The sequence below is a fragment of the Nuphar pumila genome, chromosome 12 (genome assembly GCF_984573655.1).
Source record: "Nuphar pumila chromosome 12, dmNupPumi1.hap1.1, whole genome shotgun sequence".
NCBI classification, from domain to species: domain Eukaryota; kingdom Viridiplantae; phylum Streptophyta; class Magnoliopsida; order Nymphaeales; family Nymphaeaceae; genus Nuphar; species Nuphar pumila.
This window is the reverse complement of record NC_143260.1, coordinates 4997688-5135791: the sequence shown is the minus strand read 5'-3', so window position 1 is coordinate 5135791 and position 138104 is coordinate 4997688. Positions and strand designations below refer to the sequence as shown.

Sequence of the window (138104 nt, the reverse complement as noted above, 5' to 3'; positions counted from 1 at the left end):
CTGGTTATGTATTTATGTTACGAGGTGGGGCAATTGCATGGTCTTGCAAGAAATAAGGGTGTGTAGCACAACATACCCAGGAAGCTGAGTATATAGCCTGTAACATGGCGGCCACATTTGGTGTGTGGATAAATCATTTATTAAATGAGTTAAAATTGAACATTCCAAAAGATCCAGTTCAACTATATTGTGACAATAAAGCTGTTATAAAACTTATACAAACAGGAGCAGATAACTCTAAAAGTAAGCATATTGAATTTAAGTCTCAATATATACATGATATGCTTGTGAAAAATGAAATAGCAGTCGACTATGTTCCTTCAAGTGACATGGTAGCAAACCCACTAACCAAGGCAACCACTAAGGATGTTTTTACTAGACATGTAAGTCAGATGGGACTCAGATATGTTTAAGTGGTAAATGAGTAAAGATTACTCTGAAAATGTGTATGCAAGGTTCCGGTTGAGAACAAGCATATAAACATAGGGGTGAGTAAAGATTACTTAAAAAATGTGTAACGCCTTGAAAATTTTAACCTTAACTATAGTTCAAATATTGAAATTTTGAAATTTTGAAATTTTGAGACCATTTTTTTTTTGGATAAGTATATGTAAATTAGATCTTATGATGCGGAAACGATTTTTAAAAATGGTTAAGACTTTTGGCACGGTAACACTAAAGATAACAATCAAATCAAAATATACGGGATATACACATTCAAACTACGTACAATATAAGACTGAAATATGAAAAGTTTTAATTTCATTTCAAATCAAAGTATGAAAAAAATACTTCAGTCTCTACATGATCAAGTACTTAAAATGAAGAGACCATGAATACCAAGATCGCAAGGTAAGAGTGGACCATCGAGGATGCAGCTCGACCAGCCCTTCACTTCAACTACTCATCATACTTTACTTGCATTACCTGTCCCCCATAAAACGGGGTTAGACTCGCTAAAGTCTGGTAAAGCAACCCAAACTCAAACTTAAAGAAAACCTATCAAGCATTTAAAGATAAAGATATATTATTCATCCATCGTCAAGTGATAGACAAGGGAACAACGTCCTATGCATCATTCATTTCAAGCATTCGAACATAAAGTATTTAAAAGTATTTCATCACTTAATATTTTATTCAACCTTAACTCACGTAATAAAGCATAATCTATATGCATTCAAGTTATACAAATCATCGCATATATATATATATATATATATATATATATATATATATATATATATAAACATCTAAGACATTCAGATCATTGTATCATTTTCATATGCATTCATAATTCTTATAAACAATAAGTCAAATCACATTTGACCATTCCAATGTGAAACACATGCGCATACCTTATAAGTAATTTAGTTAGATATTCATGATACAAATCAATCATGATACATATGTGTGACATATTTACTCATACAATCATTTGCAATGAAACTATGTAGGTGTGATGTATCATTCACCTAATAAGTCAAAACTAGTCATTTGTAAGCGTGATATGTCATTCACCTATACGCTAACATAAGTGTCACAATCATAACCTCATATCAAGATCTAAAATCAATAAGGATCTGATTATCATATCTAAGTTCAATATATAATCATGCTATAATAGAAAAGCCAAATCTATAAATTCATAACTGGCTATCTCAATCAACTCAGAAGATCATCACAATTCATCATAACATTTCATTTATTCATAATGAAGATTTACAAAATCCACACCAGATCACCTGGTATGGGAGATGTACAACCTCACAAGGAGTTACCACCCTAGATGGATAGTCTGTCTGGTCTTGGACAATGCACTTCCTCACAGGAATATACTGTCTTCGCGGGCTACCCGCTCTTGGACAATGCACTTCCTCACAAAGACTTACCGCTCTAGCCGGATTACCTAATTTGGTCATGCACACCCTCACAGATAAATCTTTGAGAACAGTTCATCAACGAGTACCATATTCAGTGAAAACTATTGTGATACATGCATCAATACAATTGACCACTCTCAGGGTCTATAGCCATCAACACAAGCATAAGCATGTATACAATCAAAGCATCACACCATACATCACTTCATATGACATTAAAATTATAAAATCACATATTTAACCAATAAGGCTTCATGAACCAAAGTTCACTATTGAACTTAAACATTTATCGCATGCATTCATAATTTCATTTCACGTGGCATTTAAATCATATCATACATAAGCATATTATTTTATTCATCATATCATCACCACAAAGAACATTGCACTTCGTAAATTGAACTTCGAAGCATGCATAAACAAAACATGAGTTCTATGCATGCATACGTGAACATGCATATTTCATAATACAAAGTAACTAAACCTCAACATACATAACTCTTACGTAGTTCAAGATTTACACACACGATAAAAGACATGCATTTTTCACTACATGAATCGATATATCGCCTTAGATATAATTGTATAAGGGTTGGTCAAAATCTTATTAACCATCCTACCATACATCATATGCATATATTTCTCAAGTAAACAAGAGATATAAGTTTAAAATAATTTATAACATTCGCATGCTTTCTTCTATACAAGAATAAATGAGTCCATCATATGACAAGACAATATATATAACATTCATAGTATGCATCGAATACGACTTATACATATCCATAGTAGTTATATGTGCACTATGTATCAAATTCATACAAATACACAAAGCAACATAGTATACGCACACCAAAGTATGATGACACACATTGCGTACATATTATACATTCATAAGTGTACAAGCATTCAAACTCACACACAGGTATACCTACAACAAACACACTCCATATTCCGCTAACTATAATCATGACAAGCATGATCTCTGAACTATAATCACAATAGTCCTAGATATCCACAACTAAGTGAAGTGTGTGAGCATAACTTGTATTTGTAATTCATTTAGATATTCAGTGCAACATCATGCTTACACAATTAGTACCTAAACATGCTCTCTATAAGTTCAGTTAAGGTATCTTACCTTAATAATGTGAAGAACAATGAATCAAAACTCAAAAGATCAAGGAGTTTCAAAGTCTGCAAAGATCGCTACCCAAGAAATACAATGAACCCTTCGTGTACGATCACAAATACGAAAAACTTAAAAAATGTCAATTATAACAAGATTAATCAAAAACAGCAAATTACCCTATAAATCATTACCAAGAGACAAATAACACACAAATATACTCTAATAATTTACAAACTCTATCAAAAATATATTTAAATATAATATATATATATATATATATATAAATAGTGATTTATAGCCCAAAATAGTTCTATAAATACAAATTATACCCTGATTGACTTGAATGAATAAATAAATATGTAATAAATAAATAAATAAAATTCAAAAGCTAGAAATACATTTCTAATTTGGAGATAAAAAAATGAGTTCTTTATTTATTAATAATTCTTAAAAATTACGAGTTTTACAAAATATGTATTCAAGGTTCCGGTTGAGAACAAGCATAGAAACACAAGAAGTCCCTTATGGCCAAGTGGGAGATATAAGGTCATATGGACATAAGTGTCTCTTGGAGTGGCAATTCCAACAATCACGCTCTAAGAAAAGTGTCTTTTAAGGTTGAAAGTCATTTCAACAGACACATTTCAAGAGAAGAGTCTCTTGAAGGATGAAGGGATTTCTTTCAGGAGTTGTGTCCCAAAGCTTGAACCCTCTTCGTAGTCTATAAAATGCAAGTGAAACAGTGTATGTGATATATAACACAATATACATAAAATTCATAGCATTAAGTAAAAAAGAGAGTTGAGAGTTCAGATTCCTTGGCGATTTCGAGCATAACTACAAAGCCTTCATCCTGCTACAAATTTGCATCTGTGCGAAGTCGCTTCCGAACAACTACCACCTATTCCCTCTCTCTCTCTTTTTATATATATATATAAATATAAATATATATATATATAAATATATATATATAAATATATATATATAAATATATATATATATATGTGTATATATATATATAAATATATATATATGAGAATTAGTTCCTTCTAACCGTCTACATGGTGTGGACAATATTGTTTTTTTGTTTCAAGCCATGTTTTGTAAATCTGATCCAAAAAATGTATGTAGCAAGATTCATTTGCTAGTAATAGACTGTTGGTTCATGCTCTTTCAGCCAAAAAATACAATTTTAAGAGGTTTTACATTTATAAAAATTCTAAACCATTGTTTTTTTATCCTTACAAATCTTACTCACGTATTATAATTGGATGATTCAGAAGCTTATTCTTACTAACTATGTAGATCACATTTGTAATGTCAAATTCTAGAAAAAGAATAATAAAAAAACTGAAAAATTGGAACCATCTATACCTTCCTATCGTTAGGAGGAATCTCTCTCTCAATGCTATAAACATTTTAAAATAGGGTTTATTGGCTGAATAAAATGCATTCGTTACAAATTTATTCCAATCTTTAGTCTGAATTCTGATGTAAAAGTTTCGTCGATAGGGTTAACCATTTCAATAATATGTTAACCTCCATTACTTTTTTTTTTTTAAAAGGCAAGCTGGGTTTAGTTAGACACCTACCAGTTATACAACTATACCCTTGGGTTTTGAACCTGCAACATTCCTATACAAGGTGACGTGCACTAGCTGCTCCTATCAGACAAGCGAGCCCCCCCCCCCCCCCCCCGTTGGTAACCTCCAGTACTTCTTTGCTGGAAAGGAATTCCTATGCATCCAGGGAACAAAGTAAACATCTGTGGAGGGGAGCCAATATTTTTTCAAAATACCAACATTGTGAAAATATGTCTCAATGTACCCTTAGCCAATTCAAAACCGGGGTCAATTCGACCAACCCCCCAAATCAACCGATTTTTGGCTCGAATCATCTGAATCAGCCAAAATGGATCGATTTTTCATTGATTCGGTTTTGATTAAAAAAAAGGTAGACGTGTGTAAAGTGTAGAATGTGTTCTATTTTCTTTTTTTTTGAGGAATAGCAAAACCGTATATTTCTTAAGGAGAAATGGAGTAAAGATCACATGGGAGGCATCGACCCTCAAATTTACAAGATCATCTGGGAATTTGACAAAAAGATCACATGGGAGGTAAAGTGTACATTTTTGTTTTATTTAATGGGTTGTAATGCTACTTTGTAACATTTTTTAAGGGTTAATATTTGGTGTCATTGAAGGTACAAAATTATATGAAACTATTGAGTTGAAAATCCTAGGTTTTAGATTTTTTTTTGTAGATTAAATTCTATGGTTGTGATCTATAAGTTTTGTTTAGCGGAAAATAATTTGAATTATATGATTGTAACACATAAGCAGGTTTTTTAAGAGTGCTTAAAAAACTAACGGTCTGCAATGCACTAAAATTTCTTGACTCAAAAACTCATATTTTCGAACAGAAATAACACCATCCAAAGGTTTGTTACTTAGCAGACAAACCAGCTTGAACATATCTATTTTGTTTATGTGCCTTCAATAGCACCAAATATTAACCTTTCAAGCTCAATAGTTTCATATATCTATATTGGTTTATTCATTTATTTTTTACAATTATTTTTGTATTTTTTCTGAATTAAAAAATGTTTCCATTCAAAATGGATTTGATTCGATTGTACTACTGAAGCGATTTTAACAACATTGCCGAAGACAAGTCCCGGATCGGGTGCAATAAGATTGCACAAAAATTTGTGCACTAAGCACCCCATCACCCTCCATCAGGTCTTGGGTCTCACAGGGCCCTGTCCCAAAGATGGAGGGTGATCAGGTGCTTAATGGACAAATATTTATGCAATCATATTTCACCTCACCTGATCTTTTCACGCCGAAGACTCATCCCAATCTACTGATTCTACTCTACTTGGCTCCACTCGAGAGCGAGATCCAGGGTTAGGGTTTGCTCATCCTCCTGATCATGGAGAAGCCAACTGAGATCAGTAGCACGAAGATGTTTGGGGGATATAATAGGCGGTACCGCCATTTCAGCCCAACCCTCGGTTGCTCTATGACCTTCCATATCTACTTCCCTCCCTCTGCCCACTCTCAAAAGCTTCCCGTAAGATCCCCTCTTCTCCCTCCCTCTGTCTCATTGCAAATTTAGTGGGTTTTCACATTAGTTCCTCTTGGGATTTGTTGGGTGATCTCTTATGCTTTGTGTAGTTCTTTTTTTTTCTTTTTTTTGTAATATAATTTTCTCAACTCGGAGTTAAAGGAACCATGTATTGTTCTGTGTGGGTGGTTTCTAATTATCTTTGAAATTTAGGGTTTTGTTGTATTTTTTATATGGGGATGCTTGATTTGTTGGAGATTCTTGTTTCATTTCTATTGTTAGTACAGATTTTCAGCAGCTAAATCCGTTGGATATGTTAAAAGTAGAATGGTCATGAAGACTCTGTTGTCGGTGTGTTCCCTCTTCTTTTGCTTGAAATGGGGATGGACTAGGGAAATGGGAGATTCTTGTGTTAGGTCATCTTCCTTTGTTTGTTATTCTTAATGAATTGGGGCAATCCATGGTATGGTTGGTACTCAGCTAGTTCTGTCTAGTGGTGGTGTAATTTTTTTTTCCTGTTGGAGATCAATTAGGCAAACTGGTGATTCATCGATTGTGTTCTACGTCTATTGCTCTGATTACTTGGAATAAATATTCTGGAGGTGGTCACACTATCAATTGTTGAGATTTTTGGTGCCTGAGCCCAAGATCGTTGTAGGTAGGATCCGAGACCAGTGTAAATAGAGGACACACACCAGCACAATATAATCAACAAAGAAATAAGCCATGCACAAGAGTAATAATTTTAGTGGTTTGGCGAAAACGATTACATCTACCAAGGGAGTACCGCGAGCTTTATCATTGATAACCAAACCACATGTAAATACAAGAGGGCCAAAATAAATAAGAGAGCACCGAACCAGCTACACCCTGAACCTCGGTTGTCTTCAAACACCAGAAAGGCACACCGATGCGTGTAGTCCAATTGCCAATCCGTCAAACCTGTTCACTGTGTCGGATCTATCTTCACCTTCTCTAAATCCAAAATAGACCACTCAAACCTAAGAGAAGTCACACTCAAGAGAGATATAGTCTCTCTCTCAATACCCAAGAGCTCAAGAGAGATCCTATGTACCATCGTCCAAGAGAACCTTTTCTCTCTCTTCATTTAATGTTCACTCTTTCCCAAAAGAGATCACAACACTGTCTTTCTATTTACCTTAACATCCAAGGAACCCTATACGGCTCCTTATTTCCATATTCCATTCACAATGGGTTGTGTAAACCAAGTTCTCAAAGGACTCATATGACGACATATGGGTTCCTTGGAAATCCATCTTTAAGTCACACACAACATTCTCCACCTTGGCTTGAGCGCATTCCATCCAGCTCTCAATCAACACCCCCTCTCCCTGTGGCTAGAACAATCTAGCTCACAACATGAACCAAGTTCAGGCAAGCCCTGAACTTTATTCCTTTTATCGTTTTGCTCATTTTACCAACTAAAGCCTTGTGCAAACCGTGTTGAATTCCTTCTTTTGCCATAAGCCACAGTTTCTTTTACCATTAAATTGCTCAACCTCAAACTGAACACTCCTTCAAACCACTCACCCTACGAACCAACGACTCTGATACCACTTGTTGAGATTTTGGGGGCCAAAGTCCAAAATCATAGTAGGTCGGATCCGAGACTGGTGTGGATAGAGAACACACACAAGCACAATATAACCAGCAAAAAAATAAACCATGCACAAGAATAAGGATTTTACGTGGTTTGGCAAAAACACTTACATTTACTGGAAGAGTACCAAGAGCTTTATCACCATATGCAAATACAAGAGAGAATCAAAATAAACAAGTGATCACCCAACCAACTACACCCTGAACCTCGGTTGTCTTCAAACACAAAAAAAGCACACCGATGTGTATAGTCCAATTGTCGATCCATCAAACCTGTTCACCGTGACGGATCTATCTTCACCTTCTCTAAACCCAAGATCGATCACCTCCTCTCAAACCCAAGAGAAGCCACACTCAAGAGAGATTCTCTCTCTCTCTTAAGCAAGAGCCCTAGAGAGAGCCTACATACCATCCTCCAAGAGAGAACCTTCCTCCCTCTTCATTTAATGTTCGCTCTTTCCCAAAAGATAGCACAAACCTCTCTTTCTATTTTCTGTTTTTACCTTTTGTTATTTACCTTGACATCCAAGGAGCCCCATATGGCCCCTTATTTCCATATCCCATTCTCAATGGGTTGTGTAAACCAAGTCTCAAAAGGACTCATATGTGGCACATGTGGGTCCCATGGAAAAATCCATGTTCAAGACACACACAACATCAATTTCTGTAGCTCAGGTGAGTTTGCATCACTTCATCTCTGGGGCTGTTGCCGAGTCTTGTGAAATAAAAGATTTAGTTCTCAGATTGCTGAGTCCATCATTCCGTATAGATTGGTTTTTAGACCCACTTGGAGCACTAGAGTTAAGAGAAGTGAAGCCTGGGGACAAGGGGCGATCATTTTTTGCAGGAAAACTTCTAAGTATAACTTGGAACGAGCACTTAAAACCAATTAAGATAGTAAGTGGATCTATAAAATAGTCATGTTTGATGGATTTTGTATGGTTTATGAATTGCTCTGAAACCCTCCATCTACAACTCCATCAACAATAAACTTTTAGAGAATACAGATGCCACCAACTTGGGTTGCTGCAAGTATATGAATATCTTTCACCACTCTATTATGTTCTTCCCAGGAAACTGCTAGCACCACTCATTGAGTATGGAAACCCATGTATCATTGATAAATTTATCCTTTTAATTGCAAAGATTCATCATTTTCTTATGTGGTGCTGCTGATACGTTGGTTATATAAGAATCAAGTTGCTTTCATAGTACATACTACTCTGTGTGTTGTTTTTAGTTTAGCTTTCTCTTGACCAATGACAGAATTTGCATTTTCTTCATTTAATCAGGAAAATACATGTATCTTGGTGTCTCCATGTTTGTTCTTTGTCATAACCTTGTAATGGTCATTTGCCTTTTCGACAGGTTCTTTACTGGTTGTCAGGGCTCACATGCTCAGATGAGAATTTTATCATTAAATCTGGAGCTCAACGTGCAGCTTCTAGTGAGGGTATTGTGTTGATTGCTCCAGATACGTCGCCAAGTGAGTTTCTAAATGCTCTAACTAATGGGATGTGTTCATGATAGGAAAAGGTGCATGCGACTATTCGTGAAATACCTTTAGCAGAACGCCCACTGTTGATGATTGTTTCAATATTCTTTGTAATGGTTCATGATTGATTGCTATAAGAAATGATGCTTTGTTTTGTCATTCTGCATGTATGCCATCCATAATTTGCAAAATTTACTGGGCTTAAATATTCTTTCTACCTCTTCTATACAAGTCCAAAGCATTTCTTCATGGAAGTTCCAAAAATACAAACTGAAGCCTATAATATTCTGTGTTGCGACACTGATTGGTTGCTGTAACTTTACGAGAATGATGCCTGTGTTTCTTCCCATGGATTTTTTCTAGTAATCAAGAGATGGAAATAGTGACTTATGTTTGTGCCTAATGCATCACAATGTTTGATGTATTTTGTCCCCACAATCCATGGCTATATATTTCTGGTGTCAAGTCATGCGGGGCATATTTATCTTCTTGGGTATGTGTACTGCAGTTGTTCCATCTTCTTGGTGATGGATACTTCCAGTGGAAATTCTTGCCAAGTGACTTTGGTTCTTCCAGCCCAAAATCTGTCATAAATATCATCCCATGTTAAAACTACACTGAAATGTTGTTCCTGATACACGCAATATAATGTCATGACTCATATCCTTTCCATACATGACAGGAGGCCTGAATGTGGAGGGAGAAGCAGACAGCTGGGACTTTGGTGTGGGTATGCTACTTCCTTGATTTCAGAAACATTTTGCTCATTAAAAAAATTATGATACTTCATTTGAATGTCTTCTATGTGGTTTTTCACTTTTCTAAATCTTAGCCTCCTCCTAGCAGTTAAGTACATTGAAGGATTTGTAAAAGATTCTAGTTGCATGATTTGAGACCTTTACTTGTCCTTTGATTCCACATACTTAGTGCAGGTGCTGGATTTTATTTGAATGCCATGCAAGAGAAATGGAAAAACTGGCGAATGTATGACTATGTTGTGAATGAGCTGCCTAAGCTTTTAAGTGAAAATTTTCAGCAGCTTGATACTTCACGTGCTTCTATTTTTGGGCACTCTATGGGAGGGCATGGTGCTTTGACAATTTACTTAAAAAATCCTTCGAGTTATAAGGTATGTCTCTTGGACTGTTTTTTGTTGAACACAGTGTTAGATGCATGAACTCACTCTCTTTTCACTTTCCATTGCAACAGTCGGTTTCAGCCTTTGCACCAATTGTAAATCCTATAGATTGTCCATGGGGTCAGAAGGCTTTCTCAAATTACTTAGGCAGCGACAAATCTCTCTGGGAGGTAAGAACAATGTTTGATTCTTACTTGTATATAGATTCTGAACAAGCTGTTCAATTTCCTTGCCTTCCTGATGTTCTAGATGACTCCAGCCTTAATGCCTTTGACCTGCAGGAATATGATGCAACTTTTCTGGTTAAGAAGTTAAACAAATTTTCGGCACCTATCCTAATTGATCAGGTGGATATTAGTACATTGCCTTTTTATCTTAAAAACATGCATCTAAGTTTGCATATGCAACTACCACGTGATATGAACAGAACCGACACATAATATAGACTGTTATGTAACTTACACTTGGATTGCTTTGCATTGATGAAGCACGAGGGCCTAAAAATATGGGTGAGAGCTTGTCCATAGGATCATAATAGTGGTGCTCCTGGATGCATAACCGTTTGTAGTGGAAAATACTGCTCCTGGTGCACTATGTTCATTGTGGAAGCATGGTGCATCATTTGACCTTTCCTACAGTGTTCAGGGTCTGGTACACGTGCATCAACTCCTATTAGGAGGGTTACACCATTGCTCGTGTTGAAAGTCATGTTGTCCCGAGCAGCCTTTGTACTTGCACCATCATAAGATGGCGCACTTGACTTTATTTAGTAAAAATCCACTTGTAGTTCAACACAGGTAGGGGTGACACAAGGTTAAAGATATGCGCACCGGAAGTTTTTGCGAAGAAATAGTCAGAAATTTATCCATTTTCAGCTATAATCTACCAGTCATATAAGGGAAATATACCTTTGCACAAGAACATTTGGATCTTTTGGCCTTTACAAGGATTAAAGTTGGAAACCTTTTTAAATGCAGGGAGATGAAGACAAGTTTTTGCATGATCAGTTACTGGCTCACAGGTTTGAGGAGGCCTGCAAGAGTGTGGGAGCCCCTCTCATTTTGCGAATGCAGCCTGGGTATGATCATTCATACTTTTTTATTTCTACCTTCATCGATGATCACATCCAACACCATGCTAAATCCCTCAAAAGTTCAGAGTAAGCCACAGATTTTGTTGGTGCTATTTTTGATGTGTTAAGATGCTATTTGCAAATTAAACCAGATTCATAGACTATGGAAATCTTTGATCCAGTAGTTTGTGAATACTTGAGACCGGTTTGCACCAAATAGACCATTCTGTGTCCGCTTTCAGCAAAAGTTTGCCTTGGACAAGAAAGATATAAAGTGGAAATGTTCGAAAAACTTTGCCTTGCCTGGAAATTGTTTGGATAAATATTGGTGGCTGTGGTTTGCAAGTTGCTCTGTTTGCCTGCCCACAAGGGCACCATACACCTGGTTGGTTGGTCTACTTGAGGCTTTCAAATTGGAGGAGGTGGAGAGTTCGATACTCAGGGTGCCTGTCTGGTGCGTGAGCCCTGGTTTGGAATGCCTCTTGCTACTTTGATCCAGAGTGTGTGTGTGTGTGTGTGTGTGTGTGTGTGAGAGAGAGAGAGAGAGAGAGAGAGAGTTTTATACTGCAGACATAGACTCTGTCCATGGTCAACGTGACACTTCTTGGTCGGTATGTGATGTCTGAACCATTACAATGGTTTCTCCATATTACATGAGAAAAAAAAAGTAAAAGAAAAAAGTCGGTTACTCGGTTTGCAGTTAATCAGGATATAACGAACAATTATCAGTCTTGTGTTCAGCTTTGATCAAGTCGGAGCTTGTGGAATCAACTTTCAGAAACTTCCAACGCATTTCATACTGCACCTGTGAAATCGTTTAATGTAGAAGTGTCTCATTCATCCAAAAAATACAAATTGTGTGTATCTCAATAGCTACTAGCGTCTGGCTCTGTAAGTAGAATCAGAGGACAAATAAATTAGTCGCTTACGGAGTGGACTACAGAAGCAGAATCAACACCAGACCCACTGCAAAAAACGGCAAGCACTGCAAAACAAATCAGCCGGGAAGTTGGAATCGCTGCGACAAATATCAGCATTTCTCATTCCAAAAAACATGAAAAAAATCCAAGGAATTGCTTGCCGCCCCTTTCTTTACAGTAAATATCAGCAGGAATTAATTATTTGATTTTTAATTTTAATTCATTTAAAATTTCCTTTGTAAAAATTATTTAAGATTTGGTGATTTATTTTATTAATTTAGTTTTTTTCTTGAAAAACATGAGATCTATAAAAGAATTTCAAAATATAATGAGCTTTTGGCTGCTGATATTTACTGGAAAAAATGTCTGGTTGGAAGTTGGAACATTCGATGCATGTAAACCCCAGTAAGCATTGCAGACAGCATAGCAAAAGAATCCAGATATATTGCATCTCGAGTGGATGTTCTGAGATCCCCCGTTTGATATGACTGCGGATAGAGTACACTCATATTGCACACTTTAGTGTGCCGCTGATCGACTTTCCATTTTCTGTTGGGCCTCACAGTTGACAGGTTGTATCCCAGAGATGGAGGGAGATCAGGTGCAGCGGCATGCTCAAAGTATGCAATGTGATCAGCAAAGCAGTGTTACCTATATGTCATGTCTGTAATTCTCTCTCTCTCTCTCTCTCTCTCTCTCTAGAGGTGGCTTAGTGACAGAATCAGTGGACTTTGTTTTCGTAAAAGCTAAAGACATGAAAAATAATCTGATGGAGATTGAGATCTGATAAGTTGGGTGTGGGTCTCCCCTTAGCCGCTGCCATCACATGACCAGAAACATGAGCCACACCGCCTATGTGAAATGCAATACATGTAGTTGATCCATCATCCCTATTTGTTAGATGAAGAGGCTTGATAAGGTCCATTTGCTAATGGTTTAGTTTTAAAACCCAGTGACTTGCCACTGGGTTCATCATGGGTTACTTGGTTGGTGGGGTAATGTCAACTTTATATTTTATATAAAATATGTAAAGATATGTATATAATATGCAAATTTTAAAGTATATTACCAATATATTGTATATAATATGTAAAAATATGTTATTGTATAAATTTTATTAATATATAAACATAATCATCCTTTTATATATAATATACATAATTATATGTAATTATATATAAAATATATAATCTTTCTCTCTCTCTCTCTCTCTATATATATATATAGAGGAATGAAAACCTACCTACTAAAAAACATGCCAAACCTACCCAATGAAAACGTTTTGTTGTTTTATTCAAAATTCTCACTGTACGATGTGTTAACATGATTGATTTACTAGAAATCGACACTTGGATCATGATTTGAATAGAAAAAATGGTATTTGGAGCTTCAAAAATTTATGAAAATTGTACACGGTTGATTTTTGAAACTTATAAAAACCCATCCATGCATCGGAATCAAATGTTTCAAGAACTGATTCCTATAAAAACAAGTATATAGATCACATCTGTACAGTCAGAATTTTGAAAAGAATAATAAAAATCTCATAATATGTGTGGTGGGCAGGTTTGGCATGTTTATATATATATATATATATATATATATATATCACTCAACCAATGACTTGGGTGAGACATGCAAAATTCGGCTGAGTTCTATGAATTCCCGAGTCATTCACTAATTTGACCGAGTTGAGCTGAGTCAATTGAGTCACCGGGTTGACTTAGAAGGCTTTTAAACACTGATTTTACACATCAACGACTGACTCATAAGGCACTGGCAGTGGACCCCCTGCCGTTGCACCAGTTTAGTCATATTTAAATATTCAACATTATTCTACTTATTTTCGGCCACATGATCGTAACCTAGGGGTCTTGGTTCAAATCCTATGGCGCTACCCCGAGTTTGCCAAAAAAAAAATTTAAAAAGTTGACTCCAAATATTTTTTTTTTTATGAAGGATGGAAAAACCACCATTGAGATGAGAGACCTACTCGTGCTGGCTAAGCCTGTCGTACTTACAGTTGGTGTAAACCTGTAAAACAACCCCTTGCCCCTAGCTAGAGAGTCACCCAACTTCGTCTGAGCAAGGCTTATCCTTGACCTCATTAATTTTAGATGCTAACACTCATGGGAATGGAACTCTGACCACTCACCTAGTGGCCTACAGTGACAAACCCCTTGGGCTAAGGTTGACTCCAACATGATGCTTTGAAAGCAGATCAAGTGATGGGCCAAGTCACGTTTAGTAAAGTGATTTAGCATTCTCAACGGCCACAATGTACACAAGGACCCATGGGATGAGCAATGGACAGTGAAGATGTCAAATCATTTTCTCAAAGTGATTTGACAGATCACCTGATCTGCTCTCTGATGCTTTGGGGGCGTTTTTAAGCCTCATCGACATGAGTCATAACCTTTTGATGTTTCATTAATTGTTATTTTATTTTATTTTTGGATAATAAAAAGAAACCAGTGTTATAGCATAGATGTGTCATGCTGACCATTGGCCGTTTCCCCTGCCCACCTAGAATTTTTCATCGGTTTCAACCTTCCCGCAAGCAAGCGATGAACACTTCATGTATCGAACTTGTGACGTCCTTCTATTCGAATGTCTTAAGCTTCAAATAGGAGCACTAGGGACTCCTGTTGCTTTATCATGGTCGGAGGGGGGGGGGGGGGCGTAAGGTTGGGTGGTTGTGTCCTCAACCTAGAATTTTACCTAGGTGAAAGTTTTTCTTCATCATAAAAAAATGACGGAAAAGATTTCCTGGAGATAATCAACAGCAAGCCAAACAATGTGATAGTTATATGCTGCATTGCAATCGCCCTAAGGACAGTAAGCCGAACAATGTGATAGTTTTTTGGTTTGTTATATGAAGAAACCACACGAGATAAGAGAGTTGACCATGATGGCCTTAGCTTGCCAGAAGCCTTCCTAAGGGCATAAGACTCTGTGGGTGCTCTTCTTGACCGTCAGGGAACCTTCATGTAGTACCAATCATGCATAGTCTACTCTCTTTCTCAAGCATCTAGAACAATGATAATTTCTCAATTGGAGTAGGCATTGCTTGTCACTTTAGGAAAGTTTAAATGTTTGTCATGCATTTTGTTCCACTGGGATCAAGGGATTGGTTTGAGGCTTGATTATTAGTTAATGTCCAAAATGAGATAAAATTATTTGTGATGTTTTTCCTTTTTCCTCTTGTGCAAGACTCAAAAGAATTTACATCTGTGTTCTACAGTCTCCAAAATTGGAGGGTAAGCAACATTGAGATCTATAGTCTGTGTATATATAGATATATATTTAGTCTACTATCATAACTGAAAGGACAACTGAGGGGTGGCCTGCATGGCTAGAAGGGTGTTTTTGAGTTTGCTCATGAGACGAAGGCATCGGGTCAAACCCCACTAGTGCACGGGTGTGTCCGTATCTTTCAGAAGTGGGCCACTGAAGGCAGGTGGTCATGGGGCCCCACCCAAGGTTTTCCTCGCTTGGGCAAGGGTTCATTTATCATTAAAGAAAAGGCTATCATAACAGAGCAACCTTGGATTTAAAATCTCATTAGGTTATCTCGCAGCTTGACTATATAGGGGTTCATTATCATTAAAGCTGAGCTAGTTTGGGCTCAGTTCGGGCTCGACCTGTTGTTGAAAAAAAAATGTTCCAAGCTTAAACAAGCAATCCAGTTTGGTTAAACTTGATTAGGCCGATTAAGCTCAACTCATATTGTTATACAAAATATCTAGTTTTCATTTATGCATATTTTTTGTTAACAAAATGATCACAGAAAGAGTCCTAACCTGATGGATAAGACGCTTCTCTCCTATGGGAGAGGTGGTGAGTTTGAATGTCAGCCCTCCAAAAAAAAATTCAACTAAAACTGTTCAGCTGGAGTCGAGCCGAGCTTGACTCAACCATCTCGAGCTCAACTCAAGCGAACATGGACAAAGACTGTTCAAGCTCGGTTTGAGCATGAACCGAGCTTGAACAACCGAGCCTAGACAAGACAACCCAAACTCGGCTCCAACTTGGCTCGTATGCAGTCCTATTCCTATCAAAAGAAAAAAGTAGGGTAAGCATGTTCAAATGAATGAAACTTCACCTTCCCACGTAGGTTCCCTTGTAAAAAAAAATAATTGCTTGGATTTTGTAACTCAGGGCTTGCTCCCATTTTCCTTAATTTGTAAAGGAGGCATGGTTAGGTGATCAGGGGCATGAGTACTTAAAGTATTCGGGCCACACAAAACACAGAAAATCGCTAATGTAGTGATTTTCTGTGTAAAACACTAGCACAGAAAATCACTACCTGCATTAGCTATTTTTTGTGTTTTATGTGGCCGGAGTACATTGTAAATTACTTAGGCCCGATCACCTAACCACACCTCCGTTTATAATCTAAGGACAGGGGTGCAGGGCCTGCATTAGCGATTTTCTGTGTTCTGAATACTTTACAAAGTACTCCGGCCGTATCACTGGATATGCTCCGTTGTAAACCTCAGGTGGCAGCCTAACACACAAAGGCATGTTTTCTTTTATCTCATAGTTGTTGACCTCCACCTTTGTAACCTTTTAATTAAAAAAGATCTCATCAATCTATCTTGGAAATTCAGGCAAATTTTGAGACGTTTGATAGAGATCGGAGTGGGAAGATCGACTCCAACGAGCTGTGTGATGCCCTCTCCTCAGCCTTGGATTTTCAGCATCACCAATGGTTATTGAATTGCTCATCTTTAAGTATGATCCAACGGGCCAAGGCGATCAATTATGATAATTTCATAGAGTATGCATCTCTTGTTGGGAAAAATTGTGTGAGCCTACATACGTTAAATCACACATTATAGACTGAATCAGTTTTAGGATCAGTTTATGTGATTCAATTTGCTTGAGCCATATGATATCTCATATGGTATGGTACACTGTGTGAAGAGACCTGTTTTGTCTATAATTTTGTAATGTGATGAATTGGAGACAAACTCTTAATTAGATACACATTAAGTTCTGGTCCTCAAACCTTATATAATGGTCATTTCTCTGAGGCTCTCCATAACCATCAAGAGATTCAGTATCTCTCATAAGGTTTAGAGAAAGGAATAGGGTCACGTATACAGGTTCTAGAAGATCATACCCGTCAATGATCTACCAGAATGCCAATGGATTCAGGTATGCTTTCGCATTAAGTTTTAGTTTTGATTTCAACGATTTAGCGAGAATATGTTTGACAGTCCTTTTAGTTTTTGGTGGATTTACAAATCCAACAATTGGTATCAGAGATACTATTTTCGTTGAATCGTTGAAAAAATATGATTTTATTATATATTTTATATTTTTTCTTATTTTTTTGACAACGATCCATCATGATCGTCGGATCGCCGTCGAGCGACATGGGGTTTTTTCCCCCATTGATTTTACCGAACGGGAGGACCGTTGGGCCCTCTTCCATTGCGTGTCGATCGATGGAAGGGTCGTTCGGCCCTTCCCCGATTCCTCTCATCGTCGGACTATAGGCAGGGGATATCGATCGAATAACCGATACATCCCCTCATTTTTTTCGACATTCGGGAGTAGGTTTCACCTAGTCTGATCGACGGATGGGCATATTTTTTTTGCTCATATTGCCAGACGGCTAGGGTCGATGCCCATTCAGATCCACTAGATGGACGATCTGCCATTGTGTTTGCCAGATGCAGACGATCACGGCATGCCTAATGGATACAGGCGGTGGTCTGGGCATACAACTTGCCCCAGCCATCGCCAATGACCGTACAGAATCAGCCTTGACGGAGACGATACGCGGGGCATCTGGCTTGCCCCAGTCACCATTGTCGGGTGCTTTCAGGCTGGCGGTAGCTGGGATTTTCTCTTTTTTTTTTCTCAGCGGCATTCAGAGCACACATCGACTGTTGTCGGACGCTCCAGGACCAACGATAGTTGAGATGTTGTTTTGGTTTTGATCGTTCTACAGACTCGTTGGAGTCGATGGCACCCAAGCCTGATTTGGCCAATCCCGGACTTGTTGGAGTCGATGACACTCAGGCTAGATTCAGCCATTGTTGAACACGTCGAGGGTTGACGGTGTTTGGGGCAAGGTTTGGCCATGGCTGAACGTCTTGAAGTCGGTGGAAGACGACACCCTATTCAGGATTGGCCTGTTATAGTCGGGGCCAGTTCGGGCTTCTGTCGATTCGGGGACCCAGGACGATTCAGCCCTCTGAACCAGGACGGTTTGACCATATGCCAGACCAAATCGGCTATTTAGAACAGGCAGTTTCAACCTTTTGGTATTGGCTGGTTCAGCAATATCGCACTGGACCGGTTCGGTCCAGTGTATGCTGGTTTCACTGGCAACTTGAGCCGGTTTGGTGCCCAGTCAGGGGCCGAACCGGCTAAGGTTGCATTCGAAGGGTGAAGACCTATGACTCGGTTCAGCCCTATTCAGTTGTGTGGGTCGGGCCTGGTTAGACCTGATCCATTGCAAAGCCCTATTCAGTTATTGGAGTTGTCAAATTCCTTTTGAGGGCAGATCAGGTGCAATCACATTGTACGCTAAATGTGTGCCGCTGCACCTGAGCACCCTCCATCTCTGAGATACGGCACTTAATAGTTAGAGGAAGGGTGCCAGGGTGCAGCGGCACACATTTAGTGTGCAATGTAATTGCACCTGATCCTGCCTCTTTTCTTTTTCGGGTACTAAAAGCCCATATTTTTTATTGAATGAATGTAAAGGGGTTGACAGAGAAGTTTAAGGAGAAGGATATAGCATACACGGGCTCTGCCACCTTTGCTTATGAAGCCTTCATGCTCACAGTTTTGCCTTTCCTTATTGCATAGGATGAAATATCTGTGTGTGTGTGTGTGTGCACAATTTGTGTGTGCTGTGTCAGCGGTTGTTTGCACACTGAATGTTGGTTTGTTATGAAAAATATAATTCCTTGAAGTGTTTGATGAAGGATATCGAATGGCGGTTTTGTTATGAACGCCGCTAATTTTTGAAGTCTTCATCTTATTTTTTTATTTCCTTCAAAGGCAAGCTAGGGTTGGGCAAACTCCTCAGTTATTCAACCACCTATATACCAGTGGGTTTTGAACTTGCAACATTCCATCTTATGGTGAAGTTCAGGAATAGCTCTCTCTCTATAGAGAGAGAGATATGCTAGGGTGCTCCGGGAGAACCAACTCCGACATACTAGAAATCATAGTTGTAGGTTGTAACTTCTCAATCAGACCTTAAAGATATACTTAACATAGTTTATTTGATATCAATCAAGTTTTGGATCATATTTTTTGAACATAAAAATAATTTTTTTTCAGTCATGAAATTTTGGTACAATGTGTAACGTTGATTTTTGAAAATCTTAAAAAACCTATATATGTAAGTCACAATCACATGAATCAAAACTTGTTTTCTACTAAATAATGATTGTCTATCTATTGGGTCTGATCAATGAAAAAAGCTCACATTTTGAAAGTTTAAAGCTTCTATTAGGTGGGAGTAGATGCCCTATGAGAGCCTTATCATTATATATCTAAACCTAAAAAATGGGCACGTCGCTGGATTTTTGGGGTTTTTTTTTTTTAAATTCTGACCCTATAGATGTCTTCAGCATGGTTGATTTACTAAAAATCGATAATTGGATCATAGATTTTGGATGAAAAAATGGTATTTGGAGCCTCAAAAATTTATGAAAACTATAGGTCATTCATTTTTGAAACCTTATAAAAACCTATCCATGCATCCAAATCAAATTCTCTAAGAAGTGATTCCTAAAAACAAGCATATAGATCACATTTGTACTATCAGAATTTCAAAAAAACACTGGATATTTCATTTAGCTAGGTTTGCATTTTCATTGGATTTTGTAGGCCGTATATATATATATATATATATATATATATATATATATATATATATATATATATATATATATATATATATATATATATATATAAAGCTAATAATGAAGGTACCAAACTAATGAGCGGAAATCACTTCTTCAAAATTTTCTGATTTTTTGTAGATCAAATGTTATGGATGTAATCTACATGGTTTGTTTAGTACCAAACTTGTTTTGAATCATGTGATTATGAAAGTAATTGGAAATGAGCTAGCCCATTTAGTAATGGGTAAAGTTTAGGCTTGGTTCTTAAGGGGCTCGGGTTTGGAAAGGAACCATGACCTAGCCCATTACCTCAATGGGCCAATGTTCAACGGGCCGACCAGCCCCAGCCTAAGTCCATTTGTTCTAGATGGATGCATGCATCATGCATGGTAATGCATCATCGTACGCTCCATATTCCATTCACATCATAGACATAGACAAGCAAAATCTCCACAATTTCATCAAATTCAATGATGTAAACCGTAAACCAACAGAATCTATAAAAAAAAAAGTCAAGCAACAGTCCAATGCACTTGATTAATTATTTTTCTAGTTCCAATAAAATTAATGCATTTAAACATAGGTACATAGTAACAACTTACCCATTCACCCAACTAATTATCTTTGTAGTGTTCATAAAGTTAATGCAACCAATTAAGTAAATACTAATAGTTAACAACTTACATCTTAAGCAATTAATTAGCTAGATAACTCAAGCCCATGGACCGGAGCCTGGCCCGCTCCGTTTATAAGTGGATTGGGTTTCAGCTCAGTAGCTAACAACTTGACCACAAAATATTATTGCCAACTTACATCTTAAGCAATTAACAACTTACGTCTTAAGCATTTTCATTGGATTCTGAGAAAATATTATTGCCACAAATTGACCACAAAAAGGATAAGTTTCTAATAAATTTGTTATTTCAACGATGTTATTTCTTATTCTTTAAAAAAAAAAATTGTCCTTGCTTATCAAAAGCAAGAGTACAAAGCATCAACCAGTAGTGGTTGAAATTAAAGGTTTTCTTATTTATCATTTGTACTATTAACACTCCAAAAACTTCTACCACATCCTAAAAACTCTTCTCACTGCTGCAAGATTCTACAACTCATGACTTGGCTCAGCATCCATGGAATCGTACTTCAAAATCGGTCTGCCATTGAGGGGTTGGGTTGGCCTAGCGTTTTCTTCATAACCCTGTAAAATCAAAGAGCAGCCGAAGTTTAGCAAACCTTCAAAATGACTAAGGAAAAGCCTAATGGACCTGCCTCCCTGCGAGGTAAAACTCCGGGTTAAGGGCACGACCACCCAGCATTACAGTGATAAAAGCAACGACAGCCCCCACGCACCAGTGGGATTCGATCCTGGGCCTTCAGCTTGACACAGGATCACACTGACTACATGGGTAAAGCTTCAAAATGGACGAGATTTAATATACTGTTTTTTTTAATTTATAACCCGAAGAAACTGCACCCGGCACGAAGACCTGGTCATGCTGGGTTAGCCTGCCATACGGCCGGCTACTTAAAACTCCGAGACTAGGACCCCTATTTAATATACTGTTTAAGACCAACTTAACACATTTTAAAAGTTGTTATAGTTTTAAGAATGGGTTCAATTTTAAAATAAACTTTGTTGAGAAACAAGAAAGCAATTCTCTTTTGTGTTGGCAATTAGCAAGGTTTTGCACTAAATTTTTGACATCAAAACCAGTGTTATCACTTATCAGAATCGAATCCAACCTGCCTGGGTTTGGACAGCCTTGTCTCTAGATTGATAAGCTTTCAGCGAGTCATGGTTAAATTCGTTCACAGGGACAGGAACAGCTTAGCCCAGTTTCTATCAAGAGTAGCGTTTTCAATATCCAACAGACAATGGTCCGATATGAGTCCAGATTGGACCCCCCCTTTGTAAATGTTTTTGTAATCAGTTTTCATTCAATAAACAGATAGAATGGAATTGGGCCCAACTTGATTTGCTTGACGGTCGAATTGGGCCCTATTCAAAAGCTCAACTGATTCAATCCCAAGTTGGTAGATTGAATCAGCCCGATTGGAGTTGAATTGGGGTTGAATTGGCCTTTTTTTTATTTTTTGTTATTTTATGATTTTTTGAATTTTAAAAATTATATTGACCGAATTTAGCTTGATTCGGTTCGAGACTGAATCGGCTGATTCTCTGAATCTTTTGAAAATCGATTTACGTCTTAAACCGATTCTGATGATTTCAAAACCGTGTAATTCGAATAGGTCATGTACCAAACTGCACAATCCAAACACATCCTATGGTTAGTAAGTTACAAATCTCTTATACTGGGAGTGTCAAATGGGGTCATTAGGGAACTCTTAGTTTCCCAGGCATTTTCTTGTCCCGCCATCACAAGGTTCTTGTTTGTTTAGCCATGCTTCAAATTTTCAAGCATGGAATTGGCAAATTCACTGAGTCATCCTGTCAACTCAGATCAGACACCCGGTAAGCCAAGTTTTCAATGTTCCACATGACTGAGTTCGGTTGGCCTGCATCACGAGTTAGCCCATGACTGAGCTGCATGACCCGGACAAGCTTCCACCTGGTCATGTGTTGACTCATACTGAGTTAACATAGGCTCTAACCACCTGGTCATGACTCCATTTTGGCTTACTCTTTGAACTTTTTCCACAAATGTAACTACTTACATCTTTAACAGCTCCTTTTAATGCATTAATTTGTCCCCTTGAGGCATTCCTCACCTATACATACAATAGCAAGAGTCAGATACACTAAGAAATATATCATATTTCTTAAATCATTTGCCAAAATTAATGCATCCTTTCTTTTTTTTAATCAATCAAAGGGTACGTTGTCCTTTTAAATATAAGGTGCAAAGTTTGAAATTGATGCACTCATAAGGACACAAGTTGACTGGACAAAACTGAGCTCACTTGGTTGAGCCCTCACCCAGTTTTTTTGGTATTTACATGGAGAAACCACCCCCGATCAAAGACCTAGCCGTGCTGGTTTAATTTGCCTGCCGTACTTACGGTCGATGTGCAAGGGGTAACACCCATGGGATTTGAACCTAGACCACCTGCCAAGCGGCCTAGGTCCCATCCCACTAGGCCAAACCCCTTTTGGGGCTAATCCTTAATTATGTGTTTCCAAAGGCTTGCAGTCTTGTGCATACTTCTACATTGATTTCACGTGTGGAAGCTGCAAATGATGCAGTAAATGGGCTTGATCTAGGTGTATCTTGGTCCGGCTACCACTGAGCTCAACACTTTACCCCGTTCAGGATCAACTTCTAGGTCCAACTCTCTTTATGCTTATATGAAACATTTCACGACATACAGACAATGCAACCAAATCTGAGTTGGAACCAGATCCAAGTCCAAGATACTGGATCAGTCCAATAAGGCTCGATCTTGATGAACTGGGTCAGGCCTTGCCCGGGTGCTGAGCACCCTGATGTACTAAATGCATACCTTTTTCACTACACTCCAAACTACTCCTTCAGTACAGGGAGGGGTGGTGAGGGAGCCTTCATATCTGTAGTATTTTCTGGTTCCAATTTCTATATCATTTGGATCGACAATTCCAATGTCAGCATCATGACCTAATCCAACTGTTGTTATTGCATTCATCATCTGAAAAATATGTAAATACATAAATAAACAAACAAATAATTAGCTAAATAATGGCAAATATTTATGAAATACTTCTGTATTGCAGCATTATTTTGGAAACTCATTCAAAAACTGATTGTTTAACAAGTATGAATATGTACCAAATCTTACTAGATGGATCAATATTTGTTGGATATTTAACCATAAGTATGATGCACGCTCGTGGGCGCGCGCGCACACACACACACACTCACAAAATATTGCATAAATATGCACATGAGTTAGAAATTATAGTTTTCAACCTTGACAAGAAAGGAATCAGGTGACCCAAATTTGTAAAGAATTCCAACCACAGCTCTGGCTCCTTGATTGCTCTCATGAACAATGTGCAACTCCATTTGAAATCTGCAAACACTCACCATGAGAGATAAAAAGAAAAAATTAGGACCATAATTAGCTTTATTATTCTTGATTCACAGTGCAGTTAACAGCGTAATTACTACCTTGTCCCACTTATTGTATGCTCAGAAGGTGTGTGCCAATGGCACTGTTTCAGACTGTAGTCGGTCCCATTGATTGTGATAGCTCCAGCATCTCCTTGCCATTCGAGCTGTAACCAAACATGATAAAAACAAGTCCATTTATCAGACACACAAAATCATTAGACCCCTCTATGTTTTGCTTCCCATAAGTGCACTCAATCAAAGATAGCAATGCATTTGTAATAGAGGACACTTTTTATGCAGCTGCAGTGATGCTGCCCGCACTGACAGCCACCCATCTCTAGAAATGCCAAGATGGGTGGATGTCCGCGGCGCTGCACCATGCAGCACTGCTGCACTTATTTTTTAAATGAAACCGATTCGACACTTCTTGAAATAGTTAGGAAAGGAAAATAGAGAGGATCAGTACTTAACCATAACAACATGGCCTTTGTTACGTAGAACGGCATGGGCTGGCTTGTATTTCCTTTTCAATTTCCCCAGTTTTTGAGAAATTGTCAGCTTTTCACGGGAAAAATCAATCGGGGATTGCATCTTCCCATTGCCACAAGTTTTCCAATTGGGGTCCAGCTGCTCCCATTTTTGCGGCCCTGTACTGCTTCCATTTTTGTAACCAAATTCTATCTCTCCTCATTCTCAAAAAGAAAAAGAAAGGAAAAGTTTGTCAAAATATCAATGAAGGCAATCCAGAGAGAGAGAGAGAGAGAGAGAGAGAGTCACAATTGATTGGATTTCATCCGAGATCCGACTCTGTGCAGTAGGATTTGGTAAGCCGATACTATATTCAATTATAATCGGGTGTGGATATGGTTTTGATTTTTTTCTACCGAATCCAACAAATATCCGGATTCGACCATCTGAATCCAAATCCGTTGAGCCAACATCCGACTAATCAAATATGGCATTGGCCAAATATGATCCAAATCGGAACCATTTACATCCTTCCGAGAGAGAGAGAGAGAGAGAGAGAGTCTTAATTACCAACAACTGCAGAAGAGTTTTTTGGGGAAGAATCAACTTTAGGGGGGGCGTTTTGAGAAGAACCAGCTTTAGAAGAGTTGGTGCAGGGGAAGAGGAGGGCAAATAAAGTGAGAGAGAAGAGAAGAATGATGAACTTGGTGCTGATGGCCATTGTTAAGGGCTAACGTGTTCTTCTTAAGAGATGAACATCCCTTATATAATGAGAGGGGCAGGCAACTATTGTGGCAGGGTGCTAGGTCTATTTGTCACTGGAGTTACGGTGGTTCACATTCCATACCCATCTATCTATAGATTGTCCCCTGCATAAATGGTAAACTGCCCCCATTCTTTGCCACTGCCTCAGATCTAAATGAGAGGAGGTCAAATGAGGGGTATGACACACACGATCAACCAGATGTATTAATGGTAAAAAAATTTAAATATCTACTTTTCAATATATATAAGTTTTTCTGACATCTGTACTTGATTTTATACGAATCTGAGATATGGGTGAGTTATCCAAAATCTTCATAAATTTTTTAGGGTTAAAATATCAACTTTTAATAAAAAAAACACACGATTCAGGTGAGGATTCTTGTAAATTGATCATGCCCAACACATTTATTTGGCATAAAGCACGAAAAAAATACTAAAAAAGCCAAAAAAAGAAACTGTTTAACATATTTCATTTAGCACAAATGCATTATATACAGGGTTCTTGAAATATATACCAGAGCTGTCCGTGCGATCAACTCAGATGGAACGATCCTCAGTGTTTTGACCTGGACATTAAGGTCCCTTTCAACATACGTGTTTTCACAAATAAAAAAGAAAAACCAAAATTCTGAGACTCTCTCTCCCAAAAACCTTCAGCCCGCCCCCATCGCCGGTCACCACCGTCGCTGGTCTCTCTCAACACTCCCAAACCTTCAGCCCACCCCATCGTCGGCCACCACCCAGCACCGGCCACCACCGACGGCCACGAGCCCTCTAATTCCTCTTCCCTCTTGCACCTCCTAAGACCACGAGCCCTCGCATTCTCTCAACCTCCAGCGAGTGTTGCCAGTCTCTGCAAGAAGCTTTGGTGCCGCCGGCGACCTAGTCTTTCCCTCAGCGACACTTCACACCATTGCTCAGAAGAAAATAGGGCCCCTGGTAAGCAATCAGGAACACCCTCCTTTGAAAACAGATAAAAAAAACATCTTTTATAACCCGCCATTGTTGTTATTTCTCTTTCCTACATTTCTTTCTGAGGTTTGCTTTTATTCCCTAATTCTTCCTTGAATTCTAGGCTTTGCTTTTGTTCCCTAATTCTTTGTTCTTCTTTTCTTTGGGTTATGATTTGATGGATTTTTGTGGAATAAGGCAATGTGGCATTAGTGGGCATTTTATTTTTCTTCACTTGATTTGGTGGAAAATTTATTTTTTTATTTATTTTAGTTGAAAATAGGACCATATGAATCCATTTTTGGTGCTTAAAGATGTCTTAGTAGAAAAGTTTGACTCTCGAGTCTAAATCCGAGAATTTTCACTAAACTGCACGATTGAGATGGTTTGGTTGAAGTTTTTTTTTTTTTTTCTTTCTTTCTTGCATCCTTAGACCTGATTAGAATCTGGATCCAGATTTGGATCAACTGTTTACATTTCTTCTTCAGATTCAGATCTGACAAGATCCGGACCGAATTGTACCCGTTTGACCCATGCTAATAGGTGTTTTTTATAGAAAACAGGACATAATAACGTAGACTTTTAACATGATTCTATTTTTTTAATAACACATTTTTAATAGCTTCAATGTATAAAAATTGTGTTCAGTAATAAAATACAAGAACATATTACAAAATATATATAACGGTGCTGCACGTGTCATAACGCGTCCACATGTCTGTGTTGTGTCCCACAGACTATGGGTGTCAATGGGTCGGGTTTGACCCGGACCCAACCCCATCAAACCCATAGGTTCAGGGTTTGGTAATAAATAAGGTTAGATTAGAATCCAGGTCGATATATGGATTCGTTTGTGAAATTTCATACCAGACCTGGGCCCCACCTGAGTTCCGACTAAGATCTGCAAATTTTCAATATAAAAAAATATAAAATATTATTTTTATTGGTCTGGGTCTGGTTCATGTAGTCCTTATAGGGTCCGGGTAGGTTTCTCTTATGGTGATCCAATTGAACCCCGCCTGGACCCGGTACCATTATCTCAAATAAAGTATGGGTTTGGTTCCACGTAGATTCGAACCAAACCCGACCCGTTGGCACCCCTACCACAAACAGACATTGTAACTCAAATAGATTAACCTGTGACGATGGCCGCTCACTGTTTTCCTTAAAACAAAAATCATAACAGCAAAAAGAATCCAAATCTCCAATTCTTTGACACAGGAAATGAAGAGTCCTAGCTGTCCAACCGATGCATTTGGATTGCTAGCAACAATCCATATCCGGGAATGAACGTGGACGAACATAGAGTTGGTTGGACGGCTAGGATCAAATGTAGGATGGAACTCATCCTATGTCAAATCATAGGATCCGTACTCTCATAAAAGCCTGTTTATGAGATTCACACGTTATGCAATCGTACCAGAGGTATCAATGGGTCAGGTGGAATCAGATACCAGATGTGAAATGATGGTATCTAGTCCGAGCCAGGTTCTAATTGGACCCACCATAAGAGAAACCATACCCAGATCCTATAAGGATTACCTGAACCAGACCAGAACCATACCCAGAAAAATAATATTTTTGTCATTTTTACATTGAAAAATTGCATATCTTAATTGAAACTTGGGTTAGGCCCGGGTTTGGTATGAAAATTTTCAATCCATACCCAGCTCCATATATTAATTGTATACTTTGGATTCGATCCAGATTCTAATTGGGCCTTGTTATTTATCACCAAACCTTAACCCTATAGGGTTTGGTACGGGTCAGGGTCAAACACAACCCATTGACACGACCCCTAATACACACGTACATATGTATTAGCACCAAAACACATGGTATAATCATACTCTTTCTCCTCATTCTCAAAAAATAGTTTCTTAAAGTTATATCTAAGGCAAAAAACATGGTACATTTGAATCGGTTAGTGTATGTTACCTTGTGTTGGAACGTTGCAAGTTCGAATCCCAATGGTATATGGTTGGATAACTGGTAGGGGTATGCTTAACCCCATATTGCTCTGCCCAAAAAAAAAATTTGAAAGCTATGTCATAGGGACATGCCATTTTGGGTGCGTACGGACACCCTCAAACATGCCGACTCAGACACTGACACTTGCAATGTTATTTTTATTATATTTTAATTTTATTTCAATAAAAATCCATTTTTAATGTTAAAATATTCAAAAAATAGTTTTTATTGATTAAAAATAAAAAAAAAATCCATGCCCTCGTATGCCATTTTTGAAAAAAAAAAAAACTGTAACTTTAGAGTCGAGTCCGAATCCCGCACCCTGAGTCCTCAAACATAGACCGACCAAAAGTGCAAACTATTAACTGCTAATGGATGAAAATGAAAATGTGGTTATTAATAATTTGTGTTTTTACATTAACTACAACTCTATCCTCAAAATCGTAAAGTCTTCTAAAGGAGGCAGAAGAGTTTGTACATATCACAAGTAATTGGTCCGTTCTAACTTAGCTTAGTAACCTTTGGACCGTACAGCCAAATCGGTCTGATATTGATGTGTTGTGATGGCCTAGCGTTTTCTTCAAAACCCTGCAAAATCAAAGGCCAGCTGACGTTTATCAAACCTTCGAACATAAAATACTTGGGGCACGTTTGAATGCGGATACGTGGATCAAGGCACGGTGATCCGCCTCTCTCGACCAATGGATGTTAGAAAATGAGATCCTAGTTTGTCATTTTTGGCTCCAACTCCGCGGATCTCTAGTCTGATGGGGGAGGGGTCGGACTAGGGACCCAATGCCCCGACTATCACACCAATTTTTTTTTTTTTTGCTAAACCCCCCCCCCCCCTCTCACATGAATCCTAGCTACGCCACTGTACCCCAGTGGTTAGGGGAAGAGCACTGGAGTTTTACATTGTGGACACCAACCCGGTCCATGGTCAACGAGACATCTCTAAAATTAAAATTAATGGGATGTCCAAACCATAGCTGTGGTTTCTCTATGATAAACAAAAAAAAAAAAAGGGTTTTTTTTTTCTTAGAAGAATCCAAGATCTCATTAGGATGGAAACTTGAGAAACAGAAATGGAAAACCAGACTTTCTAAAATTCAAGGTTTTGCCTAAAATAGGAACACGGATTCCATCATTTGATATAAGATGGGTTCATTCCTAGCCATCCAATCAACGGCTAGATGGTTCTGCTGGATGGCTATGATTGAATGTATGATGAAACCCATCCTATTTCAAATGATGGGATCAGTGTTCTTAAAATAGGGATTTCGAGGCTATCCCCATTGAATCCAGGTATTGGTGTCGTGGCTTGATCCCCGTGTTGTGGATCTCCTTATAGATTTATGGAAGTACTTACATCATGAACTGCTTGTCTTAAGGCATGAATTTGTTTCTTTGAGGCAGTCCTCACCTGAACATGCAATTGTCATTATTGGAAGGCATTAAAGAAATATATGGTGTTTATGTTAAATTATTTGCCAAAATGCATCTTTTTTGTTAATATAAAAGAAAAAAAATCAAGGACATATCAAGTCTAGTGTTGAAGAAACTCAAATATGCATGGCTCTACTCAAATATGCTTAATAATTGATCTCAATAATATTTTCTCATCTTCTTCTAAGAAAAAAAAAATGCATGGCGTGGACTAATTAGTAGAAGTCCATGGAAACCTAGTCAGCTTTGGGCAGCGAGTAGGGGTGTCAACGGGTCGGGTTTGGTTCGGATCTAGGTGAAACCAGACTTGGACCAGATTTTTGTGTATGGTATTGGATCCGGACCCGAGTCTAATCGCATCTACTATAAGAAAAAACATACCCAGACCTGATAAGAACTACATGAACCAAACCCAGTAAAACCATATTTTTATCAAATTTACATTGAAAAATTGTGGGTCTTAATCGAAACTCGAGTCGGGTCCGGGTCTGGTATAAAATCTCACAAACTATACCTGGGTCCATGTATTAATCGGACCTTCAGGTACAGACCCGGGGTTTTAATTAATCGGGTCTTCTTATTTATCACCATACCCAGATCCTATAGGGTTTGGTTCGGGTCGGGTCTGGGTAAACCAGGCCCGTTGACACCACTAGCAACGAAGGGTGAACCGTGGCTAGTGCTGCAAATGGATTGGATGTGACCCTAATCATGCTAGATCTGAATCCAAATCCGAAGCAAGAACAGAAGATCTGGATATGGATCCAGATCTATATCAGATTTGAAGGGGTAGTGCTGAATCCAAGTTTGAAATATGTGGTAATATTAGATCCAGTAAAAACAGATTTAAAAGAAGCTCTTTACATGTAAAAAGTGCAACTGATTTGGACTTTTAATCCAAATCCAAGCTGAAAATTATCTGATATAGCTAATATGATTCCGAACCAAATGCTCCTATGGATCCGAATCTGGAAATAACATGTTGGTTTCAGATCTGATATCCAATTATTTCGGATCTGTTTGGATTTTGGACCATTCTCCACGCCTAGGACCTTAACTAGGATAATGGCTATAAGTACGCAGGTAGATTTAGGCAAAACTAGGTTCACCTAGTTGGGCCTAATTTGACTCATTATGTTCTCAACACTTGCAGAGTTTTATGTATAGCCTGTATTGGTTGGACATGAGTCGGCTATAAATGGTTCTGCAAACACATTGGATCTAGTTATATCCAGATCCGCATCCAACTGAGCTCAACAGTTTACCCAGTTCAGGATCTATATCTAGGCTCAGCTCTCATTATACTTTATATGAAACAGTTTCATGAGTTATATGCAACAAATTCTAATTAGACCGGATCCAAAAACAAGAAACTGGATCCGGGTCCAACCTAATACGGACATGATCCAATTGGTTATTTGGGTCTGCTTTTCTGACCTATGTGAGGCCTAGTTGGCTGAAGGGGTTTTAGCCATGCCCCAGTGGTTAAGTACGATGATGCATACATGTTTTTTTTCATGGTATTTCTTTTTTCTTTGACAGAATAAATGCATACCTTTTTCATTATAGTCCAAATTACTCCTTCAGTACAAGGAGGTGTGGTGAGGGAGCCTTTGTATCTGTAGTATTCTCTGCTTCCAAATTTTATTTTTCTTGGATTGACAATCCCAACGTCTTCATGAGTTAATCCAACGATCGTGATGTCAGGCATCAGCTGAAAAAAAAAATAAACAGAAAAATAATGATAATATATTCTTTATGGATACCTGAGCATGGTAAAATAGTTTATTCTATCAAGTCCCTTGCCAGATTTTCTTTTTTTGATATTTACAGGGAAAAACTGCCCTCAAGATCAGAGACCTAGTCGCACTGGCTGACCCTTGCCAGATTTCTTTCTCATAGGTTGACCACATCTTGACCAGGACCTGCATTGCCGGCCTTGGGCTTGGATTCAGATTGTGAGGCCTCTTATTGAAACTGGATCAAGTTAGCTCCATACATGTACGTAAAATGATGTGTTGGGTCTTTTTTTTTTATGAGGAGGAGTACCAGACTAGGAACAGGCTGGGTCGCTTAATGAGCTCCTCCTCCTAGATAGTAAATTCCGGGTGAGTGCCCTAGCCTGCAAATGAAACCCACCAGCATGATCCCAAAGGAGAATCGATCCTGGGCAAGATGGGATTTCACAATCTTTCGAAGACCACCCTAACTACTTGGGCAACCCGGGGCAGGTGTTGGGTCCAGATGTTTATTGATTATTGAACTGGATAGTACTAAATATGACTAGATGGATCTTGATTGGTCGGGTATTTGACCCAAACCTTGGCCCAATCTCTCTCTCTCTCTCTCTCTCTCTCATATGAATAAGAAAGGTGCTAGTTTTCAACCTTTGCAAGAAAAGGATCAGGTCTGCCAAACTTGTAAAGAATTCCAACCACAGCCATGCCTCCTTTTTTGCTCTCATGAAATATGTGCAACTCCATGTCATATCTGCAAGCACACAGCCACCCACCATAAGAGAGAGAGAGAGTCTCATTATCCTTGTTTCTGATTGCAACAAATAAATAATTTATTTATTACCTTGACCCATTTACTGTATGCTCAGTAGGTGAGTGCCAATGCAACTGTTTCAAATAATACTTTATTCCATTGATGTAAATCCCTCCACCATCTCCTTCCCATTGAAGCTAGAGCCAAATGTAGACAAATTTCTATTTATCAGATTTGTTTAAAAGACAAAACAATATAATATTATAATTTATTTGAATATTTTTATTCAGATTCAAATAAAATATTTAAGCACCTCAGGTTTTCCCTTCCCATAAAGCTGTTAACCAAACACGGAAAAGTACGGTCGACTCAAAAGTGTAAGGCATCAAGCATGTGCTGCCACATGCATGAAAAGTAATGTTTGAAATTAGTGAAATGATTTTACTATTTTAGGATGTTTTTGGAGGATTACTTTTAGATCTGTGGGCTGGTCAGCCATATCTAAGTGGCTTATTTTTTAAATGCAATCATATTTACTAAATGAACAGAAAAGTTGATACGATGAGCAGAATGAAGGAAAAAAGGAAGATAGCAAGGATTTATATATACCATAATATCATGGCCTCTGTTCTTCAAAACAGCAGGGGCTGGCTTGTATTTCCTTTTCAGTCTCCCCAGTTTTGGAGAAATTACAACCCTCCTGTTGAGAAGATCAATGGGGGATTGCATCTTTCCATTGCCACAAGCTTCCCATTCAGGGTGCATATGCCCCCAGTGAAGTGGCCCTTTATCGCTTCCTTCTGTATAATCAAACTCTTTTTCCTCCTCTGCAAATTCTCAAAAATAGTTTATTAAAATCTCAACACTCAAAAGGCAAAAACATGACATCCATGAGAGAGAGAGAGAGAGAGAGAGTTACCAACTTCTTCAGAAGGATTTTTTTTGGAAGGACCAACAACTTCAGCAGAGTTGCTGCAGGGAAAGAGGAGAGCAAGAAAAGTGAGAGAGAAGAGGAAAATTATGAACTTGGTGCTCATTGCCATTGCACTAAGTGCTAACGCCTTGTTTTTCTTTCTGGGGAATGAATCCCCTTTTATAAAAGAGTAGGGATACAAACGGTCCGGATCCAGAACAGCTAAATATATGGGGAATCGGATCCATAACAGTAAAAATAATTACAAAACCACCATCCTGGATCCGACCCATTTGCATGCCTAATAAAGAGACTGGGATTACTCTTATGGGAGGTTTTAGATTTTAATAATGACCTTGGCTTGATGTGTGGGGAAACCTGCATGATAAACGAGTGAAATTAGCTGGTCAAACACTTGACATGTCACTGTGACCCACAAGGCTTAGCGTTTAGGGAACAATGACAATAGATCAGGCCCTTTTATAAGTACGGTCCAGTAGAGCTAAGCCCATGGGGTTTTTTTAAGATCGTTTTTTACCTATATTGGCTTAAACAACTTTCAAGTACCCACAATTGTCATCCCTAGTCCTTAAAATTGGTGAGACTTGAGTCTCTATGAACCAGGCATGGCCTATCTTGATGAACATTTTGTTGGTGTCTGTTTATTGTCAAGACTCTTCTCAAGGCTGATTGAGATGACTCGATGCATCTTGTCCTAGTTCATTTGCCACTGGATCTTGTAAATAACACTCACCAAACTCATTTTCATAGGATATGGCACGGGCGTTTGCCACTGATATCAACTCTTGGTTGGATCGAAACCCTCTAATGACAGAGTTAAAGGACACCAACTAGACAAGCTACCAATGTGATCTTAGAGACGGGTTGTATTGCCTTTTCAAAAACTGCCCCAACCAGTTGAGCAACCCGCACCTTCTCCTCCATCAGTGACTGAATAGTGGTTGAAAATATGGAAAAAGGTGTTGCATTTATTCAAAGTAAAGAGAGTTGATGTCTTAACCTTTAGTCTACTGTCTAAGTAACGAACAAAAGCCAGCATCATCATCCACAATTTGTCCCCATTGAACAAGGTGGCAACCCTAATTTTCTATTCTTTGGGATGTCCAAAAGTCCCCAAACTCTTTAAAGAGGCATTAAAACACTTCTGCCAAGGTCATGTGTTCCTCATTAAAATAATTGAGGCCAGCATATATATGATACGGACGTTGAACCTTAGAATGTGGTTTAGGTTATCTTAAAAATTAAAATTAACCGAACTTTGTAAGTAAAAAAAATGATAATAATATCCCAGATTGTGGGCTCAATCAGAAATCCCATTTCCATTTTCTATTGAAGTTTTCTTACTTGTGGCATCATCATTAGGGGTGTCAACCGGTCGGATTTACCTGGATCCGACCCGAACCAAACACTATAGGGTCTGAGTATGGTGATAAATAAGATGACCCGATTAAGACCTGGGTTTGGACCCGAAGGTCCAATTAATACATGAAGTTGGGTATAGTTTATGAAATTTTATACTAGATATGGGCCCGACCCGCAATTCTTCAATGTAAAAATGATAAAAAAAATATTATTGTATCGGGTATGGCCTCAGTCTGGTTCATGTAGTTCTTATCGGGTTCAGGTATGGTTTTTTTATGGTGGGTCTGATTAGACTTGGTCCAGACCTGATACTCTAATGCACCAAAATTTTTAACTTAAAAACATAGAATTTTAACCTTTTCTTTTAAATAGCACAGCAGAAATTGTTTGGGTTTTGAAAAGTCAAACAATTCCTATGGGTTACAAAAATGAGTTTTGTAGTTGAAATAGAAATCTATCACATAACCAAGAGAAGGAAATATCATTCTATACAATGAAGATAGTTCAAAGTTTATAAATCTTCAAAGCTTTAATAAAATATCACATAGAAATGAGACATTTGACAGCTCATTTCAAGATCGTGAACATAGTTACGGAAAGTTGGATCTGGGCTTCGCCCCGCACCGAGCTCTCGCACCGCATCATTGTTCATCACTTGTGCTCCATAAGATGGAGTCAAAACTCTTGCGATCCGGAAAGCAAAATTAAGCATTGTGCATTATGATAAGTAATCAAAAGCATCTATCATGATTTCAGTTATGCAATATCAGTATGATTAGCTTGATTATAATCTCAGAAATATAAAAATATGTTCACAACCTTGATATGAATAGTATGATCATAATAATGAGGTATCAATGAGAATCATAAGATCATAATTTCATACATAACAATAAGAATAACATGCTCATAATCTCAATTAAATCACAACTCACTATGTTAGTCAGTTAGCAAAGTTAGTATTAAGTTTCGATAGGCTTACTCCTCTAGGTACGCAAAGAATAGTTATCATAGTGTCAGCTAGAGTATACTATGGTGTTCATTATGCAACTTGTATATTTGCCGTAGTATCTACTGCCCGGATCCCAACTCAAGCCTCGACCTCTAAAGAACCGAGATATGATAGGTGCATGGGTAAATTCAGATTGGAATATCTATCGTTGTAGCAACTAAGGTCTACCCTCTGTCTGATGACCTAGGCCTCCCTGACTTTGAGTGACGAAGGTCTGAGGACATTATGGACCTTGTTTTTCAAGTCGGTATGACATGTAATTTAAATCTACATGTGACATTTATCACTTGAAGTTGTACCATCCACCCTCTCTTAGATGAACCAATTTGTGAATGGGTGACGTGGGTGATTCCATCTTCATTATAGGTAATTTTAGTAGTCATATGAGGTGTTAAGGCTTAATAGTCCTATACTCTCTGCAGGGCAGTATGTCTTGACAAGGTCGATGTCCAACCTAAATCACACACTTCTTAAACAAGCACCTTGCCAGTCAAGGCATATATCTATGATTTAATGTGTGGTAGTTAGCACATATAGTGAGACTTCTTCTTACGGCGTGGGGTCGCAGCCCACCCAAGCTCTCATTAGAGCACTAATGCCTTCTGTAGTTAGTTTATTTCACACATAAGTTGTAATACCCATAATTTTTATCAGATAAATAAACTTAAAATTTATATCCTTAAGCTGGTACAAGGATATTTTTAGTGTTGTATTTGTTTATTCATAGTTGGATCTCGGATATCCTATTTGGATCTTCAATATTGGATCTCTAATATATTGTTCAGAATTTTGATATTTCATTCTGACCTTAGATATCAGATTCTGGAGTTGTCAGAGACAACTCCAAAGAATCGACTGTATCTGCTAAGATACTGGTCTGATTACGGTGTTCTTGGGCTTTCTGGAAAGCCAAGACACAGACCTTCAACATTGCGGTTAAGGTCGCAGCCTGAATTGTCTGGAAAGGTTCCAAAAATTCTCTGTCAAGCCGTCGGTCGGATGGAGTCTGTCAGTTCCTATCCCGTCCAGAACATTGTGAACAATATTCCTTATTTTTGGGATTTCTCACGATTCTTTTCATAAAAATTGGATCTGTTTGATTTTGTGGAAATCTAAGATGCAGGTCTATAACTTTTATGTTTATATGTTTTGCAGAATCATCTTGTAAGTTAATCGAAAAGAGTCAATCTTTTTGTATCTACCTAGGTATGAGTATGATATTTCCTGTTATGGCATCCTCTGTATATTTTCATATGTTTTGAATATCTGGATATTTGTGGTGTGAAATAAAAAACTGAAAAATTGTCTGGTTAGATAACACTCTGATGAACCTTAGTGAAGTTCAAAGTTTCTTTCGAATCCTACGTTTAAGTGCCTGAATCCGTGGTGGTTCAGGTGCACGAATAGAGCCCGCTGTCGCAGGTTGTGACAATTGCCAACCAGTTCATTAGAAAGTTCAAAAATCAATAGAAGCACATAGATTAGGCCAAAAATTACGTATCATAGCTCGTTGGAAAGATCTAGATATGACCTATATTTTCTTTGTTGAAAGTTTTTGCAAACTTTATAGTTTTAGGGGTCAAAAATCCCTTCGAACAGACTATTTGTTGAGCCCAAGAGTCTGTCACAGTGCCTATGAGTCCCAGTTCCGAGTCCATGGAGCAGACACTTTTGATCTGAATCTGGTGATTTTAGATTCGTTGGAAAGGTGTGTGAGTCACGCACGACTTTCCTTTAAACTGTCTCTATCAAAACAAAGTGCACGAGTCCCAAAAAACTTTGTTTTCTAGAATCTTGTTCGAACTCACTTTCGTGAAATGCTTCTACACGTATCGAGATCCATTTGGATCTTGGATTGTAGATCGGTGTTCACCGAGTCCACATCACATGGTTTAAGGCACAATTCGAAAATAACTATCTTTTAAATAGATCTTGCTTTTTAAACCAAATTTAATAAATAACTACTAAATTAATATTTATGTTTAATTAATATATAAACTCTACATTCTATAAATATAAGCAATCATATAAAATCAATATTTTCATATTTAAAAAATTCTCATTATTGTATTAAAATACCTAAAATTCGTGGGGCCTACGTATACTATACCCAATAATTGGGGCCAGGTTTCACCTGGGTCCGAACCAAACCCGACCCGTTGACACCCCTAATGATCATATGACATTATGCTCATGTGCACTGGATGTACCAGTAATTTGGATCATCAACCTTGAAAATCCGGTCCAAATACTATGGTGGGACCCATATCTTGTGCAAGTATGGATCTTATCAACCGAGACCACTAGATCTTCATATTATGATCATGATCATCTGAACCACATGCAAGAGTATGGGGCTCATTTAATATGGACTTTTTTATACTTTCATCTTACCATTAGAAGGCTTATATTTTACTCCAAGGGAAAAGTCAAATTTTGATTGCAAAGTAACCTAATGAATAAACTTTGTCTTTGTTATTATCTTAGTGTATATATATATATAATATATGACATCGGAATATTGCGCGAGCAGATAGTTTAGATTTTAGACTTACGCTCTTTTTGAAAACTGGCAGCTGAGACGGGAGTTTATGCATTTGGTAGATACATGACTAAACTGCCTTGGTGGAGAGTGTTTGGAAACAGGTAGCTGGGATGGGAGTTTATTTACATGGGAGAGGTAATGGGACTGTCTTCCCTAGTGGTGGCAACCGTGTCGGGTTGGAGGGTCAGCATACCTCAACCCGAACCGTTTATTAAATGGGTCGGCTGTGGCAAACACGAATCTGGCCCGTTTAATAAACGGGTAACCCGTCACGACCCGCCAACCCATTTAATAAATGGGTTGGGTTGGGTCGGGTAAACGGGTTCTTAGGTTCGCGGGTCAGGTTGGCGGGTCGACGGGTCGGGTTGGCAGGTTGGCATACCCCTAACACGAACCCGACCCGTTTAATAAACGGGTTAGGCGGGTCGACCCGTTTATTAAACGGGTTAGGCGGGTCGACCCGTTTATTAAACGGGTTCGTATTTTCCAAACCCGCCTAAGAGGCGGGTTGGTGGGTCGGGTCAGGTTTTGCCACCCCTAGTCTTCCCTTTATGTTTACGCTGAAGAGTGGATTTGGTAACTGCCAGTTTTCCAAATGCATAAACTCCCTCGGACTACCAGTTTCCATACAGAGGACTCCGCCGATGGTATTGATTCCAAACATTTACTTTGTCTACGAAGGATAAGATATATTTGGATGAGATAGTTATCCTTTGTTTGTTTGAAGACTTTTTGTTGAGTTTGTTCTACATTTATTAGTTATTTTTTGTTTAGACTTTGAAGAATCTATAACGAAAGCATGAATTGAACATGATGTATTTGGAGGATATAGATGACGAGTAGATATTTCCTACCTAAGCGGATGAAGTTTTTCAATAGCAGAAGCATCCAAATGGGATCAAATATGCTACCATCTACCCTATTTTACCATTAAACTCTGAAAACTATGATCTACTGAAAAAGTCTATTAAAATTAAAAGAAAATTTAAGAAAATGACCTAATGTTCATCAATCTATCTCTCAATAGCGCCGCTAAAATAAGTATTTATAGATGAAAACAAAAAGAAAAAGAAAAACCCATAATTCTAATACAAAACCAAGATGGGTCCGATACCCAACTTGAAACCAAAATCCAATTCAAAGTCTAATATCCGATCCAATTGGGTCGTGGACTCGGCCAAATCTTGCTTTCCCTATGTCAATACACCCAGCTAAAAGGATGAATGAGGGTTCCCTTTTTTGACTTCCACCCTGGGTTCTGCAAGCCATCTCCACCACACCCTTGCATTTGTATGATTTAGTGGGCATCAAGTGAATCGGTTCTAATCATCCCCTATGTCATCCTTATCTTCATACCCTCATATTGGTACTTGATTGATCGGATCGATGCAAGTTGTTTTGATCAAATCGACATTTAAATCACCCAAATCCGACATGCATGCATGATTTTTTGGCGATTCAAAATCAATGGTTGACGAAACACAAAATTTTGTGTTTCAAAACAACTTGCATCATAAGATGTAAGAGGGGTGAGAAGATGGAGGATGAGTGGAACGAACTCGGCATCGAGCCTCAGACCACCCTCGGCCGAGTACCTTGCAAAGGTGTACTCGGTCCAATTATCAATGAGGGAGAGAGCATGGCTGTTAGTGATTGAACCGAGTACGTTGTAAGTTACTCTCATTTTTATGGCCCAAGTTAGATAACTTATAGGAAAGGCGGGCATGCAAATGCTAAACATTTGGTCATGTCGCCATTACTTACAAGTTACAAATGATTTTTCATTTTTCATTTTTTATTTATTTTTGTTTTCATGAAACTAACCTTACGGATGTGATCTGCAAATTTAGGCTAGTAGGAATTGGCTCTTAGATCGTCTGATTACAATGTGTAGGCAAGATTTTATGAGCATTGAAAAATCTAACGGCCTACAATGTCTGATATTTTCCCAACTCATAAAACTGTGTTTCTTCATCGAAAAAGCACGATCCAACAGCAGATCTCTAGCATTTGGACCATGCCGAATCCATCTATGATATCTGATTGGGACAACACAACCCGCACTTATGAATTTCAATTCCTTCGGATGGTCAGGTCGCCATGATCAAATCTTACCCCGTGCAAATGCCCTCTATTCAGTGTCATCACTATGTTTATTTCATAAAGTTTTTCTTTCATTAAACCAAAAAGAGCCCCTTACCCAAAGGTTAATATCATAAACCACACACCTCTTACAAACTCTCTCTCTCTCCAAAAAACAATCTCACTGTTTTCACCAAAAAACACCCACCTGCATAACTTTTCAAAAACTATAATAACTCAATGCAATGTTTAATTGAGATTGCCTATAGAAAATCTCTCTCTCTCGTGTTACTGTTTACTACTTTTAATTTTTGAGATATTTGATCTTAATGAAGAGTCTGTTCTAGTAAGCTACTCATTGCATCATAAGATTTTTTTTTTTTTTTCAAGGAAAGAAACGGATATAAAACATGGGCGACCAACGGGCAGCCACTTCCCTCTAATTTTCGTACCAAACATTGGTATTTAATCCTTACTCTTCTGTTGAATTTTGACAGTGTATAGTTACTGCCTGTTGTGAAAGCCTCAACTTGTCCCATGTTCTTTCAATCCTTCTGAAATTTTATGATTTTTATTTTATTGAATCATTAATAAAAAAATCAGGTGTTGTAATTTACTATAAGAACATATAGTCATTTCAAAGATCGCATGTGTATCCATCTTTTCATGAGTTAGCTGTTGGAGCATTTGGTAGAGCATACAAAAACATTTTATGAAATTAGTTTTTTCTCCTTTTTTTTTTCAATTTTTTTGGCCAACAATTAGTATGGGAACCATTTTTTTTTGGGATAATCCAAAGAAAAAAAACCCTCTTTCACCGACCGCACATTGGCTGGCATCTAATTGGTAAAGGCCTTCAGACCCCTAGGCCACCGAAGAGTACATCCAGCTTCCACCTTGCAGTAAGGGATGCCACCCAAGGATTTTGAACTTGTGACATCCCATCAACTTGGTGACATTCCCCTACCATATGAGCGGAGCCGTTGTGGGTATGGGAACCAAGAGATTTTCTTTTTTATTAGCTACAAGGGTTCTGGTTGGTAAAAGTAAAACCTTGATACTAACGGGGCCCTGGGTGGTTGGTAGGAGCTGTCAATGCACGTCTCCTTGTGGTGGGACATTGCAGGCAGTGTGACAAATATTGCGAGAAATTGCCTCAAAGTTTAAAATGGCAATTTCTCGCGAGCTTTTCAAAATATCGTGAGATTTATGAAAAAAACATAAATACTGTGATTTAAACATGATATTTATGTTTTAAACAGCTATTTGTCGCAAAAAAATCATGTATTTTTATTTTTAAATACTTTTTATTAATATTTTCTTATAAAGAATAATTTTTATACTTTTAAATTTATTTGTTTATTGCCAAAAAAATGCAGGATTTATGGAATTTTTTCAATTTCTCGCAAGCTTTTTGAAAAATGAGAGATCGTAATCTGAACTTGGGCCAGGCCTGAGTCTGGTATGAAATTTCACAAGCCATACCCATCTCCATATATTAATCAGACCCTTCGGATCCGACTGGGATACTAATCAGACCTTATTTATCACCAAACCCTGATCCTATAGGGTTTGGTATGGGTTGTGTCCGGGTCAAACACGACACAATGACACCCTCAAAAGATATTTTAGTTATTTTACTAACAGAGATGGGAGACGAAGCGGGTGGAGAAAAGTGTAAGTTCATCTCTGCACCGGTTTTGATTTTAACCTCAATCAGAGCGAGGCAGGGTGGGACCTCGTTTTCCATCGGTCCACTGCCATCCCTATTAAAAACAGATTTTGAAAACTTGGTTGACACTAAGGGTATCAATTGGCCGGGTTTGACCCACACCTGACTCGTACAAAACCCTGTAGGGTCAGGGTTTGATGATAAAGAAAGAGGTTCAAACAGAAATCAAGGGGGATCCAAAAGGTAGATCAGTGTATGAAACCTGGTATGGTTTAAGAAATTTCATGACCCAATTAAGACTCATGACTTTTCAATATTAGAAAGATAAAAAAAAATTTATTTTATCATGTATGGTCTGTGTCTAGTTCATGTAATCTTTATAGGACCTGGGTATGATTTTTCTTAGGACACACCCGATCAGACCCAAGACAGGACCTGGTACCCGCACCTCAGAATGAGATTTGGGTTCCGACTCACCTGGGTCTGAACCAGATCCGACCTGTTGATACCACTCGATTATGACCTATACCCATGTCACAAAGACACGAACACAAACCGTGATACGATACAAGTTCGCAAATTGTCTGAAGGACACCGAAATTTTATTGATTAAAAAATATTTGGGATATTCTAGTACATAAAAATGAACATATTATTGCAAAATCCGGAAATAATGTGTTGGATTAGGATCGGATATCCGATCCGTTTTCAGTGCCTATATGTACCCTGCCGGTGGCTTTTGTACCGATCCTTTTCTCAAAGAGACTCGTTCGCGGGAGGGGTTTTCTTTACAGGAGCCAGGTGAGGAAGAGGTGAGTTCGTTTCATATTCTTTTGCTTCTGTTTGCTTGTGATTCATTGTTTGGTGTGAACGGATATTCTCTTGCTTCTACTTTGTTGTGATTCACGATTCGATGTTAAGTCTAGGGTTCTGTGGATTAGGGTTAGGGTTTAAGCATCCTCTAGGGTTTCCGAGGCTTCATTTATGGTAAATTCTGGGTTTGAGATTCTTTCGTTGCTGGAGGCGCCAGATTGGGTTCAGGATTTGAGATCCTTAAGCTTGTTTGGTACGAAAAGGTTCACGGAACAAGGTTAAGGTTGATGCAACTTTGCTGATTTAGGGTCTGGTCTCTCTTGTCCTATTTGATTATTTTCACTTTTTTGTGTTTCTTAGATGTGTCGGATGAGATCTGTTTTGTAGTTCTTTGTTTAGTGTGAGTTTCATGGCGAAAATTGTGAAATTTCCATCTGAAACCTATAAGGAACAGTAAAAATTTCTCATCCTCTTGAAATTTTGATGTGGTTTTTGGATGATTGCAATCTTTCTTTCTGTTTCAATTAGCGTAAATCTATGAATCTTTTAAGATTTAGGGTATTGATTTGGATTTTTCAAATGACATAAACGTTTAATTAGTTTTTTTGTTTTGTTTTTTAGTTATCATAATGGTGAGCGGATCTTGTAAAACGCTGGGTGAGATTGCTAATCTCACCCAGCGTTTTGCTGGGTCTGCTAGGGTTTAGGTTTTTTATTTAGTTTATTTTTTAAATAACGTGAATATTTAATTAGGGTTTTAGGGTTTTTGTGTATTTTTTTAATTTGCACTAGCCATGTAATGAATGCCTGTAATGGACGCTTGATTTTGGTAAGAATTTTAGGGGTGTTATGCTTATTTTTCAATTAACATATCTATGAATCGTGTTAGAATTTATGGTTTTGATTTGTTTTGTTCATGTGCAATTGTGCCCACCCTAGTTTAGACTCCTGGCTCCGCCCTGCTTTTGCTGTTTTACATGTTATTATCATATTTTTCGGTATTTATTTTATATTTCCTATTTTATATTGGTTGTTGCTTCATGAATAAAACTTTTATTTATTTATTTGTATTTTTAGATATTTTTTAATTTTTTAAAAGTTTTTAAAATACATTTTTGATGCTTACTTAGCTTCATTTTTGGTGGAGCGCTTCCATAGGCCTCAACGCTTTTAACATCATTGGACTGGTGACGATCGGTTGCAAATTCTATGTTTTTTTTTAAAGGAAGAAGGAAGGTAGATAGAGGGAGTGATCAAGATGTCGAATTACGACCTCACATCACCGATCGCTCTCCACCTCGACCGACATTTGCTCTTCCCGTTGCTGGAGTTCCTGCAAGAGAGGCAGCTATACGCCGACACGGAGATACTCAAGGCGAAGATTGACCTTCTCAGCAAGACCAACATGGTCGACTACGCCATCGACATCCACCGCAGCCTCCACCACACCGAGACCGTGCCTCAGGGTTGGTTTTGATCCCCTCTTTTCTTCTTTTTGTGAGTTTGAGCTCCTCTGTTTCTCTTTTAGACTCTGCGGTTTGGATTAGGGCTTTTGTTGTGAATAGGCATCACGGATTGATCTAGTTGTTGAGTTTGTTTGTCTTCTTTACCCCTTATTGTTGTAATTATTGCTTGTTTTTTGGTGAATCCGAGTACCGTTTTTTTTTCTGGGGTTCACTCCGGGCTTTGCTGAAACTTTATGCCTTGAATCGTTAATCAAATTTTGTTTTTTATCGTAATGTTTTACGTCTGGTTTGTAACCTGCTTGCTATTTTGTTGTTTCCTCCTGTATGTAATTTTGTTTGTCAACTCTTTGTTTCTCTTTTGGTTCATAATTTTGGCTTTCTTTCTTTTCTTTTTTTCATTCAGGGTGCTCCACATTCTATCACTTGTGGTGATTGAGCTTGTTTTAAAATCATTTTCTTTGTGTTAATCATTTATCTGTTAGCGGTCTTGTGATTTTTATTTTTGCTTTAGATATTCTAGTGTTTCAATTGGTTGTGGTTAAACTATACTCACGGATCCTTGATTGTGTTAAAAATTTCCCTTTATTAGGGGCATTTTGTTTCATTGCTAGTGTAATAGATTTGGTTTTGCTTATTGGCTTTGTATCATCTCATTTGGTGAATTACAGATATGCTTGATAGGCGTGCTGAAGTGGTATCCCGGTTGAAATCCCTGGAAGAAGCTGCAGCACCACTTATATCATTTCTTCAGAATGCTGCCCTAGTTCAGGATCTCCGTCCTGATAAACAATACAATCTCCAGATGCTGAATGATCGCTATCAGGTCCGTAGTCGATATGTAATATTGTATGCAGTCTATTTCTTTCTGTCTTGCATTCTTACCCAAGCATGCTTGTATCATACTCCATATAATATTTACTTTCCATTGGTGCATTCTCCACACACTGCATGGGACACCACTCACCAGACATGTAGCATGGTTAAAATTCATAAGATTGCTTCTGGCAATTTATCTATCCAAAAATTCAAAGAATTGTCAGCTATCTCGCCACAATATCTTAATGTGGTGGCCAATGTTGTGAAAAGCGCTAAGGCGTAGCGTAGCGCTCCACCAAAAACTAAAGCGAGGCGTAAAGCATAAGCCTCAATTAAAAAAAAAAACTTAAAAAAACCCTTTAAAAATATTTACAAATACAAATAAATAAAAGAAATGCTTTATTGATGAAGCAACAACCAATAAGAAATAGAAAATAAGGAAATGACATGTTTTGGATTTTTTGCTTTCTTTTTTTTTGATAAAATTACAAGATTCAGAATAAAAATCATCAATACAGAAAAAAAGAATGATTCAAATCGCATCTAAGGCCCATCTGCTTTTTTAGATAGACAGCAGCAACAACATTGAAAAAATCATCAATACAGAAAAAATGATATAATTACAAGATTCATAAAAAATCATCAATACAGAAAAAAAAACTTGATTCAGATTGCATCTAAGGTCCATCTGCTCTTCTAGATAGGCAGCAGCAGCAGCTAAATTGAAAAAAATCATCAATACAGAAAAAAATGATATAATTACAAAAAAATCATCAATATAGAAAAAAAGCATGATTCAGATTGCAATAAACAGCAGCAACAACATTGAAAAAAATCATCAATACAGAAAAAATGATATAATTTCAAAAAAACTACCAATACAGAAAAGAGCACGATTCAGATTGCAATAGACAACAACAACATTGAAAAAATCATTAATACAGAAAAAATTGATGTAATTACAAGAGGCACGCCTCGACCTGAGGCACACGCCTCATAACCCATGAGGTGTGCGCCTTAGGGAATTTGCTCTATTTGCATGTGCCTCAAGGCAAAAAGGGCCTCACCTTGAGGTGAGGCATGCTTTTTGCGCCTTGAGGTGCGTTTTTAACATCAAGGAAGAGTGTGTAGGAGTTTCTTTTTCACCTTCTATTTCACATATTTCCTATTTGCTATGGTTAGAACACAGGAATTCTAGCCAGCTAATTGCAGGGAAATGATGGGACAAATTTTAGCATGACATTCTTCAGAAAAGTGATGGTGGTTTTAGGGAGAAAACTAGTGATCATTCTTGTGTCATGGATAGCTGACTAAGCGTAGTGAGAGGTTGGTTTTTTACAAACATTACTTTTTCCCCAACAGACAAGGGTTTTCATCTAATGTTATTTTGGTTAGAGAAGATAAACTGGTGTGAAGAGACTAGCTATTTGCAACCATCAATTCCAGCTTGACACTTGACAGGCAAGAGTTTCCAGCTGATGTTGTTTTTTACTAGTGTAGATAGACCTATGGCTGCTTTGGTGTATTTGGCTTCAAATAACCCACGGAATTTCTGAAAGACTTCAACCTCTTTCCCCAGCTCCAGCAGTTGCTGAGTTTGCTGTGTTATCCCTAATAACAGTGGAGGTCATAAGCTCGTGATTTTTAATTGTCATAGGTAATCTAATATTGGTTAAAATCTTATTAATTGCCATGGACTTACTTGTTGGCTTCTCTTCTTTTCTGTGGGTTTCTTTGCGTACTTTAGTAATTCATGTGTGCTTTTGATGGTCTTTCAGGCGTGCCTTATAAAGAATGTGGCAGTTATATTCCTGCACACATTTGCATGCATGTAAAATCCAATAATTGTGAACTTATATTTCTGTATTTAATATTTTTTCATAAAACCGTAAAGGTTTTATGAGAAAATATTAAATACAGGTGAGCAAGAAATACCGGTGGATGATTGTTTTAAATATTTGGGATCTATCATTCAAAATTATGGAGAAATTGATGGAGATGTAAATCATAGGATAAAGGTTGGGTGGATGAAATGGAAAAGTGCAATTGGAGTGTTGTGCGATCGTAGAATGCCATTGCGGTTGAAGGGAAAGTTTTATAGGACGACTATTAGGCCCGCTTTACTATATGGTACGGAATGTTGGGCTGCCAAGAGACATCATATTCAAGAAATGAGTGTAGCTGAGATGCGTATGCTTAGATGGATGTGTGGAAATACAATAAAAGATAAGATTCGGAACGAGGAGATACGTAAGAAGGTAGGTGTTGCACCCATTGAAAATAAGATGAGAGAGAATCGTTTATGGTGGTTTGGATATATTCGGCGAAGGCCTAATGATGCTCCAGTTAGAAGGATGGAGAAATGGGAAAATATATTAGTTAAAAGAGGTCGGGGTAGGCCTAGGAAGACTTGGATGGAGATGATAAGAAAGGATATGAATGCTTTGAACCTCACCGAGGACATGGCATTGGATAGAAATGATTGGAGGAGAAGGATTCATGTGGAAGACCCAGAATGATTTTCTTTGTTGGTTCATATCGCCGACCCCAAGTGTTTTGGGATGAAGGCGTAGTTGTTGTTGTTGTTGTTGAAAACCGGAAAGGTTTCCCATGCCTTTTGTATATTTTCTGGAACTTTATTTATTTGTGACTTGTGAAATGCAATTGTCTTTGAGCAGATTGGACCAGATCAGATTGAAGCTTTATATCAGTATGCCAAGTTTCAATTTGAGTGTGGAAACTACTCTGGTGCGGCTGATTTCTTATACCAGTATCGTGCCCTCTGCACAAATAGTGACAGAAGTTTAAGTGCATTATGGGGAAAGCTTGCTGCAGAGATACTAATGCAAAACTGGGTTGTAGCTCTTGAAGAGCTAAATCGGTTAAAAGAGATAATTGATTCGAAGGTGTGTGAATGTTTTCTTTGCATGAACTAGTTGCCAGTATTACTTTTTGAAGATTCCTTACAGATTGTAATCCCCTTATGCAGAGTTTTTCATCACCTCTCACACAACTGCAAAACAGAACATGGTTGATGCATTGGAGTCTTTTTATTTTCTTTAACCATGAAAATGGCAGAAATGGCATCATTGATCTTTTCTTCCAAGACAGGTGCTCCATGGAAACTTTTCTTCGCTCCCTAACTTTTCTGGTTGATGCTTTACCTGTCTTATCATGCTTATCTTCTAAGCTTTGTGTTTTTGTCTGCATCAAATTTGTGTTGGTACTTCTCAGCACTTTCTGGTACTAGTCTTTGATACTTTCTTAAGTATTTCAAATTGTTCCTTCCTAATCTGAAACTTGGTTCACCCTCTCTTATTTACAACTTCATCTTCTGTTTATCTTATTATTCCAAATTGATGTCGATGACCATTGACCACCATGAATACACTATCACTGTTTTATAATGGACAGGACAGGATGTTAATTTATCATCAATATTTCACCCTTCATCCCCATCTTCATGGGAAGGTGATGCTAATCCTTTTTACTATGAAACAAAATGAATTAGGCTAGTAATACCATGTTAATAGGATTATGGGCATATGGATAAAGGTTCATAAGGTTGTGACTCCAAGTGCTATATGTGTGCATGCACATGAGTGCGTGTACTATGAACAATTAAAATAATAGCAAGAATAGGTGAATAGCAGCTAACACACCCATTGGATACACTGAACTTTCTGCTGAGGTGGGTCGATGAGGATACGTTTTAAATGCAGCCAGAGATCTTCTTCTCCCAATGCGTATGTGACAGTCTGTGTATTCCCTATCACGGCCATCACTAATTTGCACAAACTTCTGATCAAAGTCATTCACCTTGATATCTTCTTCAGCTATGCATGGAACAAGGTGTTATTCTGCTTGTCCAGTTAAGGCTTAAAAGCACATCAGAAGTACATGAAATTTGCTTGTATAAATGTTATATGGCCAGGTTGGATGCCCTATGTCCGGTGAAAGATACTATGAAGAGGGAGTAATGCATGATTTAAGTCGCCTTGTGTTGTAGTTAATAATTGTTTATTATAGGTTATGATGGTGATCTGTAGTTTCTTCTTCTTTTGGTGTATCAGATTGGTTAAAATGTACAGTTTTCTAGTTTGACCTTTTGTCTTTGATCTGTTACCTTTGCAATGTGGACCAATTAGTTGTTGAAATTCTAAAGTTGTGTTCTTTTTTGAAATTCATGTTTCACAGGTATCTTAATGCACTTCAAACAAATGCACACCATCTTCTTCGCTATTTAGCTACTGCAGTTATTGTCAACAAAAGGAGAAGGAATATGCTCAAGGAATTAATCAGAGTTATCCAGCAAGAACAATATACCTTCGAGGACCCCATCACTGAGTTTTTGGTGTGTTTATATATAAATTATGATTTTGAAGGTGCACAGCAAAAGCTTCGAGAATGTGAAGATGTAAGATTTCTGGCCTTAAATTTATATGACCTGTAAAGATATGCTCGTGTGCTACTTTTCTGCCTTTTTTTGCAGTAGTTCTTCCTTTTTTTTGGGTCTTAAACTGTCTAGGTTTCTCTGCTATTTTCACAGACCATGCACCATGCTAACTTCTGATAATACCTCCAAGTTTTCGTCATGCAATTTCCTGTGTCCTTCAGATATGCAAAGAATTAAATAGTGATAGTTTTAGCTCGATAAGGAAAGACAACAAGTTTTTATCAGATGAAACATCCAGTTGTGTTCTGAAGTCATGAACTTCAGTTTATGCTTTTCCTTTAGGCTAGAATATCTCGTGTAAAATTTGTGATTCTGTTGTTCCTAAAACAAAAATATTGTACAATTTACTATCATGTTAGTTTAAAAGATGTGTTTGGTAAAAGAGCAAAAGGAAGGATGTGTACCTATGTCACATGGGTGCAGGTGCGGGTGCGGGTGTGGGTGCGGGGATGCGGCACTTCCAAAAAACCCGGGTGCGGGGGTGCGGCAGGGGCAAAAATGTAAAAAAATATTATATATATATAATTTTGAAGTTTTAACAGTTTAACATTTAACAGTAAACATTGTCATAAACTCATAATATGATTCATCATGCATGCAGTATATCAACCGAAATATCAAATTATCAATCAAATAAGTAAAGCAATTACATAAATCGACCTAAATATCAATCAAATAAGTATTGTATAAAAGAACTAAATTACATACCTGCGAAAGGAGAGGACATGTAAACCTTTTTGGTCAATAACCTAACACATAAACTTTTGGATACAGAATTTCCAACAGATAAAGATTTTAGCAGAACAACTTGAAAGTAAAGGTTACATAGGAATCCAATCGCAACTAACTCCACAAGTAGATCTTGAATTTGATTTACAGAGATCAATTTAACAGAAAGACTTCATGCCCAAAAACAAGCGCAAGATGGTCTGACATAGGGTCGGGGCCTTATACAGAATCACAATTTTTTTTTGTATAAGCCAAAATACAAAACTAACCACTGTATATATAAGTGCACCCTCACCGTTTGCTGATATGGTAAACAGGGAACCAACCGAAGGCTTCACGTGTGTGCAACCCAAACTCAGAATCGTGATTCTGCGTTTTTGCACAACTTAAACCCACTCATAGGGGCCATGCTCAACGACTTCACCTATTTAAACGGATACACTACGAAATCCCAACAGATCCTACATCAGAATCAAAAATCCCAAACGGAATTTCGAACCACAACACAAGGCATACTTGAAATCGATACTTAAGCAAAAACACAAAAACCCTACTGTCAAAAGTTCACGATTTGGGGCTTCCCAAGCACTTCAAACCCCAAATCCTCCCCTCACTATGGATTTCCAGCACCCCCTATCCCATGCTCGACCCATAGAATACCCAAAAGAAAAAAAAACAGTAAACCTACTTTATTCGCAGCCTTTCCCCTTTTGTGTTGAGTTTCCCGTCATCGTGTTCTCGATCAGCCGTGACTCTGAGGAATCCCTTCCTTGAACCGTGAACGAGGGAGAGACCCAAGGCTTGCTAGTGCCAGGGCCCCTCCCCTGCCGACCCAAGAAGAGAGTGAGAGAGGGTACATACCTGCGAAAGGAGAGGAGCCGAGAGGAGGAGCCTGGGAGGCGGAGCTGGGGCGGCGATGGGAGAGAGCTCGAGCTCAGGGGGGGAGAGAGGAGAGATTAGGGCAATTTTTTCCCCTATTCCTCCTTTTCATCGGGGATTTTTTTTTTACGCCCAAATAGTGGACAAAATTGACCCTGGGTGCGTTGACCGCACCCAGGGTCATGTTGACCGCACCCGGTGCCGCACCCGCACACGCACCCGCGTCGCGTCGACGCGGGTGCGGCATCTGTTTTGCCGAATCCCTGTGACATAGATGTGTACATGTGTGCCTGTGTGTGTGGGTACATACTTAATATAGTCGATTGTATCTACAATCTAGTCGAAATCTCATGATGCAAGTTATTTTGACTCATCCCGACATCGTAGATGTATTCATCACAGTCAATTTAGTGGGAATCGATCCTTGGATCATTTGTTTTTTCAATGAAAAAACATATGTTTGTATCGGGAAAAATCAGTGCATTTAAAACCGACAGTTTTTGCACTTGTTGGTAAAACCTGTGCACATGTTGGATTCTGGTGATTCAAAAACTGGTTCCTACTAAGAACAGTATGTGCATCACATCCATTGGGTCATTTTGACCAAAAAAATAAAAAATAAAAAATAAAAAGGGGAGTTTGCTAAGTTTTTTAACATACGCATCCATATATATATATAGAGAGAGAGAAATGGGTAGGTGAAATTGATATGTGCTAAATGGGTTTTTCTGCCCTTCCGGTGTTTTTTTCGCACTTCCTACCCCATAAATGTATTGGTCATGGTCGTTTTACGACGAATCCACACCTGGATCATGTGTTTTCAATGAAAAAAAATTATATTTGGAGCCTAAAAAATTTACAAAGATTTTGGAGCGTTGATTTTTCGAACCTTATAAAAAACCACCCATGTGTCGGAATCAAACACTTCAAGAGATCCTTATAAAATCAAGTACATAGATCACATCTGTATCATCAGAAATTAAAAATAAAACCAAAAAACCCTGAAAAACTGATTTAGCATTTATCATTTCGCACAGACCCACTACTCTCTCTCTATATATATATATGGTCTATATGTGTGAGCATGTATAATAAGGAATAGAAAATAATTAAGGTAAATTGATAAAAGATAGGGTGACAAGTAGTCCTCCATGTCCTCTCCGGTTTGATGTTTAGGTGTTAGTTACATGCTTAGCAAATCTATATGTCAACATATTTTGGTAGGAATTGTTAGAACGAGATCATCCACCAGAATCATGAGTAGCAGAGAGAAAGGCATAGAGAGAGGAGAGGGCTGCAGCAAAATATCCAGAAACGTCAATACCTCAGACTTGTGTGGGTTTCCTCATTATATTGATATGTTTTCTATAACTGTTACATCAGAAAATACAATATTACCCCCAAACTATAAAATACAACTATTAAGTGATAAGGGGTAAAATGGACATATAAAATAATACAAAGAAAACATATTTCACAACAAATCTTAATGTGGATCCAGATCTGGATCCACATTATACCATGTTCCAACAGATCTGGATCCACATTATACCATGTTCCAACAGATCTGGATCCAAAACATAAAAATCACATTCCAACACCCTCTCTCAAGCTGTACATGGTTAAAATCATGGACAACTTGCTTTTTAGAAACCAAAACCGATGCTTTCTTAGGCCTTTTGTGAATAGATCAGCCACCTGTTCTTCTGTCCCAATGATTTTTTCTTTAATCTCACCATTTTCTATTTTGTTTCGAATGAAGTGCTAATATATTTTAATGTGCTTTATTGTTCCATGCTGAATTAGATTGAATAAAATTTTAATTGCACTCTGGTTATCACAAAACTACATTGAACATGACATTTTCTGATCCAATTCATTTAGTCGATATATAATCCACATCACTTCTGAGGATGCCGTAGTCAAAGCCCTGTACTCAGCCTCTGTACTAGAACGAACCACGGCCTTTTGTTTCTTACTGCTCCATGAAACAAGATTTGTCCCAACAAAAACATTATATTTTGAAATCGACCTTCGTTTCATCCAGATCACCTGCCCAATCTGCATCGGAGTAGGCCATTTTTGTCATGACATTCTCATTTTCATCTCTTTTTCTGTAACAAAGACCATCCTCAAGTGTGCCTTTAAGATACAAAAGAATTCTTTTGACAACCTCTACATGACTGGTTCCTGGACACTGCATATACTATGATACCTGATTTATTGCATAAACAACATATGGTTGAGTAAATGTGAGGTAGTGAAGCATACTTACAACACTCTTGTATCGGTAGGATCTTCATACGCTTCTCCTTCATCACAACTGAGCCTTTGATTTAAAGTTCTAGGAATGAGAAGAGGTTTGCAATCTTTCATATCAGTTTTGTTCAATAAATCAATGGTGTATTTGTGTTGTGTCTGCAACAGTGTATCTTTCCTTCTATCAACCTTCACTTCTAGGAAATATTTGAGCCTGCCCAGATATTTCATTTTAAATCTTCGACTTAGAACTTTTTTTATCTGAATAATATGCTTTCCTGAATTTCTTGCAACTATTATATCATCCACATAAATGAGTAAGACACTTAACCAATCTTTACCTTTATACACAAAAAGTGAATGATCAAGTTGCGATACGACGAATTCATGTTTTTGAATTTCAAGGGAGAAACTCTCGAACTATGATCTGGATGCCTGTTTAAGCCCATATATAGCCCGTTCAACTTGCACACATATTAGTTTGAATCCCTTTCACTATATCTCTGTGGTTTCCTATGGTTGCTTCATGTAAACTTTTTCCTTCAAGTCCCCACGTAAAAACACATTTTTGACATTCAATTGGTTTAATATCCAACCATGATTGACTGCAAGAGATAAAATAACACGAATAGTTTTCATTTTAACCATTGGGTTGAAAGTCTCATCATAATTCAATTTGTTTTCTTATGTGAATCCTTTCGCTACAAGTCGAGCCTTATATCTTTCTATGTTTTCATTTGGTTTATATTTGATTTTATAAACTCATTTTGATCCCATAACATTTTTGTTAAGAGGCCTTGGTACAATTTCCCATGTTTGACAATCGTATAACGCCTTTATCTCTTCATTCATAGCTTCAATCTATGTCACAGGGATTCGGCTAGCAGGGTGCCGCACCCGCGTTGACGCGACTCGACGCGGGTGCGGGTGCGGCATCGGGTGCGGTCAACCCGATCCTGGGTGCGTTGACAGCACCCAGGATCATTTAGGTCCATTTTTTGGATTTTTTTTAAAAAAGAATTGCCCTATGAAATGGGCTGCAAATTTTTTTTAAAAAAAATTCTGCTAACAGCTGCTGATGGGCTGCGAAATTTAAAAAAAAAAAATTCTGCTGATAGCTCCTGCCTTTTCAAATCCTTTTTTTCGTAAAGGATTTTCTCTGTTGACAGCTCTTGTCAGCTGCTGACAACTCCTGCCTTTTCAAATCCTTTTTTTCGTAAAGGATTTTCTCTCTCCCCTTTATATATATATTACATTTTTTGCCCCTGCCACACTCCCGCACCCGGGTTTTTTGGAAGTGCCGAATCCCCGCACCCGCGCCCGCGCCCGCACCCGCACCCGCACCCGCACCCGCACCCGCACCCGCACCCGCACCCATGTGACATAGGCTTCAATCCATCTATTCGATTTTGATGCGTGATGATATGTTTTGGGTTCTTATTGTTTTGAGACAGATGTTAAAATATGTGATGATCTATTCTGAAATTTTCATAGCTTAACCATCTTTCCAATGGATGTTTGATTCGCTTAGATCTTTTTAGAGTTGAGGCCATGCAATCAAGGTTTTAAAACCCGTGACTCGGAACTCGACTCGTTCTTTATTGACTCATGACTCGGCGGGTCAACTCAGTGACTCGGACCGGGTTTTGTTAACTTTTGATTTTAAAAGAAAAACAATATATAATTTGTCTGAAACCATGTTTTTGAGTAAACATAGTCTCCAAATGTCTGTAAGAATATAAAAACAACTGCAAAGAGCTATAGAGGTTTGCTTGAATAATTGAATTTGATATCTATACAAGCACTTTGACTAATTCATGACTTGAATTAGAGGATTTGGTCACCATGAGTTCAGTCTGCTACTACCTAAGGTTCCTAAAATGGCCAATCATATATGCTAGCTTGTTTTAAAAGTTTTAATTCCCTCTCTAACAAATCCATAAATGTAAAACAGGGATATATGTGCATATTGAAAGTTTACAGCATGCCCAATATCAACATAAATAAGCAATTTTCTCATGTATAAAACTATGCAGGAAATATATTAATGGCACAACTATAAAAAGACTACTAATATTTGAATATGTACAATGCTTGTTCACATAACAAATGGATGATGAAACCTAAATGTGACTTCCCATAGGCACAGTTGACCCGCCATATATAGTGAGAATCATTTCTTTAAAATATTTTGCTAGAATAAGTTGATAACACAGGGTGAACAGTAGTTCGAACAACATGGCGATTTTATTCTATGGATTTAAATGTTTTTTATCTTTAAATGATTTTTATTTTCTTTTTTATACAAAATCTGGGGGTAACCCTTGTTAAAATATATGTACTTATATATTTCGAAACTGTAATTTGAAACTCAAAAAACAAATTTCAAACATCCCAAAACTCGCCCGAGTCAAGCCGAGTTTTGGCAAACCGAGTTTGCCTTGCCGGGTTGACTCGCTGGAGTGGCGAGCCGAGCCGAGTCAGCCGAGTCAACGAGTTGACTCGGCGAGTTTTAAAACGCTGCATGCAATCAGCACCTATGCTGATTACATTCTGTTGCACCTGATCAGCCTGATTGGTTGTGGTTTCTTGTAATGCACTTGTGTCAAATTCACTCCCATTTTTGCGGCTGTATACTATCCCTTTAAATCTATCACTATGGGATGCTGAAACTGCGTTTGATACATCATGTTGCTGATTTCCTGAGTCATCACCCTGTTGTTGTACATGAATTTCACCTGGACATTCATCTTCGTTTCCCAAGTCTTGTGATGTCTCATCATTTTTTGCTGGAAACATATTCTCACTTAACCAAGGCTGGTAAAATGTGACTGTCTCAACTTCTTCATGCATGTTGTCTTTGTGATTGAATTTTCTTTCATCAAAAACAACATTCCTTGATGCTTGAATGCACCTGTTCTCAATGTCATAACATCGATAACCTTTGTACTCATTAGCATAATCAACAAATTTGCAAAGGTAAGTTTTCTTTATCAAATTTATTTTTCAGTATGAACAAAACAAACACATCCATAGGCCTTTAAAGTTTTATAATCAGGATGTTCATAGAAGGGAGATTTATCATGAATCCCTCTCATTGACACCATATTGATAACATGAACTACTGCTCTATGGAATGCCTTGGCCCATAAATATATAGGAACACACCCTTCATGTATATCAATGATATGTCTATGCTGTCTCTCAGTAAGCCCATTTTGCTGAGGTGTTCGGGGATAAGAGACTCTTCGATTTATCCCATTTATTTTGAGGTATTCAATAAAATCATTCGAAGAATACTCTCTTCCACCATCACACTGGAAATTCAATACGGACGTGGAAAATTGATTTCGAGCCATAGCATGAAAATTTTTGAAAATGTGAAAAACTTCATGCTTATGTTTCATGATATATATCCAAGTGTATCATGAAAAGTTATCAACAAAGATCACATATAATCTACCCCAGAAGAATAAGGATTGGGTGCAGGTCCCCAAACATCAGAATGAATGGTGTCAAATACCTTGGAAGTTCTTTTACTGCAGAAAATAAAAGGTAGTACAGGACTCTTATACATTTGACAACTAGGACAAACATGACTGTCAAACTCTAAATTTAAATCAGAAACAAAAATCAATTTAATTAGCTTCCCAATGAAGGCTTTATTACAATGCGGAAGACGACTATTCCACACTGGAATTATTTAACTCAGACTCATTAACAAGACACAATTATAAAAAACGACTTTTGGATTGTTTAATTGATTTACTCTTGACCTCAACATATGGATCTTCCTTAAAGAGATACATGTTTCCTTGTCTTTGGTCTTCGTCTGCATCCTCTTCATGCGAAGATCCTTCACATAAACAAAAGGTGTAAAAATAAAGCCATCAACTAATTTTGAAACAGACACGAGATTTTTTTTTTATGTTGAGAACGAGAAAAACATTTGATAACTGAAGACTAGATTTGGACACAGGAATGAAAACTTTTACAGTGCCAATGATGAGTGTCGAGTTCCATCTCTGGTAATGACTATCATTTCCAAAATAAGGGACCAAGTTTCAAATTTTACCTTCATCTCCTGTGATGTGGTTTGCTGCCCTAGAGTTTACATACCAAACTCCTTGATCATTTTGTTTCAGATTAAATCTTGCAAGAGCTGCCAATAAGAGTTGCTTGAACATTTGAACTTGACCCTAAACCTCCTTGCTTATCTGAGGGTTTTCCTTGATTGTACCTGAGATCATCCTTAAACTAACAATCTTTCTTCACGTGACCTGGTTTCTTGCACACATAGCATATTTGGATCTTTCCACAACCTCCCTGGTTCCCTGTACGTCCATGCCCCCTTCCTCCTCGTACTCCATCATGTCCTCTTTCATACTGTTGACTCAGATAGGAAGACATTATGACTTCTGCATCTTGCCAAATTTGCCCCTGAAGTTTCAGTCATGTTCATCTCAAAAATCAACAATTTAGATCTCAATACTTCAAAACTTAGCAATGTTTCAAAGCAAGATAGTGTAGTATATACCACACCATATTCAGGTCCCAAGCCATTAAGTGCTTGCTGCACTTTATCCTTTTCTGGTACTTCATAACCAACCATAGCGAGTTGGTCAGTGTTTTGCTTCATCTTATTCAGGTATTCCATTACGGACATGAACACTTTTTAAGATTTTGAAATTCTTTCTTTAAAAACATGATTTTTGCTTCTGAAACTTGTGAAAATATTTGAACCAACATACTCCAAAGTTCCATAGCCGTTCAATCATCGGGGATATTAATTAAAACTTTTTGGGACAATGTAGATGTAATATATATTAGAATATATTAGAATATGGGCTGGATATGGATCCATTCAATAGAGGATCCATATCCATTCCTGGATTTTGTATTTTAATGTAATATGAGTTACTAATACAGGGGCACTTTTGTCCATGTGTAAATTATTGTAACCCTATTAAGGCTAATGAAGTATTAGCGCAACCTGTGTGTGAAGAAAGTAGGTTGCCGATTCCCAACAATATCAGAGCTCTCTCTCTCTCTCTCCCCTTCTTTGATTTCTGCAGGAGTTCTGACATGGTATCAGAGCAACGACAGGTCTGGGCATAAAAATCTCTTCATCAGGAACGTGAAAAGCACGTCTTCATCTCTTCTTCACTCAGACGAGTCCTCTTCATGGTCTGGGCATAAAAATCTCTTCATCAGGAACGTGAAAAAGCACGTCTTCATCTCTTCTTCAGTCAGTCGAGTCCTCTTCATCTGTTCAAAGGCCGAGATCCTTCAGCGATCCTTCAACGAGTCCTCTTCATCCTCTTCAGCCGAACCCACCAAAGGCAGAAATTAGAAAACACAGTATCCATCAACAGCCCAGTCTGAAGCCCTCATCTCTTCTAAACAAGTCGAGTTTCCTGTTTCCCATTTGTTTTGCTTCATCATCTTCTAATATCTATTTTTCTAGTTTCTGCCGTGAAAATTTATTGGTCGAGTTTCCAGTTTTCCATTTGCTTTGCTTCATCATCTTTTAATATCTATTTTTCTAATTTCTGCCGTAAAAATCTATTCTCTAGTTTCTTGTTGCTTCATCATATTTAACATCTAATATTCTAACATTAGAAAAGTCGAGTTCCCTGATTTTCCAACCAGGAATCTGCCTGTGGTATACTCATTCATTTTCGTTCACTTTACCTTCGTTTCCTCATTGATTTTCTGTCAAACTTTCCATACCCTCAAAAAAATATATATAAACAACAAACAACAACAACTACGCCTTCATCTTAAAACAAATGGGGTCAGCGATATGAACCAACAAAGAAAATCATTCTGGGTCTTCCACATGAATCCTTCTCCTCCATTCATTTCTATCCAATGCCATGTCCTCGGTGAGGTTCAAAGCATTCATATCCTTTCCTATCACCTCCATCCATGTCTTCCTAGGCCTACCCCGACCTCTTTTAACTAATATATTTTTGTAATGAGATATTGCGGAAATATAAAGAGTGCATACAAGCACATACAACAATGAAAAAGAGACAATATCACAAGTCCACGAAGGGACAATACAAGCACAAGCCTTTAAGAAGGCAACAATATACAAAGCCTCTTATTGAAAAGAGAGAGAAGCTCTCAAGAATGAAAAATATACAAGGGGATCACCCCTATTTATACAAAAGGAAGAGGAGAGAGGAGGAGGCAAAATGCCTCAAAAGGGGAGCAAAAAAGGGGGCTCCCATGGAGTCGTTGGGAGCCCCCAACGGTCACATTTGTGACCGTTGGGGGCTCCAACGACTCTATGTTGGAGCCCCTTTTTGATATTTAAAAAATACAAAAAATAAAAGGAAAAAAATAAAAAAGAAAAATACATTTAAATGAAAACTGAAAATAGTTGTTTTCTAAAACAACTATTGTGAAATTACAAAACTACCCCTATCGGGTATTTTGTAATATACAGAATATATATATATATATATATATATATATATATATATATATATATATATATATATATATATATATATTAGATACATTTTAACACCCCCCCTCAAACTTTACGGGGAGATGACGGAAAGTTTGCCGAGAAGAAACATGAAGCGAGGAGCCGGAAGAGCTTTAGTGAAGAAGTCCGCCAACTGATATTCTGAAGTGACATACGGAAGAGAAATAGTTCCTCGCAAGAATTCGTCACGGACATAGTGGCAATCCATTTCGATATGTTTTGTACGCTCATGAAAAGTATGATTGCTCGCAATATAGATGGCACTCTTGTTGTCGCAACAAAGCTTTGAGGCTTCGGTGATATCAACTCCCATGTCTTTAAGCAAACTGCGAAGCCATACAAGTTCCATTGTCGTGTTTGGCATAGCCCTGTACTCAGCTTCAGTGGATGATAGTGAAACTTCGCCAGGCAATCAAAGAGTCTCCTAGAAAAACACAAAAACCAGTAGTTGAGACTCGATCATTGGGATTACCTCCCCAATCAGCATCAGTATAAGCAAGAAGATTCAAGGAAGAAGAGGAGGATAGAAATAGCCCTTTATTGATGGTATTCCGAATGTAGCGGATGATTCGGAGAACAACACTCATATGCACAGTTGTAGGAGCATGCTGAAATTGGCTAACAGAGTGAACCGCATGAGTGATATCTGGTCTGGTGATAGTTAAATAGGTAAGAGACCCAATGAGTTGTCTGTAAGGTGTAGGATCTTCCAGAAGAACCCCATCTTCCAACCGCAATTTGGCATTAATAACCTCGGGAGTCTTTACTTTCTTTTCATCGGAAATCCCAGACTTAGAACATATATCTGCAGCAAGCTTCATCTGTGACAAAATATATCCTCTAGGAGAATATGCAACTTCAATTCCAAAAAAATATCTGAGAAAACCTAAGTCAGACATATCAAAATTATTTTTTAACATATTTTTAACATTAATAATACTATTTTGATCATTTCCAGTGATAATCATATCATCAACATAAAGCAACAAAATTACGATACTAGAACCTGCATGTTTGACAAAAAGAGCAGTGTCAGTATAACAAGAGTGAAATCCTAACTTTATCATGATATCACTGAAACGATCATACCAAGTCTTAGGAGCTTGTTTAAGGCCATATAATGCCTTTAAAAGCCGAAGAGTTTGACCTTGCTTAAGATTTATTCCGGGTGGCGGATCCATATAAACTTCTTCACTTAAACTTCCATTTAAAAAAGCATTTTTTACATCAAGTTAATAAATGGGCCATTTTTTGGTTGATGCAACAGCTATTAAAGTCCTAACACTGGTCATTCGAGCTACATGAGCGAATGTTTCTTCGTAATCAATGCCATATTCTTGGGAGTATCCCTTAGCAACTAATCTAGCTTTATATCGTTCTAAAGAACCATCGCTTTTAGTTTTAACTTTGAAGACCCAGCGACAACCAATAGGTTTTTTGTGTGAGGGTAGATTAACTATTTCCCAAGTATTAGCCTTTTTTAGCGCATTTAGTTCAACTTGCATTGCTTTAACCCAATGAGGTATAGATTTAGCTTGATTATAATGTGCCGGTTCAAAATAAGAGTGTAAGGTTATTAAACATGCCCGATAGTTGGGAGTTAAGGAATCATAGGATACAAACCTATTTGGAGGTATTGATATTCTAGAAGAATGCCTAACTTGTGGTTCCTCAGTGGATTCAGAAATTTGAGAGTATTTTTCGAGGGCACTAATAGGATTTTCTTGATTTCTTCTTGAGCAAACATTTATATTGGTATCGCTATCATGAGCATTTATATTAGAATCACTATCATTTGAGGGTGTTATGTCAAGAGGGGATACCTCACGAGAATCATCAATGTTTTCAAGAAAATCTTCTTGTATGTCATCAATAAGATCATATAAGAATATATAGTCAATTTCATTTGTTTCTTCTAGTTTATCAAAACCGTTTTCTTCTTCTAGAAATGTTACATCTTTTGAAATATATAATTTATCATTCTTAAAATCATAACATCTATACCCTTTTTGATTTTCACCATATCCTAAAAATACACATTCAATTGCTTTTGGAGATAACTTATCCCTTTTGTGTGATAGGACAAAACATTTGCAACCAAAAATACGAAGACGATTGAAATCGGGTGAAAATTTAAAGAGTTTTTCATATGGAGAAGCATTTTTTAACTTAGAAGAAGGCATTCTATTGATTAAATAGATTGAGGTTAAGACGGCTTCAGCCCAAAACTTCTTTGGAATATTCTTAGAAATAAGTAATGTTCTAGCAGTTTCAATAATATGCCTATGTTTCCTTTCCGCTAGGCCATTTTGTTGGGGAGTCCTAGGACATGACTTTTGATGGCAAATGTCATTTTGGGTTAAATAGTTTTGGAATTCGTGAGATAAGTATTCACCACCGGAATCGGATCTTAAAATAGATATGTTACTTTGAAATTGATTTTGAACTTTTTTATGAAAATCTTTAAAGTAAATACTTCTGATTTATGACTAAGGAAATAAATCCAAACATACCGAGTAAAATCATCAATAAACGTGACATAATATGAATAACCCCCTTTAGACATAACCGGAGAAGGCCCCCAAACATCCGAATGTACCAATTCAAAAGGCCTTGATGAAAGAAAAGTTCTAGTTGGAAATGGAATAGACTTCATTTTTCCAAAAATACAATCTTTGCAATTAATTTCTTTTTCCTTACAAAATTTGTTTCCAAAAGGAAAGAGATACATTTTGGAATAACTTGGATGACCAAGTCTTTTATGCCAAGTTGCCATGTTTTTTTCTTGGACATAAGAACAAAAAAAGTTTGTAGGGAGATCAAGATGGTCCATATAATATAGGTCTCCCTTTCTATGGCCTTGCCCGATCCGCTTCCCGGACCGGAGATCCTGCACAAAGCAACCATTAGATGAGAAAGATATTTCACATCCATGGTCGGCAATTTGAGAAACCGAAAATAGGTTTAAATTTAGTTTAGGAACAACTCTTACTTTTGGAACACAAAAATTTTGTGAATCTTTAAAAGAGCCAATACTTGAAATTTTTAAAAAAGTTCCATCGGCCGTAGAGACACAAGAGTCCTTTGAATTGGTGCAAACATCAACAAGTGCATTTTCATGAGGGGTCATATGGAAAGAAGCTCCGGAGTCAAGGATCCAAGAATACGTACCGGGTGAAGAAGATGAAGCAATAGCCGCACCCGATGTGGAGGAAGAAGCTTTTAGCATTTGTTGGAGAGCCATAGATATTTGTCCAAGAGTTTCTTTGATGTCATTGTTCTTGCCTTCATCTTCTTTGGTGGTGGTTTCCTCAAGAGAAGCCACTTTAGGCTTGAAGGTTCCAATAAGCTTAGGACAAGCGGGTCTAATGTGACCCGGCTCATTGCAATAATGACAAACAATCATTTTTCTTCCTCCATTGTAGTTCCCTTGTTTCCCAAAATGAGGAGGCTTATAGGTTCTAACATTATTACCCGGTTTGGATACGGCAAGGACTTCATCGACATGCTTACTCATGCCAAGCCTTGTCTCCTCTTGAGTGATTTCGGCAATAGCATCCTCAATAGGAGGAAAAATAGATCTATGGAGAAGTGAAGATCTCACTTGCTCAAATTCGGGACGAAGCCCAAAAAGAAATTGAAACAACCGCTTGTTCCATTTGTTTTTGCCTTAAATCAATGTCTTCCATAGAAACCCATTTTGGCTCCAAGAGAGCCAATTCATCCCATAGTGGGTTTAAAGCACTATAGTAGTCTTGAATGCTAGAATCACCTTGCTTGGTGGTTCTAATCTTTTCTTGCAACAAGTATGCTCTTGCAAGATCCTTTTGGGTATACATACCCTTCATAAAGGACCAAGCCTCATTGGCTCTACGGAATTTAGCTATATTAGCACATACCTTAAGCTCCACGTTATTCATAAACCATGCAAGGATTTTTGCGTGATTGCTTTCCCAATCTTCCACTTCCTTTTGATGACTTTCAATGGCCTTGAGGCGAGCATCTCCTTCAAGAGCCTTTTCTTGACCTTCTTCAATCTTCGTGAGCATAAGCTTAGGTTCCGGAACGGAACCCATGACAAAACCCCAAAGCTTCTTACCTTTGAGATTGTTTTCCATTGCCGATGCCCACATCATATAATTCTTTCCATTGAGTTTGAAAGAAAGATCAATTTTTGTCTCCATGATGTTGCCAAGAAGTGAGAAGATATCTATTGGATATGAAATAACACGAACCACACCTTTCCTTCAAGAATCGAGTGGCTTTGATACCATGTAATGAGATATTGCGGAAATATAAAGAGTGCATACAAGCATATACAACAATGAAAAAGAGACAATATCACAAGTCCACGAAGGGACAATACAAGCACAAGCCTTTAAGAAGGCAACAATATACAAAGCCTCTTATTGAAAAGAGAGAGAAGCTCTCAAGAATGAAAAATATACAAGGGGATCACCCCTATTTATACAAAAGGAAGAGGAGAGAGGAGGAGGCAAAATGCCTCAAAAGGGGAGCCAAAAAGGGGGCTCCCATGGAGTCGTTGGGAGCCCCCAACGGTCACATTTGTGACCGTTGGGGGCTCCAACGACTCTATGTTGGAGCCCCTTTTTGATATTTAAAAAATAAAAGGAAAAAAATAAAAAGGAAAAATACATTTAAATGAAAACTGAAAATAGTTGTTTTCTAAAACAACTATTGTGAAATTACAAAACTACCCCTATCGGGTATTTTGTAATATACAGAATATATATATATATATATTATATATATATATATATATATATATATATATATTATATATATATATTAGATACATTTTAACAATTTTCTCATTTCTCCATCCTTCTAACTGGAGCATCATTAGGCCTTCGTCGAATATGTCCAAACCACCGTAAACGATTCTCTCTCATCTTATTTTCAATGGGTGCAACGCCTACCTTCTTACGTATCTCCTTGTTCCGAATCTTATCTTTTATTGTATTTCCACACATACATCTCAGCATACGCATCTCAGCTACACTCATTTCTCTTATCGTGACATTGTGCTAATTTCTGTCAACTGTGTCAGTTTATGATAAAACAGCCCAGTTTCAGCCACTATTTCAAATAAATTTTTTTTGTAAAAGCTGTCAACAAGCTTACAAATGGACACTTCAGCCAATTCGGGTCTTTCTTCCAATTTCCTGGGGCAGCTAGTTTCGGAAAAGCTAACTACAAACAACTATCTGACTTGGAAAAGGCAAATTGCTCCTTTTATTCGAAGTCAAGACCTTTCAGGTCACTTGGATGGCTCCACTCCAATGCCCCCAAAATTCATCACAACCGAAACCAAAGAGGATGGACGATTGCCGAATATTGTTCACAATCTTGCATTTGTTTCTTGGATGAAGCGCGATCAAGCCCTTGTCGCATACATCACTTCCACGTTATCACAAGAAGTACTGATTTCAATTCCTGATGATTGCACATCCAAAGTTTTGTGGGAGGATTTAGCTCAGACCTATTCTCAGATATCGGAGGCCAAAGTGTTGTTTCTCATACGCGAATTTCAGATGTTAAAAAAAGGAACAATGAGGATAATTGAATTCTTAAATTAAGTCAAAAGCATCACAAATCAGTTAGCCATGGTTGGATATCCAGTGTCAGATAAAGAAAATGTGCATCAGACATTGAATGCTCTGGAATCAGAATATCATGTTCTTGTGACGTCTTTATTGTGCCTACCTACTCTACCCAGTTTTGAGGAATTATGTGCCAAACTCTTTCAGTACGAGATGACTCTGAAAAGCATGTTTGATGCTCCAGCAGGATAATCATCTACGCATGAGGTTCTTGGCACAGGGATAATAACTGATCGTTCACGAGGAGGACGTGGCAGAAGCAGGGAACTCCAATCCAGGGTGGACGTGGGTTACTACCTACACCAAATTCCAATGTCAGTTTTTCAAAGAATGTTCCCTCATGCTACCAATGTAACAAACATGGTCACATCAAAGCCAGCTGCTGGTTCAATCCACAAAATCGGAATAGAACGCAAAATAATAGAAATGCTGCTACATCAGGAACTGCAGGTACATTTCGAGTCAGTGATGATGCTAAGGATCTTCTTTTATCTGCGATGGCCAACTTGAATCTGAAACAGAGTGATGATGGAATATGGTATGTTGACTCTGGGGCAGCACCTCATGTCACTGGCAATGCAGGTAAGTTCTCTACTTTGATTCCTTATCTTGGTAAATCTAATATTGTAACTGGAGATGGGACTCACCACCCTATTTCAAACATAGGCAATGTCTTCATTCCTTTGTCTGAGTCATCTATTCCTCTATCTGATGTTGTTTATGCGCCAAATCTAAAGAAAAGTATTATCTCTGTTTCTAAGCTTGTTGACTCTACCAATTCATCTGTGGAATTTACTCTTACATCTGTCTTTGTCAAGGATCTTCAAACGAAGGAGATGTTCGCTAAAAGAGAGCGACGTAGAAACATGTATGTCTTCAATGAAGATCCAGCATCCAGTGTCCTGAAGCCCAAGTCTGATCATGTCTCCAAAAGCGTCTTAAGTATATCCAAATGTAATAAGCCAGATCTCTGGCATTCTCGTCTTGGTCATTGTAGTCAAGTCTTTATTGAAAAGTTAGTGTCCAATGGTTTACTTTCAGAGTCTGTTTCACCTTCATTGAAGGATAAAATGTGTCCCAATTGTCAGGTCTGCAAAAGTTATGTACTTCCTTTTCATCAAATAAATAAAAGAGCCTCCATGCCCTTTGAGATAATATGTTCTGATGTTTGGGGCCCAACCCCCAATCCTTCCTCTTCTGGAAGCAAATATTATGTATCTTTTATTGACAGTTTCTCTTGTTTTACCTGGATATTCTTTATGAAACACAAATCAGAGGTTTCCCTCATCTTCCGTCACTATCTTCCGTCACTTTCATGCCTATGTTAAAACTCAATTCTCCCAAAATATTCAAATTCTCCAATGTGATGGAGGTGGTGAGTATTCCTCCAAAGAATTTTTAGATTTTCTCCAAGATAATGGGATACATCGTAGAGTTTTTTGCCCGTACACTACACAAAAAAATGGAATTGCTGAACGTAAACACAAACATATTGTGGAAAGTGCAATGAGTATGATGCATGGTTGTAACTTGCCCATTAGTCTTTGGACAAAAGCTTTTCACACTGCCACTCGTGATAAATCGTCTTCCTATGCCTATCCTTGAAAATCAGTCTCCCTATTATGTTCTCTTTGGTATATATCCTGATTATGATGAGTTACGAGTTTTTGGATGCACATGTTATGTACACATTGACAAATCCATGAGAACTAAATTTCAGAACAAAGCCTCCATATGCCAATTTGTTGGTTATGCAGATGAACATAAGGGTTACAGGTGCTATGACCCTGCCAATAAGAAGATCAGAATTTTCAGAAATGTTTTTGATAAAAATAGTTTTCTGAAAAGTAAAGCAAATCACAATCGAGAACATGGTGACACAGTTGGTAATTGGTATGATCCATGGCTTGGTGCTGAACTTATTTCACATACTGCCGAACATGCTATTTTGACCCCTGAAGGCATACGTGGTGAGACGGTTTCAGATGATGCATTACAAACAGAATGTCTGAGATACAAAGGTAATGTGTATACCAGGAGACCCATAGAGCAAACAAATGTACCTGCTGAAGAAAACGTTGCATTGTCTGATAACAGAGAACCACCAAGAAGATCGGGCAGGATAAGACATCCTATTGAAAAATGGGTTAGTTATGATAACTTTTCTATGGACTTTCAAATTTTTCTATCCAAGATTGAAAAACACGATGAACCACTTGGTTTTCATCAAGCTGTCCAATCCAACAAATGGATTGAAGAGATGAATGAGGAGATCGAGGCACTTCATGAGTGTCAAACATGGGAGATAGTTGGCCGTCCTCCAGATAAGAATGTTGTTAGTTCCAAATGGGTATATAAAATTAAATATAAACCGGATGGTAGCATTGAACGGTACAAGGCACGTCTTGTAGCCAAGGGTTTCACTCAAGAATATGGTCAGAATTACTATGAGACATTCAGCCCAATGGTGAAAATGAGAACTATTTGCATCATACTTGGCTTGGCAATTGAACATGGCTGAATCCTTAGTCAGCTTGATGTTAAAAATGCATTCCTTCATGGAAATTTAAAGGAAGAGGTCTACATGGAGCAACCTCAAGGTTATACAGAGGGAGACCCAAAAGAGTATGTATGCAAATTAACCAGAGCTTTGTATGGTTTGAAGCAAGCTTCTAGGTCATGGTTCGAAAGCTTCTCCTTAGAAATTCAAAGGCATGATTTCTTTCGTTTCCAACTAGATCATTCTCTGTTTATATACAGGAATGATACCACCCTGGTTTTCTTACTCATATATGTTGATGATATTGTGATCACTGGTAATGCTCCAGACCACATTCAACGAATTAAAGTTTTATTGAGTATGCATATCAAAATGAAAGACTTTGGGAAACTGAGATACTTTCTTGGTGTAGAGGTGGACAAACAAGAAAAAAATGTTATTAACTCAACACAAAATACACTCTTGATCTTCTGGCTAAAGCAGAAATGACAGATTGTAAACCTCTACCTACACCCAGTGTTGTCAACCAAAAACTCAATATTTGTGTTGGTGAGTTATATCCTGATGCAGTCAAGTATCGTAATTTAGTGGGTATGTTGCAATACCTTACTTTTAATAGACCAGACATTGTATATTCTGTTAATCAAATATCTCAGTTCATACATGAACCAAAGACTGGTCACATGGATGCTGTCAAACACATCCTTCGCTATCTAAAATGAGCGGTAGGCGATGGACTCACATATATTCAATCTTCATGGAAGTCACCAAAACATAAATTAATGGCCTATACAGATGCAGACTGGGCAAGGGATCCAGATGAGACGAGGTCTGTTTCAGGATACTGTGTTTTCATTGGAAGAAATCTTGTCTCATGGAGTAGCAAAAAACAGAAGGCTGTGGCAAGGTCTAGCACAGAGGCAGAGTATAGATCCATGGCAGCCACCACTGCAGAAGTGACCTGGATTAGGCATCTACTTACAGGGATGAGAGAGGATATCTCAAATTTGACACTTATGTGTGATAATAAAAGTGCTATACAAATTGCATTCAACCCTATTCATCACAGTCGAACTAAGCATATCGAGATTGATCAACATTTCATCAGACAAAAGATAGCAGACAAAGAGATTGAACCAGTTTATGTGCCTTCAGAAGATCAAATTGCCGATATGTTTACAAAAGGTCTTACAAGTCACCGTTTCTGGTATCTGGATTCTGAAGAACAAGTTGCACATGGTTCACTCCCATGCACAACTTGAGGGAGGGTAATAGAATATATTAGAATATGGGCTGGATATGGATCCATTCAATAGAGGATCCATATCCATTCTCGGGTTTTGTATTTTAATGTAATATGAGTTACTAATAAGGGGCACATAAGGGGCACTTTTGTCCATGTGTAAATTATTGTAATCCTATTAAAGCTAATGAAGTATTAGCGCAGAGGATCCATATCCATTCCATATTCTAATATATTCTAATAATATATGCCACAAGTGCCTGGTCCCCCTTCATCCAAGAGATAAAATTTGGATTCTTTACATGGGTAGTCTCAACAACCTCTTTTCCATCATTCTTTTCCTTCACAATAAATTCTGGTGGAACCTTAATTGATCCATCTAGATGACCCGAAAGACCTTAGCTGCAAATTAAAGGAATAATTAATAATCTGTCTCTTTCAGGTGAGGAAATTGGAATGATTAAGTTTTTCGGATACGAGTTGATTCAAGAAATTAGCGGAAATACAAGTAGAAGAGTCCATATCAAGATAAAGGCAACAATCCAGAAACAGTGATAAGATCAACTATTAACAGCAATCTGATCTGTTTTTTTTTTTGCAGAAAACAGATAACCAGAAATTAAATCTCAAAAGGGTTGATCTTAATAACCATGTCAAATAACTTATCAGATCCGAAATAAAAGAATTTCTTGAAAAAGATCACGGGAAATATGCTGCAGAAAGATGGATTCTGCGATTCACGTGAAAACAGGTCTCACGGGAGAAACCTGGAAGAGATGAAAGAAGGATTTTGTAATTCACGTGAAAACAAGAAGAGATAAAACAGAGAGAAATCAGATGGAGAAAGATTTCAGGATTCAAGAAAATATTTTCTGGATTTCTGAATATTTAGAAATCATATGAAACAAATTGAATAAAATAGTTAATATGAGTTTCTGAACAGAGAGAAATCTGAACAAAGAGAAATCAGATGTAAGATATTGATTTGAGATAGAAAAGAGATCAAGAATAGTAGATCGAAAGCCAAGATCTTGGTCTCACCTTGATAGTCAACCAGATTTCGCCCGCTCTGATACCATGTTAGAATGTTAGAACGAGATCATCCACCAGAATCATGGGTAGGAGAGAGAAAGACAGAGAGAGAGGAGATGGCTGCAGCAGATTACCCAGAAAGGTCAATACCTCAGACTTGTGGGGGTTTCCTCATTATATTGATATGCTTTTTATTACTGTTACATCAGAAAATACAATATTACCCCCAAACTATAAAATACAATTATTAAATGATAAGGAGTAAACTGGACAGATAAAATAATACAAAAGGAAACTCATTTCACAGCAAATCTTAATGTGGATCCAGATCTGGATCCAAAACATGAACATATCACGTTCCAACGGGAATATGCATTGTCTGTGGGAGTATTTAGTCATGATGACCATGGGACTGGAATAGCCTGGCAACGTCTCAGGTTGGCTCTAAATTAGTTGGTTCCATGAAACATGGACAGCCATATCTGAAGTGGTTCTGGTGAATCATGCTATTTTGTTGTGATTTGGCTTTGTGTTTTATAATTTTCACTTTATATTTGGTTTAATTTGTTGCCTTTATTTATTTATTTTTCGTAAAATTTTCAGAATTGAAACTATTTCTGTTCTCAGAGATGCATGAATGTGCAGGTGATAGTGAATGACCCATTTCTGGGCAAGCAAGTTCAAGAGGGTAACTTTACTACAATTCCTTTAAGGGATGAATTTCTTGAAAATGCTCGTCTCTTTATATTTGAAACTTACTGCCGCATACATCGGTGTATTGACATTGGGTGAGTACTAGGTAGTCTCTTCCTTTTTTTCAATATTATCTTATGCTACTGGTAATAATTTCTTATTTTGATTCAGGGCCTTATTCTCTTTAACTTTTTTGGCAAATATTAAGGATCTCATGGATACATTATCTCTTAACTGTTTTGCATCTAAAGAACTCTCTGGAAATTCTCTTGTTGCAAGCTATTGTTGGATCAAGGGGCTTTATTGTAACTAATTCATCATAAGACGGCATTTGTTTTGGTTCTTTATTCTAGTTACATCATATGGCTATTATTCAATTGCTGAGATTGTTGATACGATTCCATCTATGATACTGTGACACGGCAGTTCGGCTGCTGTACCCGTGTCGACATGGGTACGGGTACCCGGCGCGGTGCGGGTATGCCACACTGTGCTAGGTTGGGTTGGGTCGGGTCGTGTCTAATGCAGACTCAAACCTTAGAAAAAAGCAAAATTGCAAGGGTTTGCAATGGACTGCATTGGGGTAAAACATTAATCACATTTTAGCCTGATTACTTAGGCGTAAATAAAACTGATATTAATAGTAAACTAGTTTGACTTGAATCAGACTATGATTAAGTTGGAATTCTACCTGTCTTGGTTTTCTGACAAATGGAAGGGGGGGGGGGGGAAATAATGTTTACTAACCATTAATCCGCCCACCAAATTATCTCTATATGCTTTTACTATTGTCAGGATAACTGTCCATGTTCCTGGTTTTGTTTTTGTATTCCTTTTGATAATTTTTGTTCTGTGGCTGCAAACTTGCGCTTGAATCAGAATTATACCCTTGGATTTTCTATTTGATATTTTCTCACGGTTTGTGTGTTAATTAAATACTGGGCAGCATGCTTGCTGAAAAGTTGAATATGAGTTATGACGAGGCTGAGAGATGGATAGTAAATCTTGTACGGAACTCTAAGCTTGATGCTAAAATTGATTCAATGTCGGGGACTGTTGTCATGGAGACCAACTGCCTGAATGTGTAAGTTCAATAATAAATCTGATTTACAGACACCTGGGTCTGCTCGTGTTTTTTTTCACCCTTCCATGAGGCTGACACCCAAGTGCAGCTTTGAAATTTCCTATTTCCATGTTCCACATTTCATGATTCAAATTTTTGTTCTATGATTGCAGGTATGAACAGATCATAGAAAGCACAAAGCAGTTGTCCGTCCGCACATATATGCTGGCCAAGAATGTCATAGAGTCTTCGCCAACGACGCAGCCTGCTCGGTAGTAGTTAGAACGGGAATCCTTCAGCCTGTTTAGTTTCATTTACTTTGGAAAACCCATTTTGTTGAATTTTCTTAGTAGATTTATAAGTTGGAGATGCTGTTACCAAATGGTGATTTTGTTTGCAATTTTGAGTCGATTTTCAATTGCAAGCTATGGCCTTATTTGGCTTCGGTACACCTCTCTCTCTCTCTTCCATTCATATATGCTTGGACTCCTTCATTTGTTTTTTCGGTAGTCCAGCATATAATTCAACACAAAAGGTTATGTACGAAGGTTACAAGTATTCTTGTTAAGGGCTGTAGTCCATATTGTACTAAGCTGGTCAATTATGCTCGGCTTTGATGGCTAAAAAGATGTTTATTATATACTGAGCAAATATTTGGTGTTTAAACAGACATCTCATGTAAGCATTTGACAAGAATAATGTGATCATGAGATAACAAAGCTTTATGAATTCTGTGTCAAGTGTTTTGAAAACCATGCATTTCGTTAGGTTAGAAATTGTAGGTATTAATGCTCTATCCTTTTTTTTTGATAGGCAAGCTGGGGTTAGGTAGACCCCTACCAGTTCATTGAAAATATACGATGTACAAAATAAATTTACAAGTCCAAATCTCTCTGAAACCTGTCCGGAGACTTGTCTTCCAAAGTTGTTGAGTACTTTAATCCGGCACATCTGGCCAGGTCTCTGGCCACCCAATTTCAAAACTTGGGAACACGTATGACATTAAGCCTATGGAAACAGAACAGAGTATGCACTAAACCTAGACATCCACGCGCTTTCAATTGGCTGTTAAGAATAGAATCGGCATTTCTTCTAGATGATTAAGAATAGAATCGGCATTTCTTCTAGATGATTTGATAACAAGATTGAAGTCAGTATCAATGTCATAAAATCTGCATCCAAAAGTTCCATTCCTTGTAGTTGATATCATGATACTCATGGAACCAACCTGCCCAGCAATAGAAGCCCAGATGGTCTCCAACCTGGCACGATTGGGAGAATACACTCTATAGACGTTAAGCTTGAGCCAATCCGCTTGGGGAGGCCTCCATCTCTCTGCGAATCTCCAATTAGCAATAATTTGATGTAATTTTGAGCAAAATGTAAAATACGCTCCCTAACAGTGTTCAAACAACCATAAATAATATCAGTAGGCGACATATTAGGAGATTGCAAACACAGAATGGTTACAAATAGATCTTATCATCTTAAACACTTCTTTGTGGAAACCACCGAGGCGGTATCCCATGTGGTAAGTGGGGTCCAGTGTCATGCTGAAGGCCCAGGATCGAATCCCTCTGCCACATGGCGCGGCTGTTGTTCTGGTAAGGGGGTCTGTCTAACCCCAGCTTGCTTTTCAAAAAAAAAAAATGATATATCAATATATCTGAATCCTAGTGCAATCTACAAACATTTATGGACCTCCATTCGTAATTGTTTTCTATCTTTTCAAGTGCACAGATGTGCAGCCAGCGAGCGTGCATGCATCTGTGAGTGCGAGTTCTGCTGAATAGTCGCATCGTGCAACATTCGGAGCAAGTCCAATAAAAGCTTTCTCAAAGACAATATGATACAAAACTTTCATTGAAAATTGAATAAGCTTACAACAAATTTACACCAGAAGAGCATATACATGGGCATCAGACAATGACGTTGCCCTCAAATAATGGCTTCTTGATCACTTGCCAGAAGTATCCGGCTGTCACAACCTCTTGCCTTTGGCAAAAGAAAGGAGGAAAAAAATCGGTATGCTTTTGCTATCAACCCCATCATAGGACATGGCAGCAAACGTCTAAAAGCCACATCTGCACTTGTTTATGCATCAAAATTTCAAGCTTGCCACTTTGGATACACCTTTCTGGTAATCACACATCAACCTCCATCAAGTTCTTCAAAACCAATGTCAGCATGTTGGCTGAGCTGAGATACATGTTGAGGCAAAAGCGGGATGGAATTGAGGGATGTACTAAAGGCACACCAGCCACGCCAATTGATGCACCTTATGATGTAACTTACAGTTGAATTAATCAGGAGTACCTGCCAGATCCAGATGATTCTGACCACCAATAGTGCGTTCTTGTATCTCTCCTTGACCTCCTCATGTACCCTTTATCAAATGGATAGTAACTGCGAGATTCGGGTGTTGGCTGAGAAGGACTGCTTCCACTACCTTTCTTCTGTGCCTTTCGCATCATTTCCTCAGAATCAAATTGTAAGCGCTGTTAATCAGAGAAAAATAAACTTATTTAAGAATAAATCCATGCAAAATGGCAAATGGATGGCATATCATTTGGACAAGTAATAAACCAGTCTTGTCAAACACAAATTAAGATGATGCATCAACTTCTCGCCTTTGTTGGCCAACAGGTCCTATAGTTATTTTCTGGAACTGAATATAATAAATCAACAGAGAAAGCAAGCGTTTTATCACAAGAAAAAACAAACATCACCATCATCTCCACAAGCATGAAATAAGTGACAGACCTTACTGGGGTCTGAGGTGATTGCATAAGCCTCTCCGATCATCTTAAAAAGTCTGTCTGCATCCTTGTATACCTCGTCGGCAACATCTTTCCAGATACCATCATCACCGTTCTCATTTCTCACTAAGAATTGACCAGCCTATATCAACGGATGCATGGCAATATTAAGACGGATATGGCAGCTAAGCCATTATAAATTTTTTTAGAGGAAATTATTAAAAATTTCGTGTAGCAAACATAAGCAGAACCTTGTCAGGGTGATGTTTCAGTGCTGCCTTGCGGTATGCTTTCTTGATTTCAGAAGCAGTGCACGATGTGTCAATTCCCCTGAGAAGAAACATTTCCAAACATTAGGTCATCCCAATCAGATACAGCAATTAGCGCAATTAAATGTGCACACACCACATATGCAAGTGCATTCACTCATGCATCTATACTTTTTTTTAATTGAGATTAAGAAAAGGAATCAAAAGCATCACATATGCAGAAGGTTAGAGAGATAAAGTAGTTGCTAACAACCATATTCTCGAGATACAAATTGGTTATCAGACAATACAAATGGTAGTTGTGCTGTGGGAACAGTTTCTTGTAACAAGCCATTCTCATGGAAGCATGCCATCCATTATTTGGCATTCTTAGAGACATCAATTTTCTTGTCCTTTAAAAAGTTAAGAACCTATGCTAAATAGCAGACACACACACATTCACAATATCAGTTTCCTGTGTCACCTAGGTACGGGTGTAGGTGCGGGTATGGGTACATGTACGGAAGGTACGACACAGCAATTCCAAAAAAATGTGGGTAGAGGGACATGACTATATATATATATTAAATATCACATAAATACAAAATAAACTGAAAATAATCTAAATATATATGCTATTCTAAAATATATATTATACACTGAAAATATAAATATTTATAAACTGAAAATGGATAGGACACACAAAATGGCGTGGACAGTACCCGCCCCCATGTCGACAGGGGTACGCTGATCAAAATGGCGTGTCCCGGTACCATAGTTTCCCAATAACATGGAAAGAGTTTTTCTTTGAGGAATATCAGCACTAATGCAAAGACAAAATAATAAAATGAAGATTTTGAATAATTACAATTGTTTTCAGAAGATGAATTTCTCCGGAAAATATTCTGATAAATTCATTTCAGAGGTAATTTCAATTTACCATGATGGTTTGCCTTTTTCTGAATATCAACCCTTTAAAATCATAGATGCAAGAAAGTAAGAGAGAGAGAGAGAGAGAGAGAGAGAGAGATTAGCTTTAACCAAAGATAGTTTTAGTAGTATAGCAATCTCCACCCATTTCTGTCAATCTAATGGCCCTCATTGTATGACAATATCTCACTTTGAATCCTAAATCATTGAAGTCCTTTCTATAGTGATATTTTTCAGTCGATTATACCTTTTTTCGACCAGAACTGTAAAATCATGATAAGATGCAAAAAAGGCTGTGTGAAGAGAGAGAGAGAGAGGTGCCAAACATGATCACAAGCACAAACAATATTTAGCTCAGGAATGATGGGTTGGAACAAAGTAATAGCAAATTTTGATTTACAAACCATGCTATGCAACATTGAAAAATAATTGGTCCATTCCTTAACTGGTTAGGATATATATATATAACTAGAATATGAGAACTACCGTGTAAACCACAATTTTCATGGATTTTTTGTTCTTTTCTCTTAAATCTAACCGTACAGATGTGATCTACATGTTTTATAATGACCAGCTCTTGAACCATCCGATTATGATGCATAAACAAGATTTTTTAAGGCTTTCAAACGAACGGCTTATAATCTTCATAAATATTCAAGCATCCAAAAATCATAATTTTTCATCGGAAATACAGGATCCAACAGTTGATTCCTAGCAAATTCACCATGTCGAACATATCTACATGGTTGGATTTGCAAAAGTGCTGAAAATGCCTAGTTCACACTGTAGTTCTCATATTCTAGTGACTATATATATATATATATATATAGTTGACATCTGAATGTCATTTCAGCTTATAGTAAAGGTTCAGAGTCTATAGTTTTTTTTTCTTGCCTCAAACAAGTTATCATGGTGAATGAGAATTGTATGGTTGACATTGTTAAATTGTATCTCTCTTATGTATATATTTACATATATATATAAAGCGAGATACATATACATATATACATGATGTATATATGTATATATATCTATCTTTATATATATATGTAAATATATATGTTTCTCTCTCTTCTTGTAAAACCCGCAAGGGTATTATAGTCATTTCCCTTCTTTTGCGCATATTCATAATTATGAATATGCTGTAATGTTTTTGTACTTTTACTTTTTCTTCTTTTCTTTTTTCTTTTCATTTTATTTTTTCTTTTTCTTGTTTGATTGACTCAAGTCAACTTGGAGGGGGCTCAACACTAGCTGTTGGGCCTCTCCAACGGTTAGAATTCTAACCGTTGGAGGGGCTCCAACAGCTAGTGGAGCCCCTCCAAGGCTCCTTGCTTGCTTATAAATAGGGGAGTTCCCCCTTTGTAAAACTTATTTTTTGGAGCTTTTGTTCTCCATTCTTCTCAATAAAATTCTTTATATTTTGTATGCCTTTGTGCATTTGAGTTTCTTTATTGTACCTTCGTGTACATTTGTTCTAAGTGTTCTTGTGCATTTGTGCACATTGGTGGTGTTGTGCTTATCGCACACTTTATCTCCTTTTTGAGATATTTTCACATGGTATCAGAGCTAGGCTTAAAGGAAAAGAAGATCGTGCATTTTTCTCTCTTCGTTGGAGTACCTTGTAAAACGTGCCATTAAGTTGTGGTGATTGGAGTGAAGACTCGGTCCTTCATTCTATATTTTAGAAGCTTTCTACATCAAGAAGGAACTCATTTCGCATTGTGGTACGCATTTATTTCTCTTTGTATCCTCTCTAATGGGCGAAAAGGATTCACACTTCTCTCTTGGCTTCAAATTAAATGAAACGAATTATCATGTATGGCCCGGGAATATGAAGGCCCATATAAAAGGAAAGGGTCTTTGGGGATATGTTCAAGGAACTATTCCCGAACCCGAACCTAAATTTACTATCCTTGAGAGAGGGGAGATCAAGGTTCTTGAGGGAGAAGAAAGAGAAAAGACTTTTGAAGATTACAATAAGAAGCATGAAGAGTGGGAAATGAAAAATTACAAAATACTCTCATGGTTCTTCTCTTCGGTTGAGACCAAAATTAATTCCAACATTCTAAAGTTCAAAAAGGCATATCAAGTATGGGAATATCTTGAAAAAATGTATACTTCAAGAGATTTGTCCCATAAATACTATCTTCAAAAGAAGACTTTAACTCTTCAACAAGGAGAAATGTCCGTTAGAGAGTATTTTGCCGAGTTATCCACTATTTGGGATAAACTTGCTCTCCAAGAACCTAAATGGAGTGGTGAGGCTATTGAATTGAGGGCCAAACAATTAGAAGAGGATCATTTCTTTAACTTTTTAAATGGGCTTAGACCCGAGTTTGAACAAACTAGATCCTCTCTCTTGTCTTCTTTCTCTTCTCCTCCATTGGAAGATGTGCTTACCAAATTAAGTGGAGAAGAAACTAGACTGGGAATGAATAAAACCAATCTAAGTGTGTTGGTCGTTCCCTCTAAAGATGAGGATGAGGGTGCTTATGTCGTCTCAAGACCGGGGAATAATGTTAAAACCTATAAACCCCCTCATTTTAACAAAAATCAAGGAGGAAGAGAAAATGGTGGACATTATGGAAGAAGAGATTATAGTAAGATCATATGTCATTTTTGCAAAGAACCGGGTCACATTAAACCGGTATGTCCTAAATGGAAGAAAATGGTGGCTATGTCTACTACTTTTCAATCAACCAAGGAGGAAGGTCCATCAACTTCCAACCATGCTACTTTGTCTCTTAATCAAATCATGGAAGCTCTTCAACCACTCCTCAAGGGATCCGTTTCCGGAGCCGCCATGACCACCTTCTCTCCTCCCGGTAAGTTTCTTTGGCTCTTAGACTCGGGTACATCCTTTCATATGACTCCAAATGTTTTTGCACTTTCTAAATACTCAAAAAATTTGTCACCCTCTTTTCTTTCTACCACGGATGGGGCTTCTCTTGAAATAAAAGGAATTGGTGATTTTGAAAGACAAGGTTTTTCTATTCCTAAAGTTAGATTTATACCAAAACTAAATTTAAACTTGTTTTCCGTCTCTCAACTATCGGATCATGGGTGTGATATCAAATTCTCATCAAATAAATGTTGGATACAGGATCGCCGGTCCGGGAAGTTGATTGGGGAAGGCTCTAGGAAGGGAGATCTTTATCTTATGAAATTTCTTCAAATTCCAAAACCCTCTTTTTGTAATATTGCCCAACATAAAGATATAAATGTTTGGCATAAACACCTTGGGCATCCAAATATTGTCAAGCTTTCTTATTTACATTTTGCTAAAACTTTATGTAAAGACAATTTCAATTGTAATGATTGTATTCTTGGTAAAATGAGAAGCTTACCTTTTGGACAAAGAACTATGTTTTCAACTAAGCCTTTTGAAATTGTGCATTCGGATGTTTGGGGACCGGCACCCGTTGTGTCTAAGGGAGGTTTTTCGTATTATGTTATTTATGTGGATGATTTCTCAAGGTATAGTTGGATATACTTCCTCAAACATAAACATGAGGTTTTCTCTACTTTTAAGGTTTTTCACATGATAATACAAAATCAATTCAATAGTAAATTACAAATTCTTAGAACCGATTCCGGGGGAGAATATCTCTCAAATGATTTCAAAAGTTATATTGAAAATAATGGGATTGTTCATCAAAGGTCTTGCCCCAAAACTCCTCAACAAAATGGGTTGGCCGAACGAAAACATCGACACATAATTGAAACTACAAGAACTTTGCTCATTTCTCAAAAAATTCCAAAAAGATTTTGGGCCGAAGCAGCTCTTGCATCGGTTTATCTCATAAACCGACTTCCATCCAAAAACTTGAATCAAATATCTCCATATGAAATATTGTATAAAAAAGAACCTGATTACAATAGGTTAAGAATTTTTTGTTGTAAATGTTTTGTTCTCACCGATAAGAATGATAAATTATCTCCCAAGGCTATTCCTTGTGCGTTTTTGGGATATTCGGAAACACAAAAAGGTTTTAGGTGTTATGATATTAAAAATGATAAACTATATGTTTCAAGAAATGTAACCTTTTTAGAAAACATGAGTGGTTTTGAATAACACAAAACTCATGAAGATAATGCCGATTACTCTTTTTTGTTTGAACTATTATCTAGAAATGAAGATTTTTTTAACGATGATGAATTGAATGTGAATGAGGATATAAGTGAAAGTATTCCTCAAACCATTCATAATGAAGAAGAAATGATAAATGAACCAATTACCTATACACATAGAGATAAAAGCACTTTTAGAAGTGCAATAGAGAAATATAGTGACCTTAGTGAATCTTCCAACCACTCTCGAAGAACTGAAAGATCTAGGAAAAATCTTTCTAGATTTATATCCTATGAGTCTTTTTCTCCAAAGCATAGGACATGTCTTAGTGCCATTCACTCATATCAAGAACCTAGAAATTTTAAGGAAGCTAAGGAAATGATAGAGTGGAGGGATGTCATGGACAACGAACTTAGAGCCCTCAACAAAGCAAAACTTGGGTTTTTCAATGTCTTCCAAAAGGAAAGAAAACAATAGGATGTAGATGGGTTTTTAAAGTCAAAACCAAGAGTGATGGCACTCTCGAAAGATATAAAGCCCGTCTTGTCGCAAAAGGATATAGTCAAGAATACGGCATCGATTACGAAGAAACCTTTGCCCCTGTTGCACGAATGGTTACTGTAAGATGTTTGATCACCATTGCATCTATTAAAAAATGAAATATTTACCAAATGAATGTTAAAAATGCCTTTCTAAATGGAGACCTTAATGAAGAAGTCTACATGGATGCTCCTCCTGGTATGAACGTACCAAAGGGGAAAGTCCTTCGTTTGCAAAAAACGCTTTATGGTTTAAAACAAGCCCCTAAGGCTTGGTATGATCGATTTAATGATGCGATGGTTCAAGATGGTTTTACCTCATGCTATACTGACACTGCTCTGTTCGTCAAAAAGTCTAATGCAAGAATTGTGATTTTACTGTTGTATGTTGATGAAATGTTGATAACAGGTAGTGACATAAAGGGCATCAGAAACATTAAAGCCACTTTAAAAGAAAGGTTTGAAATGTCAGACTTGGGGTATCTGACTTACTTTCTTGGTATCGAGGTAGCCTACTCTCATAGAGGCTATTTTTTGTCTCAAACTAAACTTGCTTGTGAGATTCTTGACAGATCAGGTATTACTAATGATAAAATCTGTGAGACCCCTGAAATTGTGGGATCAAAAATGAAGATCGATGATGGGAAACCTTTGGAGGATCCTACCCCCTACCGGCAACTTGTGGGATCTCTAATGTATCTTAGCATCACAAGGCCGGACATCTCTCATGTCGTGCATACTACAAGCCAATTTCAGCATGTTCCTACATCCGTTCATATGAGTGTCGTTCTCCGAGTTGTCAGATACATAAAGGGAACTTTAAACAAGGGAGTTTTCCTTTCCTCATCTTATGAGTTAAATTTAATTGCATATACTGACTCTGATTGGGGAGGTGACCCAAATAATCGTCACTCCACTACAGGCTTTTGCATTTTTTTAGGTGAATCCCTGATCTTATGGAGATGTAAGAAACAACAGAAGGTGTCTCCTCTATCGTCCACCGAAGCAGAATATCGAGCCATGGCTTCTACAACTATGGAGATTGTCTGAATTCATCAGTTGCTGCAAGGCATGAGAATTCCAATTCAAGAACCCACAAAGTTGTGTTGTGATAATAAGAGTGCAATCTATATTGCTAAGAATCACACTTTTCATGAACGGACAAAGCATATTGAGATGGACTGCCATTATGTCAGAGAGGCATATCTACAAAAAGTCATCGACCTTCCTTATGTGACTTCAGAATATCAGTTGGCAGATTTCTTCACCAAGGCGCTTTGCTCTTCAAGATTCAACTTTCTCCTTAGCAAACTTTCGGTCATTGTGCCCTAAGTTTGAGGGAGGGTGTTAAATTGTATCTCTCTTATGTATATATTTACATATATATATATATATATAGAAATACATATACATATATACATGATGTATATATGTATATGTATCTCTCTCTTCTTGTAAAACCCGCAAGGGTATTATAGTCATTTCCCTTCTTTTGCGCATATTCATAATTATGAATATGCTGTTATGTTTTTGTACTTTTACTTTTTCTTCTTTTCTTTTTTCTTTTCATTTTATTTTTTCTTTTTCTTGTTTGATTGACTCAAGTCAACTTGGAGGGGGCTCAACACTAGCTGTTGGGCCTCTCCAACGGTTAGAATTCTAACCGTTGGAGGGGCTCCAACAGCTAGTGGAGCCCCTCCAAGGCTCCTTGCTTGCTTATAAATAGGGGAGTTCCCCCTTTGTAAAACTTACTTCTTGGAGCTTTTGTTCTCCATTCTTCTCAATAAAATTCTTTATATTTTGTATGCCTTTGTGCATTTGAGTTTCTTTATTGTACCTTCGTGTACATTTGTTCTAAGTGTTCTTGTGCATTTGTGCACATTGGTGGTGTTGTGCTTATCGCACACTTTATCTCCTTTTTGAGATATTTTCACAGACATCACCAATCAGAAGTTCAAAAATACCCACTTCATGAAAAAACTTATATAAATTTGGAAGGAAGCTATTTCAAAATTTTGTCCAAGCATTGCATAACATATAAAAGAGAGTTGGTGGTACATAAACAAGTCACCATCACGAATTTGAGAAACTGCCATAAAAAAAACAGTTGGCAAATTTGTGTAGTATAATCTCCCATTACGTTTATGTTTGTGTGACAAAAAAAAAGGTTCGAAGTAGTAAAACCAGTGAGGTTTCAGTGGGGATTTTGACAGCTTATATGCTATGACTACTGAAGAAATCGATTCTTTCCTAAATTTCAGATATGTGGGTTGAAGTTAAAACACATACATGCACATATTATATATGTACATACTATGTATGTCTATGTATGTTAAGTATGCACATCTTTTTAACTTAAAAATACATTTCTGAAATTTAGGAAACAACAATTAGGCTCTGTTTGAGAGCCAACTATCGGAGGACGCCGGAGCAGAAGCATGGAATCCCCAGCAGCCACCATGCGTTTGGGAGCATGGAAAACTGGCATTTGAGGGAGTTCGAAGTGCATTTGCAGATGCCATTTCCACAATCCGACTACCACCGTGGAGAGGTGGTAATTTCTAACTTCTATCCCGACACCCACTTCCGATGGTGCTCCGGTGGTCTCCGATGGCCCTCCCAGCTACCTTATTAACTACTTACCACTTCAATAAGCTGCCATTCTTTCTAGAAAACCCTAGCATCTCCTTTTTTTTTCTTTCATTTCGCCCTTTTCTCCACCCTTCTCCCTCCTATTAGCAAGCTTAAATAGAGCTATCTCAGCCATGGATAGCTGTGAAGAATGTCTCAAACAGAAGCATTCTTGTTCTATTCTTACCTGTTTTTGTCTTCTTCCCACTAATCTATGCATTGCCTCTTTTCGGCATTGTCTCCCATCTTTGATTTTTTGCATCTTTTTTTTATTGTGGGTGCTTTTCTAATGCAGCCATTTTCATTTTTTCTTTGTTTCTTTCTTGGTATATTTCCCCCTTTTGTTGGTGGTAATCTTTTTTACTGATGGTATTCATGTGATACACCTGCTTGAATATTTTCTAATGCATACCATGTTTCCTTTGTTTATAGTGAAGAATTTTTTGTTTTTTGAGAAAAACAGTGAAGAATTCCTTGATACATGATAAATGGTATCTCATCTGTTTTTATCAGGTATTTCATATTTTTTTCTTCTGAATCTGATATTGAGCTGCACTTCATAGTTTATTGTATGATATGAATAGGTTCACAAGGTATTACAAGTTCTGTTGGTTCATATGACAATTTTATGGTGCTTGTGGTTCTTCCTAAGTATCAAGGCTTGTAAGTAGCTGGAGAGGCAACTATTAAATCCACATATCATCCAAATTCCAAACAACTTGAAAATGGATTTGCAAAGTGCTGTATGGTGCTCCCAAACAGATGGATAGGAACTATCAAATCCACAACATTTATGGATTCCATAGTTCCTTCCCTAGCTACCTTCGACTGTCAGCTTCTAAACAGAGACTTAGTTCCTTGAGCAGAGTCATAGCATGTAAGCAGCCAAATCCATGCTGAAACCTGATTCATGCATTATGTCCTTTCATGACAACAAGAGAATATCAATGCTAGCATGCAAAAAATATCTTCAACAGCTCACAAGTACAAGAAATGTCATCATAGCCAAAATTGATAGTGTACTCACAAGATCAAATATATATTCAAGGGAATCTCTTTTCTGGCTTCTTCTTTAACAGTAGTGAGCCTTCGTTGAGCTTGTCTTAGATCATACACTGTACTTCCTGATCTTCCTAATGCCCCAGTTTCGTTTGGCTTGTCCTCGATCTGCCTTTCAAGAAGTGATACAAGTCTCTGAAGATCATTAGATGCTTGGCTGTAATCCCTAATCATCTCATGTAAGGTTGCCCTCCGAGAAACCGCCTAAGACATAGCATGTACAGTTAAGATTTTGTAAGTAATTGGTCATAATTTGCACAGTTAATACAAAGATCACACTTATTTTTCCTAGAGAAGTGTATTATAATTCTTTGCACTCACTGAATTCACGTTCAAGTCAAAATATCTAGACAATAATGTACATACACATACATATATAAGAAAAGAGAGAGAGAGAGAGAGAGCAGCAGCAGCAGCAACTATTACTGCATGATCAAATCAGGATACCCTTTCAGTCATGCTTAAATATTTAAACATACTTAGCTTCAAACGGGATACATTCTTGACAAAGAACAGAATTATTATTACATAAATGAAACAAATATTAACAATTATTCTTTTGACAGAGAATGCAATCATTAGTACGTAAACTGAACCTCTAAAGGGGATGGTGACATGTCAACCTCCCTGCATACTCCATGTGCCCGTCATATAGGTTAGTATCACATGTGTGTCTTGAAAGGAAGGCTTGTGTGTGTGTGTAATGAACGGCTCCTAAACAGTCTTATGTCCAAAACCACAGTGTTTGCATAATCTGAACTTATGGATGCACCGTGTATAGCTTAGTAGAAAACATGTATTAGACTAGACATTTTTCATGTTTACAAGTATTTTTAGAGCAATTAAAAATCAACAGCCCATATTGCATCGATACCTAATGAAATAAAAATCAATATTTCTCATTAAATCAATTTGATCCAAATTACAGTTTTTAGTAAATAAACAATGATGAAGACATCTACAGTTCAGGACTAAATAAAAAACACATGCAACTATGTTCTCCAGAAGTGTTTAGGATCTAAACTGTTTAGGAGCTACTCATTACACTAGACATACATGTGTGTGTGCATGTATACAATATGGGTATATGCACTATGTAGATGCACCTAGCACCAGACACGAGTATGCTAAAATTTTGAACTATCCATGTTACATAGCCACATATACAATTCATACTTTTGACCAGAAAGACAGGCCACATGAGGGATTATTCAAGCATATGACATTTAGCCCGGTTAACATTTTGTTTGACAACAGACCTGCAACATTTTTTTCTTCAGATTGGGAATAGAACATTATAAACCTGCTCTATGTCTCCAAATTTGTAGGAAAATTATCTCAATCCTGAGGAATTACAGCAGCACAAAGCCATTGGATAACATGGGATCAATTTCCTTCTCAGCTGATCATCTTACCAGATGAAAGAATGCAGTCTTTCAGAAATTATTTGCATATGGACCAGTTCTCACAGCTTTTTGAAACTAGACCACAAAAAGAGATGGCAAGGACAGCCAAGCATAGAGAGACATGAAAACATCAACAAAGGTTGAAGAAACATATTTTTTTGAGGGCCCACGAGCCTCTTTTGAGGAAGTATTATGGTGTTGAGCAAGGACTCCCAGAGATGGAAATTTATGGAGAAAGCAAAGACAAGTGATGATCACAGCCGAATTAGGGATACCCCAGCAAGGACAAGGCACTGGTGGTAAGTGGAGTGCTGATGCTTCACCTTCTAGAGAAGCAATTACTTCACATGCAAGTTCACCAGGGACAAAATATCCTTTCACCAAAGGGAGAATCCAGCATGAGATGGAGACCCAGATGCAATCCATATCCTAAACAGATTTATATCTACCTCACCAAGTCGAAACCTATGTCACATGGATACTGGTATGAGCATATGGTATGACACACAACACACACACACATATACATGTGTGTGTGTGTGTGTGTGTGTCAATGCCTGTGTGAGCATGTGTTTATGTGTGTGTGTGTGTGTCAATGCCTGTGTGAGCATGTGTTTATGTGTGTGTGTGACAAACAGTTTATTCAACAAATGAGTACATGAAACTGTTCTACATTAGGCAATGTATCTGTCTCTTTGCAAATACAGATCCAATTCAGCTAGGATATTGTATTGACACATTGCAATCAAAATAGCAAGGCCAATACGCAGATTCTGAACCAATAATCATATCATTTGCTATGAAAACAGATGATATCTGATGCAGTAATGGAACGCCCATAAATCATGGCCCGCCAAATTTTTTTCCATAACAGAGCTGGGGGAATTAGGGCCCCTCCCTTTTACAAACAGTTTTTAGCCAACCCAAACAGGCCAGAAGCCAGTTCACAGTACGAGGCAGTTATTCAACCACACATATACCAGTGGGGTTTGAACTTGCAACGTCCCATCACATGGTGACTTGCACAAACTGCTACTACCAGGTGGTCGGAGCCCCCATTGGTCATGACCCATCAATTGGAGTTTCACATGTCAACCACAGAAATACAATATCATGCTTAAAGAGCAATGTGGGCTCGCACAGCAGCACCACTTCAAAGACATACCTTTGGATAGTTTGCATCTAGAGCTATAGCTAAACTGCAATCGGCAATAGCATCTGTGATTTGGTTCAATGCTTGATATGCAGCAGCACGGTTGCAAAAGCATATTGCAGCAAAGGGCCGTGATTCAACATTGTAGGCTAAAGCAGAAGTGTAATGTTCAACTGCTTCTGCATGCCTTCCTGCTTGAAATGCTTCATTTCCAGCGGACTAAAAGCGGAAAACAATGAAAAACACATCAGACCATTTATGAACAGGATTAATGGATAAATTATAAGTGAAGATTATCCCAAAACATAATATAAGAGAACATTCTATTTTTTAATAGGGATTCAACTAATGAAAGTGAAATTTATGCTGAAACATATAATAAAAAACATTAATACTCAAATTTGGTGAACAGTATCTTGCCCAAGTTACGAGTAGATGACAAACAGCTCATATTGTATTGAGAAATGGTGACTGTGAAATAACCAATAGAACTCAAGAGGGGTATGGATTTTCCAAAAGATACTGCAGGCATACTCGTACAATATGTCACATGGGTATGGGTGCGGGTACGGGTTCATGTACAGAAGGTACGCCATGGCAAATTCAAAAAATTCAGGTACGGAGACATGGCTGTATATATATAAAGAGAGAGAGAGAGAGTTTGGGTCTGGGTCTGGATTATATATGGATCCACTATATTAGGATCCATATATAAGACTTCTTATAAAAGGGAAGGGGCCCTTCCCCTTTTTGCTCTCTCTCTCTCTCTCTCTCTCTCTCTCTAGTCTTCTTATTCCCTCTCCTCCTCTTCCTCTTCTGTTTTCTTCTTCCTTTTACTCTTCCTCTTTCGACTTCTTCCTTCTCCTCCTCTTCCTCTTTTGTCTTCTTCTCCTTCTTTTTCTTCGTTCACCTCTTTTTTCTTCTTCTTCTTCTTCCTCCCTGCCTTTCACCGACATAAAAAAAAATTGGTTTGGGTAGGGCTGGACCCAATTCCCAATTCGGACCAGCACGTACCCGTGCTGCATCTGGTACCAGTACCCGTGTCAACATGGGTACGGATGCTCAATAGCCGTGTCTATGTGACAGCTAGTACATGACTAGCACTTTCTTTTAAGCAAGTGGTGTTAGACTGTTACAGTGAGAACATAGACATTCCAACGTGGAAGTTTTTTCTGATATTCCTGACCACCTGTTCAGTTGCCAAGATTAGCCTGGTGGATGACTTGACATGTATTGGCACTGTAGATGCATATTGAAACCTTTGAGGTTTCCAATGTAAGGAAGCCAGAAACCTCAGGACCATAATGCAGTTTCTGACATTTGTAAATTACTCCGACACATATGTAACATGGATACGGCTGGAAGGTCCCAGTACCCATGTTAACATTGGTACACAGTGGCTGACGTCATATCCAGACTCGGTTTTATTTGAGGGAGAGAGAGGACTATCTTCAATATTCAATGACTTCATTTTTCCCATTTAGGTGTTTGACTATCTTCAAATTCCAGCATTACAGGTCAACATGGGCAATCTAAACACTTGTAATCATGTGTTATTGCCTGCATTTTAAAAAATACATTGGAAACTTGAAGTGCTTTCTTACAATTACAAGTGGAAATGTTGGGAACTCAACTTTGACTTCGTCACAGGCTACAGAAAAACCAAAAGGAGCCTAGCATGAGCTCCTAACATGTGGGGGCACAAAGGTAAGAAACCTAATGTTGAGTTCTCTGCATTCTTCCTGAAGTAAAGAGTTGGCTGAATTTGAGACTGGAATCCTAAGGTCATCCTAAGTTTATGTTGAAAGGGGCAAGTTGCACCAAACCCATTGCGTGCAGGTGCAAATAACGGTAAATAAAACATTAGTGCAAATTCTTCTAAGGGAAATCTAGAAAAGATCCAAGCTAATAAAGATTTCGTACAATCATCAGAAAATTAGACATCTACCTGGTTGTGAATTTTCCAGTGCTTTAAGAATGTGGGTGGCTTTAGAAGGGGATAAGTATGAATCTGATTATCTGTTTTACAATCTATATCTAATTCAACATATCTTTAACTGCTTTACAGCCTATATCTAATCGACATATCTTTCCAAAAGACACAATAGCAATTTCCAAGTTAGCTTTCAAATATTAGGAATCAAGCCATAAAGAAAAAGTTTTAGAATAAGATATAATAAAACTTTTACAACAAGAATGGTAATTTGGTTTTTTAGTATAAATGCTTCCACAGCTGTCACATAGGGGGATACAACTATATATATATATATATATATATATATATATATATATATATATATATATTACTTTTTAAGAAAGGGATTGCATATATGTATCAACATATGCATGAGTATAGATACATACATGAAGACATGTATATACAATACAAGCGTGTGTATCATAGTTGGCAAACCTGGCGAGTCAACTTGGGAATTGCCCAAGTCGACCCGGATCGGCTCCCAGATGGGTCGCCGATTCAGGATCACCGATCTAGAAGGCCTTTATGTGTCCTTTAATATTCATCTCATGATTTTAATGCACAATGCTGATGTAAAGTTACTTGTTATAAAGAATTAAATATTGTTAAATCATAAATGTTAACAATTATATAGAGTTGTATGCTATTATAGCTTAATCATTGATATCATGTGTTAAATTTAGTGATTATGCAGCCTCGAATTTTATTATTTCCATGTCTTATTTGTGTAATAACACTGAAATCTATAGTCCTGACTCGTGAGTCAAGGGTCGACTGATCCTAGCCCAAGTCATGAGTTTGCCAACTATGGTGTGTATAGAAATCTGGCAGCAAATGTCATTTAATGAGTGAATGGGCCAACGCATGGTCGCACCACACATCCACCCAAATGACAATTAGTGGCGGTCATAACCACCACTAAAGAGTTATTTTGGAACCAGAAAAATAACTGTGGCACTGATTTCAGGCATGATCAGCGGCGCACAGCCGTGCATTGGGTGGTTGCCCTTAAGTTGTTGGATGTTAGGACCTCTCTCTCTCTCTCTCTCTCTCTCTCTATATATATATATATATATATATATCAAATACAGTACAAGAATGGATGAAATAACCATGATAAACAGATGAATGGTCTGACATAATAGGTAATGGGTTAGGTCTGGGTTGGGTCAGATCCAAAACAGGTCGAACCCATACCCATAAAGTACCAGCACCAGTACCACTGTTGACATGGCTCGAAACGGGTACGGCACCCTTTTAGAAGCACCTATGTTACATGGTTCCACAATGAGTTCATATTGTTATTAATCAATAAGGTTGAGATCAGAAGATAATTCACAATTTTCATAATACTTTGTTAAGAAATCTATAAATTTGTTGGATGGAAGTTAGTGTAATGAAAAGAGGCGGAAGCACCAATAGGGCAAAAGTCACTCTTTAAGAGTGACTACAAGAGCCAAGAACACAAACACCAAATGTGCACACACAAAAACTCAAAAATATAGAAAATGACTTAAAGTCATAAGTCAGATTTATTGAAGAAAGGAAGAGAAGGGTGTAAAAACCCATACAATTACAAGGGGGAACCTCCTCTTTATATAGAGGAGGAGAGCACTTTAGAAGGACCATAAAGGGGGCTCCCTTCTAGTCGTTGGGAGCCCCAACGGTCATAAATATGACTGTTGGGGCCCCAACGACTAGATGGGTGGGGCCCCTTTATGGTTCCAAAAAGCAAAAACAGAAAATAAAAAAGGAAAAAGAAAAAGGGGAAAAAAGAAAGAAAAGTAAAAAACAAAAAAGTACATATGGAATTACCAAAACACCCCTATCGGGTTTTTGGTTTATACAAAACAGGAAAAAGCTATATAATTATGTATATATACATATATACGTATATATACTTATATATATATACTAATGTATATATATAAGTATATGTATATATATATTTATATATACATAATTTAACATGCCCCCTCAAACTTTACGGGGAAAAGACCGAAAGTTTGCCAAGAAGAAACATGAATCGTGGAGTTGGGAGCGCCTTGGTGAAGAAGTCAACTAGTTGATACTCTGAAGTGACATATGGCAATGTGATGGTCCCTTTGAGATATTCGTCTCGAACATAATGGCAATCCATTTCGATATGCTTGGTCCGCTCATGAAAGGTGTGATTGCTGGCAATGTATATCGCACTCTTGTTATCACAACAGAGCTTTGTGGGAGTGGAAATGGGAACGCCCATGTCACCAAGAAGACTTCTGAGCCACACAATCTCCATAGTTGCCATCGCCATAGCCCGATATTCAGCTTCAGTAGATGATAAGGAGACCTTCTGCTGCTTCTTGCATCTCCACGAGATGAGAGATTCACCTAAAAAAATGCAAAGACCCGTAATTGAGATCCGATCATTGGGATTTCCTCCCCAGTCAGCATCAGTAAAAGCAGTCAATTCAAGTGATGAGGAAGAGGATAAGAAGAGTCCTTTGGAGATGGTATTTTTGATATATCGCACAATTCTCATTACGGCCGCCATATGAACCGTAGTAGGGGCGTGCTGAAATTGGCTCGCTGCATGAACCGCATGAGCTATGTCTGGACGTGTGATGGATAGATAGGTGAGGGATCCAATTAATTGACGGTAGGGGGTTGGATCTTCAAGAAGAACACCATCTTCAAGTCTTAGTTTCGCATTGATAACTTCAAGAGTCTCCACTTTCTTTTCATCAGATATTCCTGATTTGGTACAAATTTCTGCAGCTAACTTCATTTGAGATAAGATGTACCCACGCGCTGAATAAGCCACTTCAATTCCTAAAAACTATCTCAAATAACCAAGGTCAGACATATCAAAAGTATCTTTTAACATAGACTTAACATCATTTACTCCCTTTTTGTCATTCCCAGTGATGATCATATCATCAACATACAGCAGAAGCATAATAATGGAGTCACCTGTCCTTTTGACAAAAAGAGCAGTGTCAGTATAACAAGAAGAAAAACCTAAATTGATTAATACATTACTAAACCTGTCATACCAAGCTTTAGGAGCTTGCTTAAGTCCATATAAAGCCTTTTTTAATTTTAAAACTTTTCCATTTAAATTCATACCTGGAGGTGGTTCCATATAAACTTCTTCATTTAAATTACCATTCAAGAAGGCATTTTTAACATCAAGTTGAAAGATGGGCCATTTTTTAACAGAAGCTATAGCAATAAGGGCTCGAACACTGGTCATTCGAGCAACTGGGGCAAAAGTTTCATCATAGTCTACCCCATACTCTTGGGCATAACCTTTGGCTACCAACCTAGCCTTATATCTTTCTAATGAACCATCACTCTTAGTTTTTACTTTAAACACCCATCTACATCCAATGGGTTTCTTGCCATTGGGAGGATCAATGATTTCCCAAGTTTGCGCCTTTTTAAGGGCATTAAGTTCAAGCTCCATAGCTTCATTCCAATGAGCATATTGTTTAGCATCATTGTAATGAGATGGTTTATGAAAGGAGTGAAGAGCAAGAAGACATGCTCGATAATTAGGGGAAAAAGAGTCATAAGAAACAAATCTATTTGGAATCTTAGGAATGCGATTTGATCTTCTTTGAGAGGTTTCTTCTATCGACTCACTTTGAGAAAATCTTTCAAGGGCACAAGGAGGATTTCTTTCATTCCTTCTAGAGTAGACTTGTATTTGTCTTGAAGCATTTTCTTCTAAGTTTTGATCATTATTTGGATGTTCAACAAGATCTTCATTAAGAGGTTCATTAAGATCAGTATGATCATCTATGATGTTTTCTTGAGGTAACAAGTCAAATAAAAAGGAATAGTCAATATTTTCATTTGGTTGATGCGAAAAACCATTTTCTTCTTCGAGGAATGTGACATCTTTTGAGATATAAAGTTTATTCTTAATTATGTCAAAACATCGATATCCTTTTTGTTTTTCGCCATATCCCAAAAAAATACATTCAATAGCCCTAGGAGAAAGTTTATCATTTTTGCGAGTTAAAACAAAGCATTTACATCCAAAAATTCTTAATCTCTTATAATCGGGAGACATATTGTAAAGTTTTTCAAACGGAGAAAGATTTTTCAAAGAGGATGAAGGGATTCTATTGATGAGATATGTTGAAGTTAGAACCGCTTCGGCCCAAAAGGATTTTGGGATATTTTTTTAAATCAATAATGTTCTTGTAGTTTCTATTATGTGCCTATGCTTTCTTTCCGCAAGACCATTTTGTTGCGGAGTGTTGGGACAAGAACGTTGATGACAAATTCCATTTTCTTTTAAGTAATTTTGAAAATCATTAGACATATATTCACCTCCCGAATCAGACTTAAGAATAGATAGATTTCCCAAAAATTGATTTTTAACCATTGCATGAAATTCTTTAAAGAAAGAGAAGACTTCAGATTTGCGACTTAGGAAGTATATCCATGTAAATCTAGTGAAGTCATCAATAAAGACCACATAATATGAAAAACCTCCTTTAGATAAAATTGGGGAAGGTCCCCACACATCGGAATGAACAAGTTCAAATGGCCGAGTGGTAAAATAACTTCTTTGAGGAAACAGAGTAGCTTTAGATTTCCCAAAAATGCAATCTTTACAAGTCATGTGATTGTCTTTACAAGTATTGTTCAAAAAAGGGAAGAGAGACATTTTTACAAAATTTGGATGACCAAGTCTCTCATGCCAAATTCCAATACTTTTGTCTTTAACAAGATTGCAAGATGACTTAGATGGAAGCGTCAAAAGGTCCATAAAATAGAGATCACCCCTTCTATGGCCTTGCCCAATCAGCTTCCCTGACTGGAGATCCTGCACGATGCAATCTTTAGGTGAGAAAGAGACTTGGCATCCATGGTCGGTGATTTGGGAAACTGAAAAGAGATTTAAATTAATTTTTGGAACAACTCTTACTTTAGGAACAAAAAATTTTTGAGAATTTTTGAAGTCAAGTGTTTCAATACTTTCAATTTTTAATGACGTTCCATCGGCCGTTGAAACATAGGAGGACATGGGTTCGGAAAAAACATTTGAAAGGGAGTTTTTATGAGATGTCATATGAAAAGAAGCACCAGAGTCTAGTATCCACATACCTGGAGGTGATGAAGAGTAGGTGATGGCGGCTCCGGATGTTGAAGGAGAAGACTTGAGAAGGTGTTGGAGAACTTCGGAGATATGATTAAGAGTTTCTTTGATATCTCCTTCTTTGGTACTTTCTTCCTTCTTTGGAGAATTTTCTCCAACCGCGGCAACCTTTCCTTTAAGCTTTGGACAAACCGGTCTAATGTGCCCCGGTTCATTACAATAGTGGCATATGATTCCCTTTCTAGGCCCATTGATATTTTTGTTAAAGTGGGGAGGTCTATATGCTTTAACATTTGATCTGAGCCTATTAACGGCCAAAACCTCATCATTCCTAATGCTCAAGCCAAGTCGAGTTTCTTCTTGACATACCTCGGCAAGAGCATCTTCAATAGGTAGGGCTTTGCTTCTATGGAGAAGAGATGCCCTCACTTGTTCAAATTCCGGGCGAAGTCCATGAAGGAATTGAAAAAAGTGCTCCTTTTCAATTTGTTCCCTTCTTAGTTCAATATCTTGTGGAGCAACCCATTTGGGCTCAAGAAGGGCAAGCTCATCCCAAAGAGGGGTTAGAGCTAAAATAGTCCCGGACACTCATATCCATTTGTTTGGTGGAACGAATTTTTTCTTGACAAAAGAATTGCCGAGCAAGATCCTTTTGGGTATACATACCCTTAAGGAAAAACCAAGCCTCATTGGCCCTTCTAAACTTGGCAATATTAGCACAATTTTTAAGATCTACATTGTTCATAAACCATGCCAAAATTTTGGCATGGTTACTTTCCCAATCCTCAATTTTGGATTGATGTTCATTAATGGCTTTGATGCGCTCATCGCCATCTAAAGCCTTTTCAACTTCATTTTCAATTTTGGTAAGAACAAGAGAGGGTTCGAGAGTAGTTCCCATAACAAAGCCCCAAAGTTTCTTACCTCTTAGATGATTTTCCATAGCGGAGGCCCACATGAGATAGTTGGACCCATTTAGCTTGAAAGAGAGCTCCACTTTAGAGTCACGTTCCATCGGCACCAAATATACTTCCTTTCTTCAAAACTTTGAGAGACACGCTTTCCAAGATGACAAAAGAAAAGCCCAATCACCAACCGAGCTCTGATACCATGTAATGAAAAGAGGCGGAAGCACCAATAGGGCAAAAGTCACTCTTTAAGAGTGACTACAAGAGCCAAGAACACAAACACCAAATGTGCACACACAAAAACTCAAAAATATAGAAAATGACTTAAAGTCATAAGTTGGATTTATTGAAGAAAGGAAGAGAAGGGTGTAAAAACCCATACAATTACAAGGGGGAACCTCCTCTTTATATAGAGGAGGAGAGCACTTTAGAAGGACCATAAAGGGGGCTCCCTTCTAGTCGTTGGGAGCCCCAACGGTCATAAATATGACTGTTGGGGCCCCAACGATTAGATGGGTGGGGCCCCTTTATGGTTCCAAAAAGCAAAAACAGAAAATAAAAAAGGAAAAAGAAAAAGGGGAAAAAAGAAAGAAAAGTAAAAAACAAAAAAGTACACATGGAATTACCAAAACACCCCTATCGGGTTTTTGGTTTATACAAAACAGGAAAAAGCTATATAATTATGTATATATACATATATACGTATATATACTTATATATATACTAATGTATATATATAAGTATATGTATATATATATTTATATATACATAATTTAACAGTTAGCACAAGTATAAGCCTTCTTACAATGGTCCTAGAAAGAAGTAATCATGAACTCTGGAATTAGTTGCAATCCACATTTATCTTTTTTCTGTGGAACTATCTTTCACACACACACACACACACAATGATGACAATAAGTCACTATGTGTTGAAACACAATCAAGCAACCAACAATGGGAAGTATGAGCCTTTTTTAATGGTTCTAGAAATCAATAATCCTGAACTCTAGAACTAGTTGTGCTCCACCATATCCTGTTTTTTTTTCTGTGGAACCACCTTTCAAATGTATCACTTCCATGTCATATGGTAGCATAGAACAATAAGATTTCATATACATGTCCAGCATTCTAGATTACAACATAAGTCATCAGGTATTGGAAAACAATTATGCAACCAAGAATGGGAAACAACCACCTAGAAGTAACCGAAGATCATGCAACTCAGCCTCAAAGCATATGTGAAAAAAATTGCAAGTAATCATGTGGTCATATTGCAGGTACAAATGTTTATATGCATAGCTATCAAGATGACCTAATCTGTAAAATGATAATGCTTTGATATGAAAATAAATACAGATATTAGGAGTGAGAAAAACGAAAAAAAGATGGTCACTTCAAGAAGAGGATTTAAGCCTGTAACTTGGTAAATAAACGCAGCCAGAAAATGAAACATAATAGGTGCCTGAATGCTAAAATAAACACAGAAATAAAAAATATACTTCAACCAACACAAAGAGGAACCATTTATGAAGAAAATGATGAGAGTACTTTGAGGCGTAATAGTTCACGAATGACTGCAGGGAATGTCATTGAAGATTCTGAAGTCTTGATACTGTGCCTGTAAGGATTTTAATCACATTTATCCATCTGGATATAATTCTAGATGCAAATAAAGAATAATAATGTCAAATTTTTATTCAAGAATGTCGAAGCACTTACTTTTCTACATCAGAATCCCCTATCTCATGCTTCTGAAGCAAGTCAAGAGCATCCTCCAGCCTTCCCAGAAGAAAATAGCACCTTGAAATCATGCACCAACGCCAAATCCTTACTGTAAACTTTTCTAATTTAGCTGTTCCATCCTTATGTTGAGACTTGCAATAGGAACTGGCAGTCACATAGTTTCTCTCCGCAGAATCTAGAGTCTGCTCACACAACTGAATCACTTCTTCATACTTGCGAAGCTGCAGATGTAGAAAGTACATGTCAGCGCCCAATAATATAAAATTTCCATGTTGACAACTGGAAGAAATCGGATAACTTTTCCATAAAAGACCAACAAAAAATAGTAAATATGCATTATGGTTATCTGAAATTGCAGTAATTGAGTAAGGCGAGCTGTGCAAACCATTAAAAGAGCCTCTGCCTTCATTTCAACTAAGCACTCAGAGAATGGACTTATTGACAAAGCCTCGGAGATAACTTGCAATGCGTTAGCCGCAGCATCAGATGTCTTCTGCCGTAAAAGCTTAGAAGCCTGATCCATGTACCCACCCACTTGCTGCCAATCAGAAAAGCAACTTATCATTTTAATATCAATATTAAACATTTACTTTGTTTTTTATAACAAGAAAATGAGAAAGTGGTCAATTGGCAAGATCTCCCAGGCTCCAAGCTTTCCACCAATAAGATTCAATCATAGAAAAACTGAATATTAAAAAAAATAAAAATAAAGAACACTTAAACCATGTGGACATGGAATCATTGAGAAACAAGGCTAGACAGTAAAAATTTTCAGATAAACCTTCCGTTTGGGTAAGTTATTTAGAACAGATAAATAGCAGCTTCAAGAAGGCATATTCCAGGAATTCAACTGCAATAATAGGAATCAGATGTATGCAACTCAGAGTATCAGAATACCTTGTAAGCTATGTAACAGGGATTCGGCTAGCAGGGTGCCGCACCCGCGTCGACGCGGGTGCGGCACCGGGTGCGGTCAACCCGACCGCACCCAGGGTCATTTTTGTCCATTTTTTTTGGATTTTTTTTTTAAAATTTTGCCCTATGAAATGGGCTGCGGAATTTAAAAAAATTCTTGCAAGGGCAAAAACAATGAATCAGGCTCCACAACTCATCACTTTCATCTTTGGGGACAACCATATAAGATAAAAAAAATGGTAAAAAGTAAGTTGGGCATAAATGTCATGGACCTTAACAGCTACCATACATTCATACATATAGACTATACATGATATATATATATATATATATATATATATATATATATATATATATATATATATATATTTTACATTTTTTCCCCTGCCACACCCCCGCACCCGGGTTTTTTGGAAGTGCCGAATCCCCGCACCCGCATCCATGTGACATAGCTTGTAAGAATAGCATAACCCAGCAAAGGTCTAGTCATGTTATTATAGCTGCAGCGCTATAACTTGAAAACTGTTAAAATATAGTATGCGTATGGATCTGGATCCAGATCCATACGCACGTTAAAATGAAACACATGCATAATATTGTTTCATTAATGGCACTCTTGTAATACTTCTGTAACAAAAAGGCTTATTGTACATCTGTAGATGGCGCTTTCGTGTCCACAGTAGCTGATTTATTTTCAATTTTGTTTACCTTTCCTCTATTCTATAAATTAAACCAACAATCAGCTTTCACATGTCCTCTTTTGTTACATAAGAAACAAGTGGGCACTCTCCTCTGATTCCCTGTATTAAAAAACCCTGAAATATTAGGTGTAGGCAAGATACCACGTCCTCCCTGCCCAAAACGGCCGCAGCCTCTGCCTCCTTGTTGACCTTCATTCCTTCGTCCAAAACCTACAGAAGTGTCCATGGCCAAAACTGAATGAGAACGAGCTGATTCATTTCCTTCTACCCTTTGTTTCATAATCATCTCATGCTGGAGGAGTTTCGCTTGAAGGACGTCAAAGGTGGGCAAGTGAGGAAGGCATGATAAAGTTGTGGTAAACATGTCAAAATCAGGGCCCAATCCATTGAGAAGTTGTTGAACTTTATCTTTATCTGCAATAGCACTTCCAATAACCGCCAAGTAATACTATTCAAGCGGCCTATGTATTCCATGACTGTCATGGAGCCTTTCTTCAAACTCTGAAATTCATTTTTTAAGTACATAACTCGGGCTTCTGATATCTGAGAGTATGTCTGAGACAGTTTACTCCACAGATCCGCTGCAGTGCAATCATCTGAAAGAGTAACTAACACTTCTTGAGAGAGTGTTGACGTAATATAAGCAACCAAAGACTGATCCTGCTTCCTCCAAGTTGTATACTCTGGATTCTTAATAGAAATAGTAATTGTGTTACCCTTCTCATTCTTAGTTTCTTGCAAAATAAGCCGTGATGGTATAGGAACTAAACCATTCAAATGTTCATCGAGATCCTGACTCCGTATAAAAGGAAGGATTTGCCTCTTCCAGGTCAAAAAATTAGAATGAGTACGTTTTTCTGTAACGAGCTGACTCAAGAAATTTACAGAGGGACCGGATGACGAAGAGTAATCCATATCAGTGGAACAATGAATAAGCAAACAAGATGAATGAAAAGAAATAAACAGATTTGAGATCACTTAATCAATCAACAAAACTTTAATAAGGCATGTACCTGTACTACCAATAAGACCCCCGCCTTTTTTTTTATAATCTGCCTATAGGCGTTGCATAGAAAACACTAAAGCAGCAATAAAGGAAAGGAAAAACTTGTGGAATCAAAGAGATGGTTTGAAATAAAAAAGGGGACCGCAGTCGGTTTGTCTGCAATTCAAGGATGCAGTCGTTGATGTTGAGGAAAAGATGGAACCAACACAGACGACGGAATGAAGAAGATAAACAGATACCAATGAACAAGAATAACAAAAAAAAAAAAAGAGTACAGAAGATAAAAAAAAAAACGAGTAGCAGAAGATAGACAGATGATGGGATTGCTTCAATCAGGAAAAGAACGAGTAGTAGAGAAGATTAGGAGAGGAGAATAAAAGAGGGGAAGGATGAATCCAAAACCTGTTTCTTCAGATCTCGCTGAACACACCTCTGATACGATTCTGCGACCACGACTCTGATACCATATCAGATTTGATTTCGTATATATCTGGTTCAGCTTCCACATGAAACAAGAAGAGAGAGAGAGAGATGCACAATGGCTGGGGCGGCACACACACAGCTCGACCTCCAAGCCCTAAGTATTATAAAAAATGGCAGATGTACAATAAGCCTTTTTGTTACAGAAGTATTACAAGAGTGCCATTAATGAAACAATATTATGCATGTGTTTCATTTTAACGTGCGTATGGATCTGGATCCAGATCCATACGCATACTATATTTTAACAAAAACAGTATGACATTGTGATATAATTACTTACTAATAAGAGCATAGTCCAATAGGCCGATTGTTCTATCTAGAGATTTCATGAAGATGTCCTTAAGCAGTCTATAGATTTTGATAGCTAGTGAAGGAGTCGTAAATCCAAAGAAATTCATGAACCGTGCTTGCATGCATATGGAAAAATGCATGCATGCTCACGAGCCTGTAAGAATCAGTCTGGTTTTGTATAATGTTCATCAATTCATGTTTCACGGTGTCTAACTTATATGCATTGTTTTTTCCATTTTAAGAAAAAAAACTGTCCTTTCTTTGCTGTGTAAGCAAACCATGTTAGCTCAGTTTACACCACTTGATGGGCATGCACAGTACAAGGACAGTTCAACTGGTTCACTGCAAACAGGGGAATGAAGCACTCAAGCCATCATTAAATATCCCACTAATACAGTGCTAGAACTACCTGGGTCTTTTGTAAACCATTTGAAGCTTCCTTGACAACCTTTTGATCTATATTTGAGTCACTTCTGTATTGCAAGCACTTCTTGTAGTATGTTAATGCATCTTCAACATCCCCAAGGGCAAGATAGCAACTGAAAAAGAAAAACAACAACTAATTATTCCCAGCATTCATAGGGGTTATAGAAGCAGCATCTAAGGAAAGAAAACATCATACCAACCACTACTACCACCACTGATACCACTAAATAATAATAATAATAGTGATGGTGATGATAACGTACTACAGGTAGGCATGTCCAACTGGATTGTAAATAAACCCTTCCTGCTACTACTAAATAATAATAATAATAATAATAATAATAATAGTAATAATAATAGTGATGGTGATGATAACGTACTACAGGTAGGCATGTCCAACTGGATTGTAAATAAACCCTTCTGCAGAAAAAGGAGCCTAAACATTATATTGAATCAACAACAAACACAAACTAGTTAGCCTATAAAATGATGGATATATGACCCCTGTAGCGCAGAAGCGAACACACACATGTAGGTGGGTAGAGGTAATGTTAAATAATAAGTTGGGAAAACATAAAAAGAGAACAACAAAAAACACTGACATTATGAAATAGCCTATTGTAATGGAATTGTAGCATATGCATTCATATCAATCATCTCAAAAGTGAAGAATTTAAATACACCAGCCAATTAAAATGCAACATAGTTGAAGCACTTGAAACTATTCATTGTGTACTGAAGGGCATGAAGTGTTTGAGAATTTCTTATGGAATTGTACTGTGCCTAACAAAATTTAGATAGATGACCTTGTACCAACAGTGTGCGCACGTGTTTGTGGGTTTGCCAGTATGATTAGTAATAGATGGATGAAATGGAGAAAACAGTGTTATCAGTATCGTATGATACTTTACACTGTATCGCAGAATCAGTAGGAGAACCAATACGATAACAACCCCTGTATCGTTAAACTTGAGAATATTAGTCTATATCGAACCATATCCCATATCGTACGATACAAGGGTGTATAGTATGGTACGCCTCATATTGTACGAGTTGATTCACTTTTTTTCATTTTTCCAGCGCCCGAAAAATGAAGGCTTGACACCTATTGGGTTTTTTTTAAGCCTCCATGGGTCATTTTGACATCATTTTTTCACATTCTCCCTCTACAAACCTCGTTTCTTCGTTAACCCATTGATTTTTGAGATTTTTTTAAATCAACCCCAAAATTTGGGTTTTTGATAGATCCAAGTCTTAAAAAATGTGATCTACCTTAAAGCCACCCCTTTCCATCTTAAACTTTTTTTTTGCCTCTACCCCTCAAAACCGAGCTCTAGGGATTTGCTTACATGCCTACATCAAGAGACCCAGCATGGGATCATGGAATACTTGTTCAATATTTCTGATCAATCATTTGCTAAAAACGGCTCTTCAATACTTGAGAACCTGTAAATAGATCGGCAAGCCAAATATCTCAACTATACAAAAGAACATATATATCATAAAAACAAATAACATTTTAAAATATTACAACAACAACAACAACAACTACGCCTTCATCCCAAAACAATTGGGGTCGGCGATATGAACCAACAAAGAAAATCATTCTGGGTCTTCCACATGAATCATTCTCTTCCAATCATTTCTATCCAATGCCATGTCCTCGGTGAGGTTCAAAGCATTCATATCCTTTCCTATCATCTCAATCCAAGTCTTCCTAGGCCTACCCCGACCTCTTTTAACTAATATATTTTCCCATTTCTCCATCCTTCTAACTGGAGCATCATTAGGCCTTCGCCGAATATGTCCAAACCACCGTAAACGATTCTCTTGCATCTTATTTTCAATAGGTGCAACGCCTACCTTCTTACGTATCTCCTCGTTCTGAATCTTATCTTTTATTGTATTTTCACACATCCATCTAAGCATACGCATCTCAGCTACACTCATTTCTTGAATATGATGTCTCTTGGCAGCCCAACATTCCGTACCATATAGTAAAGCGGGCCTAATAGTCGTCCTATGAAACTTTCCCTTCAACAACAATGGCATTCTATGATCGCACAACACTCCAGTTGCACTTTTCCATTTCATCCCCCCAACCTTTATCCTATGATTTACATCTCCATCAATTTCTCCATACTTTTGAATGATAGATCCCAAATATTTGAAACAATCATCCACCGGTATTTCTTGCTCACCAAGCTTCACTACACTCTCATCACTACTTTGTTGCTTACTAAACCGACATTCCATATATTCTGTCTTACTCTTACTCAACTTAAAACCTCTTGCTTCCAATGTCTGTCTCCATAATTCTAACTTAGCATTAACCTCAGCTCTAGACTCATCAATCAAAACAATATCATCAGCAAACAACATACACCACGGCACATTTTCTTGAATTGATCTCGTAAGCTCATCCATCACTATAGAAAATAGGAAAGGGCTTAAAGCAAATCCTTGATGTAAGCCAACCGTTATAGGAAAATTGGTTGTCACCCCTCCACAAGTACGGACATTGGTTACTACTCCTTCATACATATCCTTAATTATACTAATGTACTTGAGAGAAACACCTTTCTTCATCATTGTCCATCAGAGAACGTCCCTAGATACTCTATCGCATGCCTTCTCCAAATCAATAAAAACCATATGCAAATCTTTGTTCCTCTCTCTATATCTCTCAATAAGTTGTCTAAGAAGATGTATAGCTTCTATAGTTGATCTTCCAGGCATAAAACCAAATTGATTCTCCGATATCATGACAACCTTCCTCAACCTAGACTCAATCACCCTCTCCCAAAGTTTCATAGTATGACTCATGAGTTTTATACCACGATAGTTTGTGCAATCTTGTATATCACCCTTATTCTTATATAGAGGCACCAAAGTACTCTTCCTCCACTCATTAGGCATCTTATTTGTCCGCCAAATCTTGTTAAAAAGATTTGTCAACCATTTAAAATATATTGATATTATGGAAGGAGGCATAAATCATTAATCACTTTAAACATTCATGAAAACATTTATGAAAATATGAACAATACCCCGATACTTTGAATTGAGAAAGTAAAACCTACTAGAAAAACTTCACAATCATGCATAAGATGTGAAAAACTCAAGAAACATTCAACAAATAAAAAAGTTAACTTTAGGATAATCAACACATATATTTATCAAGAAAAAGCGCATTAATGCATGCAAGACATGAAATAGGATTTGTTGAGTAATATTAATATCATAAATAAATGTCTCACAAAAAGGTGTTTAAATCATAAAATCACACAAAGAAGAGTATTTGACTCATAAATAGATTTTCTTTTGAGAACAAGTCATTTTTACACAACGAAAGATATAAGAAATAATTCAAATCATTTAATAAAGGTTAAGATAAGACAAATATGACAAACATGGATCAATCAAACATTATGTTTCAAAAGCAGTATTAATCATGCATATATGAATGAATCATGCAATAGTTTAGAGCCAATGAAAGATTAACTTATGGACCAATAAAAACTTTTCTAAGAGAAAATAACTTATAAGAGATTTAAAATTCCACAAACCTCACAAAATAATATTTTTGCAAATAGTAATATATATGCAAAACACAAGGCAGCCTATCATGAAACAAAATTAAAGTGTCCTTAATCATGCAATTAAAGCATATTCAATATAAAATGCATGAAAATATTTCAATTACCATTTTCCATATAAGGATAAATGAGTAGTAAAAATTCAAAAATTTTGTGGAGAGATTTAAAAAATCTCATATAACACAATGAATGATGTTTGTAAATCTCAGCAATAGTTTGACCATCACAAGCAATCACCTCATTAGACCTTGAACCCTCAAAATTAAGTGTATCAACGACTAGAACAAGAGCATAAACATAAAGTCATTAAAGGGCCAAAGACACACGCGAATGCGTTTATAAACATCTCTTGTCTACATATAATGACACTCAAAACAAGTGTATCAACGACTAGAACAAGAGCATAATCATAATGCCAACAATGAGCTAAAATCACACACGAATGTGTGAACAAAACATCTTTTGTATACATATAATGACACTTAAAAAACAAGTATATCAATGATTAAATCAAGAGTATAATCATAATGCCAACAATGGGCTAAAACATACACACGAAGATGTGAACAAGCATCTCTTGTCTACACATAATGACACTTAGATAAAAGGCATAACAAGGAGAATACACTCGAGGTAAGAAAGTTTGTAATGGAAATACACTAATGTCACAAAAAAAGAATAGCAATTTTAACAATCCTTTGAAACACCATAGTTCAAACAATAAATTGTCATCACAAATAAATAGAGTTATAAGTATCCATAATAATAACAATGGTCAATCAACAAATGAGTGATACTTACAAATCCAGAGATCAATCAACCATCACTTAGAGCTAAACCACAAGTTGACAATCTAAACTGACATAAAACAATGTGCACACAACTCACCCTAACAAACATCTCTGAACAAATAAAAAGGCCAAGAGAATGATGCATCATATAAAATTCTGTAATGGACAATCCAAATGCTACAAAAGACAATACACACTCACATAATTCAATTTCCAAATAGGTGAGTTCATATCAAATATTCGATTTGAAAAAGCAGTTTCAAATAAGTCTAATAAAGTAAGGTAAAAGCCTTGTAAAGATTTGTGCAATCATATGCACACAAGATATTAATTTATAATTTTTCATAAACCTTGTAAGTAAAGACAATCAAGGTTACATCAATAACAATGAAGAATAAGTATGGCCAATATAAACAAGTTATACAGAGAGAGAAAGAGCTCAATCTAAATTATAAGTCTATTATGAGACAACAATGGTATATTGGTATACAAAGGGGTCAAAACTTACAAAGGTTTTCAGCGAACCATACACAAGACCAAGAGCATACCCAAGCATAATCGATCATGGATATTCTCAAAGAGGTTAAAATTCATGCATATCCAATAATCTAATAACTTTAAGGCCACATAAAATCAACTATAATATTTAACACTTTATAAATGACAAGAACCGTTAATCAAGAAAATTATTGTTCATTAAAGATCCAAATGGACAAGTACAAAGTGTTCATTAGGGGCACACCAACAAAGCCCACAAAGGGGCATCCCTGAAAGGCTCAAGATGAAAATTTCATTTGTTCAACAAAAAAGAAGAGGCATAGAAAACATAGAATCATAGTAATTAGAGTCCTTAAGAAACCACATACTTAGAACATAATTTTTAATATATTAAGAATATACACATAATAATAAAGACATTAATATACTCAAAATATACTTTTAATTAATATGCAAGGAAATGAAAGTCTCCAAAGATATTCACCAATGAAAGGAAACAAAGTCCTCCAAAAGATATTTACCACAACAACAAAGTGAACACTCAAAGAGTTCCACCAAAGTACCAAAAGAACATTCACAAGCCACAAAATGGGCCCACACTAAGTCACCAACAACGGACACTCAAAAGAGATACACTAAAATACCAAAAACAATATTCAAAGAACCACAAAAAGGTTCACTCACAAACACCCACTAAAGGGGTACAAGAACAAAAACAAGAGATAAAAATATTGATTTTATTGATCATAACACACATTAATTTATTTTAAAAAACTCTACATAGATTTCAAAGAACATGCCTTGACATATGTATGAAATTATCAATAACCAAGTAACCATAATAGTGTTCAGTTTTTTTTTAAAAAAATATATACTTTGAATGAACACATACACAAATTTACTAATGGATATATATGAGAGCATAAAAAGTATATATTTTTGTAGAAAAGTAAAAATGGAGGATTTATCATAAAGAGCTCAATAATATGCTACTTATGAGTTAATATCAAAACACAAACTTTAGTTCCAATTTAATTTTTAAAGAAAACATAGTTTATACGATTAAGAAATAATCATAATATTTCAAACAATTTTTTCAAAAATATACAAATACCTTTTTTAAAGATAGATAACTAAAAAGAGTCATACATACCAAAGCCCACATCATGTAGCTCTATTTAAATTGAAAGATTATAAGAGAGAGAGAAAGATGTAGACAACATATCTCGGGCACCACAATCACCCCGATCATACGGGTACCACGATCACGTGATGATCACACTTCAAAGGTCCAAGAACACCCTCGCTCTGATACCATGTAATGAAACAAGGAGTCTTCACACACCTCACTCAAGAGGCACAAATCACACCCACAAATCGTCCAAAGCGCAAAAACCAATAAGGGCTTATGAAGAACGCAATCACAAAGCGCACATGCACAAGTCCACTATGGGACAATCCAAAAAGCAGCAAGGCTTACACAAGCACAAGAGTGCATACAATATCAAAAGAGAAGCAACACTCAAAAATAATGAATTTATTCATCAAGGAGCTTCAAAGAAGTTCTTAAATACAAGGGACCTTAAGCCCTTTTTTATAGACAAAAAGAGGCCAAGAGGGAGCCTCCAAATAGACGTTGAGAGGGTCTCAACGGTCATATTTGTGACCGTTGAGAGTGCTCCCAACAACTATAAGAAGGCATTTTACAAGAATGCCCTTACATAATGAGATAAAATACAAAAATTTAAAAAAAAGAATAATAAAGAAAAACCTATTTTCTAACGTACAAAATAACCAAAATGCCCCTGATGGGCAACCTAAATTACATTATTAATTATATATATAACTATCTATGAAATTATACATATAACTTAACAAGATTTGCCTTAGGATGTCATGTACCCAATCAAAGCATCAGGTGAAGGGCAACAGAGGTCATGCAAAGCGTTAACACAACAGCGTGCATTTGATAAAGTCAACCTCACAGTGAACTCCACTAATAAACACATGCACACAACTAGATTCCAAGAAGACACTAATTCAAGCAACAATATATTGCCATCAGACAGAGGTTAAAAATGAAGTCATCAATGCCTATGTTACATAACTAATTCATGGAACAAAGCAAAAAGGGGAAAAAAGGAGATCCATCAAACACTCTACTTACTTTGCTGCTCTAAGTGGCACCCTTGGAAAGGTGGGATCTATCGCAATAGCTTCCAAGCAGTCCATTAGTGCTTCTCTCACTCTGCCCAGAGACAAACGAGTTGCTGCACGATTGCTATAGCACAGCATCAGAGCTCTGATGCACTTTTTAGATGTCTCTTTTGGAGAAACACTACTCAGGCCACGTGTATAATACTCCTCAGCGACAGAAAAATCTCTTCTTCCATACGCTTGGTTTCCCCTGGCATAAACAGAATCAAAGTCTCAAGAACAAGAACCTAGAACTCAGATGTTCAACAAAAACCAAGGGGCAAAAAGAAAAGAAAAATATGAACCCTCATGAAGGAAAAGGCTGGAATGGAATAGAAATAAGATGCACCTTAATCGCCACTTTTCACAAGCCTCCAGCACTGCAGCTGCTGCAGTTGGTGTGGGCATTGACCATGCATCAGGAACAGGAGGCTTTGTAGATAGTCTAGAACCAGATTCGCCCATAGTTCGATCAACAGGAGGCACAAATTCTTGTTTTACAGTTGACTTTGCATCTGTAAATAAGTTTTGGTTTAATGATGCCACAGAATTCTGCTCCCAACTGTGTTGAGTTACAAATGGAACTTCTTTTTCAATTCTAGGAGCTTGGTCAAGACTACCACCAGAAAGTGGGAACAGATTTACAGCAGGGGATTCAATATGAGAGTTTGCACTTGAAGTGGACCCACAAGCATCCTTGCCAGATTTCATCCGAAATTTTCTTATGGGATGTCTCTTTACTGCTGAGAAAGGAGTCTGGGAGGCAGGTGATGCATCAAAGGTGAATTTAGGTTCATTAATTCCGTCCACTTTTGAAGCAAAACTGAACTTTGCTTTGTCATCACCTAGATTTCCAGACTCCAATTTAGAGTTCTCACCTGGGGTCATGCATCCCCCACCCTCCACATCTAAATTTGCCATTTTAGAGTTAAGCCATTCATTTTCAGGTCTTGAAGCAGAAGTACTGTCATCATAAGACCTCCACCAAATGCCATTTTTATCTGACACAGAACTCTCATGCCCAGTTTTGCTTCTGTCAGAATAATACTTCGCATTTTCCCCAATCAACTCTTCTGGTATAGAACTCCGGTAGACTTTTTCCTTACATTCATCACTACAGACAGGCTGTGTTCCACCATGTACTTTCCTATCTGTCGCGTCAATAGTAACAGCATGATAGGAATCCTTCACGACATAATCAACACCAAGATCAATAGATTCATCAGATGCTACAGAAGTTGGCCTTGAGTATTCACCACAAGGTGACCTCTGCCTGTAAGGAGAGAAATCCATTGGTGAATAACTACCTGAAGAATCCAACTCAGACTTCTCCTGGGAACTTCTCTCCTGAAAAAAAGATGACTTCTCCCTTGAGTGGACTGCAGCATGCTGCTTCGACTTGCCTCGCTTTTTCTTCGGTCTAACAGTTTTACTATGTACACCTTTTGCACTAAATGCAAACTGTTTGTCAACACTTGTAAAAGGGTTCTCAGAAGAGGTCAAAGAGAAATCTTTCTGCAGACGTGAACTCTCAACTTGTGAAGCTCTTGCATCTGCAAGTGTTTCGTCTAATCCTCCCCAAGAACCAGGCATTTCTGATGGAATACTAGCAAATGATGGAATCTCGGACCCAGTGGATGATGGAGACAATCTGCTGCTTGTGTTGGGCCTTGAATCTTCCTTTGGTTGCACTGCAGGGCCAGGTTCCATCTCTCTTTCACCTCCAAACCTGAAAACTAGTGGAACTGTTTCAGGCCCTAACCAATCATGAGAACTCTTCTCTAATACATTTGATGCATCAATATCCTCACTGGAATACCTAGAAGAAGTGGCATTCATGTCTGTTCTGTGAACTGAAAAAGTCATACCATCACAAGCTTGCAAACCATGACCTCGTCTAGGAGAGCGATATGCCTTACCAGCTTTTCTGGCAACAGAAGAAAAAACATGCCTGGAATTCTTCCCCTTGCTTGGGTGATTGCTCTCTCTTCCTAGTTTTCTGGACGTACTGGAACCATGAGAACCATCACTCAGGAATGTGCCATTAAAATCCAGTTTTCCACTTTCAGTATTTAAGTTTCCCGTTTCTTTGTGCAACATGGCATCTAAGTTTCCAAAAGAATGACCACTCAAGTTATCATTTAACACTGAACCCTTTATATTACTAGATCCGAAGACAAAATCCTTCTTATGAGGAACATCATCTACAACTGCAAATCCACTTTCATGAGTGCTAATCTTCTCATGGGTGGGACCCATCCTATCACTACCAAAGATCTCTGGCACACAGGGACCAGGAATATTATCAGTTGAGTGTATGTAACTCCGTGATCTGTTTTCAAGATTCAACTTCTTCATCTCATCACGCAGGCTGGATGCTGAGTTTCCCTGAAACTGACTAGCTGAATTGTCATCTAAATCGGAAGCTTTATGCTGAAAAACAACATCTGCAGCTGAGAAACTGCTCTTGCATCTAGAGCTCTCCTTGGTTGCAGAATCCCTGCTATAATTGCTGAAGGCCTTTGGCACATGGGGAGCAGGAGCATTACCAGTCTCGTGCATGTTATTTTCATTGTTTGATGACTTCTTCTCATCAGGCAGATTGGATGCTGACCTCCCATGCAAATTGTAACCTGAATTATCATTTGAAGCTTTTCTCTGACTAACGCCAGTGGAATCTCCATGCTTTTGAAGACCATTATCCAAACCCAAGGGCATGCTTTTAGGTCTTGAGCTCTCAGAGGGCATGCTTTTACGTCTTGAGCTCTCAGCAAGCACTGGATCCTCTTTACCCCTGACAAAGGCTCCCGGCTCACTGGGACAAGGATTCTTACCACCTTCAGCTCCATTGAGTGAAGTGCTTACTCCATTTCCTATGTTCAACTTCTTCATCTCATCATGCAATACAGAACCTGACTCTCCAAAAATATAACTGGATATATTCTTACTCGAAACGGATACTTTTGCACTACCAGACCTGAAAATAAAACAGCTCTGCTGGAAAGGGTCACCTCTGGATATGCCCTCACCATTCTTTGATTCAAAAACAGGTTCCCTGACCCCTGGCTTGCTCTCACATGGAATGCAGTCCCCACCAAAGTTCCCTGCCTCAGAAGGTGCAGGATGGTTGCCACTTGAATATGTGCCACCACTATCCTGTAATCTGTTTTCGAGTTTCAACTTTCTCATCTCATCAGGCAGATTGGATGCTGAATTCTCCGGAAACTGACTATCTGAAGCACTAGACCCAAAGACAAAACTGTTATTATCCAAACCCAAGGGCATGCTTTCACGTCTTGAGCACTCAGCAAGCACTGGATCCTCTTTACCCCTGCCAAAGGCTCCCGGCTCACTGGGACAAGGATTCTTACCACCTTCAGCTCCATTGAGTGAAGTGCTTACTCCATTTTCTATGTTCAACTTCTTCATCTCATCATGCAATACAGAACCTGAATCTCTAAAAATATAACTGGATATATTCTTACTCGAAACGGATGTGTTTGCATTACCAGACCTGAAAATAAAACAGCTCTGCTGAAAAGGGTCACCTCTGGATATGCCCCCACCATTCTTTGATTCAAAAACAGGTTCCCTGACCCCTGGCTTGCTCTCACCTGGAATGCAGTCCCCACCAAAGTTCCCTGCCTCAGAAGGTGCAGGATGGTTGCCACTTGAATATGTGCCACCACTATCCTGTAATCTGTTTTCGAGTTTCAACTTTCTCATCTCATCAGGCAGATTGGATGCTGAATTTTCCGGAAACTGACTAGGTGAAGCACTAGACCCAAAGACAGAACTGTTATTAGGAAAAGCATTGCCTGCAAATGAGAATCTGCTTTCATTAACGGCATTCTTACCAGTGACTGAATCCTGGATATTGCAGCTGAAAGTCCATTCCTTATTCAAAGCAGGAATATTATCCCTTGAGCATGCATCAAAATGATTTTGCAATCTGCCTTCAATGGTAGACTTCTTCAACTCATCAGGCAGAATGGATGATGACTTCCCATGAGTATGATGATCTGAATTATCTTTGGAACCCTTGGTATGAATGTGCAGCCTATTCATCTCATCACGCAAAGTATAACTCAGTTTGTCAATAGGATTACATGGAACTGATGCCTTTATACCACCAGACCCCAGAACAAAACCATTCTGCTGAAAAACATCATTTGCAGACCTCTCACCAGCCTTGAATTCAAAAGCAGTTGCTTTAACCTGCTCACTTGAATCTCGATTGCTGCCAATAGAGCTCTGCATCCCACTCTCTTTCTTTGATATTCCTGTCTCCTTAGGAAAAGCAGGTGTTGAGCTTCCACTGAACCTGCTGGTCCCGTTTTCATCCAAGAAGAAGCCTTTGGTACTCTTGCTCCCAAACGTGAAGCTAGTAGTGTTCAAATCAGTCATAGCAACTGATGCTCCACTTTCCCCAGCCTCGTGGACAAGATTAGTTTCTTTTGTTGTCTGCGTTGCTAGAGAGTCGTCAACCCTAACTCTACCACTACCAAAGGTGAAGGTTGTGGAGCTCAACCCAGTCCCTGAAAATGGCACTCCATGTTCCCGAATCTCGGAGGCAACACTAGATTCTGGTGTCCTACCAAGGCTAACCGGCCCAGCTTTAGGGATGCTGCTATCTGCTCTAGGTTGACTCTCACAGTAGTTAGAAGAGCAAGCCTCTTGCATTTCTTCAATTTTCAACTTCCTCACTTCATCAGGCAGCATACTTACTGTGTCCTCACTCGAACCTCTAGATGAGCATCTTTCCTTATCTGAGCTCCTTGCTTTCTGTCTGTTGCTACCAAAGACAAAACATTCACTTTTCGAGTCTTCCCCAGCAACTGAGTTCACCCTAGTGCCAGCATTAAATGTAAAAGCAGCAGAAGAGCAAAACTCTTGCATTTCATCAACTTTCAACTTTCTCCTTTGATCAGGTAACACATTCTCTGTGTTCCCACTCGAACCTCTCTCTGAACCCCTTTCTTTCTCTCTATTACTGCCAAAGACGAAGCACTCACTTCTTGGAACTTCGCCAGCAACTGAGTTCACTCTAGTACCAGCAATAAATGTAAAAGCAGCAGCATTGCTGTTCCGCTCTCCAACAGGTGGGGCGTTGCTATCCTCCTCAAGTATCCCATTCTTTCTAGAATCCGGAAATCTACCCGTTGAACCCACATTATCAATGTTCAACTTCCTCATCTCACTTGTCACTGTGAAATCCATGCTCCCAGTAGCATCTCTAGCACTTTCCGAACTCTGTTTCGAAAAAGAACCTTTCTGACTACCACTCCCAAATACAAGCTCGCTGCTATAAGAAACTCTGCACTGACCTCCATTCGAGCTCAACCCTGTAGTGTTATCCTTACACAAGGAAGGCCCTCTCGAACCCAAGCTACTGAACGAGCTAGACCCTTTCCGATCCAACCTGATGCTCGGAGAAAATGGATTCTGCTCATGTTTACCCACAGAACACGAAGAACCACCCGCATTCTCATCACCACTTCTTCCAAATACAGAAAAACCATCCACCCCTGAACCATGACATACTCGACCGCCACCTGAGCTGCCAATTTTGAAATCGCCATTGATCCTCCGATCACCTGCGTCGCTAAACCTCAAATCACCGACAAACTTTGAATCCTTTGATTCACCAGAAGTAACCCGAATCCCAGAAACACGTAAGTTACCGGTTCTCGACATTCCGTTACTCTCGCTATTATCAGAACCAAAGCCAAACTCAACTCTAGAACAATCGGAACCAAACAACCCAGTGAAGCCACCAGATTTCGCAGACGATCGACCGTTACAATCGGAAAACGAAGAAACGGGCACCGAATTCAACCCGAGCGGATCGCTCGACGCCGCACCGATCTTCTCTTCACCGTCTCCGGCACCAGAATCGCCGGGAGCCGAAGCCATCACCTTCTGTGAAGCGGATTGCCGCTTCACCTTAACGAGCCGCGGCCTCGACGGATTCCGACTCTTCTCCGCTGTATTCGAGAACAACGCCGGCGGCACCGACGGCAGGAACGGGCTGTCTACGGGTTGTGCCCTAGAGTTCTCGAACGAACTCGAGTTCCTCTGGTGCCCTTGGTAACTCTTAGCCCTAGGATTTTCAGAGGAACCCGAGCTCCTCTGTTGCCCTAGAAACGACGAATGTACATCTACAGGTTCAAACTTCGACGACGGTCGAGAGAAGTAACCGGAGGGTTCCTTGCCGGCAAAGGAACCGCCTAACGGAAAATTACCTCTGGGAACGCCGGAAAACGACGAGGAGGAGGAAGAAGGATGGGAGGAGCGATCCGTTCTCTGAGATTCTCTCGTCGTTCTGAAATCGACCGCCATCAGAAAGGAAGGAGAGAGAGAGAGAGAGAGGGCGCGGATGGTTGCCTTCGCGAAGAAGGTTTTTCGTTTTTTTTTCTCTCTTTTTTCTTTTCGTTTTGTGTTTAAATTTAAGAGGTCTTTGCCAAAATTCATTAGATAAAGCCCAGTTTTTCAAAATTAATATTATTTTCAAAATAGTACTTTGCTTTTTTTTTAATTCAAGAACACGATTAATGTTTGAAATGTTTCGTTTTGTGTTTAAATTTAAGAGGTCTTTGCCAAAATTCATTAGCTAAAGCCTGGTTTTTCAAAATTAATATTATTTTCAAAATAGCACTTTGCTTTTTTTTTAATTCAAGAACACTATTAATGTTTGAAATGTTTCGAAAAAGCGTCTTGTTTATGGAGACCAAAGACAAACTATTTTAAAATTAACTGCAGTTAAAGCCAATATTTATTTCGGAGTGGGCATCAGCTGAGAGTGGGATTTAATTAAGTTCTGTTTGGAATATCCGCCGGGCCTGGATGGGGATGTGTATGCATTTGGTGGCCTACTGTTTGGAATCTGGTCGCTGGGATGAACGTTTATGCATTTGGGAGGATGGGGAAGGGAGGCCCTTTCTCTTTTGTATTTAGGGCCTGTTTGGAATCTTGGCGCTGGGGCGGGCGTTTATGCATTTGGTGTTCTAGAAGCAAAATCTTGGACAAATGCCTATCATGGTCCCCGTTTGGGATCTGGGCGTTAGGATGGTTATTTATGCATTTGGGATATGAAGAGAGAGGACCTTTCTCTTTTATATTTAGAGATGGATTTGGCAAGGTGCAAAGCAGCTGCCACTTCCTTCGTGAACACCCATCCCATCTACCTATCCCCAATAGGCCCTTACACTAAATCATGGATTTGGCAGCTGTCACTTCTTCAGATTGCATATAAACGCCCATCCCCAGCTACAAGTTCCAAACAGGCGCGCCATGGATGAAACTATGTGTCTAAGATGGGTCCCACATTTTTTTCAAAGTAGTTGTTGTCTTAGATGGACGGCATCTAGAGTTTGTAAAATGAAGGGCTGAAAACATAAGTTCATCCATAGCATTTTTGTATGTGGTTTCTCACCCTGACCTGATGCGCACTCAATTTTTAGCAATTCAAAAATAAGAATATACTCTGGGTCCTGCGTGAATCGGGTGGGTACTGATTTGGTATCTTTATCCTTTAACTATTGATTTTATCTTTTGGGGTTTTATTTTTGATATTTGGATCATCATACATGTCAAATCCTGTTTATCAAGGGAAGGAAAAGCAGTTGCCCCAAAGGGGTTTGGCCTAGTGAGCCGCTAGGTAAGTGGTCTAGGTTGTGCAAGCTAAAGGGCAAGGGGTAAACCCACTGAGTTTTACATTACTAGAACAATGACTGTAAGTGCGACTAGGTCTTTGATCTCGGAGGTGGTTTCTCCGCGTAAATATAAAAAAAAAAATGAAAATAGAGTTGTTGGTATGGCGAAGAGGGATGTGACTTAGGCCGCTAGGCAGGTGGTCTAGGTTTCAATCCCATGGGCATCACCCCTTACACAAGCTGAAGCTTGATGGACTCCTTAGGGCCAAGGAGTAAGCCCAAAGAGTTGTACGCTGCCAAGACAACAACTGTAAGTACCGCAAGCAAAGCCAGCACAGCTAGGTCTTTGATCATGAGGGTGTAAAAAAATAAATAAATAAGGCACCTTCAATTTGGTCTGTATAAATATAAATTTCAGTCACAAATATCAGTCATTTTTTTAAAACTCCTTTATTTTATAGTGAGATTTTGAAAAACCCATATATAGTCTTAAGAAAACTGGGACATTTTCAATGTATCACCTATTTTGAAAATACCGTGATTTTACACTAATATTGTCACATTATTAACATGAAATTATTACATTATTAATGTGATATTTATGTTTTATATTTTACTAGATAACTGGCCCACCCATATGGTCGGGCCTTATAAAATAACTCAAATGTTTAAAAAAAGTTGATATCAAATACGTTTATCAAGATTGAAAGTAACAATAATGAGAACCATATGCATTGACAATTTTAAAACATTAGAAAATGAGGTAACACATAAATCCAATTCAGGTTTGGGCATGTGTGGGTCAGGTACAATTGGGTTCTGTTCCTTTTTTTAATCGGGTTCAAAAATTAAATCCAGACCGACCCATTTTTATTTGGGTCTGGGTTCCAGTTTGTGAGTGGCTGAAAAAATGTTAGACCCATATGGTTTAACGGGTTCAGTTTCAACGGTCTTGATATAATTGTTATTTTAGACCTAATCACCTGCCAATCAAAAAATATATAAATTAATGAAATCGATTATTCATGAAGAAGATTATGTGATAACAAATAAGAACTGTATTAACTATTCTAAATAATGTCCAAATATAAATATAAAAAAATGGCAATACCAACAAATTATTAGAAGTTAAAAAAACATCCATAATATATCATAGTTAAAACAGGAAATGACATTATTATACGATAAAAAAATGACGTATTTAAAAAAATGCCCCACAATTTATCAAATCCATCAAATAGACAATTTCACAAGTTTCAAATTTTTCTAGATGCTTTTACCCCTCAAAGATGCAAATTTCCCATTTTGTGTGTCATAATGCTAAAACAATGCACCAATGAAACTCGTTAACAAAATCGTATCCGAGGTTGCGATATTTCAAAAAACATTACAAAATTTCAAAACATTTATGAAATTACAGACGAGTATCGCGCAATCATCTACGAAAATCATAAAATTTATGAAAGTTCGATAATTGAGAAATTACAAAAGAGTATTGCAAGGCACATTGTAAAAATCCATTTCACGATTGCAGAAGTTCATACCTTACAAAATTACGAACGAGTATCACATGAAGTACTGCAAAATTCAAAAATATTTGCGAAAGTCTGATATTGCAAAATTGTGACGAGTATCGCATATTATGTTGCAAAAATACCTTCATGTGTTGCAAAAGTCCATAATTTATAAAATTCTAAAAGAGTATCGCACGTCGTATTACTAAATTATGAAAAATTTGTGAAAGTTTGATATTATAAAAGTTCATATTCGCATCGCATCAGTATTACAAAATTTTATAGTATATAAATGATGTTTCATTTCTCAACCCCTTTTTTCGCATTCGGGTGCCCTATTTTCACAACACTAAGGTTTTTGTGGTCTCCAACCCTTCTAGTGATCTTTCGACTACATTCCAACGACATTTAAATGAATATTCTTGCGACGATTCATGGGCAATGAAATTTATTTATTTATTCATAAGGAGAGAGCAGTAAGTGCACGTTACCTTGTGTTGCGAAGGTTAGAATCCCAATGGTATACTATATGGTTGTATACCTGGTAGGTTCTGTGGGAAAAAAAATCTTTATCTTTAAATTCAATTTGTATTTATGATAACCCAATTGAAAACTACGGTGACTTAAGTTAGGTTAATGGAGCATACGTCTAGGCGTGTTTTGAACAATTTGAAAAATTTATTCTATTATCACTAATATTAGTTCAGTCAGGCACATTTTTGAATTTTTTATTTTTTAAATGATAAAAATTAATGTTTTTTTTTTTTTCAAAAGGTGCGGCACAATTCAACAGAATGGTCAGGCTACTACATTCGTCATTTCACCAGAACAGAGCACATTGATCACGCGAAGAATGTCGAGGGGCCGGAGGGAAAAAATGAAAATTTGGAGGGCCAAGTTTTTTTCTCATGAAAAAGCAGCTCCTCCACTTCGGGCCGGCACTGCCCATCTTTCCTTCCCTCACACACTCACATTTCTTTTTCTATTTGCAGTTTGCATCCGAAGAAAGAACCTTTCCCTCGATTGATCGAAACCCTAGATCGTTCACTGTGGCATCTTCTTCTGCAATTCCGATCCCTCTGCCATCGATTCGACGGAATTAGGTTTTCTGAGTTCTTCTGCAAGAGAATGATGTCGTTGATTCTGAACAAAGTGAGTTACATTCGTGGGGAAGGTGGAATTAGGGCTTTTTTGCTTCCATTCTTGGATTTCTAGGGCTTCTTCCATCTTGCGAGGAGATTGGTGGGTCGCCAAATCGATTCGGTTTTTGTTGGGTTTTGATGGAATGAATTCAACGGCCAACATGAAGTAGGCGTCCTTGCTGGAGTTTCAGAAGGAAAATCGCTCGTTTCTGGAGAGAAAGAGCTAGGCTATGAGAGTTCTCTCTGATTCTTTTAGTGTTTTTACGGAAGAGTGATTCGACAGCCGCAAGAATTTGGGGTCCTGCCGGAATTCTGGACGGAGTTGCTTGTTTCAGCACGGAGAACTAGGGTTTCGTTTTGCGTTGAGGTTTTCTAAGGTTTTGATAGCAAGAATCGGTCACCTCGCTGAAATCTTTGACGGAATTGTTCGTTTTTGGCTTTCGGAAGGAGAATTAGGGTCGGTTGTGTATCGGGATTGACTAGGGTTTCGATGGGGAAGAGATTGAAGGGTCCCGCCAAGTCGGCGTCTCATTGGAATTACAAGGACAAGGCCCGGAACAGGGTCGACGATCTGGAAGGGGCCTTTGCGAACCTTCAATTCGCGAGGAAGGAAAGCCGGGTCGGCGACGTCGCCCTCCTGGAGGAACAGGTCCAGCAGATACTGAGCGAGTGGAAGGCCGAGCTCAACGAGGTCTCGCCCGCGAATTCTTTGCTGGTAATGCTCGTTAAAAAAATGGTAGTTTTCTTGTCTTGTTCTTTGTCCTGTTCATTCTTGAATTTCTTCTTTTCCCTTCAATTTTGGTTCAGGAGGCAAGCAAGGGTTCGGATCTGTCGTCGGATATCCGCCGGCTGTTGCAGCTCTGCGAAGAGGACGACGATGCCACCAGCAAACTAGCACCTATTCCGGCGAGCACAAAGATTGAGGTAATATTTCGTTGGTTTGCAAAATCTGTTGATTCAGTACTCTGGTTCATGATCATTGTTGTTTGCAGCTTTTGGAAACTGTTGGTTGGTTAATTAGGATTAATCAATTTATAAAACAATGATTTGGCTTATGATTACTGCCGTTTTGGACTGTTCCTTTTATTGCACATACTATCAACATTTATAGGTTGGGTGACATTTGGGGGGAACCCATTTTTTAGTCGATTTCATTTGAATCTCATGATTAGGGTTGCGACTATTAACGAATGCTGCTTTTATTCTTTGTTTCCGGAGATCATTTGGTGAAGAATCGGGCTGTTTAAGGAATTTTGTTGTCCTAATAGTTTCTTTAAATCATCCCAAGATTTTGTTATCCTAATAGTTTCTTTCAATCGTTGCAAGTGTTTTGTAATGTTCAACTATGGTTTTGTTTGCACTTGGTGAGTGCTGTATGATTGTTGATGGAGCTATAATAAGACCCACACTTGATTGCTCAGGAATATTATGTAAATCATACCCAAGAAGAGCATGGTTTTCATGAGGTGGTTTATGGATGCGAATGCCCACCTGGCGAGGGACTTCTGCATGTGATTGGCAATAATAACCTGGACGCAACCACGAAATTGGATCAGTTTCAAGTAGATTTGCATCAAGGTTTTTCTGATGATATTTTTATTAGTTTTCCGGCTGCTGGCCAGCAGGTTGAGGATTCTTTAGTTGATTTTCCTGGCATCAGTCCCCCTCCAGCAGCCTTTTTGGGTCCAAAATGTGCATTATGGGATTGCCCTCGGCCTGTTCAAGGATTGGAATGGTTTCCTGATTACTGCAGCAATTTTCATGCTAGTCTTGCACTGAAAGAAGGCCCACCTGGGATGAAACCTGTCCTTAGGCCGGGAGGTATTGACCTAAAAGATGGCCCCTTATTTGCTGCCTTGAGTGCAAAAACACAAGGAAAGGATGTCGGTATTCCCAAGTGTGAGGGTGCTGCAACCACAAAGTCACCATGGAACACACCTGGTATGAATCCTTAAATTGGTTTTATCAAGAGCGGATCGTATAAAACGGTGGGTGACATTAGCAATTCACCCACCAACCACAACCACTAACCTCCGCCCCCTGGGTCCCACTTGAACAGAGGGTGGACGAGGGTTAGTGGCTGTGGTTGGTGGGTGACATTGCTAATGTCACCCACTGTTTTATACGATCCACATTCGGTTTTATCCATTATACTTATTACTCTTTTTTCAGCCTAGTTTATAGTTTATAGCTTTGAATGATCAGTTAGGCTCTGTTTGGAATCCTGTATTTATTTCTGAGATGCCAAATCCTGGATTTTTCAATTCCAGGATTTGGAAGCTACAGGATTGATCAAATCCTTCATCTTTTTGGGAGACGCTATTAGGATTTTAACTGCATTGAGCATATTCTTCTCAAGTACAGCAGTCAAACTGCCACATAAGAGCACTCAAGAAGGAAAAAGCAAGTATTTAATTGTGCGAGAACCTTGGGAGATGGGACAATCAAATAGTTAATGCTTGAGCCACTGGATTCGGCAACTACATCCTCTCCAGGATGTAGCTGGATTTGGGAGATGGGAGGACCAACTCTCATCCCATCTCCCGGATTTGGAAAATACAAGTGCACCCAAACCACGGATGGTGATGAAAACTCCAACACCACCATCTACGGGTTTTCAAACAGGGCCTTTTTTTTATATTTACACCGAGAAACCACTCACAGGATCAGAGACCTAGCCACGCTGGCTTTGCCTGCCGTACTTACAGTTGCTATCCTGGCAGTGTAAAACTTCGTGGGCTTAACCCTTGCTCCCAGGGAGTCACCACGCTTCGGCTTGCGTAAGGGGTGATGCCCATGAAATTTAAACCTAGACGAGCTGCCTAGTGGCCTAGGTCCAATCCCACTACACCAAACCCCTTTGGGGCCAAACAGAGCCTTAGAGAAGCAAAATATTTAATTTATGGCGCTGTTGATATCTGTATCAGATATAATATATTTTTTCTGTTATTGCAGAGCTTTTTGATCTCTCTGTTCTTGAGGGGGAAATGCTTCGAGAATGGTTATTCTTTGATAAGCCTAGGAGGGCTTTTGAAAGTGGGAATAGGAAGCAGCGGTCATTGCCAGATTACAGTGGCCGTGGTTGGCATGAATCAAGGAAGCAAGTGATGGAGTTTGGAGGTTTGAAGAGGTCATACTATATGGATCCTCAGCCAGTGGGTCTGCACGAATGGCATCTTTACGAATATGAACTGAACAATTGTGATGCATGTGCATTATACAGATTGGAACTTAAGATGGCTAACGGAAAGAAGAATTCCAAGGGAAAGCTAAATGGTGATTCACTGGTGGATTTGCAGCAGCAGATGGGTAGGCTCTCAGCAGAGTTTCCTGTGGATAACAAAAGGTTTGTTAAGGGAAGGACAAAGGCTACTCAAAAGGGTGATGCTGCCAATGCATATTTGGTTACAAATGAGGTAGCTCCAGTGAATGATGGCTTTGACTATGAACCAAAATTTCCATTTGGTTATTATGTTAACGATGTGGGCAGCCAGTACAGAACTTAGTCGGGGACTTGGAATTGCTTGCTACATCTTGTAGCAACTAATTATATTTGCTAACTGGTTCCTGTTTTTCTGGTCTGGTACTTGGGTCCTTCGAGACAACCCCACGATTTGTATTGGATGGGGCTTGCTCCGTTTGCAATCATGCATACAAATTTCTGAAAGGTAGCATATGGTCTTGTACGGATGCTGCCAAAGTTATCATTATCACTACCATATATCCTTTCATTGTGTTTACACTTCCTGCCCTTTCAAAGTTCAGAGACGATTGCTTGCTTGCAAAAAAGTCTTTGGAAATTTTGTTGCTTGTGATTTGGCTGAAATTTTAAGTCTAAAAGCCAGCGTACAGTTGATCTTCCGTTTCCATCTTAGTGCCATTTTTAGTGGCGCCAATATCTGTTTCTTTTCCTCTTCAGAAGGGAAAATTGGTGAAATTTTGTTTCTTTTAGTAGCTTGTATTTAGAGATCTTATCAGTCTTTTTTGTCAGATGCAATGACTTGTACTTTCTCCATTTGGTGGATCTGGATGTGTTCTTTTTGTTGCTCGTGTATGAAATCGTGTTTTTATGATTTAATTGAAAGAAATTATTGATATTTCTTAGTGATTCAGTTCATGGATTCTGTTTGTTATTCACTAAATAACTATCTACATAATTAGACCACTCAGGCTTTCTTATATGTTGCCGAGTATAGGCTGTTCTGTATTGCCTGTTTGCTAAATCATCTATATCAATTTGAAACTTTCTCTTGGAAGAATGACGTATTTCCACAACACGCAATTAAAAATATATGCTGAAACTCCAAGAAGTTGATTTTTTTTTCTTTTAATTTGTTGCGAAGTAATCATAGTTACTTTTTCTGGTGTATTTTACTTCAAGTTGAACAATGAATACAGGGCCTTGTTACATTCAGTGATCCTTGTTAGTTATCAATGGGGAATAGAGAGGGGCTAGTTGAAATCGATGAGAACATTTTGGAAGGGAGGCTTTACACCATTTTTTTGCATATAGGCAAGATCTGGATCTTTGAAATAGTAGTCCTTTGGGAAATCCTTTGGCCATATTGTATGCGTAATTATTCATGACTCATAAATATATTAGCTAGCATAGTAACAATTCATGGGTGATTATAACACTATTATATGCTTCATTTTATTTATTTAACTAAGTATTACAGTCTTCATTCAATTTCATAGATGGATTCAATATGTCCAAGAGATCGGCTTTTGAATGATGTTTTTTTGATAAGAAAATACAATTTTATAAAATGCAAAAGTACAGGACATTGTAACACTTCTCCCACACACACATATAGAGATGGGGTAAAGTGTCTTGATGATACGTCAGACACGTTTCTGCCGCTGATCACTCAAGATCAGTGATGGAAAACATTTTTTTTTATAAAGGGAGATTTAGCGTCGGTCGTGACCATCGTTAAAGCTAAAAACACGAAAAAAGGAATGATACCCCCTTTCACACACACACACACATATATATGTGTGTGTGTGTGTGTGTGAGAGAGAGAGAGAGAGAGAGAGAGAGAGAGAGAGAGAGAGAGAGAGAGAGAGAGAGAGCTCTTAGGGCATATATTGGTAATCAAGGCTATGATGAAAACAACATTTTCATGTGTTTCCAAGTATGTTTTTGTCAAAATATAGTGCTGAGGGTGGACTTGCCAAGATCATGTTAGGAATGGTGCTGAAATGTGGTGTTGGGGCTGCCAACTCCATTTCCGACGGAGGGTTTTGGCAACACTACTGCACTCAATAGCAGAGAGCGCGAACTTGAAGATAGGGATGCAAATAAACAGGATCCCAGGACACAAGTTTTGTGATTTTTGGCTATTCTGACACGATTCGGATATGACTTTCCTATGTATTAAGCTGTTCCTGATCTGATCCATTTGCATCCTTAGTTGGAGGGAGACGAAACTGCAAGACACCTATTCAAGGCTCCCAAACAGAACCTAAATATTTCAATTACATGGTAGCATGGTTTTCTTTTTGTTGTCTTAAAAAAAAATGAAAAATATGGAAACAAAAAAGGTTATTAGGCTACTACAAAACATTCTGTGATTTTTTTTTTTGGTAGTGTGAGGAAAGGGAGATTTGGAATTCCTTTTCTCATGGATTAAAACCCAACCCCTCCCAATATCAGTGTATCAAGCTTATTTCCAACTTAGAAAAAGAAAGATTTTGGGGAAAAAAAAATCATTTTACACTTTTCAATATGCTGTTTGATCAAGATCCAAGTCTTTTCCCTAATTAATATCCCAATTAAAAAATGATAAGATTAGTTATGTGCAACAAATTAACTTGCTATGTGGTCGGTCATACAAGATGGCTTCACACTATCGGATCCCACACTCTGTCATACAAGATGGCTTCACTCTCTATCGGATCCCACACCTGAAGTGTTTCCCCTCTATAGTTATCTAAAAAAAGAAAGGCCGTTAGCGCATGTATTTTTTCATTTTTTTTGAAAGGCAAGCTGGGGTTAGGCAGACCCCTACCAGTTATACAACTATACCATTGAGTTTTGAACCTGCAACGTCCTAACACAAGGTGACACGCACTAGCTGCTCCTACCAAACAAGCCGCGAAATAGCATCAGGCATTAATTTTTTTTATGACGAGAAACCCTCACCGAAAACCGGGTTGCTTGGAAGGATGAAGAGTGTGTGAAGATACTAAAGAGGTTCTAGGAGGCCATCCCCAAAGTGGGTGGGAAGATGATCATTGTGGCCATAGTTAGGAAGAAATGGACCGATCAAGAGTCTAATGAAGCACAATTGTGCTTTGATCTCACAACGATGGTGCTTCACATGGGGAAGAAAAGGGATGAATAGGAATGGAAGATGCTGTTTATTGATGCTGGCTTCTCTGACTATAAAATAGTCACCAAGTTGGGTTTGCGCGCTCTGATAGAGGTCTATCCTTGGTGGTGCACCAAGCCAAAGGCTTTTCAAAGTGTGTTGATTGTACTTCACAAATAAACATTGAGTGCTGCCATGGGATGGAGAGAAGTGGGTATATATTGCTTGCTGTGAAAACTATATGCCTGTAGTTGATTATGTTTTCATAGTTAGGATTATGCAAGTTTCTTAGATTAATCTTTCCAACAAAAAAAATATTACCTTAACTTGTCAACAGCAATATATAACACTTTCTTCATTTTTTTAATGAACAATAACTCTCACCGAGAATCTGGTCACTTAATGTTTCCTGTCCCTCTGCGACATAAAACCCGGGTGAGGGCACTGACACCCAAGCCCTTACGGAGCTCACCAGTTGAAGGCACACTCACACCCGGTAGGAATCGAACCTGGGGTGAAGGAGTCAGTACCTTTTCCCAAGACCGCTGCCACTCGGGTGACCTGCAACAATATAAAACACAAACACTTGTTTAGCATGCACCACTAGAAATGCCTGGCAAATCGATGCTCACAGTCAAACTCATGATGAAGATGGACGAGGCAGCAGGGGTGTCAATGGATCAGGTTTACTTGGACCTGACCCGCACCAAACCCTATAGGGTCTGGGTATGCTGATAAATAAGAAGACCCAATTAAGACCCAGGTCCGGACCCGAAGGTCAGATTAATACATGGAGTTGGGTATAGTTTGTGAAATTTTATACCAGACCTGGGCCCAACCAGAGTTTCGATTAAGACCTGCAAATTTTCAATATAAAAATGATAAAAAATATTAATTTACCGAGTATGACCTGTGTCTGGTTCATGTAGTTCTTATTGGGTCGGGGTATGATTTATCCTATGGTGAGTCCAATTAGACCCAGGTCCGGACCTGATACCATACCCAAAAATCGGGGCCAGGTCTGATTCCACCTGAGTCCGAAACAAACCTGACCCATTGACACCCCTACAAGGTTGTGTCCTTAACTTCATCAATTTCTTTTATGATACTCATTGATCATATAGTTATATATTTTTTGTTTAGGCCCCGTTTAGGTTTTGGATAAAACTAATTGGAACAGTGGGATCAGTTAAACTATTTGGATACAATGAAAAGATGCAACTTTTCTAATGGGAACCCAAGTGGGTCAGATAAGGAATAAAAGCACAAACTTGAGAAAGGGAAATCCAAATCACATGCTTATACAAACATTTCATAGGAGTCATTGGCATGGCAACAATGTCCATAAATCCAAAGACTGCATAAGCTAAAAAGGGCTTGGTCAAAAAAGTGAGTGCAAATGGATCACCCATAAACTGCAAAAGAACCAAAGGAGCAAATCTTGAGGGGAAAAGCGTTCAGGCATGATAATCTCATGATCAAGAAAGGCAAAAACTTTATCTGAAAATAAGACCTTAGGGACAAAGGGAGGAGAGAACAAAAAGAGGGCATTTTCAGAAGGAAAGACTGCTTTTCTGGCCCCGTTTGGGATGTGACTAGAAACATAATCTCCAAGTTGTCTGAGCCAAACTGGATTTGACCCATTCCAGCTCTTCTTGTTATGGACACCCCACAGTCAGTGAAATGCATGCCCTAGTCCCGAGTTTGTCAGTTAAGACCAACGTTTGGTTCGAGACCAGGGTTAGGCCATTCCAATGTTGGTTGACTTGGTGAAGTTTAGGCAAGGCTTGGCTCAGTTGATTTGAGTCAACTATGGACATTGGTCATATGGGTTCGCTGAGTCACTTTTGAATGGCGATTGCATAAAAATTGGCATCAGTTCGTGTTAGAGCATCAGCAGAATAGGGACACGAGTGATGGAACAACTCATCGATCTCATTTTGTATGTTTGATCTATGACTAGCCCGAAACAGTGCCCAAATTGCACGTTTACAGCCAGTCACTGATCATAAAGGAACCAAACCATCTTGTGGGTGAAATTTGAAAATGATGAAACCTCTGTGTTGGTAAAAATCATTGGAACGATGTGAATCTAGACTCAGGCTTGTCAAACACAGGACAAGCTCATGCTGAAAAATGGGCTGGTAAGCCCACCCAAACCTGGATCTGGTCTGTTTCAATGAGATCCAGGTTCCATCAAGATCAGTCTCAAATGACCCAATGATGCCTTGGGCATTCCCCTTTCGGGAATTCCCAACAAAGTTGCACTATCAAAAAAAATTAATTTTTTTTAGCTTACTCTCGGATGCCGCGCTTCAACTTTTATTCCCAGGCCTTGGGCCTGGGTTTTTTAGCTGACTGAGCAACAGGGGTCCTCCCCCCTAACCCCCCACCTACTTGGCTGCGCTTCAGCTCCTACTTCTCCAGGGGTACAACAGGTGTTTTGGCTCCGCAGTCGCCCTTTTGATCCTGTCTCTAGGGATACAGGATCTTTGGCTCCAAGGGGTAACAAGCAACAAGCAGCGGAGGGATTAAATTATTAATTCCGAAGCCAAAGCAACAAGCAATCGCTGAAACCCCTTCGTCAGCTTGCTTTGTTTTCTTTTTTAAACCTAAAAACAAGCACTGTCAAGCGAATCTGCTTGTTTGCCCACTGCTCTACAGAGCAGCTCGCTGTTGCCCGCAGATCTAACGATCTGCTCGTTTAACTCAGAAGTTAAGTCCCTGGTTGCATAACCAATCATGGCTACGCGCCTTGCGCTCAAAAGGCCTTGATGCGCCTATTTGAGGGCCAGTCGCTTCACCTTACAAACACCACAATTCATAGTTTCTCTCTCTCTCTCTCTCTCTCTGGGTTTGAACCTGAGACCTCCCGATTATGATGGTACTAAGGAAAAGCGATAGAGAGGAGATAAGGAACACAACACACATGTTCGGTCGATGTGACTTAAGTCTACGATCTCAAAACCACTCTCTATGATATACTATTCATCACCACTTTCATAAGTTTTAAGCAAGCTCTACCGAGCAAAATCAAAACTAAAGAATAAAAAAGTGAAGGATTTTCCTTGAAAGTCGTCTTTTCCAAAATAGAATTCAAAATACAAGATAGCTTGAGGCGTGTTTTCCACTTCATTTTTTAGATATGAAAGGTTGGCATAATTTGTCTCCTTGGTTTCCTTGAATGATTGATTCTTACTTTGTAAGACCCATTTGGCTTGATTTCTTTCCTTTGCAAGATGTCCTGATTCATTCTTGCCTTGGATATGAATCCTTTCTTCATTGAGAGAGCTTGCCATAGTGAGATCCTCCTCACTCTTGCTGTCATGGTGAGAGCTGGCCTTATTGTTGTGAGATAATTTTCCACGAGTAAGCTCTCTTCCATAATTGATCTTGTCTTGTTTGAGAGTAGTCATATGAGCAGCTTCCTTTATTTCAGGATGCATTACTTTCCTTTCTTTATGATTCTTTCTTTGATCCAAAACAGTGTGAGCTGAATTATGATTATTTCTTTGAACTGAATTCAAAACAGTGTACCTTCATTTTCCTGCTGAGCTGAATTTCCTTGTCCCCAAAATTTCTTTCCTAGGTCTGAATCTAAAACCGTGGGGTCTCTTTCCTTTCCCTGCTGAGCCGAATTTCCTTGTCCTGAATTTTTCCCAAGTATGAATCCAAAACCGTTTTCAGAGTTGAAGCGATCTTATTAGGTGCAACTGCCACTTCACTCAAAATCCATTTTGTTCTAGAATTCAAGAACACAAACACATAAAACCAACAGAGAGAGAGAGAGAGAGAGAGAGAGAGAGAGAGAGAGAGAGAGAGTCATCTTAAATAATAACCCTTTATATTGAGAAAGAAAGCACAACAAAGTTACAATGATCAAGGATGGTAAAAAAATAAAATATAACTAGAAAAAAAGAAGAAAATGTACAAAGTTCAGAAGAAAACAAAAAAAGTGGCAAACTACACCTGAAAATTCCAACTTTCCGGCGACCACCATGGTCGGAAAAGTTCCCCCATCTCAGAACCCCATACCAAGATACGGCCTGTAGAGCTTCCTGGTCTTCCAGATGCAGGTCTCCGGCACACGGCTAACCGAAGAAGTTGATCTCAACGGCTCAGATTTGCAACGAGTCAACACGAACGGCTCGTAGGCGTTCACCAGCTTCTGCTCGATGAGCTTCGCCATGGAGGGCGACTTCTTCTGCGGCCGCTCGTCTGTGCTCACCCTCCTCTTGCTCTCTTCCTCCTCTTGCTTCTTCTCCTTCTCCTCCTCTGCTGCTGCTTTCTCTTGCTGCCTCTTCCTCTCGTGGCGTATCGGCCTGTGCCAGAGGAAGTCCCTACTGCACACCCACGTCTCCTTTGACACCTCCATTGATAATTTTGGCTCATACCTCATCAGCAAGAGGCAGTCTGGTAGAGGCTTCTCATCCTCCTCTTCATCTTCGCCATGTTTGCTCTCTCTCTTCTTCTCTACTTTATCTTCCTCGTCCTCTATCTTCTTCTCATTACTATTACATTCTTGGACTTTGCCCATGGGCTTATCTTCTTTTTTTGCTACCTCTTGTTCACCTTCCAAAACTGTAACAGCTTGGTGGGTGTCCCCTGTTTCTTCCTTCTCTTCTTCCCCTTGTGGGGTGGTGCTTTGGGGTGCTTCCTCTCTCTCTAGAAGTTGCTCACATTCTTCTTCTTTCTCTAAGCTTGTATCTACAGTTGTATCTTCACTGTCTGGAGAATAATTTCTTTGGGGTCGGAGAGCAGCCACCTTCTCCTCTGTTTCTTCATCTTTCTCTGTTCTTTCCTCTAATTGGGGTTCACTTGACTCTACTTTATCCAAAAGCTGACCACCATCTTCTTTAGACTCTGAACCCATTTCTTGCAAGACCAAGACTTCAATTTGCTCACCCTCCTCCCCTTCTTCCAGTATCACTACCGCTACTTCATCTTCTTCTTGTTCCTTCTCTTGCTTCACCTTCTCTTCCTTTTCTCCTTCATCTTCCTCCTCCTCCTCTCCCTCTTGAAGTTCATTTTCTACTTCTTGCGTTTCAAGCTCTACAAATTCATCAACATCCTTTCCTTTCTCTTCAGCTTCCTTCTCCTCCTCTTCGTCCACTTCTTTCTCCTCTCTAATAATCACCAACACCTCCTCCTCTTCCTCTTCCATTCTCTCCCGCACTCCCTCCTGCTCATCTTCCTCCTCACTATCTTCTTCCTCTTCCTCTTCTTCATCTTCTTCCTGACGCCTAGCAACAACTGGCGACTCCCAGAACCGGTGAGCCAAAGCAGCCATTCTCACCGGATCAGATCTGCACCTCATCAACAACAAAGCGTTTCTTGGTGGCACCACAATCGTCTCCTCTTCCTCTTCTCCCTCTCTCTCCTCATTATCCTTCCCACCTTCCTTGAAACAAACCACTTGCTCCTCCTTGAAGAACTTCCCCTCAATCTCCTCCTCTTCCTCCACCGCCACCAACGCCGCTGCAGCAGCTGCACCACCACCCGCGATGGGTACCTCCTCCCTCACCCTCTTCTCATCACCATCCTGCAAAACCATCAACCACTTGGCGAACACGGCCCCGCAAGCCGTCGACACCCCATCCCTCTCCTTGCTTTCATCCTTCGCCGCCGCCGGAGATGCCTCCGACGCCCTCCCACCACCACCACAGGGTAGGAAGCAAGCGAACTCCCTAATGGCCTCACAAATGCTGAAAGATATCTCCTTTCTGAAGCAAAAGATGTCGCTCCAACGTTGGTTCCTGTGCGGGAGGCACTCCTCGTGCTGGTAGTGCTCCCTCTTGCTGAAACTCGCCTCCCCATCGGTCCCCACCCTCATCTTCTTCTTCCCCTGCTTGGTCTTCACCCTCACCTGGCCTATGCACGTAACTTTTGGGGAGGTGGGCTCCTGCGTTTCGAAGCTGGAGCCGTTCCTCTTCTTCCCGGTGGCGAAGAGCATGGGGCTCGACTGGCCCTTGATGCTTCCGCTGGCCTTGAGCCTCCTGCTCGCCGGAGCCTCCCGCAGCTTGTCCGTCCTCCCAGGGCTGAGAATCGAGGCCTTGGTGGAGGAGGAGGCGGAGGAAGAAGCGAGCTTAATCATCGAGGCGGAGGAGGAGGAGGAGGCGCGGGACGTGAAGCAGACGAAGAGTTCGCTACCGCTCGTCCGGTGGTGGTGGTGATGATGGTGTTGGTACGTCGCTCTCTCCGGATCCGTGATCGTCATCGTCATCACCACCGCCCATCACAAGATGCCGCACCACTCATGGACCGCACTCTCGCCACCCTCCCCTTCTGTTCTGTCCTCTCTCTCTCTCTCTCTCTGTGTGTGAAGCAGTGTGGATGCCTGATCTCTCGCTTACCAAGGTGGGTAGAGAGAGAGAGAGAGAGATATCATTGCTTTCCTTATTTTACGAAATGCCATCGATTTTTTGTCTTATTTACATGTGGCTGTGGCTACCTGGAGAAGGAAGAGAGAGAGAGAACACGGAGAGTATACGACGACTTGATGAAAGAAACGAGAGGGAGAACGAAGGTAAGTGATGGGGGCCCAGTTTTGGGGTAGTATGGTGATGGGGAGGAGATGCAAATGGGCTTTTTTGTCAGCTTTCCCAAATGGGGTTTTGTGCAATAATAACAACAAGGGTCACAAGAAAGAAAGCAAATTAAAAAAAGGGGAGGGGAGGGTGTCACATGGGTGATGTGCATTGCACAAACATCCAAAACAAAGCCAAGGCCGTGAACTGCCAGTGTGCACATGCACAGTTGCCCGTCGTTCGTGGACGTCTTCAATGAAGATAGATAGGTATATATATATATATATATATAGAGAGAGAGAGAGACCCCCCTCCCCCTCACAGTTGCCATCCTTTCAGTTTCAAGCTTTGTCAGGTTGGTTCGGTTCATATTATAGCTTGGCTAATGTTTGACTTGCCATAGTCATCAGACACTTGGTTAAGTCCAACTATCCTTGCCATTTTACGCCTTTCTAGTCTCACCGATGCGGTTTTCCCAGGTAAAATTGGAAAACAAAAAGGGTCTGTTTGGCTCAATCATACTTTATCTTTTGTAAGGAAAGCGACTTATTATTGTTATTTCAGTGTTTTTTTTTCTCGCCTTTGAACTAAAGAAGTTCAAGTTAAAAAAGCAGTAGTAGAAAATGATAGAAACCAATCTTTGTTTTCAATATACTGATTCATGGAGTAGTTAGACTAGGCTGGGTGCTGTCGAAATAAAAGCTAGTTTGCATCCAAATCTTAGGACCAAAGTCTAGACAACATGGACTAGTGGGTTATATATCCATAAGCTGCTCTGAAGAAAGTTGGTACATTGGCGCAGGGCTTGGCGAACACGGGCTGCTTTCATGGGACCTAGTCGGAAGCTAGCCCAGTCTGAGCCTATACAGAGTCTAGCTTTGGTCTAGGCCAGATTAGACTAGGCTCCTCAAAAGAAGAAGCGGTCGTGTTACTCGTGGAGTATTGACCAAGGATAGTTGGCTTGGAAGGTCATGATATAAGAAGCTTAGGGTTCAGTTTTGTTAGCCTGTTTTATTAAATTTAAAAGGAAACTGATATTTGGCTACTTTTGAATGGTGAGTTCGAGGATTTTGACCGAAGGTTTCCCACAAGACGACAAAAAGGGGAAGCAATTTACAAGGGGGGAAAAAGTAAAGAAAAGGTGATTATTTTGCCTTTTTGATGGTCCATGGCATGGGAATGCCATGTTGAAGGGAAGTGACTAGAGAGAGAAAGAGACTTGGTGTGTGTGTGTGTATGAAGGATTATAGAGAGAGAGAAAGAGATTGGTGGTGGTGGGGAAGGAGTAGAGAGAGAAAGAAATTGAGGGGGGGGGGGGGGGGTTGGTGTGGATGAAGGGGCTAGAGAGAGAAAGAGATTGGATGATGTGCGGTAACTATGCACCTACATACATGACACCATTTATTAATTTAGTAGTTGGAGTGGGGAGGGAGGCACGAGGCTCTCGTCCTCTTGTAGTTTGGTTTTAGGAGAATGGGAGGACCACCAGCTTTTTTATTTATTTGTTTTGGTTCGAGGGGTTTGTTTTCTTCCTTTTGGGACTGACACAGATGCCTGTGAGAGTTTGGGCTCTCTCTCTCTCTCTCTCACACACACACACACACACAGAGGGGGGACTACATATTTAATATGATGTTGCATTTCGAAGGAGTAGGTCCAGTTCTTGGCTGTAGTCTGCCCATGTTGCTAAATGAAAGTTTAGTTGGTGTGTGGTCATGAAGGGTGAGGTGATCCAAGTTGGTCTGTTGGTGATATTATTGGTATTCTAAAGCTGGTTGGCTTATTGGTAGATGACTATTGTGCTGGCCTGTTTCAAGCTGCTCAAGCAGAAAATGTATTGTGGTTGAAAACTTCAAAGGACCCAATCAAACCCTTGTTTGTTACATAAAAACCATAGTCGGGATTTTCTCAGTAAAGGAAAATCTTGAAATAAATTAAAATTTTTATTTTTTAGCAAATCTTGAGAGAATATCCATATAGTTAAAAATTCAAATAATATATAAAAATATAAATATAGGGATAAAATGTGATATTTTGAAAATATCACGTTCTTTGGGGATTGCCTGCATTAAACTGAGAGACACTGTATGGGCAGAAAGATTGCTTTATATATAAGTGGAAGGTTGCTGATTATTTACATTGATCATTTGTAAATCCAAGGATGCTAACTGGGGATCGGGGTTGGTCGTGTGCGCTCAGGTTGGATCCGATGGTTCTGCGTCCAGTCTAATACCCAAGAGGCCCTGTTGAATCCAGATCAAGATCCAAACAACACAAATGTGGGTGGATGCAAACCAGACTGTGGCATAACCATGATCCAATTTAATTTAGTAATTTCCTGTACTATTTCATGTTGCCATTTTGAATACACATCAGATCCATGACATGTCTGACTAGACGAAGTTTGAATGGGCTCAGACCAAATGGACTGAATTGATAATTCTTCCAGACCCACTTGGCGTGCCCATATCTTAAGTTGTGGATCATGTTCTGTCTTTCCTTGACAATAGGGGTGCTAACGGTTCAGGTTTAGTTTGGACCCAGGTGGAACTAGACCTAAACCTGATTTGAGATAATGGTATCAGGCCAGGACTCAGGCCTAATCAGACCCAACATAAGACAAACCATACCCAGATCCTATAAGGATTACATGAACCTACCCGAACCATACCTGGTAAAATAATAATTTTTATCATTTTTACATTGAAAAATTGCAGATCCTAATTGGAACTTGGGTCGAGCCCAGGTCTGGTATGAAATTTCACAACCCATACCCAGCTCTATATATTAATCAGACCCTCCAACTCCGGGTCTTCTTATTTATCACCAAACCTTGACCCTATAAGGTTTGGTATGGGTCGGGGTCAAATCCGACCCACTGACACCGCTACTTTACAACTAGGGATGGCAGTGGGGCGGGGCGGGGGACAAGGTCTCCACCCCCGCCCCGCCTCAAGATTTTATCCTCCACCCCCGCCTCCATCCCCGGTGGGGATGGATTTTATCCTCCACCCCCGCCTTCATCCCCGTTTCATGTCCTCCATCCCCGGTTCAAACGGGGATGAGGCAGGGCGGGGCGGGGATATTGCGGGGAAAAGTGGGCGGGGATCGTTGCCGGGACGGGGCGGGGAAAAGTGCACGTCCATCCCCGCCTCCACCCCTGGATGGGGATGGATTTTAACCTTCGTCCCCGCCTCCATCCCCGTTTCATACCCTTCATCCCCGGTCCAAACGGGGCGAGGCGGGGCCCCGCTTTCCCCCGGTCCACTGCCATCCCTATTTACAACCCTATGAGGGGTATTATTAAGAGGTAAAGCTGCATGCACCATTGTATATTTGCATTGATTAATGTTTATTGTCAAATAAATAAAGCCAATTTGGCAAGTAAAACAAAAGGGAACCGTAATGTAAAACTTTAAAATAAAGGAATAGATCTTGGGTCCGGTATTCATGTTAATTGTAGTCTTATTAAAATCTGCCTAGTCTTCCGGAATATCTGATGATCTGGCTTGCTTCATGAGCTGTGTTGACTAATAGGTCTGGGAGTCAAACTACCCAGCTGTGGGAGCTGGGCCCCACATGTGGCTTTATTTTCATCTGCATTTTGTGTCATTTAATTAGGGTTTCAGTCTTATACCATGTCTCACAGACACGAAGCGGACACGATGCGAATAAGCCTATTCAAGACATGAATTTGTATGAAAAGTAGGAAGTGATACCTAGGGCTGGCAAATGAGCCAAAAGAACCGAACAGAGGGTGTTTAAGCTTGGTTTTGTTTCTTGCATCAACCCAAACTTGAGGTCATGAAAAGCCCGAGCTAAACGACCTGAGGACGAACAATAGAATTTGGACCCTGAACATACTAAGCCAAGTTCAAACTCGCTCATTTATAAAATAAATATTGTTTCAAACTTGTAAGCAATGGGATTTGAAATCTAAACGTATTGCTTGCATGCCAAACACTTAAACCATGCATCTTCATTCTATATATAATATAAAATATTGATTAATAATAGCTGAACCACGAGCATCGAGCATTGGTTGTTCATTCTCGTGCTTGTCAATCCTATTTCGTGAGTTTGAATGAGCTCTTTACGACTTGAACATGAGCTCGGTCACAAGCAGCTCATCTCATTTCTCAATCATAGCTACACTTATTTTTTTTAATATATATATATATATATATATATATATATATATATATATATATATATATATATATATATATATATATATATATAAAAGGAAGAGGGACCGGCCAACCCAAGAAACTAATGATAGGTCTTCTTCTCCAATGCTTAATCATATCATCAATCGGACATCATGTATTTATTTAATTTTTTATAATTTATTTAATAAAAACTGTACTTTATATGAAGACTTTACAACATATAGGCATTTTGAAATGTAAAAAATTAACGGCTTACAATACATTTAAAACTTTAAAATACAAAGTAGTTATTGATTTTTATTGCTTTAAAAAACACATCTAAACATCAAAAATTCATAATCCAAAACATGTTCACTAAATGAATGATAACAATCTAATATGTAAAGTCCGATCGATGAAAAACTCATCATTAGAGAAAAAACACTGTCAATTATCATAAATTGTAGATTTTGGACCTTCTTTTGGTTGGATGGTCTTCTACATGTATATTAAGTGATGGGTTCTGAGAGAGATTGACACCCGGCCATATGCTTGATACTCAAGCAGTTAAAACTTAAAACCCCTCAGCCGCTCATTGCACATCAAAGAGCTTGTTCTTGTGGCCTTTAAGGCATGCAATGCACATCACAGCTATTGGATTCTTGTCATCTTTCAACTTAGAACGCCTTAAGCTGATTTACCTAACCAGGTGTGTGGAGTCCTTTGTAAGCCACTAGAAGCGACGCCAAAATGATGTGTGTTTGGATACAGCCCCAGTTCGTATAACTAGCTTAACGCTATTCCTAGATATGACACCCGTTTCATTAGCGTGCTTCTAGATCATGTGTAGCATATTCTTTACTATTTGTGAAGAAGAAATGGAAGAAAAATGATTTCTATATGTTGTATCGGTTACATGAGGTAGTATTTGTAACTTACAGCAAAGTAAAAAGTTACAAAAACAAATGAAAGAAATCTTTATGAGTATAGAAGTTATCGTAGAATCCCAATTGATGCTAACCAATTCCTTGATTAGCGTCAATTGGTTGATCCACCAATATCTTATCTGATTCCGTGATTTCCTCTTGACACTCCCCTTCAAGTTGATACGTGTGAAGATCTGTCACGTTCAACTTGGATACCAAAAATTTGAATTGATCCCTTCCGAGTGCTTTTGTGAATATATCTGCGATCTGCATTTTCGTAGGCACAAAATTGGTCTTAATGATCCCTGCTTGTATTTTTTCTCGAATTAGATGACAATCAATTTCTATGTGCTTTGTGCGTTCGTGAAACACAGGATTTGACGCAATGTGAAGTGCTGCTTGGTTATCACAATGGAGATTCATGGGTTCGTCATGTATAAAACCGAACTCTGATAATAAAGCCTTGAGCCAAATCAATTCACAAGTGGCTAATGCCATCGCCCTATATTCTGCTTCTGCGGATGATCTTGCTACGGTATTCTGCTTCTTTGTTTTCCATGAGATTGGGCTGCCCCCGATGGTTACAAAATATCCGGAAGTGGATCTTCTAGTCATGGGACAGCTGGCCCAGTCAGAATCACAATAAGCTTCTATTTGCATTTTGCTTTTAGAAGGCAGAATGACGCCATGCCCAGGTGTAGACTTCAAACACCTCAATACTCTTATGGTTGCATGGTAATGTGGTGTCCGTGGTGCTTGCATAAACTGGCTTAAGAGATTAACAGAATACACTATGTCTGGTCGTGTAACTGTCAAATATATTAGTCGACCTACCAATCTCCGATATTGTGACGGATCATCAAATAACTCCCCTTCATCAGATGTAAGTCGGAGTTTTTGATCCATGGGAAAATCACTTGGTGCAGCTCCAAGAAGTCCTGAATCGGATAAAATGTCTAATGTATATTTTCTCTGGCTTAGAAATATACCTGCTGGTGACTTGGCAATTTCAATACCTAGAAAATATTTTAGAGGACCCAAATCTTTAATGTGAAATTTTGCATGCAGAAAAGACTTCAAAGAAAGAATATCTGGATCATAATTCCCTGTAATAATGATGTCATCGACATATACAAGTACCACTGTGATTCGAGAATCACATTTCTGAGTGAAAAGAGTGTAGTCAGCATTAGATTGGACAAATCCCGCAGAGAGTAAGGCATGAGTCAATTTGCTAAACCAGTTGCGTGAGGACTGCTTAAGTCCATATAAAGACTTTTTGAGAAGACATACTTGACGCTCCCCTTTGCGATGGATGCCATCAGGTAAATCCATATATATTTCTTCATCAAGGTCCCCATGAAGAAAAGCATTGCTGACATCAAGTTGGTGTAACCGCCATTGAGAGATGGAAGCAAGAGCAAGAAGACATCGCACAGTAACTAGTTTCGCAACAGGGGCAAATGTGTCATGATAATCGAATCCTTCTACCTGTGTATAGCCCTTAGCGACGAGACGTGCTTTGTATCTTTCCATGGAACCATCTGCACGCCGTTTGATTTTGAAGACCCATTTACATCCAATCGGTCTCTTATTGGGTGGCAGTGTGACCACTTCCCATGTGTGATTGTCCTCAAGAGCTTTAAGCTCTTCGGCCATTGCCGCTTGCCAATTTGGATTCCGAACAACATCACTAAAATGGCGTGGCTCTTGATCAGAGAGAACTGCGCTAAGGAAAGCTCGATGGGAAGCCGAAAATTTATGAAGGTGTAAATAACTGGTGATGGGATAAAGGGAGGTGGGAAGCTTACCGTTTGAGGCGGGTAGGATGCTAGCGGAATTGCACACAAAGTCGGTCAGGTAGTGAGGTCGGGTGTGGGTTCGACTTGAGCGACGTAGTGGTGGGGGAGATGATAGAGCAGGTGTGTTATCCGGGATGGATGTAATTGGTGAGTGACTAAGGGATTCAATGGGTGAAGAGAAATCATCGTTTGTGTCATTAAGGATGGGGGAGGGCAGGACGAGGTTAGGAGGGATTGGTGAGGTTTCATGGTTTCTGAAAGGAAACTCGTTTTCATAAAAGATAACATCTCGGCTAGTGAAAGACAGATGAGTATCGAGGTCAAAAACTTTATAGCCGTGTTGACTAAACGGGTAGCCGATAAATATGCAATGTTTAGCTCGTGCAGAAAATTTATCTTTGTGAGGATTTGTATTATGAGCATAACAAAGACAACCAAAAACGCGTAAATGTTCATAAGACGGAGTTTTATGAAAGAGCATTTCATATGGGGTTTTTCCATGAAGAAGTGAAGTGGGAATGCGATTAATGAGGTAAGTGGCAGTGAGAATGCATTCTCCCCAAAAATGAATGGGTAAGCAAGCTTGAAAACGCAAGGCTCGGGCAACCTC

General features: G+C 38.5%; 6 protein-coding genes across 9 annotated transcripts; 3 read left to right on the top strand and 3 right to left on the bottom strand.

Moving 5' to 3' along the window:
- The first annotated feature begins 5843 nt into the window (after positions 1 to 5843).
- LOC149819753 (S-formylglutathione hydrolase-like) lies at positions 5844 to 11697 on the top strand. Its single transcript, XM_089982302.1, has 7 exons — positions 5844 to 6086; positions 9069 to 9186; positions 9878 to 9925; positions 10128 to 10324; positions 10405 to 10503; positions 10615 to 10680; positions 11311 to 11697. The coding sequence occupies exons 1-7, from the start codon at positions 5946 to 5948 to the stop codon at positions 11494 to 11496; spliced, it is 855 nt and encodes a 284-aa protein (XP_089838428.1). The 5' UTR covers positions 5844 to 5945; the 3' UTR covers positions 11497 to 11697.
- Positions 11698 to 28910: 17213 nt separating this feature from the next.
- LOC149819752 (alpha carbonic anhydrase 7-like) lies at positions 28911 to 33388 on the bottom strand. Its single transcript, XM_089983479.1, has 7 exons — positions 33265 to 33388; positions 32955 to 33172; positions 32436 to 32542; positions 32243 to 32345; positions 31411 to 31569; positions 29779 to 29832; positions 28911 to 28997 (listed from the first exon to the last, which is right to left on the bottom strand). The coding sequence occupies exons 1-7, from the start codon at positions 33386 to 33388 to the stop codon at positions 28911 to 28913; spliced, it is 852 nt and encodes a 283-aa protein (XP_089839605.1).
- Positions 33389 to 42692: 9304 nt separating this feature from the next.
- Positions 42693 to 72756, top strand: LOC149819751 (eukaryotic translation initiation factor 3 subunit E-like). 4 transcript variants are annotated; one of them, XM_089983380.1, is made up of 9 exons: positions 42693 to 42764; positions 43991 to 44231; positions 44900 to 45054; positions 47726 to 47953; positions 48037 to 48158; positions 49245 to 49464; positions 70917 to 71059; positions 71911 to 72048; positions 72201 to 72756. In XM_089983380.1, exons 2-9 carry the CDS (start codon positions 44024 to 44026, stop codon positions 72301 to 72303), a joined length of 1317 nt encoding a protein of 438 aa, XP_089839506.1. In that variant the 5' UTR covers positions 42693 to 42764; positions 43991 to 44023; the 3' UTR covers positions 72304 to 72756. The 4 variants fall into 4 exon arrangements, with proteins under 4 accessions (XP_089839506.1, XP_089839507.1, XP_089839508.1 ...); XM_089983381.1 differs by having other exon boundaries at positions 42696 to 42764; positions 43995 to 44231; XM_089983382.1 differs by having other exon boundaries at positions 42709 to 42764; positions 43924 to 44231.
- Positions 72757 to 73936: 1180 nt separating this feature from the next.
- LOC149819750 (uncharacterized) lies at positions 73937 to 113830 on the bottom strand. The gene is made up of 11 exons (XM_089983379.1): positions 107810 to 113830; positions 107432 to 107671; positions 100360 to 100489; positions 96940 to 97092; positions 96531 to 96775; positions 96360 to 96429; positions 86840 to 87046; positions 84237 to 84472; positions 75038 to 75116; positions 74791 to 74928; positions 73937 to 74525 (listed from the first exon to the last, which is right to left on the bottom strand). The coding sequence occupies exons 1-11, from the start codon at positions 113800 to 113802 to the stop codon at positions 74334 to 74336; spliced, it is 7683 nt and encodes a 2560-aa protein (XP_089839505.1). The 5' UTR covers positions 113803 to 113830; the 3' UTR covers positions 73937 to 74333.
- Positions 113831 to 117490: 3660 nt separating this feature from the next.
- On the top strand, positions 117491 to 121840 carry LOC149819749 (transcription factor VOZ1-like). Its single transcript, XM_089983178.1, has 4 exons — positions 117491 to 118486; positions 118579 to 118695; positions 119193 to 119712; positions 120727 to 121840. Exons 1-4 carry the CDS (start codon positions 118262 to 118264, stop codon positions 121275 to 121277), a joined length of 1413 nt encoding a protein of 470 aa, XP_089839304.1. The 5' UTR covers positions 117491 to 118261; the 3' UTR covers positions 121278 to 121840.
- Positions 121841 to 127915: 6075 nt separating this feature from the next.
- Positions 127916 to 130438, bottom strand: LOC149819748 (uncharacterized). The gene has a single exon (XM_089983378.1). It carries the CDS (start codon positions 130309 to 130311, stop codon positions 128110 to 128112), a length of 2202 nt encoding a protein of 733 aa, XP_089839504.1. The 5' UTR covers positions 130312 to 130438; the 3' UTR covers positions 127916 to 128109.
- Between the last annotated feature and the right edge of the window lie 7666 nt (positions 130439 to 138104).

Coding starts and splice junctions, on each gene's coding strand:
- LOC149819753 (XM_089982302.1), top strand. CDS start 5,946: ATGGAGAAGCCAACTGAGATCAGTAGCACGAAGATGTTTGGGGGATAT. Junction 6,087..9,068: donor CCCACTCTCAAAAGCTTCCC/GTAAGATCCCCT, acceptor CCTTTTCGACAG/GTTCTTTACTGGTTGTCAGG. Junction 9,926..10,127: donor CAGCTGGGACTTTGGTGTGG/GTATGCTACTTC, acceptor TACTTAGTGCAG/GTGCTGGATTTTATTTGAAT.
- LOC149819752 (XM_089983479.1), bottom strand. CDS start 33,388: ATGGCAATGAGCACCAAGTTCATAATTTTCCTCTTCTCTCTCACTTTT. Junction 32,543..32,954: donor ACAGAGGCCATGATATTATG/GTATATATAAAT, acceptor ATTTGGCTCTAG/CTTCAATGGGAAGGAGATGG. Junction 32,346..32,435: donor CATACAGTAAATGGGTCAAG/GTAATAAATAAA, acceptor GTGTGCTTGCAG/ATATGACATGGAGTTGCACA.
- LOC149819751 (XM_089983380.1), top strand. CDS start 44,024: ATGTCGAATTACGACCTCACATCACCGATCGCTCTCCACCTCGACCGA. Junction 45,055..47,725: donor TGCTGAATGATCGCTATCAG/GTCCGTAGTCGA, acceptor GTCTTTGAGCAG/ATTGGACCAGATCAGATTGA. Junction 71,060..71,910: donor CATCGGTGTATTGACATTGG/GTGAGTACTAGG, acceptor AATACTGGGCAG/CATGCTTGCTGAAAAGTTGA.
- LOC149819750 (XM_089983379.1), bottom strand. CDS start 113,802: ATGGCGGTCGATTTCAGAACGACGAGAGAATCTCAGAGAACGGATCGC. Junction 100,490..107,431: donor GTGCCACTTAGAGCAGCAAA/GTAAGTAGAGTG, acceptor TTTCTTTTTCAG/TTGCTATCTTGCCCTTGGGG. Junction 96,776..96,939: donor AGGCAGAGGCTCTTTTAATG/GTTTGCACAGCT, acceptor CTACATCTGCAG/CTTCGCAAGTATGAAGAAGT.
- LOC149819749 (XM_089983178.1), top strand. CDS start 118,262: ATGGGGAAGAGATTGAAGGGTCCCGCCAAGTCGGCGTCTCATTGGAAT. Junction 118,487..118,578: donor CGCCCGCGAATTCTTTGCTG/GTAATGCTCGTT, acceptor ATTTTGGTTCAG/GAGGCAAGCAAGGGTTCGGA. Junction 118,696..119,192: donor CGGCGAGCACAAAGATTGAG/GTAATATTTCGT, acceptor TTGATTGCTCAG/GAATATTATGTAAATCATAC.
- LOC149819748 (XM_089983378.1), bottom strand. CDS start 130,311: ATGACGATGACGATCACGGATCCGGAGAGAGCGACGTACCAACACCAT.